Source organism: Natator depressus, chromosome 23 (assembly GCF_965152275.1).
Source record: "Natator depressus isolate rNatDep1 chromosome 23, rNatDep2.hap1, whole genome shotgun sequence".
NCBI lineage: Eukaryota > Metazoa > Chordata > Testudines > Cheloniidae > Natator > Natator depressus.
This window is the reverse complement of record NC_134256.1, coordinates 6,515,090-6,640,854: the sequence shown is the minus strand read 5'-3', so window position 1 is coordinate 6,640,854 and position 125,765 is coordinate 6,515,090. Positions and strand designations below refer to the sequence as shown.

Sequence of the window (125,765 nt, the reverse complement as noted above, 5' to 3'; positions counted from 1 at the left end):
ACTTTAGGAAAAACTTCCTAACTGTCAGGGTGGTTAAACACTGGAATAAATTGCCTGGGGAGGTTGTGGAATCTCATCATTGGGGATTTTTAAGAGCAGGTTAGACAAACGCCTGTCAGGGATGGTCTAGATAATTCTTAGTCCTGCCATGAGTGCAGGGCACTGGATAGGGTGACCTCTCGAAGTCCCTTCCAGTCCTATGATTCTATGATTTGACTTCAACTTCTTCTTTATCATCACTAGTGTCTCGACCCGATCTTTGTGCTACGTTTCCTGGGATGAAAGAAGTAGGAATTCATCTCTTGCTACTCCCAGTCACAAGAGCTACAGCTGAGCGTTCTTCTTCCTCATCGAATAGACTGTTGTGTTCTCAAATGCGTTGCCTTCTTCCTGATCATGAGCATGTCATGAAGCACTGGAAGTACCAGACACCATAGGCGCCGACTTCTAATTGCGCCGGTGGGTGCTCGGCCCACCTCTGCCCCTGGCCCTGTCTCACACAGGTTCTGAGCCCCCAAACCCCTCTGGGACCCAGCTGCAAGCCGTTTGTCTCATGACCCAAGGGCTCAGGCTAGTTCCTCCCTGTCTGCTCCAGCCTTAAGTTGTGTTCGCGTTGAATGGAGAACCAGCAAAGCATCAATGTCACCTGCAGGACTCCAGGTCCTGGGAGCTCCTGCTCTGGCCTCGAGTTCCTGCACCCTGGCCTGAACGCACCTAAGCTTGCCTGGGGTCCCAGCATGGCTTGACCAGGAGGGAGGAGTGCGGATGTGACAGTGGGACTGACTCACCAAGAGTAGCTTTCTTCTGATACTGAACAAGGAGCTCTGGTAGCAGAAGGACCCCGTCGTCCCCAGAGCTGCTGTCTCTGCTGTGCCCCAGAGCTCCTGCCTGCCCCGTCTCCTCCTGCCTGCCCGGGTCCGGGCACCGTGGACTTTGTCATGGGCTCAGGGCCAGGGCTTCTTCTCGGCCACACACCCTTTAAACTGCCCCCTTTAGGACAGAGCTTCGCCCCCACGGCTCTGGAGCAGCTCGGGGGTAGGGGGCAGGGCTGCAAGCAAGTCCCTGGTGTGTGACTGTGCAACTTGCCTGCCTCACATGGAAGGCAGGGGCTGGGTGGTGAAGAGAGGAAAGAGACGGAAGTGCCAAGCCGTGGAGGTGGAAAGACAGAGGACTTGGCCTGATGCCTGGGGAGGGAGCAGGGCATGCGGTGCAGGCCATGGCATGAGCTTTCGCTGAGGGAGGGGCCCACGTCCTGTTCGGGGGGAGTTGCCTCTGCCACAGCTTGCTGCGCTGACATCATGCCAGGCCCAGTGCCAGGCTCGCCCAGTCCCAGGGCAGCAACCCCACCCAGCTCCCCGGAGAGCTGCCCTATAAACCAGCCTGTCTTCTGCCCCGGCCTGACGTCAGCAGGGCCCTCCCAGAGGCTGTGCTCACGCCCTGTGGGCTGGGGTGGATCAGGGACACTGGCCGCAGCCCCTGCTCCCTGGGCCAGGCTGGCTAAGCCCCCCCCCTCAGTCTGCCAGCCTGAAACCCCCCCTCCTCCCCCCACCCTATGCAGAGTGGTGCTGGCACTGGGGCAAATCTGGCCAGCAGGCAGCTTCCAGAGTGCCTGAGAGAGCATGGTGGGGAGCCCCAGCTGGGGGGGCGGGGTGGGAGGGTGATGGGGCCTGGTGTGGTTGGGTTGGGGAGCCCAGCTGGGGCGGCGGGGGGTTGTGACATTCCCCTGGTGTTTTCTGGACCCGGTAGTCTGCTAGGTCACTCCAGTCCTTGACTCTGGGAGCCAGCCTGACCCTGCTCTGCTGTGAGAACCCCCACTCCTGGGCTGTTGACGCAGAGCCCCTGGCATGTCAGCTGCTCCCAGCTGCTTGCAACCGAATGACACTAGCCAATATCTCTGGTCCCAGACACAACCCTGGGAACCACCGTCTTGCAGGGTCCAGTTATGCCCGCTGGACGCTGGAAGCTTATATAAGTTCGTCAATTTAACAAAGAAATTGATACATACCAGGCCTGTTTTCCCAAGGGGAGTCTCTGACACACTGCAAACCAAACACACTGCTTCAGGTAGAATAAACACCTTTATTAACTACAAAGATAGATTTTAAGGGATTATAAGTCAAAGCATAACAAGTCAGAGTGGTTACCAAAATAAAATAAAATATAAGCACGCAGGCTAAACTCTCATCCCTATTAGACTGGGCAGCAACTAGATTAAGCAGTTTTTCTCACCCCACTGGATGTTGCAGTCCTTAGTGTACAGGTTTGTTCCTTAAACCCGGGCCAATCTCCTGGGTTGGAGTCTTGTCTTCTTCTCAGTGTCCTGGTTGCTTGTAGCATAGGTGGGGCAGGAGAAGGGCCAGTATGCATCCACTCTGTCTGTTTTATACTCTCAGTCCATGTGCTTGTCGAACACAAGTCCAGGCATGTCTCTGGATCTAGACTGTTCTCAGTGATAGCAGATGACAGAACAAGGAGTAATGGTCTCAAGTTGCAGTGGGGGAGATTTAGGTTGGATACTAGGAAAAACGTTTAGGAGGGTGGTGAAACACTGGAATGCGTTACCTGGGGAGGTGGTGGAATCTCCTTCCTTAGAAGTTTTTAAGGTCAGGCTTGACAAAGCCCTGGCTGGGATGATTTAATTGGGGATTGGTCCTGCTTTGAGCAGGGGGTTGGACTAGATGACCTCCTGAGGTCCCTTCCAACCCTGATATTCTATGATTCTATGACTCTATGATCTTTCACAGCTGCCCCAGTGCACAGTGCCCTCATTTTCCCCAGCTGACAAGCCGTCTGGAAGCAGAGGCCAAGGGCAGCTAACGTGGCAACGTCTGCCTGAGTCTGCAGCCATCCCGACGCAGTGACGTGGGGCTGGGCTGGCGGCTCAGAGCTTGGCCGTCTCTGGGGGCTCCGGCTGAGATCCGAAGCTGACAGTTTAACTAGCACCAGTGTCAACTGTTTCAGGGCTGATCCTTTTAACAGCAGCGCCTGGCTGCGGTGCTCCTCTCTGAGTCCCACCCCTCCCAGGCCCCCACCCCTCCGGCTGCCCTCCTGCCCACTGCTCCAGGGCAGCCAGCGCTGAGAGCTGGGGCCCTGTGAAAAGGGATCCCACGGAGAATAGTCTGAATTTAGAGAGGGCTGAGAATATTGTTCAGTCCAGATCCCTCTTTGCTGGAATGAGGCTGCTGTCCTGTCCAGTGTGCTGCCATCCGAGTGCCACGACGCCCCCCGGGTCATGCTGCAGGGTGGATGTTACACTCAGGGCCCTGGGGAACAGAGTCTGAGACCTTTTTGGGGAACATGAGATGTCTGTAGAACACTGCCTCGTCTAGACGGGGAGACTGGGAGTTTCTGCCTCCTAACTCGGGGACGGGGGGGGGGGGGGGCGTTCCATGGGGTTAAACGATAGGAACTTCAAAATCCAGTCAAAGGAAGTACGGTTTCACTCAACGTGTGATTAACCTGTGGAACTCCCTGCAACAGGATGTTGTTGAGACCAAGAAATTAGCAAAGTTTAAAATGGGATTGGACTGTTACACAGATCTCAAAACAGAGCTGTCGCTGTCGTAATGAATAATTCAGATGTTGTGGCACCTGCTTCATGGCTTATGACAAGCTAACGCAGCGGTACGGCCGAGACTCAGTGCGGGGGCAGATTCTCCGCCATCTGGCACTGCAGGATTCACAAACAACATCTGGCCACTGTCAGAGCTGGGATCCCAGGCAAGATGGGCCTCCTCTCGGGTCTGATCTCACCTGGCAGGTCCTGCATCGTTACTGCAGGCACAGTGCCCTTGCCCCACCTCCAAGTCCTCCCTGCTGGAATGGGGGGTCGCATGCCCCCAGAATGCCCAGCTGGTGGGATTAACCCCAAGCCCAAACCTTTCACAGCCTGCTGGGGTGGGTGCTTTGCTCTGTGCCCACCGGGCCAGCCACAACACTCGGCCTCAGCACGTCCCAATGTGCCTCTGCCCTTGGGGTTTGTGTTCCCCACATCCAGCCTTTCCCTTTGGGACACTAAGCCAGCACCTGCTCCTTGCAGTGTGTCTTGCTGAGCCTGAAATCCAAGTACCCTGGACATGGCCCACAGGTTCCTTATGGAGGTAGCTCACCCACCCACCCAGTGTAGCCTGGCATGCTTAGTACTGCCCAGCATGGCCCAGCGCGGCCAACCTTCCCACTCAGCCCTGAGAAAAAAGTGAAAGGAACGGGCACATCAGCAGGGTCACCAGCCTCCCGGTCACTGAGCCCACAGCCCACTGGTTATGCTGCTCTCCCCTCCCCAGGGCTGCCCCCGCTCCCAGACTTACCAGGCAGGTGATTCTGGTCCCGCGGCAGGAACCCTCACCCCCGAGCTGCCCCTCTGCCCAGCAACCACCTCAATCCTGTCTCCCCAGGCAGGCATTATGTCTGCCCCACCCCAGCCTCCCTTCCACTCCTCCATGCCTCCACCTCACCCCCTCCACCCCCCCGCTGGTGCTCCAGCTGCTGGGCTCCCTCTGCTCCCTCCCCCATCCCCCTGCCAGGATGGCTTCAGGTCACTGAGGGGAGGGGGAGTGAGCGCTGCCTGGTTGCTTGCCCCAGGAGATGGGAAAGTGGGGAGGGCAGCCAAGTAGAGGCCACCCCAGGCAGGGAAGCTGAAGCTTCTGGCATCAGGGCCTGTTGGGCTCCAGCCCTGGCCAATCCCATCACTGTGAGAACATGGAAGTGGCTGCATCAGATCCAAGAGCCGATCAGCAGCTTGATGAGCCAGCATGTCCACTGAGCCCTGCCATTCCCAAGCCACATCCCTGCACCTCAGGGACTGTCCCCTGTTCATTGATTGTCCCTCCTGGTGACCATGTGCCCTGTAGCGTAAGGGATGATCCCCTGTTCTTTGATTGTCCCTCAGGGTGACCATGCACCCTGTAGTGTAAGGGTGTGGCATGCTGTGCCTCAGAACAGTACCCTGGAACCCCCATATTCCCCCCGTCATACAATTATGCTATGTTGTGTATAAAGTCTGCCTTGTGAGGTAGCATTTTAAAAGTCTTGATCTGTTGACCATTAATATCCTGTTGGATTGTATGTGCTGTCATTGGATGGGAAGTTGTGAAGTTTTGCTCTGTGCGTGTTGCTGAAATACGTTGTGAGGTTGGGAACACCCACAACCAGCCTGCCAGGTACAACAGTGGAGGAGCCAGGTGTGCTGATGGCCCATTAAAGGAACCCACTCTCCCAAGGACTATCCCAGGAACCATATACAATGGAGTCTTCTCAGAGAGAGCACACAGACAATGGAGACTGTTTGATCCATGTCATAGCAAAGATCTTTCCAGCAAGCTGGAATCAGCTATAAAAGAGGAGAAGTGACATCATCACTTGGCTTCTCTCCCCCAACAACTCAACACCTGGACTAGACCCCTCTGGAGGACAAAGACTGAATGGGGCAGGTGATCCCAGCTGGAAAGGAGAATCCCAGCCTGTGTATTCAGAAGTAATGCCATCAGGTGAGATGCTGCTTGATTCAAATCCTGTCTCTTTTCTAGAACTCAGATTGCGATTTTACTTTTATTTTTTAGGTGACCAACTTTGATCTGGGCGCTGACTACTTACAATCTTTCTGCCTGTAGCTAATAAACCTGCTTTATGTTTTACCTAACACAGCACATTTGGCTTGAAGTGCTTGGAAAATCTGCTCATGTTGCAAGAGCGGGTGCACATCCACTTTCCTTTGCAGAAGGGGCGGACTGGGTAATAAACGTCCACTGGCCAGGCTTCTGACCAGGGCAGGAGGGTGCAGTTCTTGTGTCCTAGGCTGGGGAGCTGGGTGGGAATTGGCTGGACCCTCCCTAATGTCCGTTCGTGAGTGAACTGGGAAAAGCATTCATATAACTCAGCTGGGCGTGTCCCTGCCTGTGGATGGCAGGACCTGACAGAGGCTTGTGGCTTTAGATACAGCAGCACAGCGTGAGAGGGAACCCAGGTCGGTAAGACAGAGGGCTGAGCGGTTCCCCAGTTCCAGGTTGCACCCTGGGAACCCATCACAAAGGGACTGCCCCTTGGGGTGACCACCCTCCGGTTGAAGATGCAGAGATGTGTATTATGACGGTAACGTACCATTTTAAGCATTCGGCTGAAGCGTGGGCTCATTGGCTGGTGGAACTGAGCACAGCAGACTCATGCATGGGTGAGAAGAAGACATGAGGTACCAAGGGCCATGGTGCTGACCTTAAATATCCCGCACAATGATGCGTTCTGCCTCTCATTTCAGGGGGGCTTCCCTTGTTCCATCCCCATCTGGCCACAGTGCAGGGTGGGATGGCCTGCCTTTAGCCTGAGCGATGGGGGTTGGTAGCCTCTCCCCGAGGGTCCAGGCACACCTGGGCTGGGCCCCTCCTTCTGCAGCCCTCCTTGGCTAAGCTCCAGGAACCCACCCAGCTAGTGGCTGAAGGGCCCTATTGGCTGTTATCGAGAGGGCGACAAGGTGTCGCTCCTTCCCGCGCACCCAGGGTCTGATCTTCCTGGACAGGCTCATTCTCCAGCAACCTGTAACTCAGAAACCAGGGGATGGAATTGCTTCAGACTTGGCAGAAATATTCTCTGTCACCCTCAGGGGAAAGCTGCCCACTTCCAGACCTAACCCCCACCTCAGGCCAAAGCTGTCAGCTGCTAAAAGGGAGCTTCGTGAGGGAAAAGGGCTCTCACCTTAACATTAGAAATAAACAGCCCCTGAGCTGAGCACGGAGGAATGGGCCAGTGGGGCTGGCACTGGCACTGACCACCACTTCCAGGGAGTGGGGTTCACTTCCTAGCTCACCCAGAGACCTCTGGGTAACCCTCTTTAGCTCTCCTCTGCCTCAGTTTCCCCATCATTCCAAATGAAGGTAGCGCTTTACTTTCTGCTGTGAACATAACAGACACTGATGATTGTGAGGTGCCCAGAGGCCATGGTGATGGAGCCTCCAGAGTTAAGATTGAGATGAGCTTGGTATTTAAAAGGTATTTTTTCCCCAAATGCTCTAAAATCAATGTGTTGACTCAGATGGTCTTGAAAACTTCTGGCCCCCCTGGGGGTCTGGGGTGGGGGTAGTGGTGCAAACTTGGAATTGTTTGGCACAGAGGTTCCTGGCCCATGGGCCTGGCACTTACAAGGGGTTTTCCCAGGATCCTGTTTAAAGGTAATCCAGGCATTGGGGCCAGGCTGGATGATACTGACTGGAGGCTGCGATCTCTATTCATGGCTCTGGCTTTGGCACTTTTCCTCCCCAGGGTAGTTTGGAGGCCTCTCTGCGCTGAACCCCAGGGGCAAGCTGTGGGGAGACTGTTCTCCCCTGGGGACACCCAGTCTTCCCACCCTCACTGGTGTCGGGATGGCAGCTCCATGGAGCTTTGTCTGGGTTCAATGCAACCGTCTGACCCATTTCTGAAAGCCACCCCAGCGATCCTGGTGGCCATGAGCTCTGCAGGGCAAGCGTGGAGTGCAGTGTGGGGTGCAGCATGGAGAATCCGGATGCTGGTGGGTCATAAGCCCGTGGGGAATTCCCCCTCTGCTGGCCTGGCGGGTGCCGTGCCATGCCCCAGCCTGCCCCTGTGCCAGGCCCTGCTGTTCCCATGCTGATGGCTCGACTCGGCTGCTGTGGGCAGAGGCTCAGGGCCCATCAGGCTGCTGGTTCTGAAACGGGTCTGGGCTCCTGCACTGTGGGCTGGCTCCAGTCAGCTCTGGCAACATCAGCTCCCCCCCCACATCTGGGCGATACCGTGGGAGTGGGGCGGGTGTCTTAGCTCAGAGCCCCTCCCTGCCCCCCTCCTGTGCCACCTGCATCTCCCCAGCCCACGGATCTGCTCACCCTGTTATTGTGTCCGCCCATCCTTTTGGAAGATCCTCGCCCGCTGTTCCCGCATCCCCCTGTCCCCCGGATACGCGCTCTCGCTCACACTCACCCTCACACACACACACACACACGCAGGTCAGGACACATAGCTGGGTGCTTGAGATGTGTGTAGTTCCCCCACAAGCCAGGAGATGGCGCTGTTTATCAGTGGGACGGCACCTGCCAGGCAATAATGCAAAATTTCCTCTGTGTGTGTGTGTGTGTGTGTGTGTGTGAGACACTAATTAAGGCACTTCCTCACTGCTGCGTGAACATGCCATGCAAATTATTTAATGAGCTAATTTGCATATTTGCACATAACCGTCAGCTTTGTTTTGTCAAAGCTCTGGTGTGGGGTTTTGTGCTGACGAAAGGGAGGGGGGAGGGACGTGGCGGGCAATGCCCCATGCCAGCACATCACGCACTACCCTGCCAGCCTAGCTCAGCCGATCTGCCCATAGGAGAACCAGGGCTTAGCCCCCAGGGCCAGGGAACCCTGCATGGGGCACAGCGCTGCTCCAGGACTGGGAGATCTGGGTAGGGGACCCCGGTGCCACCAGGCAGCGCCCCAATGCACAGGGCAGGCAGAGCCCAGCTCACTCCCATCCAAGAGGCTGTGGTGCCTGGTGCAGACAATGAATGTCACGTCCAGCTCAGCGCGGCTGTGGGACCTTCCCTCCCCACCGCACATGGTCTGGGGAGGCGGCCGCAGGGCTAGAGCAAAGGAGATGGAGGAGACTGAGAGAGGGAGAGACTCCCCCCATTTCCCCACATGCAACTGAGGGGGATCAGGGAGGACAGGGGAGGATTGGGGGGTTGTGACGAAGCAGTTTTCAATGGTTTGCATGCAGAGGGGGTGGGACTCAGTTTCCCTGGGTGTTACTGGTATAACAAGGTGGTGGGAGAGGGAGTTTGTTGTTACAGAGGGCCAGCGAATGGCCTAGAGAATAGATACCCCAGCAACTGGTGACCTGGTGACAGGGAGGCCCAGCTCGGGAGTCACAGCCGGTTCTGGTCAGTGAGAGGACAATGGGTTGCGGAGAGAGGACCCTGGTTACCGGACCAGCTGGTTCCAGCCAGAGGGGAAACAAAGGACAGATGAGAGGAGAGGCTGGGAGGAGTGGAAGCCCAGGTGGCCTGTTTACCTGGGACAGAAAACAAAGGACAGAGGCAGGAATTGGGAGCCAGTGATAACAGATGCCCAGCTGGAAGGAGGGGGTCCTGGGCTGGCAGGGGAGAGCAACCAGAATCCACCTGGAGGCTGGAGAGACTTAGATGTCCTGTGCTGAGGGAGGCCAGGCCTGAGACCCTGAGAGTTTCCTATGCTGTGTTCAGACTCTCAATAACCTTTCTGTTTTACACAGGCTGAGTCTCACTCTGGTCTAGAGATCAGGGTGGCATGGAGTGGAGGCTCCGGGGGTCCAGAGTGAGTGGACTCCCTGAGGGGGCCCATGGCAGAGACAGGCGTGCTTAGGCTCAGAGAGGTGCAGTTCCAGGAGGTGGACGGGCCTACGGCTTAACCCCTGAGACAGAGTGGACCCCCGAGAAGGGCTGTCTCACTGAAGGGGATTCCTCCCAGGGACCATGTGAGGCCAAGAGAGAGCACGAGCCCTGTGAGTCCATGACAGGGGTGAAGAGGGGACCGGAGAGGTTGGTGTGAGGTGGATTGGCAAAGGGTGGGGGCAGGTTGGATTTAGAAGGCGTGTCAGCACACACCATGGAAGTAATAGAGCCAGGGTGGGCCCCAAAGATCATGTCTTTGGAAAATGACCCTCTTGCTTCTCTGCGACAAAGATGGGGTCACAGCAATTAAACAGGGTGTTGTTTGACACCTTCCAATGAATGATACCCTGGGACCTACCAGGGCACAGTCCACACTAATGTGCAGCTGTGTCACCCCTGACCTCTAACTTGGGGAGCCCTTTGCAATGCCTGGCTGCTGTAGCCTCCAGCCAGGACTGCTCCCAAACAGCCTCAAGCACTGAAGTCAATTGTCAAAGTTTGACTCAGACTCACAATTTATCAGACCACTCTGTTTTATTAGCAAAGCTGCTCTGCTAATACATTTAGAAGTGAGCCCCCCGAGTGGGGCTTGTGTCTCTTAATTTATACAGTTTTTTGGAGAACAAGTTACAGAGAAGTTACAGACAAAAGAAGAAAAAGATTTTAGTCACCACCCTTCGAGATCCCTGAGACCAGTCACGTATCTTCAATTACCTGCCACCCTTAACAATCTCCTTTAACAGCTTCCAGTTAACTTAACTAATTGCCCTTCACACCTTCCATTCTGATGCCTGCTTCTTAGACGTGCTGGCTCTATCTTAATTGCTTCTCCATTCAAAAGCTAACTGTCCCTACGTGTGCTCCCTCAGATACATTGTAACATGTTTTGGCATGCCCTCTCATATACAATGTATCCAGCATGTCCCCTTATACAACGTTATTCTTATACAATGTTATACTTCCACAATCCCCCCTTTTGGTCAAGGCTACGCCCATGACCAATGACTTACTGGCTTCCATACATCAATCGTTCTTTTTCATTACTTTCACTGGTGACATTTAACAACATTAGATTAGCACTCTGATTAGGGGTAACCTGATGGATGGTGTGTCTTGTGCAGTTTTGGATACAACAAGAAATCAATTGAAAACACACAAAGATTATTAGAATTCCAAATAGGATAGTCAGGATTCCTTGAAACAACCAGTTTCCCAGACTAGAGAAATTGAATAAGTTACTTATCCATTTCCACAAGGAACTTGGTTCTTCGTGGGGAAGGTATGCAATTTGCTCCAGATGGCTAGCACGATTTATTACTTCATTAGTATTATCAGGTATGTATACACAGCATTCTGTTCCAATTAGAGCACAGGTCCCTCCTTTGGCTGCCAGTATTATATCTAATGCCCGACGGTTTTGGAGGGCCACTTGTCGGACCGCTCCTGCTTCTTTGGCTAGAGCTTTTAAGCTCTCTCCTGTTTCATTGGCCATGATCTCAACCACCGCTTGTAACCTTAAAAACCTTTTTGCATGGTGGATTACCCCCCCTACTGGGACTAAAGAAATGCCAACAGCTTCTTCCCAAGTTAGGGGGCTTATGTTATCCACATACCATTTAGCATCTGGCAAGTCCCTCCTTTTTCGCCTGAAATTACGGAGGCGATTTCGTGGGAGGGATTGAAGCACCCGGAATTGTGGGAAAAGCTGAGCAGGATAACAGATACCTGACCAATTTGCTGGTAACACAGTGTAAGCATTTTCCCCACAAACCCAATGATGTCCCATTAAAGCTGGGAAGGGTTGACTGCAACCCTTTGACATGTAAGAATTTACGAAGGAGGAATAGTATCCCCCAAAGGGCACAGGATGATTTTCACTGGGAGAAGAGGTAGCATTCACATGACATTTGTAGATGGTGCTGTTTTTCTCAGGGAGGCTGTAGGGGGAGCAAGAGATTGAATCTTTGGTTTGATCCCAGGTTGAGAGGAAGTTTATCTTTCCATACCCGGTTCGCCATTCTCCAACCTTGTTTGAATAGTCCCATACACCATGGGACACGATGTATTGGAGACAGCTGCTCCTCCCTAGATTCAGCCCTGTCCCATTACACACCCAGCACCAGTGGCCCTTTCCTTTCACCACACTTATAAGTTTAGGAACATATGTTTTTCCCAGCCCCCAAGTGTCATTTTCCTTCCATGTCCTTTTAAGTGGATAGGGTTCTCCAGCAAGCTCTGAGGAATTCAAAGGGATTGCCATGGTGGGGATACTAGCTTGTGAGTGAGCTGGGATGTGGCTGCAGACCCAGCAATTAGAAATATTCAGGATCTGGGCTATCTGCACCTGTTGTTGGATGAAAGAATTGTCACTGTCACTCTGGATTCCCCAGACCCTCAGGACACAGTAGCTGAGGATTAAGCTTCTCAAAGGACACATGTTGGAAGCAGGACCCTTTCTGGTTCCGACAACCCCTTTCAAGGGAACCGCAGTCACGGTTTTACGTCCACCAGGCAGCAGGCGCTAGGCTCACTACTGCTTCCTGTTTGTTGGGTCCCGCTGTCTGCTTACCCTCTGCTTCTGGCAACCCTTACGAGAGCGCAGATTGTAAGGTATTGCAGGCTGTTCCTCTTTGTCTTCTGGGGTTGAAGCTGGTTCTGCGTGGTCTTGCAGAGGTGCTTGGTCCCCTTGAGGTGGCGCTGGCTTACACTGTGAGGTGTGGATCCATGCAGCGATGCCGGATAATTTCACTGCTGTCTGGGTGGTGAGCAGTACCTGGTATGGACCCTTCCACCGGGGTTCCAAGGCCTGCTTCCGAAGGTGGTGCCGCAGGTAGACCCAATCACCAGGCTCAAGAGTGTGACAGGCAGCAGAGGTGGGTTCCCTCGGCCAAGCTGCTCGCACCTGCGAATGGAAGGAGCTCACAGCTTGCATTAACCCTTTGCAGTACTGGAGGAGCGTGCTGTGAGTTAGGTTTAGGTCTGGGGCTGGGGTAATAGTAGCCATTGTTCGCATAGGGTGTCCCATGATGATTTCAAATGGACTCAATCTGTGTCTCTGGGATGGGGATGACCCAATTTCCATAAGGGCCAGTGGTAAAGCAGCTGGCCAGTTTAACCCTGTGGAACTGCAGATTTTTGCCAGCTTATTTTTAAGCCCACCATTTCGCCTTTCAACTGCCCCTGCACTCTGTGGATGGTCAGGGCAGTGCGACAGGTGGGTGACATGTAATACCTGGTTTGGATGTTGAACAATTTTTCCGGTAAAATGTGTTTCCCCGGTCACTAGACAAAGTGGCAGGCATTCCCTTGGTGGGGATAATGTGGTTTAACAGACATTTTGCAATGGACAATGAATCAGCTTTGCGACAGGGAAAGGCTTCAATCCAACCCGAAAACAGACATATTATAACTAAAATGAATTCATATTTCTGACACTTTGGCATTTGTACAAAATCAAGTTGCCAGTGTAGGAAAGGTGCTTGAGGCAAACCCTGGAACCCTTGTGTTACTTTTACAGATTTGCCTACATTGTGGCTTTGACAAGTAACACAAGCGGCACAGTGGCGGGCTGCAAAGGAGCTGAAATGGGGAGCCCACCACCCCGCCTTACTCATAGCAGAGACCATCCCCTCCTTGCCGACATGCGAAACACCATGTAGCAGGGCGGCTAGAGACGGGTAGGGTGAGAGGGGGGCTACAAAGGTACCAGTGGGCGATCGCCAAAGGGAATCAGAATGCAAAGAGCAACCCAGAGCACTCCAGGAGTCTTTCTCTGTTTCTGGGGCAGAATTCTGGAGCTGAGCGAGATGAGACAGGGATGGTGGCATTACAGAGACAGAGAGGGGACCAAGAAATGCTTCTGGTGAAGGTTTTATAGTGGCGGCATGTTTTGCAGCAGCATCAGCAAGTGCATTACCTTTTGCCACCTCGGTGTCTGCCGCTGAGTGGCCAGTACACTTAACAATTGCCAAGGCAGACGGTAGTAAAACTGCATACAGGAGGGCGGCAATGTAGGGGCCATTCTTGATAGGGGTACCAGTAGAGGTAAGAAAACCTTGAGCCTGCCAGAGGGTGCCAAAGTCATGCACAACCCCAAAGGCATACTGAGAATCAGTAAAAATAGTGGCAGAGAGCCCCTCGGCTAGAAAGCAGGCATGGGTTAGAGCAATCAGTTCAGCCACCTGGGCAGAGGTCACAGAGGGTAAGGGCGCAGCTTCTATGGTCTCAGAAAGAGAGACCACAGAGTACCCTGCAAGAAGGTGGCCTTGGTCATTTCTATAACAGGACCCATCAGTGAATAATACCAGGTCAGAGTTAGGGAGAGGTACATCTGAAAGGTTGGGGCGCGGGACAGTGATAGCGGAGACAGTTGCAAGGCAGTCATGGGGTTCACCATCACTAGGTAAAGGAAGGAGGGTAGCAGGGTTTAACCGGGAGCAGCGCTTAATAGTGATATGTGAGGCTGAAAGCAGCAAAAGTTCATACCTAGTGAGGCGAGCAGAGGAGAGGTGAGCCGTGTTGCCTTGCAGAAGGAGAGTTTCCACAGAATGGGGAACCATGAGAGTGAGAGGAGAGCGGAGGACAAGGGACTCAGACATCTCGACCAGGCGCGCTGCAGCAGCTCCAGCGCGTAGGCAAGGGGGTAAACCCTGGGCTACAGGGTCCAAGGTTGCAGAAAAATAAGCCACCGGGCGATTTCTGTCACCGTGCTCCTGAGTAAGAACCCCGAGGGCACAAGCAGATTGTTCGTGACAGAAAAGGGTAAAAGGCTTGTCATAGTTAGGTAACCCTAAGGCAGGGGCAGAGGCTAAATTCTGCTTAAGGGAGATGAAAGTAGCATTTGCTTCAAGTGGCCATGGCATGGGGTTAGGTACAGAGGATCGAGTGAGTTCTTGGAGTGGTTTAGCCAGAGAAGCATATTGGGGAATCCGTTGCCTACAGAACCCTGTCATGCCTAAGAATTTTCTGACCTGGCGTGGAGAGCAAGGCTGGGGAAAGCTAAGGATGGCTTGTACCCGGGCTGGAGAGAGTGTACGGGAGCCCTGGGAGAGAAGGAAGCCTAGGTATGTGACAGAGGTTTGGCAGAGCTGCAATTTTGTGCGAGAAGCCTTATGACCCTTGTTCGCTAAAGCTGTGAGAAGTGTTAGGGAATCAGTTTCTGAGGCAGACAGAGAGGGGGAGCACAGGAGTAAGTCGTCCACATATTGGATCAGTGTGGATCCTGATGGGAAAACCAGATCAGCGAGATCCCTGGCTAGGGCTTGAGAAAAATAGGATGGTCTCTCTGTATACCCCTGGGGAAGGGTAGTCCATGTATATTGCTGACCCTTGTAGGAGAAGGCAAAGAGATACTGGGATTCAGAGTGAACTGGGACAGAGAAGAAAGCAGAGCACAAATCTACAACAGTAAAGTGGGTTGCATTTGGAGGAATAGACGCTAGTATTGTAGCAGGGTTAGGAACCACTGGAAAAGAAGGTATGACAATACGGTTAATAGCTCGAAGGTCTTGAACAAATCGCCACGATTTGCCATCAGCCTTTTGAACTGGGAGGATAGGGGTGTTACAGGGGCTGGAACAAGGGACAATAATTCCTTGTTCTTTTAATGCAGATATAACTGGAGCAATCCCAGCCTCTGCCTCAGGATTCAAAGGATACTGAGACAGGCGAGGCAGAGGTTTGGAATTGTCTACAGTAATCCGAACTGGGTCAGTATTTAATCGGCCCACTTCAGATGGCTGAGATGGCCATAGGGAGGAAGGAACCTGAGAGATTAAGTGCTCTAGGGACGGAGTTAAGGGACAGCAAGGGACCGGAGTGGAGAGGGAAGTTTCAGACAGCAGGGAGGCTACAGAATCACATAAGGAAGACTGAGGGATTTGCAGATAGACACCATCTGGGGAGCAGTAAATAGAACAGCCAAGTTTGCATAGCAGGTCCCATCCCAGAAGGTTTGCAGGGGTGGAATCAGAGAGGAGGAATGCATGCTCCTCAGAGAGGGGACAGACCTGAACAGACAAAGGTTTTGAGAGGGGAAAAGAGGTAGGGATCCCTGTAATGCCAACAGCAGACACAGATTTTCCAGATCGGGGAACCTCAGGCAAGTCAGTGGTGTGGACTGTAGAAAGAGAAGCTCCAGTATCAACAAGGAAAGGGAAAGAGAGATCATTTACAGTCAGGACACATTCTCCAGCAGGGGACAGAGGTAATAAGGGAGCTAAAACTTTGTGAGGTTTCCCAGCATCCCGTCATTGTTGGGGTGAAAAATAGGGTTGGGGATCAGCTGGAGGAACCAGCGGGGGGTTCACTTGATTTCCCATACAATTATTAGGTCGTCTTGGACACTGTTTTTTCCAGTGTCCAGGCTGTTTACAGTAGTTACAAACCCCAGTTAATCCAGCCCCCCGCCCCCTTCCGCAACCCCGTCCCTGTCCCCGGTGTGGTCTGCTTAGTCCTGAATAATGCTGTATCTGCAGAGCCATTAGCTTTTGGGAGGACTGTTCCTCCTTTCCTTTTAAAGTGTGGTGGCAATGCTCTGCTACTGCCAGCAATTTGTCCATGGTTTCAGTCTCCCGTCCCACACTTATTTGTTTTAACATGCTGCCTGTGGCAGGGAGAAGACCATCAACAAATGCATGTGCCAAGGCCCCCTGCCCATTTACATCGGGCTCTTGTATTCCTGAATGTTGTAGGAAAATATCAGTTAGCCGGGACCTATAGTCGCCTGGGCTTTCTCCTTGCCCTTGCTTACAGCAACGTATTGCTGTCCAGTTTGTTTTAGGAGACCACACTTTGGGAATGGCTTGATGCAGGCGCTTCCAAAGAGCCATACACCGGTCTCTGTATGCCGAATCTGGGCCAGTACTTTTTATGGTTGAGTGGCGTGCCTCAGCTGGCCAGTCTGCGGCAGCCAACCATTTTTCATAATAACTGGCAGGAGCTAACAATTTACACAGTTGGAGGAGATCTGTCTCAGAGGGTTCATAGGTTTCACAGATTAACAGAAACTCCTCAGCAAATTTGACAGAGTTTTCCTGTGGTTTGGGAAAACTTTTAACTATAGATAAAAGTTCCGTACGAGTCCAGGGCTTATAATCCCATATGGACTCACTTTCTCCCATCTTAAGGACTCGTAAGGGTGCCACAACAGTTTGATTAGAGTCTCTCATTAACCTCCCATCAGGTTCTCTTTTCCAAGAAGAGATGTCAAGAGAATCTTTGCAGTCTGCTTTGGATTTCTTCTTCATAATATTTTGCAGAGCTGCGAGGCCAATGAGGGTATCTTCTTCACTTTCATTATCTGTAGTCACTGAAGATTTTTCCTTTTCTGATTTCTTATTTGCGCAGGAGTATGGTGGGGGCTCGGGTTTGATCTGGATCATTGCACAGGACTGGGCAAAGGGGAGCGCTCGGACTAGTGGTGGGAGAGACTGCATCCAATTGAACTGTTAGTTTTTTGATAGAATTTTTAAGAGAGGTGAGTTTTGACTCAGTCCATCTACGATTTGCCTCTTCCCACCACTGCATGAAGCAGTCTACTTCTCCTCTCTCCAATTTGGTTTTTGGGAGGACGAGTTTGCTTTTTAAAGCGTCCACTCGATCCTTGTCCCAAGAACCTAACAGTGGCCACTGTAATTTGGGGTTCTCTAGAGCTAATTTGGACCATTTTTCAAGAAACCTACAAGAGTCCGGACCCCTCCTAAAATACATAAAATAAGCTGGAGTTCCCTTAGGGAACTGTTCTACCTTAGACTTCTGATTACCCATCCAGGAGGACTTCACACAGCACTCACACAAGAAGGAAATTCGGGCTCAGCAGAGCGGTACCCGGTGCAACACACAGAAAGGAGCCCACAGGCTACTGCCTCAACTGCCCTTGCTTTCACACCAGGGGTTATACCCAAGGCGTGGTGCGGCTGCAGCTGTGCAGATTCCACTTATTCAGACCGTGGGGACGGGGACCCCTTGGTCAGCCAGTCTCCGGACAGAGATGGCTCCCAGATTCACACACACACCACGGGGAAGACGGATAGACACAAAGACAAGACAGTCCTCAAACCGGTTAAAGCACAAAAATAATAATTACCTGAGACATCTGATTCCAGAAGCTGGATCCAAAGACCCCTACCCGAACAGAGTGGGAACCAACAAGTTCAATGGCGTAGACTGCGCTGCTGCTGTGTACCTTTCTGTCTTGTGGAGGATCGCTTGGACTAAGCGTCCAGGCGCCGGCTGCCACGATCGTCCTGCAAGGCAGTCAGGGATCACACAGCCTCAGTGAAGCCGCTTGCCATCTCGGTGGGACCTCCAAATTGTCAAAGTTTGACTCAGACTCACAATTTATCAGACCACTCTGTTTTATTAGCAAAGCTGCTCTGCTAATACATTTAGAAGTGAGCCCCCCGAGTGGGGCTTGTGTCTCTTAATTTATTCAGTTTTTTGGAGAACAAGTTACAGAGAAGTTACGGACAAAAGAAGAAAAAGATTTTAGTCACCACCTTTCGAGATCCCTGAGACCAGTCACGTATCTTCAATTACCTGCCACCCTTAACAATCTCCTTTAACAGCTTCCAGTTAACTTAACTAATTGCCCTTCACACCTTCCATTCTGATGCCTGCTTCTTAGACGTGCTGGCTCTATCTTAATTGCTTCTCCATTCAAAAGCTAACTGTCCCTACGTGTGCTCCCTCAGATACATTGTAACATGTTTTGGCATGCCCTCTCATATACAATGTATCCAGCATGTCCCTTTATACAACGTTATACTTATACAATGTTATACTTCCACACACTCACTGCTATGTGTGTGTGCTACAGATGGCCAGCCACACCCTGGCTCCTACCAGCCTTTGTTATACTGCGGGGTTACCCCAACACACTCCCAGCCCTGGGTTTTCGCCCAGAAACGTATGTCCTGTTCTGCCCAGCCCTGTCCTGGCCAGTGCAAATACACTGAGTCTGTTACTCCATTAAGGGAATAATATGCACATGACTTGTGATCCCAATGGAGTTACGCAGACACTTCAACCTGACCACACTGGATTAGAGAAAACAAGAAAATGGGTTTATTCCTGACAAAGAGAGAGATTTGATGTGAGTACAAGAAATGAGGCATAAAAGCCAGAAATGGTTACAAGAAAAATAAATATAAAATGCTTCCTGGTGCCTAAGTGAACTAACTGCTTTCGAGTCGAAGCAGGGTTTTCTCACCACATGCTTCCAGCAGTCTGACGGACCAAGCCCTCAGGTCAGGACCCATCCCTCAGAGTGCAAGGGCTGCTTCCTTTGTCTGTTCAGTGCAGTGAATGTGCTGGGCAGGAAGGTGGCGGGGGGGGGGGTGTTTGCCCCCTCCTTTTTATAGTTCCAGTCCCCCTCTTGAAAACCATTTCCAGCTGAGACCAAGAGTCTGTGTGGAAGGATGTCCCCTGCTGGTTTTTGATGAGCAGAGCCTCGCCACTGGAAAAAGAAAGAGCACAAGAAAAAAAAAAAACAACGAGAACAAGAGATGAAAAAGTTACAAGACGTTCATAAAAACACAGGCTCACAAAAGCAACAACAATTAACTAATATTAGGGGGAAACTGAATAGGTTGAGGGCAGATGCTGCTGCAAAAGCCCTTAGTTGGACCAAGCAGACGATTTGTAAAAAAAGGACATAACAAGGACAGGTGACAGTATTAGCTACAGCTCAGCCTGCTGTCCCCAAGGGGAGAGGAACTGCTTAGGAGCAGAGGGAAATCTCTGGCAGAAGTCCTAGTGCTGCCCTCCATCAAGAGTTCACCGGCTCAGGCCACTGACCAGTGGTTTCCTTTTGGATCAAGGAACCTTGGGGTGATGAATAACCGTGGGGACGCACTGCACCCGGCGGGCCAGGCCCAGCTCCACGCATGGCTGCTCTGGTGGCTTCAGAACCATCAAATGTCATGATGGCCACTAGAGGGCTCCTAAACTATGGCCCGGCATCGTGCCCAGTTCCCAGCCACGCGGGCTCTTGGGTCCCAGCCAGACGGGCAGCAGGGGTGTCTGGCTCACCGCTCCCTAGCTGCAGAGATGTGTCTTGGGAAACCTCAGCTCACAGCCCCAGTGTCGAGCCCAGCTGTGCCTTGGGTCTCCAGTCCTGGTGCTGGCCGGGGGTGTTGGGACCCTGGTGCGAGCTAGAGGTTAAACCTGGCTGAGCGTGGCCCCAGAGAGCCACCTCAGCAACTGGGAATGGCGCGAGCGCATTGGTGTTCTGCCCATGCTGCCCCCGGGGCCACACCCCATACTCTGCGGGCTACCTCTGCAGAGTCCCAGGCTGGCCGGGGCGGGGCTGAGGAGCTGGCCCTGGGTGTGCTGGGGGGGCCGAAGAGGAGGGAGTGCCTCTACAGAGCTCGGAGGGGCCCATCCCGTGACCCAGACACAGAGGAAGCAGCTCCTTGGGGCAGCGGGTAGCAGTGCGGAGCTGGCAGGGAGGGCAGGGCGCAGGTCTCCTGGAGGAGTCACCCGCCTGAGCGCAGCCCGCCTGGGTTCTCAGCACCAGCTGATTTATGAGGTGCTGCAGCTCCCAGCCGGGCCCTATAAGGGCTGGAAAGGGCCAGGCCCAGATGTCTCTGCTGGCGTCACAGGACAGGGAACTTCCTAGTCCTGGCCCAGGCTGGGTGGGTGCCCAGCTGCAGGGCAAGGCCATGGGCAGGCCAGGGCTGCTTTCCACAGACAAACGGTCCTTACACTGAGTTATTCCCTGAAATCCCCCCTCGCCCAGGCCCAAGGCCCCAGGGACACCCCCCGTCGTGGGGACATCGGGCCAGCACAGGATCTGGGTGGGTGCAGGGAGCAGCTGTATGGAGGGGGACACGGATTGGGCCCTGAGGGGGGGAATACGGGGAGGGGGGCACTAGGTGCGCTGCTAAGGAGCCACAGAGGCAGGGGTGGGGTGGATCCCACCATGAAAGGCAGAGCGACCCCAGGAGTGAGACAACCACTCAGCCCCCCCCAGTGCTGGACCCAGGCCAGGGACTTGACCACAGCTTAGCTCCAAGCAGCCGGAGGTGGAGCAGATGGCAGGGGTGTGGGGTCAGGCAGGTGTGGGCGCTGCCCACAGTGTCCTCCCCCGACACCGTGCCCCAGGCTGGTGCCATCCCCGAGGGGCTGGCAGGGCCCAGCACCACACACACACCTGGCCGTATCTCGGCCCATCCCAGTGGCTTTTGCTCACTTTGCCCTTTCTGGACTTAGCTGGAGATGCGCCCGGGGCCTCTCTGAAGCAGGGGTGGGGGAGTCCTGCCCTGCTGCCCTGGGGGCCGGGCCTTGCCCCCTGCTCGGGACGGAGGCTCGGAGCCGCGGAGCTGAGCGCCTGCAGCCCCCTCCTGCTCTGGAGCAGCAGGCAGTGGGCGTGGCTCTTCGGGGGGGGGTCTAGGCTAATGAGCGCTGAGCTTCAGGGGCGTGTGCGGACAGTGCGTCGGGGTGGCGGGGGGGGAGGAAGGGCCACGAGGGACCCAGTGGTGATTACAGCGCGTGGCGTTAATAACGGGCACCGAGGTAATTAGTGCTCAGCTCCTGCTCCTCCCTGCAGGGGGCACAGCTGGGCCCCGCCCCCGGGCCGCATTTCACTCCCCTCACCCCATGCCTTGGCACCCACACACTCAGGGGGAGTGGGGGGCAGTGCCAGCCTCGGGGGGGGGCAGTGCTTGGGCTGGCAGAAGGGGGAGGGGCGCAGCCAGCAGGCTCAGGGTTGCCAGTTTTGGTTGGACGTGTTCCTGGAGGTTTCATCATATGAAGCAATCTCTCATGCCTGGAGATGCGCTAGCCTGTGAATCCTGGATGGTGGGCAGCCCGACTAGCAGCTGATGTGGGGTCTGTGCGGCAGAGAGGGAGTCACCCTGTGCCCTGCGGGGGAGGCTCCGGGGCCTGAATCTCCAGGAGGGCTCAGCACCCAGAGCTGGGGCGGGGGTTGGGGATCCCAGGGATGCCGCATGCTGGAGGATCCCCGAGAGCGGGTCCTTGGCATGACACCTCTAGGCCCGAGATCTGTTCACCGGCATTTGCCCCAGGTTGGTACAGGCAGAGGACCTGCGGCACAGAGAGTGGAAGACACCAGGTCAGCATTACACACAGAGCTGGGACAGAACCCAGGAGTCCTGGCTCCCAGCCCCACTCCTCTCCCCATGCTGGGACAGAACCCAGGAGTCCTGGCTCCCAGCCCCCACTGCTATCCCCGGGACACTCCAGTAGAAAGCTGTATATGGCTGTGAGTGCCTGACCTTGGGGTGGTGTCCGGAGGCTGCTCAGGCTGTTTGAGCCCAGGGAGGGTGTTCCGGTGGGGGTATAGGCTGCATATGCGTATGGGGAATGTCCTGGCTTAGGGGGTGGCCTGTGTGAATGCAGGGAGGGTCTGGGCTGAGGGTGGGCTGTGTGTGTAGGGGGGGGATCTGGACTGGGGAATGGGCTGTGTGCATGTGGGGAGGATCCCAGGTGGGGGAAGGGATGTGTGGGGAGGGTTCCAGGTGGGGGAAGGGCTCTCTCAGTATGGGGAGGATTCAGGGTGGGGTGGGATGTGTGTGTGAGGTCCTGATTGGGGATTGGGCTGTGTGCGTGTGGATAGGGTGCCAGATGGGGACTGGGCTGTGTGAGTGCGGAGAGGGTCCCTTGTGGGGGATGGGCTGTGTGAGTGCAGGGAGGATCCCGGGTGGGGGATGGGCTGTGTGTGTGTGGAGGATCCCAGATGGGGAATGGGCTGTGTGAGTGTGGGGAGGGTCCTGGGTGGGGGTTTGTCTCTGTAAGTGTTGGAAAGGTGGTAGATGGGGAATGGGCTCTGTGACCCAGGGGAGGGTCCCAGGTGGGGGATGGGCTCTGTAAGTGTGGGGAGGGTCTGAGGTAGGGGATGGGCTGCGTGAGTGCAGGGAGGGTCCAGGCTGGGGAAAGGCCTGTGTGTGTGGAGGGTGCTAGATGGGGAATGGGCTGTTTGAGTGTGGGTCCCATGTGGAGGATGGGCTGTGTGAGTTCAGGGAGGTTCCCGGGGGCAATGGGCCTTGTGAGCCAGGGAGTGTCCCAGGTGGGGGATAGGCTGTGTGAGCCAGGGAAGGGTGTGACGTCCTGTACCTCGTGGGAATGTCCTGCACCCCCATGTTCATCCTTATAATATGATTGTGTGGGATCCAATGCAAAGTTTGTCACGTTGGGTGTCTTCGGAAGGCTCAGGATGCACTGAGCTTGGTTGTTATAGTCATGTTATAGGTTATAATTTCATATGTGTATAGTTATGAGGCGGAAAATGTATCCTCATGGCTTAAAACTGGCCCAGGCAAAACTCTCCAAGAGCAGAGGAGAAGTTCACACCTCATCAGGGCACGGATGGGACAAACTCAGCCCAGCCTCACAGGAACAAAGGACACTGGCCTAGGGAACAGCAAAAGATCAGTTGGACTCTCCAGTGAGTCACCCCCCTTCCTTTGGTCAGTTTGGGACTAAGTTTGGGACTGCAATGAGGTAATGCTCACCTGACTCTGACGGGGGGGTGTGCAAAGCCAAGAGGGAAGAAAGAACATGATAAAAGGGAGAGACTTTTGCCATGCTCTTCCTCTCTCTTCCACCTCCATCTACAGATATCACACCAAGCGACTGAAGCGCAGATCAAAGGGGAGAGCCTGGCTGAAGAGCAACCAGCCAGCCTGCGGTGAGACGCATCTAAGTTTGTAAGGGCATTGAAAGTGTTAAGATCAGTTTAGAATGCGTTTTGCTTTTATTTCATTTGACCAAATCCGACTTTTTATGCGCTTTATAATCACTTAAAATCGATCTTTGTAGTTAATAAATCTGTTTGTTTATTCTACCTGAAGCAGTGTGTTTGGTTTGCAGTGTGTCAGAGACTCCCCTTGGGATAACAAGCCTGGTGCATGTCAATTTCTTTGTTAAATTAATGAAGTCAGATAGCTTGCAGCACCCAGCGGGTATAACTGGACACTGCAAGATGGAGGTTCCTAGGGTTGTGTCTGGGATCGGCGCTATTGTCTAGTGTTCAGTTACACAATCCAAGGAGCAGCTTACATGCCAGAGGCTCTGCGTGAACAGCCCAGGAGTGCGGGTTCTCACAGCAGAGCAGGGTAAGGCTGGCTCCCAGAGTCAAGGATTGGAGTGACCTAGCAGACCACTGATCCAGATAATACCAGAGGGGAATGTCACAGAGGGTCCCAGGTGGGGGATGGATTGTGTGAGTGTGGGGAGGGTCCCAGGTGGCGGATGGTCCGTGTGAGTGTGGGGAGGGTCTCATGTGGGGGATGGGCTCTGTGAGTACGGGGAGGGTCCCAGGTGGGGGATGGGCTGCATGTGTGCAGGGAGGGTCCAAAGGGGGGGAATGGGCTGCATGAGAGCAGGGACAGTCCCATGTGGGGGATGGGCTGCATGAGTGCGGGGTGGGTCTCAGGTGCGGGATGGGCTGTGTGAGTGTGGGGAGCGTCCCATGTGGGGGATGGGCTATGTGAGCATGGTAGGGGGCGGGGAGGGTTCATAGCTGGGGGTGGGCCCCTGTGCTCGTGGCATCTCCGTGGGGTCTCCCTGTTGCAGGCTGGCAAGTCATACTTCCCAGCTGGACGGGACATCTGAGCAGCTCTGCCTCACTAGGGCTCTATAAATAGCCCTTGTGCCCGGGCGTCTGACGTTCGGGGATCTAATTCCAGTGAGCCAGCGGATCCACACAGAGGTGACACCCTGCGAATCTCCCTGTCACCCAGCAGGAGGGCCTGGCACATGCCCCCTAATATCTGCAGTGCGATCCCTGCACCCCCACCACTGTCGCCCGACGAGTCTGTGACAAAGCGGGACTGTTCTTAGTGTTTCCTCTGAATACTGTAGGGGTGCCTCAGTTTCCCCTATGCATTTCTTAAGTCTCTAGGTGGTGGGATAAGGGGGTGTAATTGTTGCAGAGCAAAGGGCCAGTGTACATAAATGGCCGACACTCTGTCTCCTAGCAACTGATGGCCTGGGCCGTTCCTCCCTGCAAGGTGAGAGCTAAAAGGGTTGGAGAACAAAGGACTCAGGTGACCTCCTGGCCCCGGAAAGGGACAAAGCCCAGAGGAGGAGGGGCTGGAGGGAGTTTCAATTTGGGGCTGGCTGGGGACATGGAGTGAAGGGCAGATGTGGTTGTCTGACTCAGTGCCCCCCAAAATGGACCCAGCTGAGGGGTCCTGTTCTCTGCACCTGCAAGCTCTGTGTTAGACCATGTTCCTGTCGTCTAATAAACCTTCTGTTTTACTGGCTGGCTGAGAGTCACGTCTGACTGCAGAGTTGGGGGGCAGGACCCTCTGGCCCCCGCAGGACCCCGCCTGGGCGGAGTCGCTGTGGGAAGTGCATGGAGGGGCAGAGGAGGCTGAATGCTCCGAGGTCAGACCCAGGAAGGTGGAAGCTGTGTGAGCTTTTTGCCCCGCAGACAGTTGCTCCCAGAGAGGAGACTGCCCCAGAGTCCTGCCTGGCTTCGTAGGGAGCAGTTCCGGAGCATCGCCCGGGGACTCCGTGACAGGGTCCCTGCCAGTGGCCCTACAAACGGGACCCTGCTACTTGTCACAGATCCACAGGATCGGTGAGCGGGCGCCAGCTGTGGAAAAGCGTCTAGGGCAGTGGTTCTCAAACTTTTGTACTGGTGACCCCTTTCGCATAGCAAGCCTCTGAGTGAGACCCCCTTTGTAAATTAAAAACACTTTTTTATATATTTAACACTATTATAAATGCTGGAGGCAATGCAGGGTTTGGGGTGGAGGCTGACAGCTCGCGAACCCCCATGTAATATCCTCGTGACCCCCTGAGGGGTCCCAACCCCCAGTTTGAGAACCCCTGATCTAGGGGGTCTCCCATCAGTGCGCCAGGCCTCTGGGAGACTTGGCCACTCTGTCCTGAGCTGGGGAGATGCTGCTCCCACGCTGCGGAGAAGCAGGGGTCTATTGCTAGGTGTCAGTGTCTGGACAACTGGATTTGCCATTGTCTTTGGAAAGCTTGGGTTAATAGGGAGCCCAAGCCGCAGACAGCTGGGCAGTACCCATAGCTATGTCTCTTCGGCTGCCCTGAGAACAAACAGCCCTTTTCTGCCCATTGGGTAACCACTCAGCACACAGGGGAAACTGAGGCACAAACAGGCCTCGTACACATGCTGCAGAAAGTTCTCACTCCATCACACACCGAATGGGGTTAAGGTCTCCCCTCCGCATCCCCTCCTTCCACTCATTGCACAAGGCTTGCCCTGGCATGTCCGCCCAGTGAGTCCCCCAAAAGGGAGCCAGGCAGAGCCCCCGTCCACCCCATTCATTGTCCATCACTACCAGCTGCTTACAGTGTGTTATCCTGCATCTGGGGGTCTCACCCCCTGAGCCGGGCCCTGCTGGCTGGATTCCTTGGCCAAGGGGCCTCGCTGGTGTGTCCCATGTGCTGGACAACAGCCTCCTTCCCGCTGCTCCGGACAGCATCCTGGGGACGCCGGGGGCTGGCTAATCTGCTTCTCCTGCAGCCTGTTCCGCCCCCAGCAACACGGTGAGAGCTGGGCAACCGCACTCCCTGGGTGACCCCCCCCCGCTGCCCACGGGCACGTGCCTGGCGTGGGAAGCTGGGGGGTGCTAATGACACGGAGGCTCCTGGGACAGCACAAGCAATAGGGAGCCGTAAGTCAGGATGCTTTGGGGAGCCAACAGGAAACCCCCCTGTGCAGGAGATGGCCTCGCCCCCCAAGGGAAGGGGATGGAGCCCCGCACTTGGGACACAGCCGGGCTGAAGCACCAGCAGTGCCCCGGGAGAAGCCCAGCTCTACCCCCAGCCCCGGGAGACAGTGGGGTCTCCATGGGTCTTTGCCAGCTCTGCCTCCTGGAGCATCTGTCGCGGGCAGCAGGGGGCCAGGTTAAAAATGTCCCATCTGCCCGTCACAGGGGAGTAGAGATGATGCAGTAGGGAGGGCTCTGTGACACCAGCCCCGACCCAGGGTGGGAGGTCTCTGCAAAGCTGGCCCTGCCCCGGGGTGGGAGGTCTCTGCGACACCGGCCCTGCCCAGGGCGGGAGGTCTCTGAGACATTAGGCCTGCCCCAGAGCGGGAGGTCTCTGCCATGCCAGCCCTGCCCAGGGTGGGAGGTCTCTGCAAAGCCGGCCCTGCCTGGGGCAGGAGATCTCTGCGACACCAGCCCTGCCCAGGGTGGGAGGTCTCTGCGACACCGGCCCTGCCCAGGGTGGGAGGTCTCTGGGATTCCTGCCCTGCCCGGGGCGGGAGGTCTCTATGACACCAGCCCTGACCCAGGGTGGGAGATCTCTGGGATTCCTGCCCTGTCCAGGCGGGAGGTCTCTGACTGGGTGACCAGATGTCCTGTTTTTAAAGGGACAGTCCCGTTTTTTGGGACTTTTTTTTTTATATAGGTACCTATTACCCCCCACCCCCGTCCCGTTTTTTCACAGTTGCTATCTGATCACCTGAGTCTCTGAGATACCAGCCCTGCCCCTCCCACCAAGTCCCTTCCCACCCATCCCCCACAGGCCCCCTCCCCCTCCCACCCAGCCCCTTCCCAATCCCACCTCCCACCCAGCCCCCACATTATCCTACCCCCTCCCACCCAGCCCCTTCCCAATCTCCACAGTCCCCCCCCCGCCACCCTTCCCCATCCCAATCCCCATTCCCATCCATCCCCCACAGCCCCCCCTACCCCTTCCACCCAGCCGCTTCCCATGCTCCTTTCCACCCATTCCCCACTGCTCCCCTCCCCCTGCTACCCAGCCCCTTCCCAATCCCACCTCCCACCTATCCCCTGCAGTTCCCACCGCCCTACCGTGGGATGAGGAAGTCCGGGACTGGGCTGGGGCAGGCCGGGAGGCACCGGCTGATGTCAGGGGGCAACTGGGGGTTTGGGACAACAGCCCAACCTGTGATCCCTACCCCAGAGCTCACCCTGTGCCCATGGCAGCTCTCTGCCCCATGCCCACACAGTGGGCCCCAAGGGCCACCTCAGGATGCTGGGGGAGTCTGTGGTGGGCCAGGAGATGCATTTCTAGCTGTTCAGATTATAGAAGACACATGGGCTGCATCTGTGACATTTTAGGAGGGTTCAGTGCTTGCCAACGGGACCCCAGACAGATGGCTGCTTGTGCATTTGCTGGAGCTACAAACTTCTCCAGAAGACCTGGTGGATGCAAGCTTTGCGCAGAGAAAAGTGTAACCCTAATCTCTCCTATCCACACTGCAGAGGCCATGGGGCAGGGGGGGCATAATTTTTGGCCTGAGGGCTGCATCGGGTTTTGGAAATTGTATGGAGGGCCAGTTAGGGGAGGGGGGCATGGCCTGGCCCCCCCACCCCCTGTCCAACCCCCCTGCTTCTCGCCCCCTGATGGCCCCCGCTAGGACCCCTGCCACATCCAACGCCCCCTCCCTGTTCCCTGATGGCCCCCGCTAGGACCCCTGCCACATCCAACGCCCCCTCCCTGTTCCCTGACTTCTTCCGGAACCCCCACCCCTGACTTCCCCATCCAGCCCCCCTCTCCTTCCTGACAGACCCCCGGGACCCCTGCCCCATCCAACCCCCCTGCTCCCTTTCCCCGACTGCCCCCGGAACCCCCACCCGACTGCCCCCGGCTGTCCCATCCAACCCCCCCTCTCCTTCCTGACTGCCCCCCGGGACCCCTGACCCCATTCAACCCCCCTGTTCCCCACCCTCTGACCGCCCCACCCCCTGACCACCACCCCCAAACTCCCCTGCCCTCTATCCAACCCGCCCTGCTCCCTGCCCCCTTACCGCACTGCCTGGAGCACCGGGTCAGGCCGGGGTCTGCGCCCCAGGAGCTCGCAGCCCCCCTGCCCAGAGCATTGCGCCGGCCCCCAGTGAGCTGAGGCTGCGGGGGAGGGGGAACAGCAGGGGAGGGCTGGGGGTGGGCCTGCTGGGCCAGGAGCTCAGGGCCAGGCAGGAGGGTCCCGCGGGGCACCGGGGGCCCGTCCTTTGCCCACCTGAGGCCATCGCGCTAGTACGAGCTGCAGACTCTCCAACGACATTCAAACGCCATACATGTAATGGCTTTCGTGAGACTCTTTTTTCAGCAAGACTCCAAAAGCACTGAACAGGCTTGGGGGGGCGGGCGGGGGGGGGAAAGACCCTGCATTGGGACTGAAGTTCAAATGAATCCAGCCTGGGACATGCCGCGGGCTGTCTCAGATTTCAGAGTAGCAGCCGTGTTAGTCTGTATTCGCAAAAAGAACAGGAGGACTTGTGGCACCTTAGAGACGAACTCATTTATTAGAGCGTAGCTCACGAGCCGAGGAAGTGGGTTTTAGCCCACGAAAGCTATACTCTAATGAATGTGTTCGTCTCTAGGGTGCCACAAGTCCTCCTGTTCTTTTGGCTGTCTCAGAGTGATCCTTGGCTGGTGTCGTCAAATTACTGCAACCATGACTACATGCAGGGGCTGAGGGATGGTCCCATGGGCCCCTCGTGGGGTGGGGAGGAGGGGGGTGCTGCCTGCAGGTTTGTGTGTGTGGCTTGAGGGCCCGATCCTGCCAGTGTAGCATGTGAGGGCCCGATTCTGCCTATGAAGTATGCTGGGCTTGAGGGCCTGATCCTGCCCATGGCAGTGAGTGTTGGACATGAGGGTCCGATCCTGCCTGTGCACTGTCTGGGGTGTGTGTGTGTTCATGTGTGTCCCATCCTGTGCAGTGTCTGGGTGGGGTCCCGATCCTATGCAGTGTCTGGATGGGGTGGGGTGGGGGGAGCCCGATCTTTCCTGTCCAGTGTCTGGGGGGGGGCCCGATCTTTCCTGTCCAGTGTCTGGGTGGGGGGAAGGGGGAAGGTGTGTCCCGATCCTGTGCAGTGTCTGGGAGGGGGTCCTGATCCTGTGCAGTGTCTGGGCGGGGGGCGATCTTTCCTGTGCAGTGTCGGGGGGGCGACCTTTCCTGTGTAGCGTGTTGACGGGGGAAGGTGTGAGGCTGGAGGGGTCTGGGCCTATGGCGCAGGCTGGCACCACTGGGTGCCGGCCAAGGGACACAGCAGCACCTCATGAGGCAGCTATTGGCCCAGCACCCTCCTCATCCCGGCTGTTTCTTTCTTATACCCCTGGCAAGGCCTGTGCCCGTCATGTGAGCATAACAGGAGACTGTGGGGACGGATGGACGGGCACGTAGGCTATAGGGCAGCCCAGGCCCCACTGAGCTCTGGCTCTGAGCCCTCCTGCTTTGCTCTCGCTGGGTGGGGGGCTAGGGACATTGCTCATTCTGGGGCTCTCACCCAGTGTGGTGATGCAGCTGGGCCAGGCGACTGTCCCATGGCCCTGCAGCAGCCCAGCCCAGTGGGCCTGGGCAGTGATGAGCTGCCAGAAGCTGAAGAACCGGTTCTTCAGTCGCTCCGGGTCTTTGCCGAAGTGGTGCCGAAGACCCGGAGCGACTGAAGGACCCGCCGCCGAAGTGCCGCCGAAGGACCGCAGGGCCGCCGGGTGAGTAAGCGATTCTCAGGGGAGCCTTCCCAGCCGAGAGCTCAGGCAGGACGGACAGGACTGTCCCGCGGGCCACATGTGGCCGCGGGCCGGAGTTTACCGAACCCCTTTAACAACCGGTTCTAAACCAGCTGCAAAATTTAGCAACTGGTTCGCGCGAATCGGTGCGAACCAGCTCCAGCTAACCACTGGGCCTGGTTGATCACGTCTCAGACTGGGTCTGGCCAGGTGTCTCACGCCGGCCGCGGTTATGCCACGGCAGTGTGTCCTCGCTGGCCACGCGTGAGCCACCTCTTTGGGTCTGTCGCAGTCATGGTGCCCATCCACTCGGAACCAGGGCATTTCTGCGAAAAGCCCAATCTCCGCCCTCGGCTGGCTCTGGGATCCAGTGTGTGCAGACACTGAGTGGGCATCTGGGCTAGGCCACCTGGTTCCACCCTGCTGTAATAGCCTGCTGCCTACATGCTGGGCACAACCTCCCGGAGGCCGGCTGGGTTCAGGGCATGGGTTTCCTAACATGGGGATTGCAGTGCCTGAGAAGAGTGTGCAGCATGCAGTGTTCCAGGTGCAGTGTGCTGTGCAATATATGGCATGCAGTTGCAGAGGTGGCATGCAGTGTACCGGTGCAGTGTGCTGTGCAATGTGTGGCATGCAGTGTGCAGTGTGTGGCATGCCCTGTGCCGTGTGCAGTGTGTGCAGTGCAGCGCAGTATGCCTTGTGCAGCATCCTGTTTGTAGTGTGTGGCATTAAGTGTGCAGTGTGCCATGCAGTGTGACCCAGGCAGTGTGTGACATGCTGTTTACATGTGGGATGCAGCATACCATCTGCAGTGTGTTGCATGCAGTGTCCAGCATGCCATGTGTGAAGTGCAGCATACATGTGCTGAACTCCATTTCCCATGTCGAAGGTAACAACGTCGGCCCCATGATCCTGGCTGCTCCGAGTGGCACTGGTCCCCTGTCCTCATTCCCCCGCCAGCCCTGAGCAGTGGGATGCAGTGTCCTGGCTGTGCCTCCTGCCCTGCCCCACCCCAGAAGTGGCTGTATTCTGGTAAAGCAACACTGAGCATCCAGGGCTGGTCTGCGCGGTGCCTTCTCAGCCCCAGACTGCAGAGATCTTAGGGCACAGCTGGAAAGCGGCTTCTTCTCGAGCCAGGGAAGTAGAAAATTCCAGGCCCAATTCTGAATCACACGCAGCCCCTCTGTGCTGCCGTGGTGTGCACGGGGGCCAGGCATGGCATGGCTTCGGCAAGGGGGCTAAAGCTATTCGAACACCCCTCGCCCTGCCCCAGCGCCACAAACTAGAGGCAGATGCCCAGCTCTTCCAGTCAGCTCGCACAAGCTCTCATCGGAGCGAGCACAGTGCAAAGAGCAGTGTAGCAGGGGCAGTGGCCGGAGGCTGAGGTACCCACCTGAACCCTGTGGGTAGGTACCTGGGGCAGCTAGCCTGGGCGCTCTCCATAGTGCGAACTCACCCGCGTGCCAGCATGGGCATCACACCCCAGCTCCAAGGCAGACGTATTCCCCAAGCTGCTAGGGCTGGGATGAACCCCCGTGACTCAGGCAAAGAAAGAGGGAACAGTTAATCAAGCAGCTGCCCCATGGCAGGGAGACAAGCATTGCAACGCACCTCCAAGCCAGCCCACGCCCCGCTCCCTGCTGCCCCACAGCGCCCCCTGCTGAGCCCCCACCCTGCTTCCTGCCGCACAGCGCCCCCTACTGAGCCCCCCACCCCGCTCCCTGCAGCCCAACACCCCCTATTGAGCCCCCCTCGCTCCCTGCAGCACAGCGCCCCCTGCTGAGCCCTTGCCCATTCCAAATCTGCCCAGAGGAGGAGGGGGTGCTGACCCCTCGTAACTTGGGGGGAGGCCCAGGTTCAATCGGCAGAAAGGATCTGAGCTGGAGCCTCGCACCCCTCCGGAGTGAGCTCTAATACCTGGCGCTGGGATGTTCTGAGGGCTCCCCCCACCTCTCTGTGGGAGCTGCTCCGCCACGGCTCACTAAGGACAGCGCGACCGGAGCAGGAGGCCTGGATCTTCCATGCGGGCCCCAAGCGCCAGATCCATTCTCAGGCTCTGACCCCTTTACTCTTTCTCCCCAATGAGCCAAAGGCAATAGCAGAGCCCAACGGTCCCCCATGTCACCCCAGAATAGCCCAGAGCCCTGGGGTTAAGCCTCCTGCTCAGGCAGAGGAAGGATTGAACGCGGGTCTCCCCCTCCCAGCTGAGGGAGCCAGCCCCAGCGCTCGGGGTAGGAGGCCGGTGGCTGGGCTGTGTGGCACGAGGCAGGCCCCTCGCTCAGTCCTGCAAGAATTGACAGAGGCACCTAGTGCTGCCTGACGCCAGGCGGCGGGTTCCCGGGGGCTCCCAGCAGCCTCTCCCTAGCCACTGACAGGGCCCGGGTACCTGGCTCCAGCCTCGTGCACCCCACTCTTGTTCCTGTGGTTTTCCAGGCACCACGACCCCCAGCACAGCTGGGCCTCAGCCCTTCGTGAAGCCGGCCCGAAGTAGCTGTGCCTTTGGGTGTCAGTGCCAGGCTCTCTGCAGACTCAGGCAGCCGCCACAACCTTGGTTCCAGGCTGCTCCCCCCCACCCTCCCCGAGGGCCTCCTCCCAGCCAGTAGGGAGCCTTCATTGTGGGCGGGGGGGGGGGTTGCGGGAGCCAGATCCTGCAGTGCCACAGGATCCCCAGGGCTCTGCCAGAAGCCTGCAGCACCAGCTGTAAGGGAGGTGGTCCCTGACCCTAGCAGTGACGGCTCGGGGCTGGGGTGGGGAAGGGGTGGCATTTCCTGTCCCTATCCCTAGAGGGAGAGCCGGTTCCTCCAGCTCTGGCAAGGGATCAGCTCAGGCCCTGCAGCCCCTTTCTCCATGGTGGCATCTCTGCAGAGGCTGTTCCCGGGCACTCCTGCCCCTTCGTTGGCATTCCCAGAGCCATTGGCCTGTGTAACAGCTGTCACGGAGCCCCAGGATTGGGGCTATGCCCCAGCTTTGGAACAGCCTCTTGGAGGAACCCATCAGTGGACCAGGCCCCCCAGGGGTTTCACTCATCCTCCAGGGCTGGCCATGCGGCCTCCCTGCCTCCGAGACTGAACCCCCGGGCTCCAGCCCTCCTGCCATGCTCCACGAGCTCTGCCCAGCGGGGCCAGCCAGGCTCCTGGGAGAGCCTTGTCCCCCCTGCAGGGACTGACGCCCCAGCAGCACTTGCAGGGAAGCTCGGCACCGCGGTCAGACCAGTCGGGTTTATTGGTCCCTGGAGCCCAGCGTGGGACGGCCCCAGGTTAGCACCGAGACACGGAGGTTAAAGCATTGTCCAGCCTGGTCAGCCCTAAGCCCAGCTAAGCTGGAGTGACCCCAACGGCTGGGCTCTGTGTTTCTTCCCCATCTGATCTCCTTGGTCAGTTCCCAGATGAGAGCCCCCGCTCCTTCCAGAGCCGGCTCTTACCACCCCCCCGGCCCCTCTCCCATCCTTCGTTCTCAAGCTGGGGGCTCTCCTCAACTCCCTGCCAGGTGTGTCCATCCAGGGGTCACTGGAGCTAGTGTCTCTCTGGCCCCTTGTTGATCTGGGTCCTTAAGGAATCTTCATTCCCCCGACACAGGGAGGTGACACCCCCCCACCTGTCTTTTAGGGGGCCCAGAGATCAAACCTCATCCTTTTTCCCCCAGCAGGGTAGCCATGCAATGTAAAGGGGGAAACTGAGGCACACACCAGCCTCATAAAAATAATACAAAAAATTCCCACTTTGTCACAACATCCTGTGGCAGCACGTTCCACAGGTCGGTGATCGCTTGGCTCTATTGAATGCCTTGTAGTTTAACTGAGGCCTCTGCAAGAAGCAAGGGTGTGTAGTGCCCCCTCCCCACTCTGGCATCCCCCCCAGCACCCCCTCAACTGCAGCTCGGGGCTGGGGAACATGAATGTGGCATGAGGGCCCAGGGTGGCTCAGCCATGATGTGTGGACAGGAGATTGGGCCCAGTCCCTGGCCTTCTGGAAGTAGCAGTAGGAAGGGATGGCTGGAGCAAACTCCCGCCATGCTGCCCCCCAGAGCTGCAGCCACTCTGTCCCCCCCCCACACAGCCGGCTAGGTCTCTGTTTGTTGGCAGGGAGGGTGGGCAGGGTCCTGGGCACTAGCTGGGGTCTCCGTTCCCCATTTCTGTCCTGGAGGCCCCCCCCACCCCGGCCCTTTGTGCCATGGTGAGCCCAGCAATGGCCCCACGCCGCAGGTCAGGTGGAAGGGAACAGGTGAGCCCTGGCCCAGGCAGGGAGTCCCTGCTCCCCACTCCCCACGCCGCGGCCCAGCTGCGGATCGCATACCCATAAATCACTGCAGAGGCAGCTGCTGCGGGCGCTCACAGCCCCTCTCCACGTTAGGAAGGAGTCAGGGGCCGGGAAACCTGATCCGGGCCGTTTTGGGCTCAGGCCTGGAGCGTGGGGCTGGCGGGAGGCTGCCAAGCTGCTCTGGGTCCGGGCCAGTTGCAGAGCAAGCGGAGGGTTGGCATTGCTGCCTATATAAAGAGCTGGGCTGCCTGGCCTGCGGGGGGTGGGGGCCATGTGCTGACAGGCCCAGTTCAGCTGGCCTAGCCCTGGGCTCCAAGCTGGCTGGGAGCTGGCTGGGCTGGTGGCGGGGGGGGGATCAGGGGGACAGGCTGGCAGTGGGGGAGCAGGTGGGCTGGGGTGGGCAGGCGGGCTGGGGGGCCAGGCTAGCTGCAGGGGACCAGTAGGCTGAAGAGCTGGGGGGCCAGGCTGGCTAGGCGGGGGTGGGGGGGACTGGCAGGCTGAGGGGCTGGGGGGACAGGCTGGCTAGGCAGGATGGGGGGACAGGTGCTGAAGGGCTGGGGGGACAGGCTGGTTGGGGGGGCAGGTTGGCTGGGGTGCTGGGAGGCTGCCCAGTCTGGTGGCTGACGGGGCTGGGGGGGCAGGCAGGCTAGGGGGCCTGGGGGACTGGACACTCCAGTGGTAGCACTGGCTGGGGGGCTGGGCAGACAGGAACTGAGCCCAGGCCAGCGTGTCCCAGCAGGGGGGTGGTGGCTGGGGTTGTGGAGCGGATCCGGGGGGTTACCCCAGCAGAGCCATGTTAAGGAATTAAGGCCCCGACCACTGGTCCCCATTGCCATAGCCAGAGGGCCCCACGGGATCTGCTGGTGGGGGATGGGGCAAGGCAAGAGCATCTTCTATCCCCACCCTGACCTCCCAGACTGGGGGCCCCCAGGCAGCCCCAGGACAATGCAGACTGTGGTCAGTCGTCCGTGGGTGCCCTTCACTTCATTTCTAAGGGCCTCTGGCTGGTGGGGCTGGGCTGGGGACCCGCAGAGCCGGCTCGCTCAGAAACAGTGCCCCCCCCCGTCCCCCCGGCCTCCTCAGGCTCTCTGCCCTTGTGTGGAGGAGGCACATGGAACACACTGGGTGCCCAGACCCATGGGACACCCCCTCCAGCCTGCACGTGGCCTGGTGCGGTTGGACTTCCAACCCGGCCCCAGGTCTCCCCGCACAGGCGCCTCTGATCCCCCCTGCAGGCACCCCCCCCCATCCCCCGCTGCCGGCGACTCTGCCCAGCTATGTCCCCCAAGCCTTCCCCTGCCCCTTCCCCCCCGGGACTCAGCAGCACCTGGAGTCTCGCTGAGGGTGCGGGCACTGGTGCCTGGGTGGGGTTTCCTGCAGCCAGCGGGTGCCCCGAGCCCTGGCAGGGCGGGGTGGGAGCTCAGAGTCTAGGAGGACACGTCCCGCTCTCATAGGGACCCTGACACAGTGTGGCCTGGGGGGAAGAATTTGACAGCATCTGTCCAGGGCACGTGCCCACTGGGCCTGCCCGAGCGGGAGGCGGGGTGCGGGCAGGTGGCACTTGGGGCTCAGAATAGGGCGAGGGGCTGCTCCCACTCCCTAACCCAACCCTTTCCAAAACTGGCAGGGCCCCAGTGCCGGATCCACTGGCCTCTCTTCACAGTGGTACTGGCCCCTGGCCAGCCCCTCGGCAGCCCCTGGGGTTGGGGTACACTGGGGTGCAGCTGGGGCAGGGGCGAGATGAGGCTGGGTGCAGGGAGCTCTGGCTATTCTGGCTAGGGGCCATGTCCCACAGGGGCCCTGCAGAAAGCACAGACTAGAGCAGCCCTGGGGTCCAGACCCCAGATGCCAGCGGGTGCAGAGGGGACAAGTCCCTCCTCCCCCTGCCCTGCCTTGGGGGCACTGGGGCCAGGGGTGGCACGTCAATGGGATGGCCACTGTCTGCACAGCTCCAGCTGGCTGTGAGGGGAGTGGGGATGGGCAGGGGGCTCCAAGGGGGCGGGGCTTAGTTGGCGTCATTATTATTCATTGCTAGAGGGTCACATGTTTCCTAGCTGGTGCCGGCCAAGTGCATGGTACCCGCCAGGGACTCCCTGCATCCCTCCATCCTCTCTGGGGGTCCCCACCCCCCTCTTAGCCCCTGCCAGGGATTCTGACTGCCCCCCATACCAGAGGCTCTGGGAGCACCCCTCATGCCCCCCCGTTCTGCCATCCCAGGATCCTCTAACATCCCTGATGCCAGGGGCTCTGTGGGCATCTCCTCCCCTCCCTCTAGGGGCTCCCCCCTGCCCCCCATGCCTGAAGTGTTCATGCCCCCATGAGGAGGTCATTGGAGAGGCCAGTCACCCCACTCCCTGAGGCCTGCAGGAGGGACTGGCAGAGAGGACGCTGGCACCAGGGAGCAGTCTGTCTGGAGGTGACAGATGCAGGAAAAACTCAGCCCCTGTTCTTGTATGGGGGGGTTGAGTGGGTGGGGTTGATGGGGTTGCCCCTCCCCGCAATGATATGGAGTTGGCATTAATGACCCATTCATTGGACCCTATACAGCAAGGTGCCCCCCATGTCTCTGTGTCACCCCAAAAGCAGACCTAACTCTTTAACCCCCCGCCCCCCATAGCAATGTGATGTACAAGGGGAAACTGAGGCATGTGTGGGCTTCATAAATATTGTACAGAAAATTCTCACTTTGTCACAGGGGGCCCGAGGGCTTCAGGGTCTGATGCCTGGGGCCAGTGTGTCAGTGCAGGGCCTGCTCCAGGGAGCTTATTTTTCTAGCCTGCCACCCAGCCCCTCCCACATGCAGGGATCTCCAGCCAGGGCTGCCAGTGGAGAGCTCCCTTTTAGGGCATTTCCCCGGGGGGTGGATGGGATGGACCCAGCTGGTCGTGGCCCAGGGAGTGGTGAGACGGACCCACCCGGTCATGGCCCAGGGGTGCGGGTGGGACGGACCTGGCTGGTCGTGGCCCAGGGAGTGGTGGGATGGATCCACCCGGTCATGCTCCGGTGGTGCGGGTGGGACGGACCTGGCTGGTCGTGGCCCAGGGAGTGGTGGGACGGACCCAGATGGTAGTGGCTTAGGGGTAGATGGGACAGCCCAGGCCAGTTGGGGACCGGAGGGAGGATGGGACGGACCCGGCCGGTCATGGCCCAGGGGGCGGGTAGGACAGACCCAGCCTGTCATAATGCACCAGCTGGGATTTCTCCCTGTGCTATTTGTCAGTTTTGCTGGTCACGGGGATACAGCCGGGCCGAGATCCTGCAGCCCTCAGGCACCCGGCCAGGCCAGCTGGAGACATCCCCAAATTTTGTGCTGGGCTGGCAGCAGCAGTGGCCAATCTGGGTCAGCCGGCTGCTCAGAGCCAGCCAATGGGAGCCGGGCAAAAGGTATATATGAGCAGCTCCCCCGCTGTTGTCCTGGGTCACCAGTTGTGCTGGAGTAGAGGACGTAGTGCCGTCCCGTCCCCGTCATTCTGCTGATCAGGTAACCCCTGGAGCGGGCCCGCGAGGCTGATGGAGCCCGGGATGGGGCATGGGTGGGGGCAGGTGTCTGTGCCATCCTCGGGCAGGGCCAACAGAGAGCGCTCAGGAGCTGCTAGGCAGGGGCTGGGTGTGTCCAGGCTGGGGGCCACGGGGAAAGGGGGCCCTGGGGGTGCAGTGTGCATGGGGCGTCAAATGGCAATGCCCCACCGGCTTCCTGGAGGGAAGGGGAAGGCCCCTGAGGGGAGAGGGTGGGCCCAGCAGGGTGGTTGGTGGGCTGCAGGGCCAGTGGTTGGTGCTCGAGGCATGCCCAGGGATGGCCCTGGGTCACTGTTGACCTGTTTGACCTTGGCAGCGTCTCTGGGTCCTTGGGGGATGGTGGAGGGGCTGTGTGCAGGGTCCCTCTGCTCCTGGAGCCCTGTGGGCTGGGGCCCCATATCGGACCCCGCCAGGGCCCTTTGCTCTTGGAGCCCGGTGGGCCAGGGCCCCATATCGGACCCCGCCGGGGCCCTCTGCTTTCGGAGCCCGGATCCACGCAAAGAGCCCCTGGAATGTGGGCTCTGCTGGCAGCTGTGGCGGCTCCCGGCAGGTGCCCGGGGCCCTCTCGGGACAAGGGCAGGGCTAAAAATAACCAACCTGGAGCAGCAGCTGAGAAAGAACCAACTTTCCATTGGCAGCAACTAGATACGTCCCTTCCCCCGGGCTCCTCCCCACTGGTGCATCCCCTCTGACCCCTGCCTGCCTGTCCCTGGCACCCCAGGGACATCCCCCTGCACACCTGCCAGCCCCTGGTCAGTTCCCCTGGGCATGATGGCTGCCCCTGTGCTCCGCCACGATGATGCTCAATGATGCTCGCCCAGCCAGGGGTGTCCCTGACAGTGGGGTGCTGGGCTCTGCCTGAGGCTGACTCTGGCTCCCCTGCTCCAGGAGCCCGAGCCCTCGCCTCGGGGGAGCGCCCCGTGCTGGCCCTAGCTCCCATTGCCCAGGGAGGGCCCACAGCCCCCATGCCAGCGTTCAGGCTGGGGGTGTCACGGAGCTCCGGAGCCGCTCCGAATGAGGTTCAGGCGGGACCCTCCTGCAGCGTGACCCCCCTCCAGGCTCACTCGGCCTAGGGCAGCATCCCAGGTGTGACTTTGGAGTGCTCAGCACCCTGCTCCATGCCCTGAGCTCCCCGCAGGGAGTCCCCCTGGACGGGACACCTGGGGAAGCCTCACCCCCTGCCCCCCACAAGGGGCTGTGCACCCCACCCCCACAGTCAGCAGTGACCCCAGCCAGTGGGTCACACCGACGGGTTCTTAGTGGCGGGGAACACAGCGTGGAGCAGATCTCGTTAGCACAGGCAGTTCCAGCAAAGTCCATCGTGGGGGGAGGGCCCAGAGTGCTCCCCTCTCGAGTTCCCCAACCGCAGACGGGCCAGCTTCCAGCAGCTGAGCCTTAGTCACGCCCAGCTGCCCTCCTCCGTCCTTGGTCTCTTTCCTGGGCAAGCAGGTCCCCCAGCCTCCACCTCTCGCTTTGTTTTCCAACACCTCCAGCTGGCCCCTGCAGAGGATGGGCCCCGGCCAGTGTCGGCCATTGTCTGTGCCCAGGCAGCCAGCCGGCCGTCAGACCTTCCCGCTAGGGGTCTCTGCAAGGCTCACACACCCTTGTCCACCACCTAGATACTTGAGTAACACAGGGGAAACCGAGGCGCACACACTATTCAGACAAAACATTAAGAACATTCCCACTTCATCACATGGGGTCACCCTGACTTAGGTGCCGCTCCCCGCTCCCCCCGGAGACCTCAGGCTGGTGCAACTAACACAGGATGCCTGGGCCCTGGAGGGAGCAGTGGGACGTACCTCTCTGTCTAGGGTGCGGCTACGCCCCCGTAGGGCTGCTCTGCTGTCGGGCTCAGGCGGGTGGGGAGATGGGCATGGGAGGCTGGCGGGATCAGCCCCCTGGGCATGGCATGGCAGAGGGGGCTCCAGCCGGCGGCTGCCCCCGGGACTCAGCAGGCCCCTGTCCCAGCAGGACTCGCCCCCGCCCGCCATCATGCCTTTCGGAAACACCCACAACAAGTACAAGCTGAACTTCTCGGCGGAGGAGGAGTTCCCCGACCTCACCAAGCACAACAACCACATGGCCAAAGCCCTCACCCTGGACATCTACAAGAAGCTGCGGGACAAGGAGACCTCCAGCGGCTTCACCCTGGATGACATCATCCAGACCGGGGTGGACAACCCAGGTGGGCGCCAGCCAAGCCCCACTCCCAGGGCCGACATGTGTTTTCTGTGACAGGGCTCTGACCCCCGCCCCCAGGAAACCTCCTGCCCCTCACTCCCCGCCCCCCTCAGCTCTCTCGCTGCTTTGGACCCCGTCTAGCTGGGCTTGGCAGCCGCTGTCCCCAGCCTCCCTGCAGCCGGAGCCCTGACTCCCCAGCCCCCCCACCCGGAGGTGGGGTGGCACCCATGCCATCCCACTGTGACACTGAGCAAGGCCCTGCTGGGGATGAGCCAGGATGGGGCCCCTAGGCCTTGGGAGGTGCCTGCCACTGAGCGGGGTAGACACCTGGCCTTTAGCCCTTGGTCCCTGGCGGGGGGGGCACTGAGGGGAGCCACCTCCTGTGAGCTCAACCCCCTGCCCCTCCGTGCATCCAGGATCCTGGGAGCCTTGCCCCACCCCGCTGGTCACTGCAGCTGCCCAGCCTGGTCTGCTGGAGACTCCCCCCGTTGTCCCTTGGCCTCCCCCACAGCCACCGGCAAAGGGATAGGCTGCTTGGGCAGGGTGGCGGGGAGTGACCCCCTGAGCCTAGTGAAGAGGGGTTGAGCCCTTCCTGCTGCCCAGGGGCCTGGTTCCTGGCCTGGCCGCCCCCTCGCTGGGGCATGGGCCCAACTCACCAAGGAGCAGCAGTGTGGGATGCCATCCAGTTGCGCCCCATGGCAGGCCCCACAACCCTTGCGCCCCCCGGCCCCTCCACACCTGCCCAGTCTAACCCCCCCGGTGCTGCCTGCAGGGCACCCCTTCATCATGACAGTGGGCTGCGTGGCTGGGGACGAGGAGTCCTACGATGTCTTCAAGGACCTGTTTGACCCCGTCATCCAGGACCGGCACGGCGGCTACAAGCCCACGGACAAGCACAAGACCGACCTGAACCACGAGAACCTGAAGGTGTGAGCGGGGGGCATGGAGGGCTAGGATGGGGGATGGAATGGGGGTGGGGGAACGGTGATGGGGGATGGAGGGGAAGTTGCGGGGACTGGGGCATGGGTTGGGGTCACTGGGACTGGGTTGGGGGAGCAGGGGTCGTGTTGAGGGAGGGACCTGACTCAGCTGGGGGCCAGCGGCTCGGGCAGGGCCCAGCCTGTGGGGACCAGGTACTCCGGTGCTCTGGGTGGGGCCAGGCCTTGGGGCCATCCCGGGGCATTACAGGGTCTGGTTCCCTCTGGCTCACGCAGGGCGGACATGACCTGGACCCCAACTACGTGCTGAGCAGCCGGGTGCGCACTGGGCGCAGCATCAAGGGGTACACGCTGCCCCCCCACTGCAGCCGCGGGGAGCGCCGCGCCATCGAGAAGCTCTCTGTCACCGGTAGGGGTCTGGGGCCAGGCCCCGTCCTAGAAGTAGCAGGGATGGGGCGGGTGACAATGGGACAGGCTTGGGGCAGGGCACCTGCAGGCCAGGACTCGGGTGTGCTGGTAGGGAGAGGTTTGGGGGAGGGCTGGGTGGGGGTGGGGGTCCCCACAGGCCATGAACTGAACATGTCTTGCGGGGACGGGGAAGGTGACCCCTGGGCTGGGCTGTCAGTGGGCTGAGCCACTCTCACTGTCTGGGGTGGGGGGGGAGGTGTCTGTGGGGCCTGCTTACTGTTTATGGGGCATGTTGGGGGAGGGATCCTGCTGGCTGGGGGGGCAGGGGGATGAGTTGTCATTGGGCTGGTGAGATGGGGCTGTGGGGGGCCATGAGTGGGGTGCAGAGGAGCGGGGGGGTTTGGTGCGGGGTGCAGGGGAGCAAGGCATTGAGGGGGCTGGGTGCAGTGGAGTGGGGGGTTGGACACTGAGTGCAGGGGAGTAGGGGGGATGGGTGCAGGGGAGAGGGCCTTGAGGGGGCTGGGTTTTGGGGTTCTGGGAGCAGGGGCAGTGTGGCATTGAGGGTCCTGGGTGCAGGGGAGCAGGGTGTTGTGGGTGCTGGGGCACTGGGTGGAGGGGAGTGGGGGAGTTGGGGGCAGGGGAGTAGGAGGGGTTGGGCGCTGGGTGCAGAGCAGTGGGGGGGGCAGGGGAGTGGGGGAGTGCATGTGAAGTGGGGGGTTGGGAGCAGGGCAGTAGGGTGCTGAGGGGGTTGGGCTCTGGGGCAGAGGAGCCATGGGGGTGGGGAGCGGGGCCAGGACTGGGGCTGACCCCTGCTCTCTCCCCAGCCCTGAACAGCCTGACCGGGGAGTTCAAGGGCAAGTACTACCCCCTGAAGGACATGAGCGACAAGGAGCAGCAGCAGCTGATAGACGACCACTTCCTGTTCGACAAGCCCATCTCGCCCCTGCTGCTGGCCTCGGGCATGGCCCGCGACTGGCCCGATGCCAGGGGCATATGGTGAGCACCAGGGCCCCCAGTGCCACTGGAGGGGGAGTCTGGGTGGGGGAACTCAGTGCCAGGACTCCTGGGTTCTATCCCTGGCTCGGGGAGGGGAGTGGGGTCTAGTGGTTAGAGCAGGGGGGTGGGCAGGGAGTCTGGGAGCCAGGACTCCTGGGTTCTATGCCCAGCTCTGTAATGGGATGCTAAACTGTTATGTAGTTTCACCTCCAGGTGGCGCTGCATGCTCCTTCCCTTATCCCTGCTCCCCTGGGCCCTAGGGCAGAGCATTAGGGGGGGCTGACAGTCGGGGAAGGTCACCCTGTAGCCTGCCCGTCCCTGGTACAGGGCTGCCCAGCTCAGAGCGGCCCTGCAGCTCAGTGGGTACAAGACGGACAGGCAGACGCTGGCCCAGAGGCCTTTTCCCCAGCTCTGCAGCAGCTGTGACAAGGGGGGGCGATTGGGTGGGGGTGGGGGGCACGAATGGGGCAGGGCTGTGGGGCTGGAGAGGAGTCCCAGCCCTGGGCATGCTGGCTGTGCAGAGGGGTCGTGCCCGGGCTCGGGCTGTGCCAGTGCCATCACACCGCGCTCTGGGTTGCAGGCACAATGACAACAAGAGCTTCCTGGTGTGGGTGAACGAGGAGGACCACCTGCGCGTCATCTCCATGGAGAAGGGCGGCAACATGAAGGAGGTGTTCCGGCGCTTCTGTGTTGGGCTGCAGAAGGTGAGCGCCCCCCTCCCCGGCCCCCGCCCGACCTGGGAGACAGCCCAGCAGTCCTGGCTCCCAGCCCCCTGCTCCAAGCCACTAGACCCCCCCTCCGCTCCCAGAGCTGGGCTAGAACCCAGGAAGTCCTGGCAGCCAGCCCCCATTCTACGCCCTAGGCCCACTGCCCACCCTGGTGCTGGGAGTGGGGGTGAGGGCCAGACAGCTGGTGTACAGGCACCCTCCAGGCTCGTGGCTGCTGCACTGCCCCCTGCTGGCGGAGAGTTTCCTGGGAGAGATGCCCAGTGCCCTGGGACCTTGAGTTTGGAGCATCTGTTTCCCCTTCCCTGCCCAGCTGTGGCGTCAGCTGGTGGGGGCATTCCTGACACTGGCTTAGGGTTATTAGGGGGTAGGCCCTGGCTGGAAGGGGGTGGTTAGCAGAGGGTCTGTCTGGTCCTGGCTGGGGGTCATTGTGTGTGTGGGGTGGGGGGGGAGGGGGGGGCTAGCCCTCTCTGGGGTGTGTTGGCTGGAGGGTTGTTGGAGGGCCTGTGGCTGTCCTGGCCCTGGCTGGGGGGCAGGGGGCTGGCTGGACCCTGGCTGGGGCAGGGAGCTGTTGGGGGAGGGGCTGGCCTGACCCTGGCTGGGAGTTGTTGGGGGAGGGGGGGGGCGGCAGGCTGGCCTGACCCTGGCTGGGGGGCACTGGCTGACAGGCTCTCTCCCTACCGGCAGATTGAGGAGATCTTTAAGAAGGCTGGCCACCCCTTCATGTGGAACCAGCACCTGGGCTACGTGCTGACCTGCCCCTCCAACCTGGGCACCGGCCTGCGGGGCGGGGTCCACGTCAAGCTCCCCCACCTCAGCAAGCACCCCAAGTTTGAGGAGACCCTCAAGAGGCTGCGGCTGCAGAAGCGCGGCACAGGTGAGGGGCGGGGGCCACAAGTGGGTGTAGGGTGGGGCTGGGGACACAGGTGAGGGGCAGGGGGCACAAATAGGTGTGGGTTTACCAGGGGCTCGGGTTGTAGGGAGTTACAGGTGGGGCTACAGGAGTGTGGGGGGCACTTTGGTAGGGCTGGGGTTACAGATGAGGGTAGGGGCATAGGGTTGGGGGAGGGAACTCAGGTCAGGGGCAGGCCATACAGGTGGACATGGGGACACAGGTGTGGGAGGTTACAAGTGGGGAGAGGGCTGGGCTGAGCCCAGCAGGGGCTGTCTGAGACTTTGGTGTGGCCCTGCCCATCCCGCAGGCGGAGCCGTGTCCCACCCTGAGGTGCCCTCAGCTGGTGCAGTACGCGGCGCTGAGGGGCATCTGAGAGGCTCTGGGCAAGGCCTGGAGTGCCGAGCCTGGCTGACAGGAGTGGGGGGGAACCAGGCAGCCGGGACGTGGCGGGGCAGAATACACGCTGGGCCATGGCTGCTGCATGGGGTCTCTAGGGGCCGGGTGGCTGTGGGCAAAGAGGCCAGGCTAGGGTGGTGGGGCCAGGAGGCTGCCAGAGCTGCTCCGCTGCAGTGGGGTCTGGGCTCAGCTGCATGGCGCTGTGCCCCCCAGGTGGCGTGGACACTGAGGCCGTAGGTGCCGTGTTCGACATCTCCAACGCCGACCGGCTGGGCTTCTCCGAGGTGGAGCAGGTGCAGATGGTGGTGGACGGCGTCAAGCTCATGGTGGAGATGGAGAAGAAGCTGGAAAAGGGCCAGGCCATCGATGACATGATCCCAGCCCAGAAGTAGGCACCTGCCAGTGGGCACGTGTGACCTAATAAAGTAATGATGGCCCCCTGGCAGCCTGTTCTGTGTCCATGGGGATCCTGGTGGGAGCACAGGTGGGGAGAACAGCCCATAATTCCAGGTGGTCTGGCAGGCAGCATGTCCCAGTGCCAGCCGTGGGACTCTGTGGCAAGGGGCTGTCAGGTGCCCCAAGCTCTTCTGCTCTGGGGAAGGTTAGGCAGGAACCACCCTCCCCCACCCCAACTCCCAGGTGCGTGGGTGCTGGGCCAAGTCCCTGGCTGTGGAGGGCCCTGAGCTTGGAGGGGGTCCCTCGCTTGGCCGGAGCAGGCAACATCAGCCAGTCCCTCTGCTCGGCTGGTGGGGGGCACTGAGCACCCAGGGCTGGCCTAGCTATATCTGAGCCCCCCTGCTATGCGCTGGCCTCTGGCTGTTTGCTGCCCCCCCATCCCCAAGTGCATCTGGGGGGGCAGCTGCCAGCTGTTTCCCAAGCCCCAGAGTTGATGGCCTCTGTCTGGCCTCACCCGAGCTTCAGTGTGACAGGGGCTGTGGATTGGGCAGGTGAGGCCAGGCCAGCCCCAGAGCTTGGGCTGTCCCCCTGGCTGTTTGTGGTGGGGCCCAGGTGGACAGGGTGAGGTTTGCTCTGGGGGATGCTGTCCCCAGGGCATGCAGCAAAATGCCCACCTCCACTCTGGGCATAACAGCCCCTGGCCCCCAGCCTGCCTGCACGGCTGCTTGGGAGCCTGGTGCGGTGGCTTCCCCCGGTGGTGTGCAGGGTGCAGGACATATGCCCCATGATCTGCCTGCCCAAGGAGCCATGTACTAAAAAGCTGTAGCCCAGTCTGTACAGGTGCCAGGGGGTGTGGCTCAGCTGGGGGTGGTCCAGCCCTGGCACCACTGCTCCAAGGAGCTGGGGGCCCTTCCCACGCAGGGCCCCCTCCCCATGGCCCTGGCAGCAGGTGAAGGACTCATCCATGGGGCCCTGTAAAGCCACACTGGATGGCATCCTCCAGCCCTGCTCAGTGCCTGCAGCCCAGTTTGCCCTCTCCTAGGGGCTGGCACGTGGCATTATAGAGTCTCAGAACCCACCTGTTTGCCCAGAAGCCACCATGCCTGGCACTGGAGCTCAGCTTAAAACTCCTGAGAGGTACAGAGGCTCTGCTCTGTCAGCTGCCCATCATCCCCTGACTCCGGGAAGTGGGGCTTTGAGTGAAACGCACTGAGCTGCTCTCTGGGGTGCTGGTACCATTGGTGAATGTGGGTCTGAGCCTCCAGAGAGAAATAGGACAGAGCTGGAGGCGGGCAGCAGCAGCACCTGTGCCCTCCAACCATCCCACCCCACATGAGCCCCCAGCTGTGTCCACCTGCTCCCTGGCCCTACCAATCTTCTCATCACATCAGATCTCAGCTGTGCCTTCTGGCTCCCCATGCCCTCCAGCCGCCCTGTTGCATGAGACCCCAGCAGCACCCTCCAGCTCCCTGCCCTCCAAGCTGCCCACCCCAGGCATGCCCATGCAGAGGTGCAGTCTCTGCTCCCTCACTGCTGGAGGGTGCTCCCCTCTTGTCATGGTCCTGTACCCTGCTCTCCTGCCAGCCCAACGGGTGGCATCATCCCCGAGGGAAGCATGGAAGCATAGTGCATGGCAGGAGCCGGGGGGGAAGATGGACACACAATGTGAAACAAGCCCCAGCTGCCAATTACCCTTGAGCAAAGCAGGGTCATCGTGTGTGGCAGAGGCCAGGCACCCGCCTTCCTCATGCAGGGGCCAGTGGAACGCCCACCCACAGCCCGGAACCCCCCTCCTCAGAGGCACTACTGCTGGTGCCAACCTGTGCCTCACACCACGGCTCTCTGGGAGAGCTGCCCAGGTTTCCCAGCAGCCCTGGCACCGGCACACGCAGGCACACACTGCCCTGCCACGTGCTAGTGGAATGGAGACGGGGTAGTCCCTGGGACTTGCTGGGCCGAGGGCGGCATCACCATAACATCCCCGTACAGACGGTGCCTGTGGTGGGCAGGGCCTTGAACTCACCTGCACGCTCAGTACACACCCCTCTGTCCCTGCAGCGAAATCCCCTGCACTCTGCCCCAAGCACCCGGCTGTGGGCACGGACCGCTCTCTTGGAGGGGTGGAGCAGGTCTCAGGCCGCCTGGGTTCTACCCCAGGGCAGCCTCCCCCGACACAAGTTTGTTTGCAAAGCACCGTGTGCTCCCGGGTGGCAGCCCAAGGGTGGAGACGGAGGCAGGCCTGCGCTGTGCCCGTGCCCGGACAGATGGGCGAGACCTATGCCGACATGGCAGTGAAGCAGGAGCCAGACGGGGCGGAGGCTTCCTATGTTTATTGGGGGTCAATACAGACTGGCGCACAGGGCTGGAATAACTTAAAAATGTCCCAAGGCTACGAGCTGGCTCGGTACTCTACACAACCCGAAGGGACTCCGGGGCTATTTACAGGGGCTGTACAAGAGGGGAGGGCCCGGCTCGGGGTGGGGGGAGACCCACCAGGGCTTTCCCGGGAGCTGCCTGTTGCTTTGCTCTGCTCTTTAAAAAACGGGGAGGGGAGGTGTCAACAGGCCCCAGCTGGGACCCCCCACCCAGCCAGGATGCCTGCCACCTAGGGGTGCCCCCCCATTGCCAGGACACCTGCCACCTAGACACACCCTCCAGCCCCATGGCCAGGACCCCTGCTGCCTTGCTTACAACCTCCTTTATTCCTCCCAGCCTCCAGCCCCTTGGATCAACACCCCCCCCTCCACAGCAGCCCCCACAGGAGCAGGGCATGAGGCCAGGCTGACCCCCCCAGCCCTGGGCACGTGTGGGCAGGTCGTGCCCATCCATGGGAGGTGCAGCCGTGCCAGGCCCCAGGTCGTATCAGCTCCAGTGAGACCATGGCCCACCTGGGGCCCTGCCCGCCAAGGGGGCTGTGCCCCGAGTAGCGCCGAGTCCCCCTGGAGGTCCAGCCTCCCCAGGGGCTGCCTGCAGGGCCCCTCTCAGCCACTGGCCCTGAACTGAGGCAGCCAAGCAGGGGGGAGGGAGGGCTGGGGTCAGAGCTGCCCCCAGGGAGGGAGCACAGTCCCTCGTGCTGCCCTGGCGGGGCTGCTAGGCAACAGGGGTGAGCACTTGCCCCACAGCTCCCAGCTCCATCCCCCCTGCCCCCGAGCTCAATCAACACCGTCCTACCCCCACCCAAGGGGCATCCGGGGCCCGAGTCATTGCCATGGTCTAGGCTGGGACCACCCCCGGGGACCCAGCACTCGCCCTGGCACCTGCTCAGCACTGCTGTGCCTAGAGGGGGTGGCCCCTTGTCCCTGTGCTGGGGGCCACAGCCCTGCTACTGGGGAGACTTGTGACCTCTCGGCCACCCAGGCAGATGGGGTTCCCCTCTGGCCCAGAGCTGGAGGCAGCCGAAACGGTGGGCCCATTGGCTACACTGCTGTCCTGAGCGTCTCGCTTCTCACTCCGGCCCCACTGCATCGCCCCCAGCCCAGAGCCCCCGTCCCTACCCTCAGCCCACAGTGGCCTGTCAAACCTGGAGTGCCTCACTGTGCCCTGAGCCCCCCCACCCAGAGCATCCCACCCTGCCTCTCCCAGAGGGCCCTGCCCTGTCCCTGCCAATGCTATCACCTCAATACCTGCCAACGTTGGGAATGCCCCCACTACACTGGGGCCAGTGGCTCAGTGACACCCCACAATTGGCCTGGGGAGCCCCCTCCTGTGCTAGGCTGTGCATGCCCCACTGTGTGTGGGGCAGCCCTGGGCCTGGCCCCAGCCCAGCAGAGCCAGGCCCAGCCCCTCGCCCCAGAGGGGAACGGTGCCAGGTGCCCTTGCTCTCCCTGTGAGCCCCTATGAGCAGCAGGGCAGGCCCCAGGCCTAGGCCCAGCAGAGGACAGGCCGGGTTCACAGGCCAGAGGAGTCAGGGGCATTTCCCCTACAGGCCGAGCTGCTGGCCAGATCCATCCCAGGGCTGCACTGGCTCCAGGCCAGGGAGCCTGGGGGGACCCCCCACCCCCAGTGAGGACGGGCAGGCCGCTGGGCGTGGGGAGCCATCCAGGGCTCTAGAGCTGCAGCTGGCTGGCAATGCTCGTCACCACGGTGCGGAAGGCCAGCGAGGTGCCAGCCAGGCGCCGGAAGAGCACGCCGGTGAGGCCAAGACGCTGCAGCCGGCACACCTCCGCCTCGAAGTGGCAGAAGTGCTCGCTGGCGCTCTTGGCGTGCGTGCAGGACAGGAGGAAGGGCTCCAGCTGGCGGCAGCAGCAGCTGGCCGAGTCCGTGGCCTGGCGCAGGGCAGCCATCATGGCCTCGGGGGGGTGGGTGCTGGTCACCTTCACATTCCAGGTACATCGGAGCAGCCGGGGTTCTGCTTCCTTTTGATTCCAAGGTAAATTGCAACTGTGGGCGGAAGGAGCAGAGGGGGCGTCAGCCGGGAGGGAAGGGGGCTGCAGGGTGCTGTGCTGGGTCCCTGCCAGGGGGCCGATAGGGGTGGAGGCAGGTGCTGCCAGAGCACCAGAGCAAGGGGACAATTGTGTGTAGAAACCAGGTTCTGGGCAGCCCCGGCAGGGCAAGGCAGCTTCTGGGAAGCCCCAGCGAGATGGGACAGGGCAGGGCAGCCCCAGAGGGACGGGGGTGGGGTAGCTCCAATGGGATGGGAGGGAGTGGGGCAGGACAGCCCCAGTGGGACAGGAGGAGGTGGGGTAGGCGGGACAGGGAAGGCCCAGGGTGGGGAGGGATAGGGCAGGCCCAGCGGGCTGGGAGGGGGCAGGGCAGGGTGGGACGGGGCAGGCCCAGCAGGCAGGTCGGGGCGGGACAGGGCTATCTCAGCGGGCTGGGACGGGGCAGGTCGGGGCGGGACAGGGCTGCCCCAGCAGGCAGGTCGGGGAGGGACAGGGCTATCTCAGCAGGCTGGGACGGGGCAGGTCGGGGCGGGACAGGGCTGCCCCAGCAGGCAGGTCGGGGAGGGACAGGGCTGCCCCAGCAGGCAGGTCGGGGCGGGACGGGGCTATCACAGCGGGCTGGGACGGGGCAGGGCAGGGTGGAACGGAGCAGGCCCAGCGGGCTGGGACGGGGCAGGGCAGGGCAGGATGGGGCAGGCCCAGAGGGCTGGGATAGGGTGGGACAGGGCTGCCCCAGCAGGCAGGTCGGGGCGGGACAGGGCGGGGCACAGCGCCACATACCTTGTGAGCGCAGGTCCCCCGATTCTCTCAGGTTCGTCTGCGACCCTGTGGCGGGGACAGAGGAGCAGTTAGTGGCCGAGCCGAGGCTCTGTGCTGCACTCAGAGGGGGCAGCGGTGGGTGCCGGGCACGGGTAGATGGGGCTGCTCCCAGTCCCAGAGCCGCCGGTGGGCTCGGCCGCGAGGGGCCCGCGTGAAGGTTTCCTTTAAGACCGAAGAGGTCTCTGGCCTGGCGGGCTGTTGATTCCTCCATAGAGTGGGGCAGAGGGGGAATGACGGAGGGCGTCCGAGGCTGCTCCGGATGGGGCGCACTGCCCCCCGGGTCCCTCAGCTCTCCAGACAAATCCGCATCCTGGTAGCTAGGCCATGGACCCGGCTGGGATCCGCCCCGAGCAGAGCAGATGGGGCAAGATGGGAGCAACCGGGCAGGGAGGGGCAGCATCTCTGCCACTTTGGGGGGCTGGAGCCACCCCCCACAGCTGGGTGCTGCATCACGAACCCCTCTGAGAGCTGCGGAAGGAAACCCCCATTCCCCCCTCTTGCTCACAGCACTAGGGCCCAGAAGGACCCAGCGTAGGCACCTCACCCCACACAGCCGGGCATGGGCACAACCAGGGGGCTCAATTCTGGGGCTGCGATGCAGAAAGGCCCTGCCCTGGGGGAACCTCTCTGCCCGGGTGTATGGGTCACCCCACAGGCTGCAGGAGCAGGTGGGGACGAGGGGCTTTTGGAGAGGACCCTAAGTATGCTCAGACACCCCCACAATATGAGCCCTAAATGTCTGTATGGTGGCATGGGTAGGGACCTGTGACGAAGTGGGACTATTCTTAATGTTTCCTCTGAATATTGTGGGGGTGCCTCAGTTTCCCCTAGGCAGTTCTTAAGTGTCTAGGTGGTGGGGTAAGGGTGTATGATCGTTGCAGAGCCCTAGAGGGCAGGTGTGTGCAGGGGTCTGGACACAGAGAATGGCCGACATCCTGTTTCCTGGCAACTAATGGCCTGGGCCCTTCCCCCCTGCAAGGTGAGAGCTAAAGGGTTGGAGAACAAAGGAATCAGGTGCCCTCCTGGCCCGGGAAAGGGACAAAGCCCAGAGGAGGAGGGGCTGGAAGGAGTTTCAGTTTGGGGCTGGCTGGGGACAGGAAGTGAAATGCAGACGTCGTTGTCTGGCTCACTGGCCACAAAATGGACCCAGCTGAGGGGTCGGTTCTCTGCACCTGCAAGCTCTGTTTTAGACCATGTTCCTGTCATCTAATAAACCTTCTGTTTTACTGGCTGGCTGAGAGTCATGTCTGACTGTAAAGTTGTGGGGCAGGACCCTCTGGCTTCCCCAGGAGCCCCGCCTGAGCGGACTCGCTGTGGGAAGCGCACGGAGGGGCAGAGGAGGCTGAATGCTCCGAGGTCAGACCCAGGAAGGTGGAAGCCCTGTGAGCTGTGTGTCCTGCAGACAGGCTGCTCACAGAGAGACTTCCCCAGAGTCCTGACTGGCTTCATGGAGAGCAGTTCCAGAGCATCGCCCGGGGACTCCGTGACAGGACCACACTGCCCTTGGGCACAGGAGCTACGGCCACAGCCTGGCCACTCCGCCCCTGGGCACAGGACGTGTGCCCTGTGGATTGCGGTGCACCTACAGCTCCCTGCTGTCCAGCCAGATCCCACCCCCCTCCCCGAATAGAGCTCCTGGGCGAATAGAGCTCCCGGGCACTGGGAGATCCCCCGGCTTCCAGGCTGGGGAAGTGCGACACAGGACCTGGAGTGAGAAAGAAAAGGTAGGAAGGGAGAGCAGGCGAGGGGGAGACAGAGCGAGGGGGGAGCAGAAGCTGCGGCACTTACTGATTTTGGCTCCTTGAGGCACAGAGGCGCCAGAGACGCACCTGTTAGAGTTCTGCCGCTTAGACGGGTCAAGAGTGACCCTGAAACAGAGAAGGCCGGAGTGAAGGGGGAGCAGAGAGCTAGAGACCAGAGGCAGGAGGTGCCCAGGCACACGGCTCATGCAGGGAAACTTGGCACCCAGATCCTGGGGCCCAACCTGGGGGTCCGCACAGCACCCCCTGCTGAGAGAGGCTGGGACTAGAGTAGCTGGGAGCCCCCCACAGCCACCACCCCCACCCTGCCCCCACAGCACCCCCTGCTGGGAGAGGCTGGGACTGGATTTGCTAGGAGCCCCCCACAGCCACCACCCCCACCCCGCCCCCCACAGCACCCCCTGCTGGGAGAGGCTGGGACTAGAGTAGCTGGGAGCCCCCCACAGCCACGACCCCCATCCTGCCCCCACAGCACCCCCTGCTGGGAGAGGCTGAGACTGGATTTGCTGGGAGCCCCCCACAGCCACCACCCCCATCCTGCCCCCACAGCACCCCCTGCTGGGAGAAGCTGGGACTGGATTTGCTGGGAGCCCCCCACAGCCACCACCCCCACCCCGCCCCCCACAGCACCCCCTGCTGAGAGAGGCTGGGACTAGAGTAGCTGGGAGCCCCCCACAGCCACCACCCCCACCCCGCCCCCCAACAGTGCCCCGTGCTGAGAGAGGCAGGGAGCTCCCCCACAGCACCCCCTGCTGGGAGAGGCTGGGACTAGAGTAGCTGGGAGCCCCCCACAGCCACCACCCCCACCCCGCCCCCACAGCACCCCCTGCTGGGAGAGGCTGGGACTGGATTTGCTGGGAGCCCCCCTGTTGAGAGAGGCTGGGACTAGAGTAGCGGGGAGCCCCCCCACAGCCACCACCCCCACCCCGCCTCCCAACAGCGCCCCCTGCTGAGAGAGGCGGGGAGCTCCCCCACAGCACCCCCTGCTGAGAGAGGTTGGGACTAGAGTAGTTGGGAGCTCCCCACAGCCACTGCCCCCACCCCGCTCCCCACAGCGCCCCCTGCTGGAAGAGACGTGGGCTGGAGGAGTTGGGAGTGTCCCCCTCACAGCCAGCACCCCTGCCCCACGCCGAGTGCTGGGCTCGGGGCACTCACCTCCGCGTCAGCTTGGAGGTGAGTTTGCTGAAGAGGTTGGAGGTGGCGCGGCTGCGGCTCTGGGGCAGCGGCGTGGCCTCGTGGGACAGCGTGGGGGAGGTGGGTGGCCCGTTCTGCACGGCCCCACGCCGGTCCCGCACCTGGCCCCCGTGGAAGGTGCTGCGGATGGTCGTGCCACGCGAGAGGCGGGTGCGGTCCGAGGATGACGTGGCGATGCTGTGGCTGGAGGGCGATGCGGGGGGCACCCGGTTGGCGATGGAGCTGGGGGGAGGGGAGAGAGCCCCACTGTGAGCCTCTTATGTACACCCCTTATGTATTCTCTGCCCCATAACCCCCATGCACCCTTTGCTCCCCACCCCCTATGCACCCCATGCCCCATAATCCCCACACACCCTCTCCTCCCCACCCCTAATGTATTCCCTGCACCATAACCCCCACGCACCCTCTTCTCCCCACCCCCTATGCACCCCATGCCCCATAATCCCCACACACCCTCTCCTCCCCACCCCTAATGTATTCCCTGCACCATAACCCCCACGCACCCCTCTCCTCCCATGCACTTAGTACTCTATCAGTGCCCACGCACCCCTCTCCTTCACACTGCTTATGTACCCCCTGCCCCATAATTCCCACAGGGTAGGTGCGGGAAGGAGGCCCTGGGAGGTTATCCCAGGATCCATCACGGTGCTGCCCGTGGGGCACTGCTGGGGGGTTGGTGGAGGAAGGGGGCCCTTTGAGGTTATCCTGGGACACATCATGGTGCTGCCCACGGGGCACTGGGGGGGTCAGCAGGGGAAGGGGGCCCTGCGAGGTTAACCCTGGATCTGTCATGGCACTGCCTACGGGGCACTGGGGGGTCAGTGGGGGAAGGGGCCCTGAGAGGTTATCCCGGGATCTGTCATGGTGCTGCCTGCAGGGAACTGAGCGGGTTGGCAGGGGAAGGGGGCCCTAAAACATAATCCTGGGATTCATCATGGCGCTGCCCGCAGGGATGGGGGGGCGGGGGGGCGTCGGTGAGGTCAGGGAGCCCTGCGAGGTTATCCCCCAATCCATCATGGCACTGCCCGTGGGGCACTGGGGGGTTGGTGGGGGAAGGGGCCCTGCGAGGTTATCCTAGGATCCGTCATGGTACTAACCGCGACGCAGTGGACCAGGGCAAGTGGAAAGTGGGACGGGAGCCAGGGCGGCCAGGGTCCATGGGAAGGAAGGGGTGGGGGTCGGGGGCGGCTGCAGCTCAGTCATGGCTGATGCTTGTGGGGGAGGGGCAGGGCCAGCTTCCTCCCCCACCGAGGCTTTCCTCTCCCCCACCAGCACTGCCCATCCCTTCTGTCCCCTGCCCCACCCCCAGCCTTACCTAGACTCAGGGCAGCTGCCTCTGCCCCTCACACCCCTGGGCGGGGGGGAAGAGCCCCATCCCACTGCCTGAAAGCCTGCCCCAGAGCAGCAGCCCCTCCTCAAAGGAGGGGAGAGCGACCACCTGTGGCAGCCCCATCTCAGAACCTGGTATCCCCCCACTGCCCCCTGGGCCCATCCAGCCTGTCATCTGCCCCCTCCCGGATCAGACCCCTGGGCCCCTCCAGCCCAGCCCCCGTCCCAGCCCGGCTACCTGTTCTCCTTGCCGTTGTGCAGCAGCGAGTGGCGGTCGGCGCCGGGCCGCTCCGTGCACACGTACGTGTTCCTCCGCGTCATCACGCTCGACGGGATGTTGTTCTGCGAGGGACCGAGCGGGGCTGAGCCCAAGATCTGCGTGGCCCACCCGTTACCTGCCACCTGAAGGGGCAGGGACATGGGAGCACCAGGGAGACAGGCCTGTCCTCTGGGCCACATGCCACTCCCCTGGCACCCCCCCTACCGCCCATGCCCCGTGGCACACACCACCCCCCGAGGTACCCTGCCCTTCCCCTGGGGGCACATGCCGCTCCCCAAAACACTGTGTTGGTCCCCTGGGGGCACACGCTGCTCCCCAAAGCACCCTGGCCAACCCCAGGGGCACACGCCACTTTCCCCCACTCCACTGCTCATCCCTCCCGGGGGCACACACCGCTGGCCCCCGCCCCACTGCCTGTCCCCCCTGGGGGCACACAACACTCCTCCGTCCCTCCCAGGGGCACATGCTGCTCCCCCTGGCACCTTGCCCCGCTCCCCATCCCCTGGGGCACACACCACCCTGTCACCCAGCCCAGCTGGCCATACCCTTCCTGCCAGATCCCTCTGCCTGTCCCCTTCTCCACCCCACTTCCCCACCCCTGCTGTCCGTCCTGGAGCCCACCCCCTGCCCCAGCACACCCCCTCACCGTGTTGATGGTGCTGTCCTTGCGCCGGTCAGGGATCTCGGATTTGTTGGGGTTGTTGGCGCTGCTCACCATGGGGCTGGAGGGGGGGATCCCGCGCCCGCTGCTCACCACGCTGCAGCTGGCCTTACGCGAGGGCATCCGCTCCTCCTTCAGCTCTGCCTCCCCGGTGCTTGTGGGGCTCCTCTTGGGGTGCATGGGGACCGGCGAGGGGCCACCTGCAGGCAGGGGATAGCTCTGACATCCTGTCCGGGAGCACGGCAGCCTTGGCTGCCGCCCAGCCTGGGTAGAGGGGGCAGCAGGCAGGGGTGGCTGGTGTTGGGGGCTCCACCTTGCTCTCCCATAGGGTTTTACTCCGTCACAGTCTCCTTGAACTCCCCACAGCCCCCCACTGCCCGGACCCCTCCCCATGAACTCTCCACGGCTCCCCACTACCCTGACCCCTCCCCCCAAACTCCCATCTCCCCACGGACCCTCACTGCCCTGACCCCTCCCTCGAACTCCCCACTGCCCCCCACAGCCCTGACCCCTCCCCCAAACTCACTGCCCACTCCCCTCCCGAACTCCCCCCAGCCCCCACTGCCCTGACCCCTCCCCCTGAAATCTCCACGGCCCCCCACTATCCTGACCCCTCCCCTCAAACTCCCCACGGCCCCCCACGACCCTGACCCCTCCCCCCAAACTCCCATCTCCCCACGGACCCTCACTGCCCTGACCCCTCCCTCGAGCTCCCCACTGCCCCCCACAGCCCTGACCCCTCCCCCAAACTCACTGCCCACTCCTCTCCCGAACTCCCCACTGCCCCCCACAGCCCTGACCCCTCCCCCAAACTCACTGCCCACTCCCCTCCCGAACTCCCCACAGCCCCCACTGCCCTGACTCCTACCCCTGAACTCCCCACTTCCATCTCCCCACAGCCCCCCACTGCCCGGACCCCTCCCCCTGAACTCTCCACGGCTCCCCACTACCCTGACCCCTCCCCCCAAACTCCCATCTCCCCACGGACCCTCACTGCCCTGACCCCTCCCTCGAACTCCCCACTGCCCCCCACAGCCCTGACCCCTCCCCCAAACTCACTGCCCACTCCCCTCCCGAACTTCCCACAGCCCTGAGCTCTCTCCTGAACTCCGCACAACCCTCCGTACCCGTGCCCCAGAACCCCTGGGCAGGCCCTGGCGCCCAGCTGCCCTTTCACCCCGGTGCCCCATGGGGTTCTGCGCAGCCGGTGGCCCTCAGAGCCAGGGGCCCGCTGCTGTGGGCAGGGGCCGCGGGGCAGCCTGGCACTCACAGAAGTCACTGTGCCGCCGTTGCCGGTGGTAGGTGGAGGAGCTGCGCTGGCTCTTGCCATGGGAGGACGACTTGCTGGTGCCATTGGACACCTCGCTGGGCGCCCGCACCCGGGCCAGGGAGAGGCTGCTGCCTGTGTGCGACTCACTCCCCTCCACCTGCCGGGAGAGGACACCTGTTACCTCCGCCTGAGCAGCCCTGCCCTGCACCTAGCCGCTGGCTGGAGTCCAGGTGGGTGACGCTGGCCAGAGGTGGAAGGTGATCCCAGGGTGCCCCCTAGAGCCAGCTCCTCGGCGCCCATGGCCAACCCGCCGTACGGTGCTGCCAAGCCATCATGCCCCCAGCACGGCCAGCAATCCACGTCTGCCTGGGGAGCTCCTGCCTAACAGGAGCGGGAGCTGCTCCCCCCCCTCGTCCTTGCACCAGGGCTGGCCCAGTTTGGAGAAGGGAGGCTGAGCCACAGCCCTCTCCAGGAGAGAAACCTGGGGGCTGTGTCCTGTTTGCTGCCACGTCAGTCACCCCTGGCCTCCTGGGCCCACTCCTGGGTGCTGCTCCCCAAGCCCAGATCCCACCACGGACTCCCCCGAGTTGCTCTCGGTAACGAAGTGGAAGTTTTCTGTAATGGTTAGATGAAGCTGAGGCATGCCTCAGTTTCCTTCTGTATGTTGCACGGCTGCCCAGTGGCTGCAAAAGGGTTAACAGTGTGCATGTGTGAAGGGGATAGCTGTCTGTCTGGGGGAACAAATTAAGCCTCTGAAGAACAGGCTCAACAGTGGGTCCAGCAACACAAAGACCCTGCCAAAGAATGAACCATCCACAAGTAGCAGCAGGAAACCTGGCTGGCAGGCCTGGGGAACAAGGGCTCAGGGTCTGGGATACAGGCTGCCTTCTGGAGGAGCTCAGGAGCCCAGACCTGGGGAGCTGAGGGAGCCATCCCTGCTTGGCTGGCTCCTCACGCTTCGCCAGGCTGGTCTCTGGCTTAGCCTCGGCCTCTCTGCGCTGACCCAGGCCGCTCAGAAGCAGGAGCCAGGGGCTAACACATGGCTGCCTTGCTCTGCAGAGACTGCCAGTGTCACTGTGACACTCCTGGGAGCATCGTGCAGCCGTGGAAGGGAACGGTGCAGGCTCCGCAGGGCACCGACTGGGCTGGACTTGCTGCAGGGAGACAGCGTCGCTGGTGCCCAAGGCCCAGTCTTGCTGTCCTGCCTGGCCCTGTGCAACTGGGGAGGTTCTTGGGGCCCGGCCCACTAAAGGGGTCACTCCCAGGAGACTGATCACAGGCTGGGGAACAGAACAGCCCCTGTGACTCCGTGACTCTGGCCCCTGCAGCCAAGATCTGGCTGCAGGGCAGGGAGCTGGCAGCTGCCCTATGTGGTTGCTGCCCTTCCCAGTTCAGAATCGCTGGTACATTTCACCCTGACTCAAAATACCATCACAGAGGCTCAAACTATATGTATACCTCCCCCACCCCCAATCGGGAAGCGGAGCAAAACATGCCCATGGTTAACCAGCGGAATAACGAAGGTGGTTAGAGACAAAAAGACATCTTTAAAAACTGGAAGTCAAATCCTACTGAGGGAAACAGAAAGGAGCCTAAACTCTGGCAAGGCAAGTGAAAAGTGTAACTAGGAAGGCGAAAAAACGAATTTGAAGGGTGTCACGGAGTGTGGGGGAGTCCAGGCCCTGCACCCCTCTTCCTGGGATTCACTGAGACTCTCAGCCAGCCAGTAAAACAGAAGGTTTATTGGACAACAGGAACACAGTCCAAAACAGAGCTTGTGGGTACACCCAGGACCCCTCAGTGAAGTCCTTCTGGGGGAGCAGGGAGCTTAGACCCCAGCCCTGGGGTTCCCTGTGTTCCTCCACCCAGCCCCAAACTGAAACTAAACCCACCGAGCAGGTTCCCTGCTGCAGCCTCCATCCACATTCCTGGGCAGAGGTGTCACCTCCCCCTCCCCCTCCTGGCTCAGGTGACAGGCTCTCAGGTCTCCCGTCCCCAGGGCACATTCCCAGGTCAACACTCCCCCCTCCCTGCTGCGTCACATCGTCACATCTCTCCCCCCTTCGAGACTGAACTGAGCGGGGTCACTGTGACCAGTGACCTGGGGAAGTTCGGGGCCCCCTCTCCGGGACAGCGCATCCGCTATCAGGTTGGCACTTCCCTTCACATGGACCACGTCCATGTCGTAATCCTGCAGGAGCAGGCTCCACCTCAGGAGCTTGGCGTTGGCTCCTTTCATCTGGTGCAGCCAGGTCAGGGGAGAGTGGTCGGTGTAGACGGTGAAGTGTCGCCCGAAGAGATAGGGCTCTAGTTTCTTGAGGGCCCACACCATGGCCAGGCACTCCTTCTCGATGGCCGCGTAGTGTTGCTCCCGGGGTAGCAACTTCTTGCTCAGGTACACGATGGGGTGTCTCTCCCCCTTTTCATCCTCCTGCATTAACACCGCCCCCAGTCCCGTGTCGGAGGCGTCGGTGAACACCACAAAGGGCTTGTCAAAGTCTGGGTTTGCTAGAACTGGGCCACTGACCAGAGCCTCCTTCAGCGCCCGGAAAGCCTCCTGGCACTGCTCGGTCCAGACCACCTTGTCTGGCTTCCCCTTCTTGCATAGCTCAGTGATGGGGGTGGCTATGGCGCTAAAGTGGGGCACAAATCTTCGGTAGTATCCTGCCATCCCAATAAAGGCTTGGACCTGCTTTTTGGTGTGGGGAGCGGGCCAGTCTCTGATCACCTCCACCTTGGCCGGTTCCGGCTTTAGGCGGCCGCTCCCCACCCGATGGCCCAGGTAAGATACTTCAGCCATCCCCACCTTGCACTTCTCCGCTTTGACAGTCAGCCCAGCCCCCTGGAGTCGGTCCAGCACTTGTCTAACCTGGGACACGTGGTCCTCCCAGGTCTGGCTAAAGACACAGATGTCGTCAATATACGCCACGGCAAAACTCTCCATCCCCCTCAGGAGCTGGTCCACCAGGCGCTGGAAGGTGGCCGGCGCTCCCTTGAGGCCGAAAGGCAGGGTCAGAAACTCATAGAGCCCCAGAGGGGTGATAAAGGCCGATTTCAGCCGGGCATCTGCATCCAGCGGCACTTGCCAGTAGCCCTTTGTAAGGTTCATGGTGGTAAGGTACCGAGCTCCTCCCAGCTTGTCTAGGAGCTCGTCCGGCCTGGGCATGGGGTAGGCATCCGATACAGTGATGGCATTGAGCTTCCGATAGTCCACACAGAACCGGACTGACCCATCCTTTTTGGGGACCAGCACCACCGGCGAGGCCCAAGGGCTGGCCGATGGCTGGATCACCCCCAAAGCCAGCATGTCCCGGACCTCTCTTTCCAGGTCCTGAGCAGTTTTCCCTGTGACTCGGAAGGGGGAGCATCTTATCGGCGGGTGCGACCCTGTCTGCACCCGGTGGACAGTCAGATTAGTGCGTCCAGGCTGGTTGGAAAACAGCTGTCGGTACGGATGCAGCACCCCCCTGACCTCAGCTTGCTGGGCAGGGGTGAGCTGATCCGAGAGGGGGATTGTTTCCAGGGGGGAACCAGCTCTGGTCCCAGGGAATAGATCTACTAAAGGGTCATCTCCCTGCTCCTCCCACTGACCACACACAGCTAACACCACATTCCCCCTGGCATAATATGGCTTCATCATATTCACATGGTACACCCGGCGGTGGTGGGCCCGGTTCGACAGCTCCACCACATAGTTTACCTCATTGAGCTGCTTGACGACCTTGAACGGGCCCTCCCAGGTGGCCTGTAGTTTGTTCTTTCTCACGGGGATGAGAACCATCACCTGATCCCCGGTGGCGTAGGCACGGGCCCGCGCCGTGCGGTCATACCAGACCTTCTGCTTCCTCTGGGCTCTGGCCAGATTCTCCCTGGCCAGGCCCATGAGTTCAGCCAGTCTCTCTCGGAAGGTCAGGACATACTCCACCACTGACTCTCCATCGGGAGTGGCCTTCCCCTCCCACTCGTCTCTCATCAGGTCCAGGGGGCCCCTACCCTCCTTCCATATAACAGTTCGAAAGGCGAAAATCCGGTAGACTCCTGGGGCACCTCCCTGTACGCGAAGAGCAGGTGAGGTAAGTACTTGTCCCAATCCTGCGGGTGCTGGTTCATAAAGGTTTTCAGCATCATCTTTAGCGTCCCGTTAAACCTCTCCACCAGCCCATTGGACTGGGGGTGATACGCTGAGGCCCAGTCATGCCGGACCCCACATTTCTCCCACAAGCACCGGAGCAGGGCCGACATGAAGTTGGAGCCTTGGTCTGTCAAGACTTCCCTGGGGAACCCCACTCGGCTGAAAATGGTCAGGAGCGCATCTGCCACGGTGTCTGCTTCAATGGAAGCTAAGGGCACTGCCTCGGGGTAGCGGGTGGCGAAATCTACCACCACCAGAATGTATTTCTTCCCCGACCGGGTCGTCTTGCTGAGAGGCCCCACGATGTCCATGGCCACCTTCTGGAAAGGCTCCTCTATGATGGGCAAAGGTCTCAACGCCGCTTTCCCCTTGTCCCGGGCCTTCCCCACCCTCTGACAGGGGTCACAGGATCGGCAATACTGCCGGACGGTGGTAAAGACCCCGGGCCAGTAAATGTTCTGTAGCAACCTCTGCCGGGTGCGCCGGATTCCCTGGTGCCCTGCGAGGGGGATGTCATGGGCCAGGGACAGGAGCTTGCGGCGGTACTTCTGGGGGACCACCAGCTGCCTCCTGATCCCACAGGACTCCCCTTCCCCTGGGGGAGCCCATTCTCGGTACAGGAACCCCTTCTCCCACAGGAACCTCTCCTGGCAGCCTCTCCTCATGGTCCGTCCCTCACTGAGGTCGGCCAGGTCCCTGAGCTTCTGCAAGGAGGGATCTTTCCTCAACTCGGCCTGGAACTCAGCGGCTGGGGAAGGGATGGGGCCCGGTTCCCCCTCCGTGGCCAGGTCTGAGGCCGCAGCCTCTCTGAGCCGTGCCCCTCGGCGCTCCCTCCCCACCCGAGTAGGGTCTCGCGCCTCCAGTGTGGTACCCTCCCCAGGGTCAGGTCGCAGTGCCCCTCGCCGGCTCTGGCTACGGGTCACAACCAGGGCGGTCTGGGGGTCGCTTGGCCAGTCCTCTAGGTCTCCCCCCATCAAAACTTCAGTGGGCAAATGGTGGTGTACCCCCACATCCTTGGGGCCCTCCTTGGTCCCCCATTTCAGGTGTACCCTTGCCACGGGCACCTTAAATGGGGTCCCGCCCACCCCCGTCAGGGTCAGGTAGGTGTTGGGCACCACCCGATCTGGGGCCACCACCTCGGGCCGGGCCAGTGTCACCTCCGCGCCCGTATCCCAGTATCCATTGACCTTCCTCCCATCCACCTCCAGGGGAACAAGGCACTCTCTCCGGAGGGACAGCCCCGCACCCACCCTGTAAACCGAGCACCCTGGGTCCAGAGCCTCCAGCCCTCTGGCGGGGCTGGCTGGGGGTACTCTTCCCTCCTGAGCAGGTGGCAAACTGGTAGCCCCCCTTTCCTGGGTCGCCTGCCCCTCGTCCAGCTGAGTCCCTACCCAGTTAACCCTGGGTAGGTTGGGTCTGCTCAGTTTGTCCCTGAGCCCGGGGCACTGGGCCCGTACGTGGCCTCTCTGGCCACAGTGATAGCAGCTCAGGTCACGTTGGTCCCCTCGAACGGGTCGGAGGGGCCCGACACCAGGCGTTCCCCTTTGGAGGGGGTTCTCCCTATTTCCCCGCTGGGAGGCCCCATGGTGACTCTCTCTCTGCATCGGGGGGGGCCTGTTCTTTTGGGACTCCTCCCGGCTACCCCCTGACCGACTGTTCACAAACTCGTCGGCCAGCTGCCCTGCATGCTGGGGGTTCGCGAGCTTTTTGTCCACCAGCCACAGCCTCAGGTTGGAAGGGCACTGTTCATACAGGTGCTCCAGTACAAACAGGTCAAGCAGGTCCTCTTTAGTTTGGGCCCCCGCTGTCCACTTGCGGGCATATCCCTGCATCCTGTTGACCAGTTGTAGGTAGGTGACCTCAGGCGTTTTACGCTGACTCCGGAACCTTCTCCGGTACATCTCGGGGGTCAGCCCAAACTCACGGAGCAGGGCCTGTTTGAACAGTTCATAGTCCCCTGCCTCTGCCCCTGTCATCCGGCTGTAGACCTCCACGGCTTTGGGGTCCAGTAAGGGGGTGAGGAACTGGAGCCTGTCGGCAGGGTCAACCCTGTGCAGCTCGCAGGCATTCTCAAAGGCCGTCAGGAAGCTATCTATGTCCTCCCCCTCCTTCCGCTGGGCCAGGAAGCACTTATCAAAGCTCCTTGCAGTCTTGGGTCCCCCCTCACTCACCGCAGCCGGGGCCCCACTGCTCCTCAGCCTGGCCAGCTCCAGTTCATGCTGTCTTTGTTTCTCCTTCTCCTGCTGCTCATGTTGACGTTCCCTCTCCTTCTCCTGACGCTCCCTCTCCTTCTCCTGACGCTCCCTCTCCTTCTCCTCCTGCTCATGTTGACGTTGTTTCTCCTCATGTTGACGTTGTTTTTCATGATCCTCCAGCTCCCTCATTTTCCTCTCCCTCTCCCATTCCAGCCGCATCCGCTCCAGGGATGGGGAGCTCCGCTGGGAGGATCCCCTGCTGGCTGCTGGGGTCAGGGGGCCCTCGGTATTCGCTGGGCTTCCCACAACCCCTCCCCCAGGCATAGGTAGGAAGGGTCTCGGGGTGTCCTGGGCAGCAGTCTGACCCCTCCCAGCCTGGTCAGGCCCCAGGGCCCACGCTGCGTCCGCCGGGCGGCTTCCCTCAGGGACAGGGATCGGGTCATCCAAGCGATCCCTCTCCTCCAGCTGGGCAATCAGCTGTTCCTTGGTGGACCTCCCGACGCGCAGCCCCCTCTGCCTGCACAGCTCCACCAGGTCGCTCTTAAGGCGTTTAGCGTACATCTCCCGGCTGGCCACTCGCAGGCCGGGCAGCTGTCCACGGTTTCCAGGAAAAGCCCCTAGTGTGCCAGTCCTTCTTGAGGTCACCACCTCTTTGCCAGGGTCGAGCTGCAGACTCCTCCGCCCCTGGGACCGCTCGCTGCAATCCCCCGGGGGACCCTGTTACTGCAAAAGTCCTTCTCTCTGGTCACACACTCCCAGGGGTTAACCGCCCCCTGAAACCGTCTCTCTCTGAATCTTCAGCACGCCTGGTCCCCGTCAATCCCCCTTCGTTTTACTGTTCCCCAATCACTTACTGCAGGAAGCGCCGTTCACGGGGTGCAGTAGATCCCACCGCTGCCACCAGTTGTCACGGAGTGTGGGGGAGTCCAGGCCCTGCACCCCTCTTCCTGGGATTCACTGAGACTCTCAGCCAGCCAGTAAAACAGAAGGTTTATTGGACAACAGGAACACAGTCCAAAACAGAGCTTGTGGGGACACCCAGGACCCCTCAGTGAAGTCCTTCTGGGGGAGCAGGGAGCTTAGACCCCAGCCCTGGGGTTCCCTGTCTTCCTCCACCCAGCCCCAAACTGAAACTAAACCCACCGAGCAGGTTCCCTGCTGCAGCCTCCATCCACATTCCTAAGCAGAGGTGTCACCTCCCCCTCCCCCTCCTGGCTCAGGTGACAGGCTCTCAGGTCTCCCGTCCCCAGGGCACATTCCCAGGTCAACACTCCCCCCTCCCTGCTGCGTCACATCGTCACAAAGGGCATCTAGCAAAAAACACAAGCAGCAAAAAAAATGTAAACCACATCAGATGCTGGAAACCTAGCTAACAGTCCGTGGGGTCGCTGGACAATGCAGGTACTAAAGGAGTACTCCGGGAAGACAAGGCCATTGTGCAGAAGCTAAATGAATTCTTTGCATCAGTCTTCACTGCAGAGGATGTGAGGGAGTTTCCCACACCTGAGCACCACTCTTTTTAGGTGACAAATCTGAGGAACTGTCCCAGATTGAGGTGTCAATAGAGGAGGTTTGGGAACAAATTGATAAATTAAATAGTAATAAGCCACCAGGCCCAGACGGCATCACCCAAGAGTTCTGAAGGAACTCAAATATGAAATCGCAGAACTGCCAAGAGGTTACTTACCTGTAACTGGAGGTTCTTCGAGAGGTGTGGTCCCTATCTGAATTCCACTGAAGGTTATACGCATGCGCCATGTGTCTGGGCCAGAGATTTTGGAAGCAGCAGTAGTGTCTGTTGGTCCGCACATGCGCCCTTGCTCCGCCTCATGGTTTAGTTTGAGGCAATAAAGGGCAGGGTGGACTGACCATGCCCTCAATTCCTTCTCCACTGCAAATGGCACAGACCCGCAGCAGAGGGGAAGGAGGGTGGGACTGGAATTCAGATAGGGACCACACCTCTCAAAGAACCTCCAGTTACAGGTAAGTAACCTCCTCCTCCTCCTTCAAGTGACGGTCTCTATTGTGTTCCCTTGAGGGTGATTAACAAGCAGCACCCAGTCAGGAGGCGGGTGCGAGGAAGAGGACAGAACTGTGGAATGGAGAACAGCTGTGCTGAACGAGGCATCCGTTGCAGGGTCGCACACCAAGGTGTAATGAGAAGAGAAGGTTCGTACCGAGCTCCATGGGGCCACCCCACATGTCTGTAAGTGGCATGTCGTGAAACATGGCCGTAGCCAATGCTTGTGCTCTTGTGGAATGGGCTCATACCCCAAGGGGCAGAGACAGTCCTGACAGCCGATAGCAGAGCGTAATGTGCGCCGAAACCCACTTAGAGATCCTCTGTGTGGAGATCGCCTGCCCCTTAATCCTGTCAGCTATCGCCATAAACAATCTAGGGGACTTGCTGAATGGTCAAGAGAGTGAAGGTGCCGCTCCTCTGCCGAGGCATGAGGCTCTGGAAAGATGGCAGGTAAGCGTACGGGCTGGTTGACAGGAAAACAGGATACAACCTTTGGCAGAAACTTGGGTGCAGACACAGAGAAACCTTGTCCTTAAGGAACGTGGGATCCGCTGTCATGGCCCCCAGTTTGCCTACCGTGAGATGGGTAGTAATAACTACCAGGAAGGCGGCCTTCATGGAAAGGAGAGACCGAGAGCTGGAGGCCAGAGGTTCAAAGGGTGATTTTATCAATGGCGTGAGGACAAGGTTGAGGTCCCATTGGGGAGCGATGAGTTGAATGGGCAGATAAGTCCATAGGAGGCCCTTTCAAGGCCTGCTAGTCAAGGGGCGTGCAAAGACAGAGTGCCCCTCCACAGGGGATAGAAGGCACAGATAGCCGCTACATGCACCTTGATGGAGTTGAGTGCGAGTTCTGAGGCCTTCAGGGACAGAGGGCAGTCCAGAAGAAGGGGAATGTCCATGTCCTCAGGATGCTTCCTCTTGGCCCGTTAGGAGCCTCGTGGCCTCTTTCCTGCTACTAGAGAGGATGTCTTGCCCTGCCGACAAATAGTCCCATTCTAGTGAAGATGCCCACCCAAAAACCAAGCTTTTATGGGGAGCGTCTATGGATCAGGATGCCTGATCCTTCCTCTATGTTGTGTGAGCAGCTCTGGGAACACTGGCAGCAGAAGCGGGGGATGCACTTGTCATGGAGTCCCCGGGCGATGCTCTGGAACTGCTCCCTATGCAGCCAGGCAGGACTCTGGGGGAGCCTCCTCTCTGGGAGCAGACTGTCTGCAGGGTAAACAGCTCACACGGCTTCCTCCTTGCTGGGTCTGACCTCGGAGCATTCAGCATCCTCTGCCCCTCCCACAGCGAGTCTGCCCAGGCGGGGTCCTGGGGAAGCCAGAGGGTCCTGCATCCCAACTTCACAGTCAGACGTGACTCTCAGCCAGCCAGTAAAACAGAAGGTTTATTAGATGACAGGAACATGGTCTAACACAGAGCTTGTAGGTACAGAGAACAGGACCCCTCAGCTGGGTCCATTTTGGGGGGCAGTGAGCCAGACAACCATGTCTGCACTTCACTCCATGTCCCCAGCCAGCCCCAGCTGACTCACCCTCCAGCCCCTCCTCCTCTGGGCTTTGTCCCTTTCCCGGGCCAGGAGGTCACCCGATTCCTCTGTTCTCTAACCCTTTAGCTCTCACCTTGCAGGGGGGAAGGGCCCAGGCCATCAGTTGCCAGGAAACAGGGTGTTGGCCATTCTCTCTGTCCAGACCCCTGCACACACCTGCCCTCTAGGGCTCTGCAACGATCATACACCCTTACCCCACCACCTAGATACTTAAGAACTGCATAAGGGAAACTGAGGCACTGCCACAATATTCAGATAAAACATTAAGAACAGTCCCACTTCGTCACAGCACTGACATGCAGAGAAGGAGGGAAACCAGAACTGGCAAGGCCAGAACAGAGCGATCATTTGCCCCATAACCTCAGCCATGCAGAACACAATGCCATCCACAGCCTCAGAAACAACTCTGACATCACAATCAAAAAGGCTGACAAAGGAGGTGCTGTTGTCATCATGAATAGGTCGGAATATGAACAAGAGGCTGCTCGGCAGCTCCCCAACACCACTTTCTACAAGCCATTACCCTCTGATCCCACTGAGGGTTACCAAAAGAAACGATAGCATTTGCTCAAGAAACTCCCTGAAAAAGCACAAGAACAAATCCGCACAGACACAAATCCCTGGAACCCTGACCTGGGATATTCTATCTGCTACCCAAGATCCATAAACCTGGAAATCCTGGATGCCCCATCATCTCAGGCATTGGCACCCTGACAGCAGGACTGTCTGGCTATGTAGACTCCCTCCTCAGGCCCTATGCTACCAGCACTCCCAGCTACCTTCGAGACACCACTGACTTCCTGAGGAAACTACAATCCATCGGTGATCTTCCTGAAAACACCATCCGGGCCACTATGGATGTAGAAGCCCTCTACACCAACATTCCACACAAAGATGGACTACAAGCTGTCAGGAACAGTATCCCCGATAATGTCACGGCAAACCTGGTGGCTGAACTTTGTGACTTTGTCCTTACCCATAACTATTTCACATTTGGGGACAATGTATACCATCAAATCAGCGGCACTGCTATGGGTACCCGCATGGCCCCACAGTATGCCAACATTTTTATGGCTGACTTAGAACAACGCTTCCTCAGCTCTCGTCCCCTAATGCCCCTACTCTACTTGCGCTACATTGATGAGATCTTCATCATCTGGACCCATGGACCAGATGATGGACCATGATTTCAACAATTTCCATTCCACCATCAACCTCAGCCTGGACCAGTCCACACAAGAGATCCACTTCCTGGACACTACGGTGCTAATAAGCGATGGTCACATAAACACCACCCTATACCGGAAACCTACTGACCGCTATTTCTACCTACATGCCTCCAGCTTTCATCCGGACCACACCACACGATCCATTGTCTACAGCCAAGCTCTGCGATACAACCGCATTTGCTCCAACCCCTCAGACAGAGACAAACACCTACAAGATGTCTATCAAGCATTCTTACAACTACCATACCCACCTGCTGAAGTGAAGAAACAGATTGACAGAGCCAGAAGGGTACCCAGAAGTCACTTACTGCAGGACAGGCCCAACAAAGAAAATAACAGAATGCCACTAGCCATCACCTTCAGCCCCCAACTAAAACCCCTCCAATGCATCATCAAGGATCTACAACCTATCCTGGAGGACAACCCATCACTCTCACAGATCTTGGGAGACAGGCCAGTCCTTGCTTACAGACAGCCCCCCAACCTGAAGCAAATACTCATCAGCAACCACACACCACACAACAGAACCACTAACCCAGGAACCTATCCTTGCAACAAAGCCCATTGCCAACTGCGTCCACATATCTTTTCAGGGGACACCATCATAGGACCTAATCACATCAGCCACACTATCACCTGCACACGTTCACCTGCACATCTACCAATGTGATATATGCCATCATGTGCCAGCAATGCCCCTCTGCCATGTACGTTGGTCAAACTGGACAGTCTCTATGTAAAAGAATAAATGGACACAAATCAGACGTCAAGAATTATAACATTCAAAAACCAGTCGGAGAACACTTCAATCTCTCTGGTCACTCGATTACAGACCTAAAAGTGGCAATACTTCAACAAAAAAACTTCAAAAACAGACTACAACGAGAGACTGCTGAATTGGAATTAATTTGCAAACTGGATACAATTAACTTAGGCTTGAATAGAGACTGGGAGTGGATGGGTCATTACACAAAGTAAAACTATTTCCCCATGTTTATCTCCCCCTCCATACACACACACACTGTTCCTCAGACGTTCTTGTCAACTGCTGGAAATGACCCTCCTTGATTATCACTACAAAAGGCTCCCCCCCTCAACCCTGCTGCCCTGCTGGTAATATCTCACCTTAAGTGATCACTCTTCTTACAGTGTGTATGGTAACACCCATTGTTTCATGTTCTCTATGTATATAAATCTCCCCACTGTATTTTCCACTGAATGCATCCGATGAAGTGAGCTGTAGCTCACGAAAGCTTATGCTCAAATAAATTGGTTAGTCTCTAAGGTGCCACAAGTCCTCCTGTTCTTTTTGCGAATACAGACTAACACAGCTGCTACTCTGAGACCTCTCAGAATGACTGTTGCTCTCTCCTGTCCGATCTTGCATAGAACACGTGGCAGGAGCGGTAGGGAAGGAAAGGTGCAATTGATATGGTCTGACCAGCGGATGACTAGGGCATTGCCTTGGGAGCGGGTGCCGAGCCCCGCCCCACCCCCCTCCCCAGGGAGTACTGGGTGCCTTTGCTGTTGGCATGGGAGGCGAAAAGGACTCTGGTAGTTGGAGTCTCCCCGCAAGTGGAAATGTCGGCAACCACAGTGTCGTGGAGCACCCATGAATTGCTGGCTCAGAGAATCTGCAATCACGTTCTGATTCCCGGGGAGATAGGCTACTGACAACAGGATCTTGTAGGTGACCCACAGAGGAACTGCTTCCTCGCAGAGCGCTGGTGACCATGTGAATGGATGGGAGAAATGCGTGGCGCGGGACGCCCTCCGCACCACCCGAAACTCCAGGACGTTGATGTGCATCCTCGATTCCTGAGGGATCCAAGTCCCCTTTGTCACGTGATCGTCATGAGTGAGGCACCAATGGCTCCCTTGCTGGGGAAAGGGCGGGTACTGCCACTGAGCCGGTGGAACCTTTGGATAGTCATAGCGACGTTACGGGAGGGGCAGACCCTGTGCTCTGTCCGAGTCCTCCGATGCTGAGAAGCCAGAGCCTTTGGTACTGTCGGAACCACAGGAGCCACAGAGAGCAGGTGGGAACATGACCCAAAGGAGGTAAGTTCAAGGTAGGAAAGCATACCCTCTTCGGTGGCAACTGCACCTGAAGACGAAGGCACCTCACCGCCTCCAATGCAGAGAGTTCTTGCGGCTCGGGTGCTGACTTCGGCCTCCCTGATGTCACTGGCATGCGCCCCGCAACCGGAAGCAGAGCTGGAATGGAGCACTTCCGCAGAACCCAGGGTTTCCTTGACTTCAGTGGCACCGACTGACCTGGAAAGGATGCATGGCATGGTGGAGCTGGCATTCTGTGTGATGTCTTGTGAGCCTTGGAACATGCCGCTTCTCCGTGGCTGGAACTTGTAGGCGATGCAGTGTCCTTTTTGGGCCTGGAGGAAGACTCCCTGCCATGTTATGCACATGTGTCTCAGCCTGACAACTCGGCCCTTGCCTGGGTCCATAGCACTGGTACCAGTGGAATCGGACTGGGTCTCCGTGGTAGAAGGTGCACTCCTGGGCTTCTCAGGCTGATGTACTGTGGGGGCAGTCCCTGGCCGGGGTCTGACTGCGGTCTCATGGCAACCTCCATGAGGTGGTTCTTGAGGCAGAGAGCCCAGCCTGCCCGGGTACGGCTTGGGCAGGAGAGGCAGATATGGCACCTGAAAGCAACATGGGCTTCTCCCAAGCAGTAAAGGCAGCGCTTAGCTCGTCACTGACCAAGAATGAGTGATGGCAGGAGGTGCAGATCCTGAACCCCGATGTCTTCGGCATAACCCAGTACCCAGACCTGGTTGCTAGGGAGGGTGAGGTGGGAGAGCAGGAGACAGGTAGAATGGCATCCTGAAGTCCCTAACAATCCTAAAAACTAAATTACTGTAAAACCAACAAAAATACTAACCATGTACAGGTAGAAAACCATCTTTTCCCCCCTGCATTTTAGAAAGTGCATCACATTCGGACCATGTGGCAGTGAGAAGGAAATGAGGGCACGGTCAGCCCGCCCTGCCCTTTATTGTCTCAGACAAAACCATGAAGCGTAGCAAGTACGCCTGTGTGGACCAAGGGACACTACTACTTTCAAAATCTCCAGCTCTGGATTCATGGTACGTGTGTACAACCCTCTGTGGAAGAGAATAGGGACCATCATTCGAACAACAACTGTGGTATGTAACCTATTGCTTACATCCGTCTCTGTACCAGATGACTGGAGGATAACTAATGTGATGCCAATTTTTAAAAAAGGCTCCAGAGGTGATCCTGGCTATTACAGGCCAGTGAGCCTAACTTCAGACCCAGGCAAAACTGTTTGAAACTATAGTAAAGAATACACAAATAAACGTGATATGCTGGGGAAGAGTCAACATGGGTTTTGTAAAGGGAAATCATGCTTCCCCAATCTACTAGAATTCTTTGAGGCGGTCAACAAGCATGAGGACAAGGGTGATCCCGTGGATATAGTGTTCCTGGATTTTCAGAAAGCCTCCCTCACGAAAGGCTCTAAAGCAAAGTAAGCAGTCCTGGGATAAGAGGGAAGGTTCTCTCATGGATCAGTAACTGGTTAAAAGACAGGAAACAAAGGGTAGGAATAAATGGTCAGTTCTCACAGTGGAGAAAGGTAAATAACGGGGTCCCCCAGGGATCTGTACAGGGACCTGTGCTGTCCAACATAATCATTAATGATCTGGAAAAAGGGGTGAACAGTGAGGTGGCAAAATTTGCAGATGATACAAAATTACTCAAGATAGTTAAGTCCAAAGTTGGCTGCGAAGAGTTACACAGGGACCTCATTAAACACAGGAACCTCACTAAACTGGACAACAGAATAGCAGATGAAATTCAGTGTTGATAAATGCAAAGTAATGCTGTCACGTCACACATGTACATTGAAAAACATAATCCCAACTATTCATACAAAATGATGGCACTGAAATTAGCTGTTAGCACTCAAGAAAGAGATCTTGGATAGCTCTCTGACAACATCCACTCAGTGTGCAGCGGCAGTCAAAAAAGCGAACAGAATGTTAGGAACCATTAGGAAAGGGATAGATAATAAGACAGAAAATATCACTATATAAATGCCACTATATAAATCAATGGTATGCCCACACCTTGACTAATGTGTGCAGCTTTGGTCACCCCATCTCAAAAAAAGATATATTAGAGTTGGAAAAGATACAGAGAAAGGCAACAATAATGATGAGGGGGGAATGGAACAGCTTCTACATTAGGAGAGATTAGAAAGACAGGGACTGCTCATCTTTGAGCTATGGAGTTATATGACAGAGGTCTATAATTGTGACTGGTCCGGAGAAAGTGACTCATCGAAGCATAAAAGGGCATGTGACTAGATAAGGGGACACTGGACTCCATTTTAGTGCCTGTGTTTTTCCACACACTGGGTTGGGGGCTTGGCTTGAAACAAAGAAGTTCCTTCCACATGAAATAAACTATAAAAGGGGGAAGTCAGTTTAACCAGGAGAGCCTGACTCCCTCTCAGCACAACACCTGGAAACACCTTAGGAACAAAGACTGAACGGGGGGTGCCAGGCAGGAAAGAAGGAAGCCTGCCTGTGTAGGGAAGCTGGGTGGACAGTTAGTACTATCTAACTGTTTAATCCTATCCAGTTTAGAGAATTTAGATTGCGGTTTTATTTTTTATGGTAACGTACTTTGATCTGTATGCTATTACTTATAATCACTTAAAAGGGAGCCCAGGCTGGCGAGACAGAGGGTTCAGTGATACCCCAGTTCCAGGTTGCATCCCGGGGAAACGCGTCACAGGCTCCCCACGGGTCCTCCCCACCTCCAGATCAGCCCCCAGGCTCCCCTGAGCCTGCACTCACCTCGTTCTTCCTGCCCAGCAGGAGGTAGGTGGCCGTGACCTCGTTGTATTTTTGGCTGTTCAGGGCTTCCTTGATCTCCTCGCGGGTGTATCCCATTCCCACCATCACCTCTGGAAGAGAGGGGTTGGATTCACTTCTGGCACAGACACCACCCCCACCCCCGCCGGGGCAGGTGCCATGCGGTGTCCAGCCCCCGCCGGATGGCACAAGCCCTGTGTGTCCCCTGGGCTAGATGCTAAGCCCATGGGCAGCGCCCATTTGCCCAGGTACTTCTGAGCCCTGTCGGAGCTGAGATGAAAGGGTCATATCCCGGCCCTGCGACCCTGTGCAGCTGCCTTGGGGGGGGAGTCAGACAAGGGTCCAGGCAGTGGGGCCGTAGTCTCGCTCTGTCCCACAGCCAGTCAGCTCAGGCCACTTCAGTGAGCCCTCCCCTAGCTGGTGCCAAGCAGAGCCCCTCCCTGAACCTCAGAGAGACTGCGGACAAATGCTCCCCCAATAGGCGTTCCCCCTTTGGTCATCGGGGTCCAGACAGTGGTGCCCACTCAGCACAGCAGAGTCCTGGACCCTCACCGATGCGCTTGGTGTCCCCAAAATCCTCCTCAGGCTCCTTGTAGGGCTTCAGCTCGTCGCCCTCGTAGCCGATGTTGATCCATTTGTCCTTCATGATTTGCTGAGAGAGAAGGGATGGATTAGGAGGTCTCGGGCCTCCCTGGTGGGGGGGCTGCATCTCGAGACCAAGCACCCCTCACCCTCCCTCCCATGGGGACAGGGGACATGACTGCCCCTTGCCACGCACCCATCGCCCCCCCCCACACACAACCGGGACAATAGCCGCGTCTGCCTCCCACCACACACCCATCATACACACACGCCCCCGCACTGGGGGAAGGGCCATGTCACTACGCACTCCTCCCGCTCCACAACCGGGACAGGGGCTGCATCTGCCCCTGCCACTTACCCATCAACCCCCCCCCGCCAACCACACACCCCGGGACAAGGGCTGCGTCTTCCCTCCACCACACACCCATCAACCTCAGGGGAAGTCTCCCTGCCCGGCAGGGAGGGAGTGGGGGTCAACCCATCACTCAGCCCCCGCTCCAGGACAGGGCCTGTCTCTCTCTGCCAGGCACCCATCACACCCCTACCCCCAGCGGGACAGGGGCAGAGTCTCCCCCCCGGCACCCCTCAGGACGCAGCCTGCATCTCCCCGCTGGGGAACAGGCTGTGTCTTCCCACCACTGGGCAGGCCCTCCACCCCCGGCAGGGCCTGCAGACCAGGAGCAGAGACAAAGGACTCAATGCACTCCTTCCAGTGCACCTGAGCCCCATCCCTGCTGTGTGTCTAGAGACGCTGTGGGTTAGGGAGCCTGACAGCCCAAATTCTGGCCCCCAGGGAGCTCCCATGGGCCTGCGGGAGCTGCACCTCCCCAGGGACTCCCTGCTGGCTCTGCAGGCCCCACCCGCGCAGGGGGCCGAGCTCTGTGGGGGCTGCACGGAGCCTGCCTGGGTCTCAGACACCCTGTAATTATCCCCTGAGTCAATTACACTAATTACAGTCATTGGGGAGACAGCGCCAGGCAGGGCCCCATGGAGGCAGAAACAGCTTAATGAGAGCTCGCCCCCGTGGGGATTGCTGCCACTCGGGGGGCACAGTGCAGAGCAGAGGGCAAAGATGGCGTCCCAGCTCCATGGACAGAGTTGGGGGGGCTGGGTAAATGGGGCCACAGAGCACAGGAGCGGCAGGGTGAGGAAGTGGGAATGTTGATAATATTATTATGATGCCCCTGTGCGCCTCGGTTTCTCTCTGGGCTTTGCACTGCTCTGCACAGGGTGTAAAGGGTTAAACAGTAACTCCAGGGGCAGAGGCGGGGCTGGGAGGCACCGCACTGTCTGGGGGCTGCCAATAGGTTGTTCCGGACAGGCCGTAACCGACCCAGATCGATGGAGGGCACAGGGAATGGGGAATGCCAAGGGATTGAGCACAGGGAATGCCGGGAGGTTCTCCCGGGAGCACCCTGCCACCCTTCCCTCCCCGGGGCACTCACCTCCAGGGTGCAGCGCTTGGCAGGATTGAGCACCAGGAAGCGGCGCAGGATGGTCTCGCAGTCTGTGGACATGTAGAAGGGGACGCGGTACTTGCCTCGCAGCACTCGCTCCCGCAGCTCCTGGGGGGACGAGGGAGGGTCAAGTCAGGCAGGGTTCCCCCCGCCAGCCTCCCTGCCTGCCCGGGACCTGCTGAGCCATCCCCAGGGACTTGGCTAGGAGCTGGCCCCAAAGGGTTCCCCCCTCCCCCTCCCCATACAAAGGGGGGGTCAACTCCGATGCAAGGCAGGGACTGGGCTCTGCCTAGCAGGGCTGTAGGGTCCCCTGGGCCCCAGCTCTGTGCCCAGGCTCTGGCTATAGGGACCCAGAGCCTCCTCTGTGATGCAGGGGACAAGGCCCTGCAGAAAACACAGCCAGACCTAGAGATTGCCTTTCCGCCAGGCTAAGCACTGGTCCTGCCACCATGCCCCCCCAACACCTCCATCCCCATGTCCCCCCAGGACCCCCATGCCCCTGAGTCACCACCCCCCATCCCTGTGTGCCCCCCAGACACCCCCATCCCTGTGTGCCCCCATGCCCCCCTGCTCACCTTGAGGTTCTGCCCATCGAAGGGCAGCGAGCCGCTGACCAGGGTGTAGAGGATGACCCCCAGGCTCCAGATATCGACCTCGGGCCCATCGTATTTCTTGCCCTGGAAGAGCTCGGGTGCGGCGTAGGGGGGGCTCCCGCAGAACGTGTCCAGCTTGGAGCCCAGCGTGAACTCGTTGCTGAACCCGAAGTCAGCGATCTTGATGTTGGCATCGGCGTCCAGCAGCAGGTTCTCTGCCTGGGGGGGGATGGGGGGCACAGCAGGGTCCGGCCACGCCCCCACAGCCAGGGGGCTGGGGTATGTCAGGGTCAGGCCCCACCCCCACAGCCGGGGTGGGGAGGGGGTGGGAGGATAGGGGCAGTGCCTGGGAGGGAGGGAACAAGGGGGAGTGGGTGCTGGGAGAGGGCCTGGGCTGGGGCAGAAAGGGGCTCTTGCCTTCAGGTCTGGTGTGGTCTGGGGGGAGGGTAAGTACACGGGGGGGCTGGGGGGATGTTCGCGCAGTGCCCAGAGTGGGGGAGGGGAAGTACATGGGGGACTGGGGGGATGCTCGGGCACTGCCCAGGGTGGGGGGAGGGGCAGAACCCGGGTGGGGTGACTCACCTTCAGGTCTCGGTGCACGATGTTCTTCTGGTGACAATAATGCACGGCTGAGACGATCTGGGGGCAGAGCTGGCAGTGACTATGGGACTAACGGACGCCATCCTCTGCCACCCATCACTCCCCCCACCCCCCTGCCCCCCAGGAGGGGAACGGCTCCTGTAAGGCGAGTGCCCTGCTGCCAGGGATCGATGGCTGGGAAGGCAGCGCCCATCCAGATTTCCAGGCCGGCTCCCAGCAGGGAGCCCTTAAACCCCACACACACACACACACACCCCGCCACACACACACACACACACACAAGAAGAGTGGTTCTCACGCTTTGGTACTGGTGACCCCTTTCACACAGCAAGGCTCCGAGGGCGACCCCCCTTACGAATTAAAAACACTTTTTTATATTTAACGCTATTCTAAATGCTGGAGGTGAAGTGGGGTTTGGGGGCTGCGGCTGACAGCTCATTACCCTCGGTGTAATAACTCCTGACCCCCTGAAGGGTCATGAGCCCCAGTTTGAGAATCCCTGCACAAGAGGGTCAGCAGCAGAGCCCTTCCACTCTCCACTGCCCCCTCCCCCTACTCCACACACACCACTCAGCCTCCGCCCCACAGACTAGGGCCAGCAACTCAGCCTCCCCCCACAGAGCACACAGCCCTCCCAGAGCCAGCAGCACAGCCCCCCCATGCAGAACACGCAGCCCCCCCGAGCCGTCAGCACAGCCCCTCACAGAACACGCAGCCCCCACGTGCAGAGCCAGCAGCCCCCCCCACGTGCAGAACACGCAGCCCCCCCAAGCCATCAGCACAGCCCCCCACAGAACACGCAGCCCCCACGTGCAAAGCCAGCAGCCCCCCAGAGCCATCAGCACAGCCCCCCCACAGAACACACAGCCCCCATGTGCAGAGCCAGCAGCCCCCCCACGTGCAGAACACGCTGCCCCCCCGACCCGTCAGCACAGCCCCCCACAGAACACGCAGCCCCCACGTGCAGAGCCAGCAGCCCCCCCACGTGCAGAGCCAGCAGCCCCCCAGAGCCATCAGCACAGCCCCCCCACAGAACACGCAGCCCCCACGTGCAGAGCCAGCAGCCCCCCCGACGTGCAGAACATGCAGCCCCCCCGAGCCATCAGCACAGCCCCCCCACGGAACACGCAGCCCCCACGTGCAGAGCCAGCAGCCCCCCCCGACGTGCAGAACATGCAGCCCCCCCGAGCCATCAGCACAGCCCCCCCACGGAACACGCAGCCCCCACGTGCAGAGCCAGCAGCCGGCCCCCATCCCTCAGGCTGGAGCTGACCAGAGACTCCGCCCTGAGCTACAGTGATGTGCCCAACAGGGCGGGGGCTAGGGGTGCAGAGAACTCCCACCCCGCTCCCCGCAATCCCTGCTGCCAGCTCCCCCCACAGCCAGTGCCTGCCTGCTCCCCACAGCGCCCCCTGCTGGGGTGGGCCGGGCTCTTGTCCAGATTCTGTCCTGACCTGTCTGAATTTTGCCCGGGCTTCCTTCTCCTTCATCCGTCCATGTGACACGAGGTAGTCAAAGACTTCGCCTGCGGGGAGGGGGTGCGGTCAGGAGCAGTCTGTAGTGGCAGGGGGTAGTGCCAGGGAACCCGAAGCCAGGAGGGAGGCTGGGGTGAAGGGGCTTCTGGCAGATGTGCCCCCCACCTCCCCGCCCTGCTGGACAGCCACAGCCTCATGAATGCAGCTTTCCTGCTGGGGGGGGGGGGGTGGTCCATTACAGCAGGACATGGGGGGCATGGAGACCCCACACATTCCCCAAGAGCGGCCAACCAGGCTGGTTGTGCCGGGGTTCATGCCCCCCACCCGACACTGGCCCACCCAACCGCACCCTGCAGCGTCCATGATGGGATGAGCCTGAGCCCAGGTGGCACCAGCCCGCAGGCACAGATGGGAGCCGCCCATGGAGCCACTGGAATGGATGGGAATGTGTACGCCCCCCGCCTGGCTCCCAGTGCCAGCCTGCGCAGGGAGGCAGCTGCCAGGTGGGTGGCACCTGCAGGGGCCTGGTGGCTTGGCTTATTTTAAACAGAGCGAGGATAATTTTAGCAGCATGGGGGGGAGCCAAGCAGGGCCTGTAATCAGGAGGGGCTGTGGGAGGGAAGAGGGTGCATCACGCCAGGCAGAATCCCTGGTCAGGCAGGGATGTGGGGGGAGTCACACCAGGCAGAGCCCTTGGTCAGGAGGGAGTGGGGGCATGTCACGCCAGACAGGCCCCTGGTCAAAAGAAGCTGTGGGGGGTTCACACTGGGCAGGGCCCCTGGTCGGGGGGAGCGGTGGGAGGGGATATGCCAGGCAGGACCTGTGGTCGGGAGGGGTGGGGTCGGGACATGCCAGGCAGGGGTCCTGCCTCCCCGCCACACCTGTCTATCTCCCCAGGCTGTGATTGCTGGGGAGGCCTTTGGGGTGCTGGGCCAGGCTGGCTCCCATAGCTACCCACAGGCTCAGAGGGTCCCAGAGCCAGACTGCACCCCAGGGCAGGCTGGGTGGGGCTGTAGCCCGGAGAACACTGGAGGTGAGCCAGGCAGAGGGATCTGGGGGCCATGCAGGTAGGGGGTGCGGGAACGCAGAGGGGTCCAGAGCTCCAGGTGCGGCACAGACACCCCCAGGGGTTGCAGGCATGCAGAGGGCACAGGCCTGGGGGAGCAGATGGCGGGGCAGGGGCTGCCAGCGCCGCAAGGGGCATTCTCACCAGCACTGGCATACTCCATCACCAGGTAGAGCGTTTTCTCCGTCTCTATCACCTCAAACAACTTCACTGTAACAGAGAGACACGGGTCAGGGCCCAGCTCCCGACATCGCCCAGCGAGCCCCACTCCCACCCGCACAGCCCACACGGTGCCTGCCGCTGGGGCCCTGGTCGGGGTCTCTCCCATGGTGACGCTGGAAGCTTCTTCGCTCCCTGTGCAAGTCCCAGTGCCCCTAGCTCCTGGTGGTGTGGACAGGGCGGCACTGTTACTCCCCACGCGGGATGGGGAGTGGTGTCTCTGAAAACGCCCTTCGCAGCACAGCATAGACCCCTTCCAGAGGGCTGGGGGCCGCAGGGAGGGGCTGGGGGCCATGACACTGCAGAGACAGCTCTGGTCTGTGATGGCAAAAAGAAGGAAATTCCCAGGCAAACCCCTCAGCTCTGTTGCTAGGGGCTGCCCAGGCTCCCTGCACTCCGGAGCTCCCGCCCTTGGGCAGCTGGGGCAAAGGGGGTTGGGGTGACCCAGCCCCAACATCTGGAAATACTCGGGGAAGCTTTGCACAGTCACCAGCCTTCACTCTACCCCTCGCTGCTGCCCGTCTGCTCCCTCCACAGCTCTGCCCTGTCCAGAGCCCGCTCCGCTCCCAGAAGTCCTGGAGCCTGCAGACAGCCCCACGCGCCAGCCGGGAGATGGCAGACATGCCCACGGCTGCACTGCCACAGACCAGAACCTCTGCACTCACACAGAGCGTGCTAGACCCTCCTCTGAAATATATGGGTCACAGTCCCGCAAACACCCTCCTGGGATGGGCCTGGCCCTCCCTCCCAAACCCCCTCATGGGCCGGGCCTGGCCCTCCTACGCAATGTCCCCACAGGACGGCCCGACTCCCACCCAACGCCTGTCCCAAATGTTCTCACAGGATGGGCCTGTCTCTCCCTTCCCCCAGACCCATCACTGGACAGGCCTGCCCCTCCCCCACTCACACGCCATCACAGGAGGGGCCTGACCCCCTGTAGTTGAGGGACCTGCAGGGGCAGTGCCCACCGAGCAGAGGTGCCAGGGTCCGGATCCCCTCAACTGGCAGAGGCCGTTGTGGCTGGGGGACGGGGTATTTGGGGCTGCCATTTGCTCAGGCCCCATCGCCCTCGTGCCGCTGAGCCCCAGAGCCAGACCCCCGGACCCCAGCTCACCGATGTTGGGGTGGTTCAGGCCCTTCATGATCCGCACTTCCCGGAAGAGCTGCAGGGGGCAGAGAGACGGGGGTGTGTGTGGGGGGGTGTTAAACAGCCTCACAGCTCCTCCTCACCTGCCCCACCACCTCTAGCCCCCCAGGGCCTTTCCCTCTAGGGGGCACTGGCTCCAATCCAGCCCCATGGCAGGGGAGCAACTGGTTCAAGGGGACAGAAAATGAGACATGGGGCCTTTCCCCTCTGGGGGGCACTGGCTCTGATCTGACCCCATGGCTGGCGAGTAGCTGAGGGGGACAGGGAAGGGGACATGGGCTCTTTCCCCTGGGTGGGGGACGCTGGCTCTGATCTGGCCCATGGCTGGCGAGTGGCTGAGGGGGACAGGGAAGGGGACACGGGGCCTTTCCCCTCTGGGGGTGCCGGCTCCGATCTGACCCCATGGCGGGCGAGTGGCTGAGAGGGACAGGGAATGGGACACGGGCTCTTTCCCCTTGGGGAGCGCTGGCTCTGATCTGGCCCTATGGCAGGGGATGGGCTGGCTCAGGGGTTTGTTCTCATCTGCTCCCCACCCACAGCTCCTTTGCTAATTAGCAGCCCCTGGAGATGCCTCTGGAGCAGCTGTTACCACAGCGACCAGCCTGGCCTCTGGGCACTAATTAGAGCAGTGATCTGAGGGTGGGGAGCCCATGTCAATGCCAGGGGCTGGGGCAGCCAGTGCGGGCTGGGGCTGGTAGTGTCCTGAGGTGGGGGGACAGGAGTGGGGCAGGTGACCTGGGGCGGATAGGAAAGGGGGGCAGGTGCCAGGCAGGGTGGATGTCCCAGGTTAGCTGCGCGGAGAGGCGCAAGGCAGGGCCGGTGCCCTGGGGGGCCGCCGGGCAGAGGGATGGGTCTCTAGGATAGCGGGGTGGGGCGCTGGGTATGGGACCCGAGCTCGCGGAGGAAGCACAGTGAGGAAGTCGCAGGCATGGGGAACCCAAATGCCAGGGCCAGAGCCCCCCCTCCCCCAGCCCGGAGCACAATGGGCTCTTTGTGAAGCCTGGGAACCTAGCCGCTGGCGTCAGAGCTGAGCCGTGGGCAGCCAGCGGGAGGTGGGGGGCGACCCCCATCCAGGGTGGCCTGGAGCTGCTGCCCGTCCTGCCAGTCTCAGGCCTGGCTACCTCTGTCCCTCCAGGCCCAGCCCCCGGGCAGCGTGGCCCCTGCCGGGACATTGCCCCCTCCCCAGGGCATGGGTCTGCCAGCACCTGCAGGGTGTGGGGCCCCTCCCCCTCGGCTCATGCTCACCTTCTGGAGGCTCGTGGGGTTCAGCTGCGTCTTGTCGATGATTTTTATTGCCACCTACAAACAAACCAGATTCTGGCTGGGGGGCGGGGGCGGGGTTTAGGGCACTCAGTGCCTGCGCCCCCCACTTCCCTCTTTGTGCCCCATACGCTCCTCCACTCCCCTGCCCCATCTGCACTTGTGCTATACTCCAGCAGGCCCTGACACCTCAGCCTCCCCCACTCTTCCCAGTGCCCCCCCAACATCTGAGCTCCCCTGTGCACCCCCTCAGTTTACACTACTCCAGAGAGCCCCCCCATGTCCCCCACTCTCCGTGGAGTGCTGCCACGTGGCTCCCCACGTCCCCTGCTCTCCCCGGAGCGCTGTCCCATGGGCCCCCCCCGCCCCATATCCCCTACTTGCCCTCCCTAGTGCGCTGCCCCATGGCCCTCTGCAGCGCTGAACCATGGCCCCTGCCCTCACTGGAGCGCTGCCCCATGACCACCCTATAGCCTCCAACCCCACAGAGTGCTGTCCCATGGCCCCCGCACCCTCACCTCTCTGCCTGTCAGGATGTGCCGGGCCAGCTTGACCTTGGCGAAGTTGCCCTTGCCGATGGTTTTGAGGAGTCGGTAGTTGCCGATGTGGGGCTGCTCGTCGGTGCAGGAGGCGATGGAGTTCCGGCAGCGTGCACCCAGCGACCGGCTGGACCACGACGAGCCCTTCTCCGAGCGGCTGCTGGCCAGGGTGGAGTGCTGCAGGGGAGAGAGACAGTGTCACCTGGGGGCAGGAGGGCACTAGGCGCTGCGGGGAGTCCTGGCTCCCAGCTTCCTGCTCTAATCGCCAGACCCCACTCCCCTCCCAGAGCTGGGGAGAGAACCCAGGAGTCTTGGCTCCCAGTCCCCTGCTCTAGCCACCAGACCCCACTCCCCTCCCGGGACTAGTGCACAGTTTGGGTTCAAAGGCATGCTGCGGCCACTCAAAAGCTGGGTCAGCACAGGGGCCCCAGCCCCATGGTTTCCCCAGTCCCGAGTACCATGTGCCCAGCTGAGCAGGAAAGCCCAGTGGGGTGGAGGAGTCACTGTGCTACCAGAACCAACCGGATCCTGCCTCAGGACGATGGCACCACACACGACAACAGGGAGGGCAGGAAGATGCCCTCCAGGCCCCCCCCTCCAGCCCCCTTCCTGGGCACTGGCCAACTGGGAATGGGATCAGGAGTACCTTCCTAGCAAAAAGAAAAGGAGGACTTGTGGCACCTTAGAGACTAACCAATTTATTTGAACATAAGCTTTCGTGAGCTACAGCTCACTTCATCGGATGCATCCGATGAAGTGAGCTGTAGCTCACGAAAGCTTATGCTCAAATCCGATGAAGTGAGCTGTAGCTCACGAAAGCTTATGCTCAAATCCGATGAAGTGAGCTGTAGCTCACGAAAGCTTATGTTCAAATAAATTGGTTAGTCTCTAAGGTGCCACAAGTACTCCTTCTCTTTTTGCGAATACAGACTAACACGGCTGTTACTCTGATCCCTAGCAAAGGACGTTCCAATGGGCACCGCTCGGGGCACTATGCCTGTGACGAAGTGGGACTGTTCTTAATGTTTCCTCTGAATAATGTGGGGGTGCCTCAGTTTCCCCTAGGCAGTTCTTAAATATCTAGGTGGTGGGGTAAGGGTGTATGATCATTGCAGAGCCCTAGAGGGCAGGTGTGTGCAGGGGTCTGGACACAGAGAATGGCCAACACCCTGTTTCCTGGCAACTGATGGCCTGGCCCTTCCCCCCTGCAAGGTGAGAGCTAAAGGGTTGGAGAACAAAGGAATCAGGTGACCTCCTGGCCCAGGAAAGGAACAAAGCCCAGAGGAGGGGGGGCTGGAGGGAGTTTCAGTTTGGGGCTGGCTGGGACATGGAGTGAAGTGCAGACATGGTTGTCTGAGTCACTGCCCCCCAAAATGGACCCAGCCGAGGGGTCCCGTTCTCTGCACCTGCAAGCTCTGTTTTAGACCATGTTCCTATCGTCTAATAAACCTCTGTTTTATTGGCTGGCTGAGAGTCACGTCTGTCTGCGAAGCTGGGGTACAGGACCCTCTGGCTTCCCCAGGAGCCCCGCCTGGGCGGACTCGCTGTGGGAAGTGCACGGAGGGGCAGAGGATGCTGAATGCTCCGAGGTCAGATCCAGGAAGGTGGAAGCTGTGTGAGCTGTGTGTCCTGCAGACAGGCTGCTCACAGGAAGGCGACTGCCCCAGAGTCCTGACTGGCTTCATGGGGAGCAGTTCCAGAGCATCGCCCAGGGACTCCGTGACAACTGGTGGCAGAGGTGGGATGTACTGCACCCTGTGGATGGCGCTTCCTGCAGTAAGTGACTGGGGAGCAGTAAAACGAAGGGGGATTGACGAGGACCAGGCATGCTGAAGGCTCAGAGAGGAGCGGTTTCGGGGGGCGGTTAACCCCTGGGAGTGTGTGACCAGCGAGAAGGACTGTGCAGTAATGGGGTCACCCTGGGGACTGCGGTGAGCAGTCTCAGGGGCGGAGGAGCCTGCGGCTTGGCCCTGGGAGACAGAAGGACTTTTGCAGTAACAGGGTTCCCAGGGGGATTGAAGCGAGCGGTCCCAGGAGCGGAGGAGTCTGCAGCTCGACCCTGGCAAAGAGGTGGTGACCTCGAGAAAGCTGGCATACTTGGGGTTCTCCCTGGAAACCGTGGGGAGCTGAGAGCACACAGGCCTGTGAGTCCACAACAACTTGGGAAGAGCGGAGTGATGGCCTGTCACTGTCTCCTTAAGAAGGACATTGTAACCCTGTGCAGAAAGAGAGGGTTGAGCATTGGAAAGTTCACCAAAGCACAGTTAATCGTGCAGCTGGAGGAGGATGATCACTCTAAGGAGCAGATTCCTGACCCCAAATGGGGCTATAGCAGGATCTGGGAGCAGCTGGAGTGGTAGCCAGGCATCCCGAAAACTCCTGTCCCCGACCAGATGGGGGTCTTCACGATCGGGTTCCCCATCGGGGGATCGGAGACGGACGGGATTGGAGCTGAGTCCGAGAGAGCAAGAGGACTGTGAGAGACAGCGAGAGTCCAAGAAAGAGCTGCAGAAGCAGCAGCAGCATGAACTGGCGGTGGCAGAGCGGAGAGGCCCAGGGGACCTCCCAGGGGTGAGTGGGGATAGACCCCGGGGGGGCCAGTTCCGCAGGGAACCTCGAGACTAAATTGCTGCCCCTGGTTAAGGAGGGGGGGGATGTAGATGCCCACCTCACTGCCTTTGAGCAGGCTGGAGATTTGAACCAGGGGGACCCTGCGGAAAAGCCCCGGTGTCTAGCTCCCTTGCTGGGTCCCAAGGCCATAGACTCCGTCAGCCAGATGGGTGGGGAGGTGGACAGGCTCCCACTCCTGACCCCAACCTATACGTCTGTGTGGAGTTTCCTGGGGTCAGGGCCCTCGGACCTCCAGCGGGAGCGGAAGGTGACGGTCAATGGGGAGACATTTCTGGGGTGGCGAGATCCTGGGACAGAGAGAACCGTTGTCAGGGGCTGGGTGGTGCAGCCTCAGATGCTGAGGGGCTGTGTGAGCTGGGTGAGGGTCCCAGGGACGAAACCCCTCGCCCTGCCTATGGCCCAGATCCCTGTGCAGACACAGGAGGGGTCGGGCTGGCTGGTTGTTGGGGTGCTCCAGGATACCAGCTGCAAGACCCTGTTGAGGGATGACTGTGTCTCTTTGGGATAGGATCCAGGCCCTGCTCCTGTAACGGCCGAGGGTTTGAATTTGAATCCAGGGAACCAGTCGGTGGAGAGGGAAATGGTCAGTGAAAATGCAGATGACCTGGCTGGCAGGGGGAGGAGCTGCTCGGCTCAGGCTACCCGCCTGCTTGTAACCAGACCCCTGGGGCTCCCCACCCCCCTTGCACACTGGAGAGGGGGCTCACGCTGGCTCTGATGCTGTGAGGAAAGCAGGGAGCTCGCTGCCTACCCCCACTGGGACAGCAAGGGCAGCGCTGAGCACAGTGGGAGCTGACACTCCAGCAGAGGGGTGGGGGGAGACACAGGCAGGGCAGGGGATCTGTTGGGAGTGGCAAGGTGCTTGGTAAGGAAAGTCTGGATGAGCCTAGGCAGCCTTATGAGCTGATGGCTTTGTCTAGTCAGCAGTGGGGGAAGGCGAGGAGAGTGGAAGCTGAGTGTCCCTGGACCTTACCTGTTAGCTGGGTGGAGAATTGGGACAGTGAAGGAAACGTGCCTGTGTCTGTCAGGGGTATTGACTTGCCTATGGAGGGAGCTACCCTGATCTCCAAGCAGTTGTCTGTGACCAGCCTTGTGTGCTGGGACAAGGGGAATGAGATCCCAAGCTGTGTGTCTGTGAAAGGAGAAAGTGTGTCCGGCTCTTCTTTGTCTGTGAAGCAGACAGAAGGGGCCTTTCAGCCTGTGCTGGTTGAGGGTAGTGCAGTTGTCTCAGAGTTGGTTCTGGATTCAGCTAAAGCCCAGGAAGAGAATGGTCCTAAGTTTGTGTCTGCTCGGGAGAATGGCCCTGTAACTATGTCACATCCAGTTAGTGTCTATGTAAAATCCCAGAGACCAGACAATTCTGGTGCTTGTATTTTGCCTGTTGCTAGTGTGTGGCAAAGGGAAGGAGAATGCTTCTGACCTTTTATCTAGGAAGTCTGTAAGTTTGCCTGAAAGGGGATTGTGTAGGAATCCGCCTGATGGGCCAGAGGTAATTCTGGATGTAAGTGAGACCCAGAAAGAGTCTGTTGTTGCTCAGGAAAGTGTTCCTCTAGAGCAAGCCCTAGGTGAAGAGGGTAAGAGCAGAATTTCTATGGGGGGTGAATTGTTGCATAGAAAAGCCCTAGGGAAAGGAATCCTCATGGAGTCTTTACAAGCAGTTTACTGCAACTGAAGGGTGTGAAAGTGATTTAAGAAAGAAAGTCTCTGTTCCTAACAGCCAGAAATTTTCTGTTGTGAATGGATCCACTGACTTTCCTGTTGAAAGATCCAGTGTGGAGAGCTTTGAGAAGGTCTCAGATGGAGTGAAAGCTGTTAAGAACGTTAAACCGTCCTATAACCAAGTGGCTGTGTTTGGCCAGCTTGTTGGGGAGGCAAGGTTGTTGAGAAAGGAATGTCTCCATGCTAGTTCTGTAAGTGAACAGTATGTGGCCCAGGTCCAGATGGGGGCCCTTAACCAAGAGAGCCCGAATTGCAGCCCTCCAGACTGGAGCGCTGGGAGAAGACCCAAACCCAGTTTGACCCCCTGGGGTTTTGGGGTGGCCAAAGGGCACAGGCCGTATAAACCTTCCCACATGCGGCCTGCGAGTGCTATCGACCACCCCGACCTAAGGGAGGGCGTGAAACTGGAAGGGCCTGGTGTAACTCCTACCAAGGAATGGGAGAGATGCTGGGGCATCCATGGGAACGTTGGTGGATTCGAACTTCCCCAGGTCACCGGCTAAAGTGACCCCGCTCAGCTCGATCTCAAAGGAAGGAGAGACGTGACGAAGTGGGACTGTTCTTAATGTTTCCTCTGAATAGTGTGGGGGTGCCTCAGTTTCCCCTAGGCAGTTCTTAAGTATCTAGGTGGTGGGGTAAGGGTGTATGATCATTGCAGAGCCCTAGAGGGCAGGTGTGTGCAGGGGTCTGGACACAGAGAATGGCCAACACCCTGTTTCCTGGCAACTGATGGCCTGGCCCTTCCCCCCTGCAAGGTGAGAGCTAAAGGGTTGGAGAACAAAGGAATCAGGTGACCTCCTGGCCCAGGAAAGGAACAAAGCCCAGAGGAGGAGGGGCTGGAGGGAGTTTCAGTTTGGGGCTGGCTGGGACATGGAGTGAAGTGCAGACATGGTTGTCTGAGTCACTGCCCCCCAAAATGGACCCAGCCGAGGGGTCCCGTTCTCTGCACCTGCAAGCTCTGTTTTAGACCATGTTCCTGTCGTCTAATAAACCTCTGTTTTATTGGCTGGCTGAGAGTCACATCTGTCTGCGAAGTTGGGGTACAAGACCTTCTGGCTTCCCCAGGAGCCCCGTCTGGGCGGACTCGTTGTGGGAAGCGCAGGGAGGGGCAGAGGATGCTGAATGCTCCGAGGTCAGATCCAGGAAGGTGGAAGCTGTGTGAGCTGTGTGTCCTGCAGACAGGCTGCTCACAGGAAGGCGACTGCCCCAGAGTCCTGACTGGCTTCATGGGGAGCAGTTCCAGAGCATCGCCCAGGGACTCCGTGACAATGCCCGGCCCAGCAGCCAGAACTGCTCTCCGCCGCCGAGCCCTGGGGTCGGGCACCACTCGGGGCACCAGGCCTGGCCCGGCAGCCGGAACCTCCTGCTGAACTCTGGGGCCAGGCCCAGCTGGAGGAGCAGGGGTGGGTCGTGCTGGGCAGCCGGGGGTGGGGAGATGCAGCAGGCCCTGCAGGGGAGGCTGCCTGCAGGGGTGGCGCAGAGCCCAGCCTTTTCAGAGTTGCTGCCCTTGCCGTGTCCTGCAGCCCGCACCAGCCCCCGGGAGCCACATCTGCAGCTTCAAGGAGACACCATCGATTCTCCCGTCCCCTGCCCCAGCTGCACCCAGCCAGGGAAGGGAGGGGGCAGCAAGCAGTACCAGGAGAGTCCAGACAGCAAGACTGCCTCCTGACTTCCCCCACACCCCCTCATACCTGCCACTGCCCCCCCCTCCTCCCAAGACCTGGCACTGCCCCCACACAACACAAAACCCCTCTCCACACAGTGCTGCTGTCCCCTCCAACCCTCACAGCCCTCGCCCCTCAGTGCTACAAGCTCCCTATATTAGTGCAGTAAAGGCACCCCCAAATCCCAGCCTAAATCTGTCATGGCCCCCCCCCAATGTGCCCTGAATGTCCCTGTGCTTTCAGAGCTGCTGTCCTCAGCGAAGGGGGGCAGGCCGGGCCCAAGGAGCCGATCGCATTTACCCGCTCAGACAGCTCAGAGCAACTTGGCATGAAGAGCTCCAGATGGACACCGGCAGCACAGCTGGCAGACTGGGGGTGCCCAGCGCTCAGCAGCCCGCAGGCCGGGCACCCCTCCCAGCACCACAGGGGGCCCAGCGCTCAGCACCCCACGGCCCCGCAGGCCAGACACCTCCTTCCCAGTACCCCACAGCCCTGCAAGTCAACATCTCCTGCCCAGCACCATGGGGTGGGGGTGGGCAGCACACAGCATCCCACACGCCCGCAGGCTGGGCACCACCCCCCAGCACCCCACAGATCGGGCCGCTCCTGTTAACACCCATGTAGCCATAGGACAAAAAGGAGGTTAGTGGGTTACACGTTATTGTAGTAAGTCATAAACCCAGTGTCCTTATTGAGATCATGACTTTTGGTGTCAATTCATAACTTTACTAAAGGTCCCAAGCTCGTCTTTCAAAAGTGTTGAGGAAGTTTCCTTTGAGGACGAGGAAGGAGAGTTCAGATAAAGAGTCACCATGCTGTGAAAAGTGCTCACCCACAGCCACGGGTGTTTTTGTCTTTTATCATTTTCCTGTGTGAGTTCATTTGAGAGCTCAGTGACCATCTGGTTTCACCCGCATAGTAATTGTTGGGGCGTTTAGTGCACATGTTGTGATAGACGTGTAGGATCCATGGATCTGGAAAGGTGTGTTGTGGGGATCATTGTAGCGGTGGAAATATGGCTGCAGGTTTTGCATCTGTTGTTCTGGCAGGGTCTGGCACTGTTTTGAGTTGGTGGGTCCTGCTCTGTGGGGAGCTTGCCTCTGATGATGAGCTTGGAGAGGCTGGGGGGTTGTTCGAAGGCCAGAAGAGGAGGTTCGGGAAAGATTTCTTTCAGGGTGGGATCCCCACAGAGTACAGATTGTAGTTATTTAATGATACCCCATATGGGTGCCAGTGTGGGATGCTAGGTGACAACTAGGGGTATGCGGTCGGAGCGGGATTTATTTCTCTGCTGAAAAGGTTCTCTTGGGGTATTTGGGTGGCCCATTCCATGGTGGGATCTACTTCCTTGGTGGAGTGTCCTTGTTTGATGAAGGTGGTTTTGGGTGTGTTAAGGTGTGTATCCTGGACTCGCTTCGCAGCATATTCTGTGGTATCTGAGAGCCTGGCTGTAGCTAACAGATTTCTTGGTGTTCGGGGTTGTTACAGGATCTGTGAAGGTACGTGTGGGGATCCGTGGGTTTCCTGTGTAAAGCTGGCTGTAGGGTTCCATTGCTGAAGCGGATTGTGGTGTTCAGGAAAAGTTGATTCTAGTGTGGGAACATTCTAGAGAGAGTTTAATGGGCGGGAATGGGGTGGTGGCCGCTGAAGTTGTGGTGGAAACCTATAAGGCAGTTTAGGTTGTCTGTCCAGAGGATGAAAATATCATGCATGTATCTCAGGTATATCAATGGCTTTTGTGGAGCATTTCTCCAGAAATTCTTCTCCATGGTGCCCCATGAAGAGGTTGGCATATTGGAGAACTATCCGAGCGCCCATGGCTGTTCCCATGGTTTTTGACAAAGTGTTGTTGAATGATAACTGTTCTGGGTGAGGATGAAAGGGATGAGGTTGGTGATGTGCTTGGGATGGACAGCTGAGGGCTGTCCATTGTCTTGTAGATATTGAGGCAAGCACCTATGCCATCACTGTGAGGGATATTGGTGTATTGGGAGGTGACATACATAGTGACAAGGGTGGTGTTCAGAGGGAGGCTGTTACTGTTGCAGAATTTCTGGAGGAAGTCTATTGTTCCTTGGAGGAAGCCGGGCCTTTGTGTACTGAGTGGTTTGAGGGCGGTTTCTATGGGTTCTGATATTCCTTCAGAAAGAGTGTCAGGGCTGATGGGTCTGCGTGAGTTGCCTCATTTGTGCATCTTGGGAAGCACACAGAAGGTCCCTGGGGTGGGTTTGGGGAGGATGAAGTTGTAGAGTTTCTCTTGGAGTTGTTTGGGGAAGAATTTGATGATCTCCTTAAATTCCTGGGTGAATTGTGATGTGGCGTCTTCTTTGATTACTTTATAGTAGCTGGTGTCAGAGAGCTGTCGGTTGGCCTTACTCTATCTGCTGGTCTGATCACTATCTGATCTTGTCCTCTCAGCAGTGGAGAGATTGGGGTGGATGTGATTGTTGATTGCAGAGCCATTTTTTCCCCCTGATGCAAGCCATGTAATGATCAAGTGTGTGGTTTTGTCCACTGTGGGGTGTCCAGTCAAGTTCCCCATATAGCAGGACAGACCAACACCAAGTGGCACCAGACCCTGACAAAACAACAGATGCCAAACCCACACCCATAGCTCCACTGCTGTGATGGTCACTACTCCACACAACACACCTTTCAGGGTCCATGGGTCCTGGACATGCCTAGCACAATACATGGTGTAACCTCATCCAGTGCACTAAAAGCCCCAAAAATAATAATGCGGATGAAACCAGACAATCTCTGCGCTCTCAAATGAACTCACACAGAAAACTGATAAAAGACAAACTGCACATCACCCGTGGGTGCACACTTCACAGAATGATCACTCCGTATCTGACCTCCCAGTCCTTGCTCCCAGGAACCCTGCACAACCCTTTCAAAAGATGAGCCTGAGAGCTTAAATTCATAACTTTACTTAATAAAGACCCTGGATTTATGGCTTATTTCAACAATCTGTAACCCACTAACCCTCCTTTTTTATCCTCTGCCTACAGGGCTACACGGGCCACTTCACCTTGAACGGTCTCTTAGAACATGGAGAGAGAATATCCTGGGAACCACACAGCTACAATAAAATGTGTGTTAACTACTTATGCCAAACAATCTGGTCCACCTTTTATTTAGTTGTGACCCTCAGAACCTTTCCCAGCCCTGAAGAAGAGCTCTGTGTCGCTCAAAAGCTTGTCTCTCTCACCAACAGAAGTTGGTCTAATAAAACATATGACCTCATCTCATGACAGAACAAGGCGTAATGGTCTCAAGTTGCAATGGGGGAGGTTTAGGTTGGATATTAGGAAACACTTTTTCACTAGGAGGGTGGTTAAGCACTGGAATGGGTTACCTAGGGAGGCGGTGGAATCTCCTTCCTGAGAGGTTTTTAAGGCCCGGCTTGACAAAGCCCTGGCGGGGATGATTTAGTTGGGGATTGGTCCTGCTTTGAGCAGGGGGCTGGACTAGATGACCTGCTGAGGTCTCTTCCAACCCTGATAGGCTATGATTCTATGATCCACCTTGGCTCTCTAAAGTGCCAGGTAAGATTTAAGGTTAGAAGTGCTACATCGGCACATCTGGTGAAGAGTGTCTCTGCTGATGGGAGAGAGCTTAGGTTGGTGTAACTTGTATCACTCAGGTGGGTGGCTTATTCACATCCCTGAGCGCCATAAGTTATACCGAAGTAAGTGGTAATGTACACCTGGCCTAAGAGCTCTGGCCCTGTGAGCTCAGCTCTTCAGACTAACACCTGAGACCTCAGCCCATTGTTGCCCTCCAGCAGAGCCCTGCTGAGTTCACATGCTCTGTCTCTCCGGATCCTCTATGGGTCTCAGCCAGTCCTTAATCACCAGCCCTTCATATCTCCTGCTCTGCCCCACGAGCATTTTAACCCTTCGGCACCAACCGGGCAGCAATACCAAGTCAAATAAATCACTGCCATGCACATCATTCATACAAATATTACAGAAAATTCCCATTTTGGTCACACATGGCCAACTGGAAATCCAGAGTTTCCAAGCGTTTGACTTTGCAACAGCAATCTTCTTGTAGTGAGTGTGTGTGTGTGTGTCATCTCCTAAGTGTTTATAAAGGCAAACTGAAAACTTGAGTCCCATCCTATGGGACTGAACTGAACTGAGCCCTTCCTGGATCACAGGTCAGGCTGAGACCTTTACATCCACCACAAGGCGTGCTGCCTTTTGAGCTAATAGGGTCACTGGTAGTAGTGAGCTGTAGCTCATGAAAGCTTATGCTCAAACAAATTGGTTAGTCTCTAAGGTGCCACAAGTCCTCCTTTTCTTTTTGCGAATACAGACTAACACGGCCGCTACTCTGAAATCTAGTAGGAGACTGTTATCCTCCATGTGGACCAGCCACCAGAGGGGGGTGAGATTCACACTTGCCATTGGGTGTCACTACTATTTGCTGACAGCAGAGGACTGGTGAGACTCAGGACTCCTGGGTTCCACGGCAGGCTGGGGAGGGGAGGGAAGGGGAGGAGGCTGTAGTAGTTATAAATCCTTCTGCCCCTGTGCTCCCAGTCCGTCCCTACCCGCCCTGCTTCCACCCTTCCTCTTGGGCTCCTGTCTTTGTTCCCCCCTGTCAGTCTCTCCTGCTATTATCCCCGCAGGCTGTCCCCACTCTTCTCCCCCACACCTGGGCCCAGCAGGGGGGCACTGACAACACAGAAGAGATGGTCTCCGGGCTCATAGGTCTGGGGCAGCCCTTGGCATGGGGGGCCAGATGAGTGGGGAGCAGAGAAAGTGCATTGGTTAGCAGGGGCAGAGGGAGGGTGTCGGCTGATAGGCCAGTTGGCTGGGGGTCTTGGGGGGCAGTGGGAGGGCGCTGGTTGGTGGGGGCAGAGGTAAGGTGCCAGCAGGCAAGGAGGAGGGTGGGACTTGGCATGGCACAACGAGAATGCTGTATCCACACCAGCCATTTCCCTGGGTGAGGGCTGCACTCCCAAGGGTGGGAACAACTGACAGATGCAGCTCCGTGCCAAGTGCTGCAATCTCCTTGGAAGAGGGAGAGAGTGGGGGAGAGGGAGAGAGGAGGGGAGAGGGGAAGAGGGAGTGAGAGTGTGTGTGTGTCCCCACCCCAGCCTCACATCAGCCACGGGTTCAGTACACCAGGGGCTGCCAGCCCAACGCTCCCCGGCAGGCGACCCCAGGGCCCCGCTCCCCTGCTCGGTTCACGGGAGCCAGGCAGCCCCGGTGTTTGGTTCTACCCCAGCTGAGCAAGCGGCCCCCCTGCGGGCTGGGTTCGGGGTCACACAGTGAGCCCAGGTGTTCGCCTGCAGGGCCTGGCCCCTACGGAGCCCTCTGCACTGCAGGAGGCTCCCGGGGCAGCCTGGCCCCAGCCCACAGAGCATGCAGGCCTGGCAAGGTGAGATGCCCAGCGCCTCGTAGCTCCATCCACAGGCCCTGAGCCTCACAATGGCTGGGCCCCCTGCAGGGCAGGCCAGGCTGCCCTCCCCTGACACCCAGGCCTGGAGAGTGATAGGGTCCTGCTCCCCAGGGGCTCCCCGTCTGAACTCCACAAGCCCAAACCTGCTGGCACAGGGGGCATCATGGCCCCAGCACGGCCTCAGGCTTCTCCCTTCCAGCCTCAGCCTGGCATCTGGAACCTCAATGGCCCTGCTGCGCTGGCCAGCAGCATGGCCTCACAGCACTAGGGCTTAGAGACTAACCAATTTATTTGAGCATAAGCTTTCGTGAGCTAGAGCTCACTTCATCGGATGCATACTGTGGAAAATACAGAAGACGTTTTTATACACACAAACCATGAAAAAATGGGTGTTTATCACTACAAAAGGTTTTCTCTCCCCCCACCCTGCTCTCCTGCTGGTAATCAGATGTCAAGAATTATAACATTCAAAAACCAGTCGGAGAACACTTCAATCTCTCTGGTCACTCCATTTCTGATCTCAAAGTGACTATCCTTCAACAAAAAAACTTCGAAAACAGACTCCAACGAGAGACTGCTGAATTGGAATTAATTTGCAAATTGGATACAATTAACTTAGGCTTGAATAGAGACTGGGAATGGTTGAGTTATTATAAAAAGTAACCTATTTCCCCTTGTTTATTTCCCCCCCCCCCCCCGACGTTCTTGTTAAACCCTGGATTTGTGCTGGAAATGGCCCACCTTGATTATCATACACATTGTAAGGAGAGTGATCACTTTAGATAAGCTATTACCAGCAGGAGAGTAGGGTGGGTGGAGAGAAAACCTTTTGTAGTGATAAACACCCATTTTTTCATGGTTTGTGTGTATAAAAACATCTTCTGTATTTTCCACAGTATGCATCCGATGAAGTTAGCTGTAGCTCACGAAAGCTTATGCTCAAATAAATTGGTTAGTCTCTAAGGTGCCACAAGTACTCCTTTTCTTTTTGCAAATACAGACTAACACGGCTGTTACTCTGAAACCAATGCTACGGCTGGCGCTCATCCTGCAGCAACACACTTGAGGCCACTAAATGACACGACATTGGCCCTCGCCTCCTTCCCACCTGCCCTGGGACAGGGCAGAGAAATGAAAATGATGAAAGGTCTAGAGAACATGACCTATGAGGGAAGAATGAACAAATCCAATTCTTTCAGTCTGGAGAAGAGAAGGCTGAGAGGGGACATGATAACAGGTTTCAAGTACATAAAAGGCTTGTTACAAGGAGGAGGGGGAAAAAATTGTTCTCTAACTTCTGAGGACAGGACAAGAAGCAATGGGCTTAAATTGCAGCCAGGGCGGTTTAGGTTGGACATTAGGAAAGCTTCCTGTCAGGGTGGTTAAGCACTGGAATAAATTACCTAGGGAGGTTGTGGAATTTCAGTCACTGGAGGTTTTTAGGAGCAGGTTAGACAAACACCTGACAGGGACGGTCTAGATAATACTCAGTCCTGCCACGAGTGCAGGGGACCGGACTAGATGACCTCTCGAGGTCTCTGCCAGTCCTATGATTCTATGACTCAGGGGCATGAGCCAAGGCAGTGCCCAGGGCCATGGGCTCTGGGCAGAAGGGAGGTATTGCCAGCACAGAGGAGGAGCGGAATATCACACAAGAAGATCTTGATGACATTGAAAACTCGAATAATAGAAATGGGATAATATTTAATAGTGCAAAGTGCAAGGTCATGTACTTAGGGACTAACAACAAGAATTTTTGCTATAAACTGGGAACTTACCAGTTGGAAGTGACAGGAGGAGAAAGACCTGGGTGTATTGGTTAATCACAGGAGGACTATGTATGATGCGGCTGTGAAAAAGGCTAACACAATCCTAGGATGCATCAGGTGAGGTATTTCCAGTAGAGACAGGAAAGTGTTAGTACCATTATACAAGGCACTGGTGAGACCTTCTCAGGAATACTCTGTGTAGTTCTGGTGTCCCATGTTCAAGAAAGATGAATTCAAATGTGAACAGGTGCAGAGAAGGGCTACTAGGATGATCCGAGGAACGGAAAACCTACCTTGTGAGAGAAGGCTGAAGGAGCTTGCCTTGTTTAGCCTAACCAAACAAAGGCTGAGGGGTGATGTGATTCCTCTCTATAAACACATCAGAGCGATAACTTAAATAACTCCTCTCCCTCCCTGTATTTAAGGGCCAATATGGACACTAGAACAAATGGATATAAACTGGCCATCAACAAGTTTAGGCTTGAAATTAGACAAAGGTTTCTAACCGTCAGAGAAGTGAAGTTCTCGAGCAGCCTTCCAAGGGGAGCAGTGCAGGGCAAAAGTCCTACTTGGCTTCAAGACTGAGCTTGGTAAGATTATGGAGGGGATGGTTGGTTAGACTGCCTACAGTGCCATGTGGCCCATCTGTGACTGCTGGTAGCAAATATCCCCAATAGCCAGAGATGGGGAGGGCTCCGAGTTACTACAGAGAAGTCTTTCCCAGGTGTCTGGCTCATGGGTCTTGCGAACATGCTCAGGGTCCATTGATTGATGTATTTGGGGTCAGGAAGGAATTTTCCCCCAAGTCAGATTGGTAGAGACTCTGTGGGTTTTTCATCTTCCTCTGCAGCATGGGGCACGGGTCATTTGCAGGTTTAAACGAATGTAAATGGTGGATTCTCTGTAACTTGAAGTCTTTAAATCAAGATTTGAGGACTTCAGTAACTCAGCCAGAGGTTCTTGGTCTATTACAGGGTGGGTGGGGGAGGTTCTGTGGCCTGTGATGTGCAGGAGGTCAGACTAGATGAAGAGGAGGTTACATACCAGTAACTGGAGGATCTTTGAGATGTGTGGTCCCTATCTGAATTCCACTGAAGGTTATACACATGCGCCATGTGTCAGGGCTGGAGATTTTGGAAGCAGCAGTAGTGTCTGTTGGTCCGCACATGCGCCTTTGCTTCGCCTCATGGTTTAGTTTGAGGCGATAAAGGGCAGGGTGGACTGACTGCGCCCTCAGTTCCTATTCCACTGCAAATGGCACAGACCCGTAGCAGAGGGGAAGGAGGGTGGGACTGGAATTCAGATAGGGACCACACCTCTCGAAGAACCTCCAGTTACAGGTAAGTAACCTCCTCCTCCTTCAAGTGACGGTCCCTATTGTGTTCCCTTGAGGGTGATTAACAAGCAGCACCCAGTCAGGAGGAGGGTGCGAGGAAGAGGACAGAACTGTGGAATGGAGAACAGCTGTGCTGAACGAGGCATCCGTTGCAGGGTCGCACACCAAGGTGTAATGAGAAGAGAAGGTTCGTACCGAGCTCCACGGGGCCACCCCACATGTCTGTAAGTGGCATGTCGTGAAACATGGCCGTAGCCAATGCTTGTGCTCTTGTGGAATGGGCTCATACCCCAAGGGGCAGAGACAGTCCTGACAGCCGATAGCAGAGCGTAATGTGCGCCGAAACCCACTTAGAGATCCTCTGTGTGGAGATCGCCTGCCCCTTAATCCTGTCAGCTATCGCCATAAACAGTCTAGGGGACTTGCTGAATGGTCAAGGGAGTGAAGGTGCCGCTCTGCTGCTGAGGCACAAGGCTTCAGAAAGATGGCAGGTAAGCGTACGGGCTGGTTGACAGGAAAACAGGATACAACCTTTGGCAGAAACTTGGGTGCAGACACAGAGAAACCTTGTCCTTAAGGAACGTGGGATCCGCTGTCATGGCCCCCAGTTTGCCTTCCGTGAGATGGGTAGTAATAACTACCAGGAAGGCGGCCTTCATGGAAAGGAGAGACAGGGAGCAGGAGGCCAGAGGTTTGAAGGGTGATTTCACTGAGGGTGAGAGGACGAGGGTGAGATCCCATTGGGGGGCGATAGGTTGAACAGGTGGACAGGTCCGAAGGAAGCATTTCCAAGACCTGCCAGTCAAGGGGTGCATAAAGACATACTGCCCCTCCACAGGGGATGGAAGGCACAGATGGAGTTGCCCGATGCCTTCAGGCACAGAGGGCAGTCCAGAAGAAGGGGAACATCCACATCCTCAGGGGAAAGACCCCTCTGCTGGGCCCTTGAGGGGAAACGCTTCCACTTGGCCTGATAGGAGCCTCATGGCCTCTTTCCTGCTTCTAGAGAGGATGTCGTGCCCTGCCGACGAACAGTCCCATTCTTGTGAAGATGCCCACCCAAAAACCAAGCTTTTAGGGGGAGTTCTGTGGATTGGGATGCCTGATCCTACCTCTGTGTTGTGCGAGCAGTTCCAGGAACATTGGCAGTGGAAGCGGGGGTGGGGGACACGCTGACATGTGGAGCAGGAGAAACCAGAACTGGCGAAGCCAAAATGGGGCAATTAGAATAACTGTGGCCCTCTCCCACCTGATCTTGTGGAGGATGTGAGTCAGGAGCAGTTGTGGGGCAAAGTTGTACGGGGTCTGGTCCAACTGGCGGAGGACGAGGGCATCACCTTGGGAATAGTCGCGGAGGCCCACTCTGGAGCAGTATGGGGTGCATCTGCTCTTGGTGTGGGAGGCAAAGAGGTCCCTGGCTGGAGTCTCCCATCAGGCGAAAATGTCACTGGCTACAGTGTTGTGCAGTGCCCATTTGTGTTCGGCCATGAATTTCCTGCTCAGAGAGTCTGCAATCACGTTCGGAGTCCTGGGAAGATAGGCTGCTGACAATAGGATCTAGTAGGCGATGCACCAGTCCCATAGACAAACCACTTCCGCACAGAGCGCTGGTGCCACGTGCCCCTTGTTTGAGGATGTAATAAATGGTGGTGACATGTCACTATTGACATGACAAGAACATGACGGGAGCAAATGGAGGTGAGAAATACGCGGCACGCCCTTCAAATCGCCAGAAGCTCCAGGATATCGACGAGCATCCTGGATTCCCAAGCAGCCCAACTCCCATGTCACATGTTCGCCCATGTGGGTGCCCCATCTGGCGAGTCCATGATGATGGCAAATTGTGCTCTGAAAGGATGGAAGGAAGGGTTTCCTGGTGCAGAGAGTGACCCAGGTCCATCCACCAGTGGAGGGAGAAGAGTAACTCTGGGGGGAGGAGGGGAAGTGTCAACAAGAGGCCCATGGTATGTAGCGAGGGAGAATAGACCCTTTGGAGCCAGAGCTAGAGTCAGCGAAGGCAAAGATGAGCGAAGGCGGTGACGGACATGCAAGCCACCACATGGCCAAGGAGGGAAAGGCAAGTCTGGACAGTAACAGAAGGACTGGTGACCATCTTGGCAATCAGCTCTTGGTAGGTAGGCTTGTGCTGAGATTGCATCATGCGGGCTCCTATGAATTCTAGTGACTGTGTGGGATCCAAAGTCGATTTTTCAATGTTAACGCTCACCCTAAGGGAGGAGAGGAGTCTGAGCAGCATGGAGGCTGAGGCTCGAGCTTCCCTTTTGCATGCCGCTGCTAGCAGCCAATCGTCGAGGCAGGGCCCCCTGACGTTGGAGGTGGGTCTCCACTACAAAAAAACCCAAAAACCCACAGAACAGCGATAAGTCCAAATGGTAAGACCCTGAATTGGAAGCGTCGATGGCCTACCGCAAACCTCGGGAACCTTCTGTGGGTTGAGTGGAGGTCTATATGAAAATGGGCATGCTGCATATTGAGAGCCGTAAACCACTGGCCTTTTTCCAGCGACGGTATGATGGCTGCTAAGGTGAGCATACAAAACCTGGGCTCGTGCAGGAACTGATTGAGAAGACGCAGGTCCACAATTGGTCTCCATCCGCCATTCTTCTTGGGTACGAGGAAATACGTGGAATAGAACCCTGCGCCCCGGGAAGTCATCGGAACAGGTTCTACCGCTCCCCTCTGCGGTACGGAGTCCACCTCTAGGGTGAGGATACTGCCGTGAGAGTGGTCCCTGAGGTGGGGGCGTGGGTGAGGTAGCATCATGAACTCGATTGTACAGCCATGTCAAATGACATCCAGGACCTACTTGTCCATTGCTATCGCACGCCAAGCTGATAAAAGGAGTGCTAGGCGCTCCCCAGACGGGGTGGGTCAGGTGCACAGTGGGAGGCAGCTCTCTTGGTGCCCTCCGAAATATCGCTTTTGCGAAGACTGAGCATGAGATGTGGAAGGCTGTGATGGGGAGCCTGGAGAATGGGGCTGTTGGGTCTTCTGTCATGTGCGAGGAGGCTCATCGGCGGTTGATGGAAGAACTGAGGTGTTCTGAATCATTGGCAGCAGGTGGCAGAACTAGTGCTTGGGTGCTAGTATGTAAATACCCAACGATCGTAGTGTGACTCTGGAATCCTTGAGGGAGTGGAGGGAATTGTCGGTTTTCCAGCTGAAAAGATGAGATTCATCAAAAGGGAGATCCTCTGAGGTATTCCTCCTCCTGACGTCCCCATAGCCACTGTGCACAAAGAGGTGTCTGCCACATCCACCGAGGGCCTGGAATGTCATCCTCCCAATGAATCTGTCCTCCTCTAAGACAGTGGTTCTCAACCTTTCCAGGCTACTGTCCCCCTTTGAGGAGACTGATCTGTCTTGTGTACCCCAAGTTTCACCTCACTTGAAAACTACTTTGCTTACAAAAATCAGACATAAAAATACAAAAGTGTCTCAGCACACTGTTTCTGAAAAATTGTCAGCTTTCTCATTTTTACTATATAATTATAAAATTAATCGATTGGAATATAAATATTGGACTTACATTTCAGTATATCGTATATAGAGCAGTATAAACAAGTCATTGTATGAAATTTTAGTTTGTACTGACTTTGCTATGTAGCCTGTTGTAAAGCTAGGCAAACATCTAGATGAGCTGATGTACCCCATGGAAGATTTCTGCATACCCCCAGGGGTACACATACCCCTGGTTGAGAACCACTGCTCTAAGATAGCCTGAAAGCAGGCAGAAGCCTCCTGGGGAAGCTTGTCTGCAAAGTCCACCAACTTGCCATAAGTTATAAAGTCACATTTAGCAAATATTGCCAGGTAATTGGAAATCCGGAATTGAAGGCTGGACGAGAAGACTTTGCGACCCAAGAGGTCCAGTCACTTACCCTCCTTGTCTGCTGGGGGGAGCGGGGTGTTATTGCCTGGCCTGCTCCATCACTGCTTCTATCATGAGGGAATTGGGCGGTGGGGTGCGAAAACAGAAACTCAGACCTCTTCACCAGTACATAGTACCTCTCCTCTGCCCCCTTGGGGGTGGGTACACAAGCGGCTGGAGTGCGCCAGACAGTTCGGGTTGGTTGGAGAATGGCATCATGGATCAGTAGAGGCACTCTGGTTGATACCAAGGCATGGAAGGTGTCAAGAAGGTGGTGCTGTTTGTCCTGTACCTCCTTTGGTGGAATGGGGAGGGCCTCAGACACTCGGCGTAACCGGTCCTCGAACTGGTTGTCAGCCGGGAGTGAGGAGGGAACTGAAGACACAGCGGTGTCTGGAGAGGACGAAGGGAACTGCTCCTGTTCCTGCAATACTGTTGGAGCCAGGCTGAGCGGCTCATCCTCCAACACCGGGTCCGAACGCCTACTCAATAACAGCTGGAGCCATAGCTGCTGGAACTACGGGTGCAGGGGGTGCTGCAGCACGCCCAGGCTTGAAGTGGTTCCCATCATATCCAGGGTTTACAGTTTGGTTCAATGGCTCTCAGCACCCCCACTGTAAAAATTGTTCCAGCACCCCTGGCTGGAGAGGAGAGATGGGGGACTCTTCCCTTGCTGAATGGGAAGGTTCCAGAGGTGGATACGGAGGCCAGGACCCCCAGTATGGCCAAGGAGATGGATCCGTCGGATGGTGCGGTGGGCCCCAAGGAACTGGGCACCAGTGGCTCCTTTGTTGGGGAAACAGAGGGTATTGCCACTGAGTTGGTGGAGCCTTCGGCTATTCATATCGACGGTAGGGGGGGAGCAGTCCCTGCCCTCTATCTGAATCCTCCATCGCTGAGAAGTCGGATGGTGGTACCGGCGGAACTGTATAAGCCATAGGGGAAACACAACCCGAAGGAGGTAAGTCCAGGGTAGGAGAGGGTAAATCCCCAGGCACCGGCTGAAATGGAAGATGTGGACATCTCGCCTCCTCCAAAGCAAAGAGTTCATGAGGCCCGAGTGCTGACTCTAGCCTCCCCAGCATCAGCGGTACGTGATCCAGTCGGAACCAGAGCCAGAACGGAGCACTGTCTTGGAACCGAAGGTTCCCTTGACTCGCGCGTGCCGACCTGGAAGGCGTATGTGGCTCGGTGGATAGAACTGGCAGATCCGACACTCTCTGTGACTTCTTGTGCTTATGAGCCTTGGAACAAGCCGCTTCCCTGTGGCTGGAACTCGTGGAAGGCGCGTTCTTTCTTGGGCCTGGACGAAGATTCCCTGCCATGCTTACGAGCATGCTTCCCAGCCTCACGACTAAGCCCCAGCATGGGTCCATAACACTGGTCCCGGCCGAACTGCACTGGGTCTCCGTGGCAGGAGGCGCACTCCTGGGTTTCTCAGGCTGATGTACTGGGGGGCGGGGGGGAATCCCAGGCCTGGACCTGACTGCAGCCTCATGGCACCCTCCATAAGGTGGTTCTTGAGATGGAGAGCCCGACCTGCCCGGGTACAGCTTGGGAAGGAGAGGTGGATATGGCACCTGGAAGCAATGTGGGCTTTGGACAAGCAGCAAGGGCAGCGCTGCCTCGTCACTGACCGAGAATGAGCCAGGCAGGAGGTGCAGATCTTGAACCCCTGCACCTTCTGCATAACCCAGTACCCAGGCCTGGGTGCTTGGGGGAGGGGGGCGGGACCGGTATAAATGGCATCCCAAAGTCCTTAAAATCCTAAAACAACTATGACTAAAACTACAGTAAAAACAACAAATTAACTATGCACACACACACAAAGAAAGACTTTTTAGTTAAGTGAGAGATGAGACGAGAGGCTCCGACCCAGACCACGCGGCGGTGAGATGGAACTGAGGGCGTGGTCGGTCCGCCCCACCCTTTATCACCTCGGATGAAACCATGAGGTGGAGCAAAGGTGCATGCGTGGACCAATGGATGCTACTACTTCCAAATTCTCTGGCTCCGGGCACATGGCGCTTGCGTATAACCCTTCACGGAATTCAGATAAGGACCAGCACCCCAAGAAGAACATGATAACCCTTCTGGCATTGAAGCCTATGGCTCTATGGAGCGGTCAGGGGCTGGGCACAGGGATCATGCTTTGTCCGTCCGTCCATCTCCAGGAGAGACCATTCCCGCCTAGGAGGAGCTACTGAGTCAAGGGCCACTGCATGCAGACCCAACCCCAGCCCTGAAGAGCAGCTCATGCGGGTGTGGGTCTGAGATCTGGCCCATGCAGCCAGGAGAGCCCGTGCTAGCAGGGGGCACTGGTGCCAACCAGCCAACTCCAAGTGAGCAGTGGCCAGCCACCTCCAGCCCCAGCCTGTGATTCAGCCAGGCGAGTGGTGTCAGAGTGTCTGTCCTACTTGGGCCCATGTGCAAAGAGCATGGCTGTGCCAGCCCTGTGCCCCGCCAGACAGAGCTGTGCTGAGCCAGCCCCAGGGCCAGAACGAGTTACTGTTGTCTGCTACCCCGGTGCCATGGAATGGGCTGGCATCTGTGCTGACGCCCCAGCCAGCCCTGGGAGCTGGATCTCAGCCTGGATTGGCCTAACAGCAGCCTCTGAGCAGGGCCTTCACCGCGGTCTGCCCTGGTGCTCAGCTCTGGCGCTGGTGCCTCCTGCCATGGGCTATGGGACTCCCACGGGGAAGAGGGAGGGGCTGAATCAGGACCACACCAGGCCGGGGCAGCTGGGAGTCCCCAGACCCACACAGGAGCGGAGGGGAGGGGGTAGCGCTCATGGGGCCCAAGTTTGCCAGGAGCAGCCAGCTTGCCCCTCAGAGAGAGCCAACGACACTGGCAGCAGCCTGGGTGTTTTGCGCTCAGCAGCTGGCTGGGCCTGGACATGCTGAGACAAGAGTGAGCGACGGCCCAGCAAAGCCCGGGGCTGCCACGCAGCATGCAGATGGCTACACGCCACCGGAGGGGGGGCAGAGCAGCAGGGTGGGGCTCTAGCCTGCCCCCCATCTCCAGGTGGGCTTCATCTCCAGGTGGGCTTCACCGCCAGCACTGTCTCCTCCCCCGCAGCCCCACGCCCCAAGGCTAGCATGGAGCTGGACCCCAGGGCCAACAGGCAGCTGGGGAGGGGAGTTTGCCTGCAGTGCCACCCTCCGATGGGTAAACTGAGGCCTCCAGCCCCAGCTGCTCCAGCCTGGTGCAGCAAGGGAAAGACACGGCTGCTTGGCATGGCTCTCACATGCGGGGGTGGCGATACTGAGAAAGCTGGTATGCCCCATTCTGGAGCCACAGGACCCCCCATCCTGGAGCCAGCGCCGCAGGAACCCCTCCCATCTTGGCACCCCCCCCGCCCCCCCGATCCCAGAGCCAGCGCCACGGGAATCCCTCCAATCTTTGTGCCCCCCCCATCCCAGAGCCAGCAACCCTGCATCCTGGAGCCAGCGCCACGTGAACCCCTCCAATCTCGGTGCCTCCCCACCCCAGAGCCAGCGCCGTGGGAATCCCCCCCATCCCAGAGCCAGCAAACCCCCATCCTGGAGCTGCAGTACCCTCCCATCCCAGAGCCAGCAACCCCCCATCCCGGCGCCGCGGATGCCAAATCCTCAAAGCATAGGCAGTATTTCAGGGTCCCCATTGCAGCACTGGTGCCATGGAAACCCCCATGACAAAGCCGGGGGGGCCAACCCTCCCCATATAACTGCAGCAGCTCAGAGATCAGTTGCTCGGCTCCCCTGAGGATGTAGCGCCCCGGCTCCTCCCCAAGAAGGCAGCACCACTGCCCTGCCCAGGGAGGGTAACCCAACCCCCTCTGCCCACACCCAGCTGCCTCCTGGCTAGCTCGGCAAGCACCCCGCCATCTTGCCAGCCAGAGCTGGGGCCCGCTAGCCTGGATTCGGCCTCCAACGCCCGCTGTGCCTCTGAGGAAGGCCTCCCCTCCCCATCAGCCCCAAGGCAAGCCCTGCTCCGCGGCCGTTCAGGCCTAGAGCCGGACCAGTCCTGGGGTCGCCTGCACCACAGGATGCTGCAGCTGTCCCTAGCCAAGGCAGCGAGGGCATTCGGGGTTCAGATCAGCCTTAAACCCCCCCGTGTTAGGGGCTGGGGTGAGCCCTCTTATCTGCTGCTCTGCCGGGATGCCCGGCAGGAGCCTGCCAACAAGGCCAGAGCCTAGCATCTCATGTAAACACCACTGATTGCTGGTGCCACCTGCACTCCCCTTTTCTCACTCCCCTCAGACCAGCAGGCGAGAGCAGCCCTCCCCACACTAGCCACACAGCTGGGGACAAGCGAGGACCGTGAGAGAGGGCAGCTTTCCCGGGGGAAACACACATCCCACCCCCCGAGCCAGGCCCTGCAGAAGGAGAACCCTCCCCTCAGCGTGAAGAGCATCGGGGAAACGACCATAAAAGTCCCCACTGCCCCCCAGCCCAGGCTCCCATGAGCTCTCCCAACCAGGGGCGCCTGAGCGGTCTCTCCACGTCTGCACGCTCTTCCGGATCCCAGGGGCGAAGCTTCCTAAAAGGCCCCTTTCAAAATTAATTTAAGCTCACAAGCTAATTAACAGATTTAGTGGCACTTCTCCGAGTTCACCCAGTGTGCAAGGGAGGCCGTGCCGTGCGGAACCGGTGGGTCGAGTGCCGGCTTTAAGCGCAGAGCTCGACGTGCCCCGAGGACGGCCCCACGTGCCCTGGTCAGGACAGCCGTAACGTGCCCTGCCCTGCTGCAGAAGCCATGGAAGAGGTGCCGACTTTTGGCCCAGGCAATGGGGTCACTGAGTGCCGGTGAGCCAGGCCCCAGCCAGGCTGCAAGAGAATGGAGCCCTGGCCAGCAGGCTGAGCTTTCGGAGGCTCATTCCCAACACACTGGCTGGCTCAGGATGGGATAAGGAGATGGGAGGCTGCAGGATCGTTGGCCTTGGATCCGGCCGCTCAGACGCCCACACGGCCCTCGTGCAGAGCGTCTGGCTGGGGCCCAGCGAGCCGAGCCGTGAGCTGAGCTGATGCCAATCTAACCCATCCCCTCCACCCATGCTCTAGGACAGGGAGCACCCATCCCAGGCGGCACCGAAGGGCCAGGAGCTGCAAGCGCCAGAATCGGTAGACACGTGCTGGCAGGGAGATCGCCCCACCCCTAGCCTGCCACCCGCCCACTGTGCTAGGCATGCAGAGGCAGGCGTGTCGGGCTGGACCAGCCGGGGGCATTGCAGAATAGCTTCTCTCTTCCCTGGGCGGTTTGTTGGCAGTGTGGGCACCCAGACTCAGGTGTAGCTAAGGCGGTCCCTGCAGTCCCATGCAGCCCATTCCCTTCGGGCACCCCTTCTGAAACGCCACTGCCCTGGGGCTGGGGAGGCCACCTGGCAGCACGTGTTTCCCAGCCATACCTGGGGCCTTCCCAGCTGCCAAGGCTGGGGCAGCGGTGCCCTTTCAGGTGGCATCAGCAGCGCGCCCTGACTAGCACGGCCCAGATGGTATTTAACCAGGCAGAAGCGAGCAGCCAACACGTGTAAACACAGCACCCTCCCCTGCCCCGGGGCTCCAGGCCCTGCTAGTTAGGGCCTGCTGGCTGACATGGTCCAAAAGCAACTGGGGGCGGGGGGCAGTGCACAGCTGGGAGGGAGGGGGTGCCAGGCCCAGACATTACAATGGGGGTGTCAGCTCTTTAAACAGGAAAGACAGGCACCATGCCAATGGCAGGAGGAGCCCAGAGTCTGGGCAGCAGACAAGCGGGGGCAGGGCCCACAGCAGGGCATGGTCAGCTCCCACTGCCCCAGGGAGCCGGGGGATTGACCCAGGCAGGTGGGGCTCAGAGGGCACACACTGTGCTGTGCCCCGCAAGCCGCGCGCTGTGGGCTGTTCTCACAGGCAGCACCTCCCCTCGGTCGCAGCAGCGTGTCCCCCCCACTCCGACCACCTCCGCTGCAGCAGCAGGGCTGGTCCCACCCCAGGCCTCCAGCAGGGGGCGCTCATGGGCCAGGGCCCAGCCACAGAGCCTCAGGCCAGGGTTTGTAGAAGTGTTAATGGACTTTGGTGGCTCCGTTTCTGGGAGCCCCACAGCCCTGCTGAAGGCAGGGCCCCAGGCCCCTTATGCCCACCCCACAAACAGCCCCTCACTGGCTACGTCCTGAAGAGTTTGGCCTCGGGGCCTGCTCTGACCTGGCAGCATCCCAGCCCCACAACCCACAGAAGCCACTCAGGAGCCACCTGGCTGGCCTGAACAATCTCCCAGCCCTGGACCACTGAGCCCCACAGCTCCCCTTATGCCCCTCAACCCTGACCAGGAATCCTTTCCCCCCCCCCAGCTTTGCCAGTGCCCCTCAATCCCAACCTGCAGCCCCCTGCTATCCCAGCCTTGGAATCCACCCCGCCCCCAGCTCTGCCAGTACCCCTTAACCCAGTGGTCCCCAACGCGGTGCCCGTGGGCGCCATGGCGCCCGCCGAGGCATTTATGTGCACCTACCTAGTGACAAGGGAGCGCAGCCACCGGACACCCTGCCGCCGAAATGCCGCCCAGAAGCAAGAAGCGTCGCCGCCGAAATGCCGCCCCTTCTCGGCGGCATTTCGGAAGCTGGTCGTCCGGTGGCCACCACGCTCTTCTGGGAACATGAATATGCTATTGCAACAGAAAGGTTGGGGATCGCTGCCTTAACCCCTTCCCATAGCTCCCTGCTATGCCTATCCTGGTTCCCCCAGCCACACAGCTCTCCGGAGGCCTGCAGTCTGCCAGGCCAGTTAAGGCAGAGATGCCCAACGGTACCAAACCCATTGGTGACATGGTCAGAAAACCACACTGGGAACTAGTCAGATGCCCTGCTCCATTTCACTGGTGGCATGAGCTACAGAAACAGCCCAGGGCAGCAGTATCACCCAGCCAGTCCCTAGGGTGCACCGGCCGCACCCACTTGTGGGACCTGGAGCCCAGCAGGAGGGCGATGGGAGCAAGGGCTCCGGGCCCAGTCCCTGACCCTTGGCGGGTGGGCAGTGACGCATCATTGCAGGAACCGGTACTCTTCCCCTCTTCTCCCTTCCCATGGGAGGCAGGCAGCAGTGCATTCTGGGATGCCAAGCACACCCTCTCATGCAGGGGGAGGGGGACCCCAGCACCCCAAGTGGCCTGAGTCCATACATAATGCACTGGAATTGCTGTGCAGTGACCTGTGTCCCACCACAAGGGCAGCTGAGGCCCTGGGGCTGTGCCAGGCATCATGTCAATGGTGCAGGGGCCGAGTGTGGAGTGGCAGCACGAAGCCACATCCCAGAGAGGGCACGGCCCCCTAGCAGGGAAGAACAGGGTTTGTGCCTTGCCCACCCCACTGCCTCCATGGTGGCAAGATGTCAGCAAGGGGAGTGAGGTACTCAATGCCCTCGGCACCAAGCCCACAGCGTCCCACAGGAGCTTCCTCTCCCTTTGACCTGGACAGAGACTGCTTGGGAAGGCCTTTGGGGCCCAGATCGCCCCCTGCAAGGGCGCTAGGGATGCCATGGCCTTGCTGGGCCACTCTCCAGCTAGGCACCTCCTGCATCACTGCAGGGCATTCCATCACCACTCTCGTTCCTGCAGCAGCCATGTGAGCCTGGCACATCAGGCCAAGAGTCACTCCTGTGCTCAAGCTAAGCAAGGCCAATCTAATTTCCTTCTCTGACAGGCTTGTTGGTCTAGTAGATGGGGGACAGTAGAAGTGACATTTGACCCAGTCTCATAAGCCAGTGGTTTTCAACCTCTTTGCATTTGCACACCACTAAAAGATTTCAAAGGGAAGTGCAGATCTTAGGCACGGCTTGCAGGACTCCATGGACCCCAGGCTGAGAACCCTGTCATGGGCACAGTGGTCTAGATGAAATTACTGTCCAGTGGGTGCACAACTGGGTGAAAGACCAAGCACAGAGAGCAGGCTCACTGGACAGTGGTCTCTAGTGGGGTCCCACAGGGTCAGTCCATATTTTCAGGGATGACTTGGATAATGGTGTGGAGCGAATGGTTATAAACTCTGCAGAGGCCACCCAGCTGGGAGGGCAGGAAGCAGTTGGGAGGCCAGGATCAGAATTCAAAGCAACCTTGACCAATTGGAGATCTGGTCTGAATTCTGAAGTTTATTAAAGACAACTGCAAAATACTTCCCTTAGGAAGGAAAAATCAAACGCTCAAGTACAAAGTGGGGCCTGGCTGGCTAGGTGGCAGAGCTGCTGGACAGGATCCGGGTTCTAGTGGATCACAAACTGAATATGAGTCAACAATGGGACGCAGTTGCGAAAAGGCCAATCTCATTCTGGGTGCATTACCAGGAGTGACGTAGGTAAGACACAAGAAGTAATTGTTCCGCTCTGCTCAGCCCTGGGGAGGGTTCAGCTGGACAGCTGGGTCCAGTTCTGGGCTCTGCACTTTAGGAAAGACAGGGACAAACTGGAGAGAGTCCACAGAGCAACAAAAATTATCAAAAGTGTAGAAAACCTGAGCAGTGAGGACAGGTAAAAAACTGGGTGTGTCTAGTCCTGAGAAGGCGCTGAGAACAGACGTCAAATACATTCAGGGCTCTTATAAAGGGGATGGGGATAGACTGTTCTCCATGTGCACTGAAGGCAGGACAAGTAACGGGGCTTACGCTGCAGCAAGGGGGCCCTAGGTTTGAGATTAGGTCAAACCTTCCTACTGTGGAAGGGGAGTTGATCTCTGGCCCTGGGCTAGGTTGTGTAGGGAGGTGATGGAAATCCCCACCATGGGAGGGACAAAGTCCTGGCAGGGTGGTCTAGGGTGACTTGGTCCAGCCTCAGTGCAGGGGCTGGAGTTGATGACTTCTTGAGGTCACTTCCAGCCCAGTATTTCTACGACTGGGGGAATGGGACCAAAAGGAGAAGGAGGAGGGAAGACTCAGGCGCCAGTGGGGGCAGGGTCTGCCCCCGGCCGGGAAATCCCTCTTCTGAGAGCTCTTCAGGACAGGGCACTCCCCAGGGCACTCCCAAGGCCAGGGAGGGGCTGGATGCTGCATGGTGCTGACCCCTAAGCTTCAGTGGGGTGGAGGGAGCCCAGTGCTCTGGGTTGATGCCTGGCTAGCAGCAGCAGCCAGGCTCCCTGGGGAGGCTGCTGCAGCACCAGCACCAACCCCCCCCCCCCCCCCCGCCACCAAGGCAGCGGGTCTGGAGTCCTCAGGCCATGGAGCCGGCTTCTCAGCAGGGCTGTGTGCTCAGAGGGGGCAGGGCGAGGGCATTTCCTGGAGGGAACCCCCTCGCTGCCCTGACACCTGTGCCCTGGCTGGGCAGGGGACAGGTAGGGGGAGGAAGGGAAATGACCGAGGTTGTCGCAATCTCAGAAAGCCACTTCCCCAAAGGAGGACGAGCTGCTCCATCTCCCAGGGACAGGGAGGCGGGTGGGGTCACTGGTGGGGGGAAGGGACTTAGGGACTCCTGCTCACTCAATGCCAGAGTTTGCTGGTGATGCAAAATGGCCCAGCCCAGGAGTGAAGGATGTAGTCAAAGCTTTTTTGGGGGGAGGGGGGCTGGGAGCCAGGACTCCTGGGTTCTAGCCCCAGCTCTGCAGAGGGAGTGGGGTCTAGTGGGGTGGAGCTGGGGGTCACAGAGCTGGGAACAGAACCCAGGAGTCCTGAGGGGAGTGGTGTCTGGCGGCTAGAGCAGGGGGAGCTGGGACTCGGAGGACACCTGGGTTTGATCCCTGGCTCTATGAGGAGAGTGGGGGCTAGAGGGCTACAGCAGGGGGAGACAGAGTGTCAGGATTCCTATCCCCAGCTCTGTCTGCCTCACTGGGTGACCCTGAATCACTGCCCCTCCATGCCTCAGTTTCCCCCATGCAAGAGAGCCACTTCACTGCCATTTGCTGGGTGCAGTGGGACCAAGCTAGTTACCCAGCTCTTTGACTAGCAGGGCCCAAGAGCCATCTCCCCAGAGCAGGTTCCCCCCTGAGGGCTGACGGCAGCACGGGGCCCACGTTGGCTTTGCTGTCCACCCCCACCTCCGGCGGCCATAGGGGCAGGGAGCGGGTGCCCCAGCATGTCTGGGTCTCAATGCGCACTGGGCTGCTGCCAGGACTGAACTGTCCCACCACACAAGGGCCAGGAGAGGGGGCCGGCAGGAGAGCGGGCCCCCAGCAGCCCAGGCCGGGCTCGGAGAGCGCTGCCCAGTGTCATACGCAGCAGCAGGAGCAATGGGGCCACGCAGGCGAGGAGAGGAGAGAGGCTCATTGACTCGCGCTCCAGGGTATCTGCATCCCACATCAGGCCAGGTGCATGCTGGGAGCATCCAGCAGAGGCCATAGTGGGAGCAGAGCACCAGCCTCCACAGACAGATGGCTTGGCCCAGGCTGGCAGGGGGAGGGACATGGCTCATCTCAGCCAGGAGGAGGGGGCTCCCATGCCACGAAGCAGCCCTGCCCAGAGATCCTGGTGCCACCCAGGCCAAGCACACAGGCAATGCCATGGGAAACCTTGCATTTGCCACCCTGTGGTGGAGACTGGTGTGCCAGCCCGCAGAGGGAGCCAGGAAGAGAGGGGGCCCACACCCCCGCGGCGCCAGGAAATGCCACCTTAGTTGCTAAGGAACTACTTTTCCCTGTAAAGTGCATCCAGTGCAGGGCACAGCAGCTCTGGGGATTCCATGGCAAGGACACACAAGTGATCCGGGAGCAATGTCACTGGGCCAGCAGGAACGTGGCGCGCGTGGACTCTCCTCACCCCAGGCAGGGTGCAAGGCGGGGGACATGGGAGTCCACGGGCAGGGCCCGCCTGGCTCCTAGGAAGATGCCAGTGCAGTGTTGTGTTTGCGGGTGTGAGGAGCGTGTGAGGCTGGGGGGGCTGCAGCTCCCAGTGTGCAAGAGGTGTGCAGTATGTGTCTCGGGGGCGGGGGTGTGTGTGTGTCAGGGAGGGGTGGTGAGTGGGCATGCATGGGCATGCGTGTGGTTGACGGTCGGCAGGTCTCACCGTGCCCTAGGAGGTTGTTCCCCTTCTCCTCTAGCTCCACACCCCAGGGGGACAGTCAGGCCCAAACCACAGCCTCCTTCACTGCTTCCACTCACATCCCCCCCACCCGACGAAGGCCTCCTGGCATGTCCCTGCCGCAGCAGGCTAAGGCCGAGCCCGAGCTGATGCAGAGTCCTCCCCCCACTTGTGGCAGCCCCCTCCCTTCCCACGGAGACACCACGTGCCCCCTGCCCCATCACCGAGGCAAATGTCATTGTTGACCTTAGCAGCCCACCCAGGATGCAGACGCTGCCAGCTCCCCGGTGCCCCCAGCCCAGCATAACTCCCCTCAGCTGGGGCAGGCTCAGGGACCCCACACCCTGTTGGCTCCCAGCTGTGGGCTGGGTGGGAGCCAGCGAGGCTGGGGGAATGGCCCCAGTGCTGGTCTCGCCCTCCCTGCAAGGGCCCACTGGCTCAGCCTTTGCAGAAACACCATGCTGCAGGTGGGCGCAGCTGGGGCCCCGCTCCACCCCGCTTCTCTGCATCGGGGGCTGGGCCCCGCTCCACCCCTACATCAGGGGCTGGGCCCCGCTCCACCCCGGCTCTCTACATCAGGGGCTGGGGAGACGTCCCCAGCCCGCCCCGCTCCCTCGCGCACACGATCTGCCCCCTCCCCGGCCAGCCCAGCGCAGGGGCGGCCCCAGCCCCACCCGGCTCCCCAGCGAGCCGAGCTCGGGCCAGGGGGTGGGAGGCGAATCGATCCCCGGCGCTGCCCGCCGGCTCCCTCCATTGTGCGCTGCCCGCCCCACCCGCGGGGCCTGGCTCCGGGCAGGGGAAGGGGCAGCGAGCCGCGGGGGCAGCGTAGGGCGCTGGGGACAAAGGCCCCGGGACTCACCGCGTCCGAGTTCCGCTCGTTGCCAGACGCCAGGGCGGTGCGCGAAGACATCTTCCCCGGGGGCTGGCCGGGGGGGGGACCCGCGCGGCTCCGCGGCTAGAAGGGGGCGCTCATGGCCCAGGACGGGGGACGGGCTGCAGCAGCAGCGGGCGCCGGTGGGTCCCACCCCGGGGAGCCCGGCTCCGTGCGCCCCTCGCCCGCGCACAAAGGGCAGGGGCGGCCGCACCCCCCGCGGCTCCGGGGCGCCGCCCGCGGGGAGGATGCTGGAGACTGGGGGGGGGTGGGGGGGCTGGTGCAATAGGACCCGAGCCCCTAGCGCCAGCCGCGGGCTCCGGCCATCCCGCTCCTGCTCCGGGCCCGCCGGGCGCTCACCAGCCGCGGGCTCACGCCAGGCTGCGGCTGCCGGGAACGGCCCTGGCCGGGCAGCGCGGCACCATCGGGGCGGGCGAGCGAGCGGGGTCCCCGCCTGGCCGGGGCGGCTGCAAAACAGCGAGAGAAAGGGAAGGAACCGACGTCAGGGAGCGAGCGGGGCTGGGCTGGGGCTACCCCTCCCCCCGCCTCTTAAAGGCGCAGGCGGCGCGCCCCGCGGGGTTGATGGGGGGCTGGAGCCCCCCCCCCGCCCACCCGCCTTCCTCCCCTGCGCCCACGGGGCTCCGTGTCCCCGGCCTTTGCCACTGGGGCCCCCGGGCGCAGGGCAGCGCGGCACCCGGAGTGCGGTGCAGTACAAAGCACTGGAGTGCTTACGGGGGGCAGAGTGGGGTGTGGGTCCACAGTGTGGCTATAGAGATGGGGGGGGTGGATGGGGGGGGTGGATGGATGGGGGGTATAGGGATGAGGGTGGAGGGATGTGGAGGGATGCGTGAGGGTGTATAGGGGTGGGGCATGCATGGGGTGGATGGATGGATGGGGGTGTATAGGGATGGGGTGTGGATGGGTGGTGTGTGGATGGATGGGGGTGTATAGGGTGGGGTGTGGATGGGGTGGTGGGTGGATGGATGGGGGTGTATAGGGTGGGGTGTGGATGGGATGGGTGGATGGATGGACGGGGGTGTATAAGGGTGGATGGGCTGGAGGGATGGGAGGTATAGGGATGAGGATGTGGATGGGGGTGGTGGATGGATGGATGTGGGGTGTATAGGAATGGGGTGGGGGTGTGTTGGGGTGGGGTGTACGGGGTGGGGCACGGATGGGATGGAGAGTGGAGGGGGGTGCATGGGGTGGATGGTGATGGATGGAGGGGGGATGGGGTGGGTAGATGGGGCTGTATAGTAGTGGGGGTGTGGATGGATGGGGGTGGAGGAATGGATGAGGGAGTGTATAGGGGTGTGTGGATGGATGGGGTAGAGGGGTGTATAGGGTGGGGTGTGGATGGGGTGGGGGGATGGATGGGGTGGGTGAATGGATCAGGTGGAGGGGTGGATGGAGGGGGTGGATGGGGTGGATAGCGGTGGGGTGCATGGGGGGATGGATGGAGAGAGGGAGGGAGCGATGGGGTGGATAGGGGTTGTATAGAGGTGGGAATGGATGGGGGGTGTATAGAGATGAGGGTGGATAGAGGATAGAGGGATGTGTATGGGGATGGATGGGAGTGTATAGGGGTGGATGGGGAATTGGGAATGGATGGGGGGTGTATAGAGGTGGGGGTGGATGGAGGATGGATTGATGGATGATTAGAAGGGTGTGTACAGGGATGGATGGATGGATGATGGGAGAGTATAGGGGTGGGGATGGATGGATGGAAGGGTGTGTACAGGGATGGATGGATGGGGAATTTGGAATGGATGAGGGGTGTATAGAGGTGGGAGTGGACGGAGGATGGATGGATGGATGGATAGAAAGGTGTGTACAGGGATGGATAGAAGGGTGTGTACAGGGATGGATGGAGGGATGGATGGGAGTGTATAGGGGTGGGGATGAATGGATGCATGGAATTGTGTGTACAGGGATGGATGGATGGATGGGAGTGTATAGGGGTGGATGGGGGGTGTACAGATGAGCATGGAGTATATCCCGGGCTCTAACCAGAATGGTTAGAGACAGGACACATGGCAGTACATAGATAGCAGTAGCTGGATGGGGTGGTGTGTCTGGTGACAGACAGATGCTGATAGACAGACAGACAGATGTGCATCATAACAACACACACCCCAAGTGCAGGCAGCTGCAAACACCAGGCAGTCCTCCCCGTGATGGCCTCCCCAGGGCGCAGCTCCGACTGCAGGGACTTGGCAGCAGAGGGCAGTGCCACGACATGCCAATCTGCTGAGGGGGGGGGAGTTCAGCATCTTTCCAGAGCAGCCTCCTCAGACCCAGCCACTCCCTCCTTCTCCGCCTTCTCTGATACTGCCAGGGACAGCGTCAGCACTGTGCCCCCTCAGGCACGGAAACCAGGGTGTGCCGGGGTACATTGCCCCCCCCCAGGGTGGCTGGGTCAGAGAGTCACGGCATCCATGCCAGGCTGGAGGCTCTTCTATCCCTGGGGCAGGCACAGGAGACGGACCAATTGGGTCCCCAAGAGGGGGCAGCTTGCAGCAGGCGAGCGGGTGAGACTGTTTACCTCTCCTGGAGGAAGAAGGGGCGCGGTCTGGGTGGAGGCTCCTCTGGAGGGAGAAGCCCTGCCGAGCTAACGGGGGTGTGGGTGGAAACAGCCTTTGGCTCCTGGTGCAGGATGGGACCGTGTCATTAACATGGTACAAATTAAACGGATTAAAACCGGGCTAACGGAGAGGTCTCAATGTGCCTCTGGAACCAGGGACTCATCACCGAGTGGATCTGTTTCCAGCAGGGTCCCGCAGCAGGAATTGGTTCTTGGCCCTGTGCTGTTTAATGTTTTTCTCAATGACCTGGAAGAAAACATCAAATCACCACTGCTAACGTTTGCAGATGGCCCAGAACGTGTGGGAGAGGTGAATAATGATGGGGACAGACAAGTCACTGGCACAGAGCAGTCTGGGTCACATGGAAAACTGGGCGCAAGCAAACAACATGTGTTTTAATAACGTCATTATAGTCTAGCGAGTCCATCGTTACAACCCTGTGAGAATTTGCTATTTTACAGGGTCTGCACCCCAGTGTGTCTCACCTTTTTGTAACCCTTTAAAATATATATCTAGGAACAAACAATGCAGGCTATACTTCCAGGATGGGGCACTCTATCCTGGGGACACTTCGATGCTGAAAAAAGCTTGGGGCCCATGGTGGATAATCAACTGAACATGAGCTCCCCCTGTAATGCTGTGGCCAAAGGGGCTAAAGCAATCCTGGGCTGCACAAACAGGGTGTGTCAAGTCAGAGCAGAGAGGTGATTTTACCTCTGTATTTGGCACTGGTGCAACCACTGCTGGGATCCTGGATCCAGCTCTGGTGCCCCCTATTTAAGAAGGATGTTGATACATTGGAGAGGGGTCAGGGAAGAGCCAGAAGAATGACTGAACAATCAGAAAACCTGCCTTATAGTGACAGACTGAAGGAACTCAATCTATCTTCTTAACAAAGAGCAGGTTTTGGGGAGATTTGATCACAGCCTATAAGGGGAACAAATGTTTGATAATGGGCTCTTCAGTCTAGCAGACAACAGCCTAACTTGATCCGGTGGCTGGAAATTGAAGCCAGACGAATCCAGGTTGGAAATAAGGTCTATGTTTTCATCAGGGAGGGGAATTAACCAAGGGTCACGGTGGATTCTCTTTCCCTGACAAGTTTTAAATTGAGAGGGGATATTCTCTAGTTCAAACAGGGATTCCTTCAGGGCAGGCCAATGGCCTGTGTCACGCAGGAGGGCGAATGATCAGATCACGGTGATCGCTTCTGACCTTAGACTCTGGATCTGTCCTTGTTTGCCTGCTAGGGGCTGCAGCTTCCCCTCAAAGGGAGAAGATGCTGGAGCTGGGGCTGTGCCAGGGGCCTGGCAGCTGGGCTGCATTCTGGGGCATGCCCTGGGGATTGTGGGGAAAAGAAAGTGATCTCAAGAGCGGGCTGCCAGCTGCTGCCATGTATGAGGGCTTGGAGCAAGCCCTGTGTGTAACTGGGGCTGGCCTGGCTTGCCCTCCCTCCTGGTGGCATGTTTGGGGGGCCAGGGCCTGAGTTCCAGTCCAGCTGGGAAACGAACTGGAGAAGGTGGGGGAGCACTCCCCTTAACTCCCTTCCTGGCAGGATGGAGCCCCACTGACCACACAGCGTGGGAGTGCAGTTTGCTGGACGGGACCAGGCCTGTTGGCCCGTCCTTAGTTCCCTGTGCTGGTTCAGGGGCGGTGATGTCCACACAGCTGGCAGCATGATGCTGCGCTCCAGCCAGACGATTCTTCCTGATGCCTGAGCTCCAGCCTCCCTGCTCAACCAGCCGTGGCCAGCTTGGCTATCAGAGCCTGTTGCCAGCTCCCTCGGTGCCATGGGCACAGGGTGAATGGGGAGGGCTCTGCTCCACGAGGTCTGGTTGCTGGCTAGCCTCCACCGTGGTGCTGCCCTACATGTCCGTGTCCCATGCTGCGTGTCCCCCCTCCCTGCCCCATGACCTTGAGGATTCCAAGGAAGTAAGCATGTGGTATAAATGCAGGGGGTGGGGGGCGCAGTGACAGGCGGCGGGGTATGCAGGGAAACCAACTGAGAGAGGGAAGACGGGGGCCTTTTGGGGTCTGCTTTGCTCAGGCTGGGACCCTGGGGGTTGTCTCAGGGAGAGCAGTTTGTATTGTTCTTTGCTCTTGGCTGAGCAAAACGGAGTGGGGGCCTGTGCCTCTGTTGCGGGGGACAAAGGCATGCCTGCGTTGGGGGGGGGGTGCCTATGCAGGGCTGCAGGTGGGGGGGTGGTTGACTGCAGGTCTCCAGCCTGGGGGGAAGGGGCCATGCCTGTGTGGGGAAGGCAGCGGGGGCGGGGGGGGGGCGCGGGGGAGTGGCAGAGAACTGCTTGGCTGTGACGGGAGATCAGGCTGGAGAGTCACCTCTCTCTCAGGAAATGGGGGACCCAGGCTGGAGTGAGCTGGGTGGCTGGGTCCTGCTCTTTGGAACACTCCAAGGGCTGGGGTCCCCTCTCCTCCCAGCAGGGAGCAGGGTGGTATCAGACCCCAGGGGCAGGCGATGGGGCCTGCACTCCCCAGGCTGCATCCACCTGTGGTGGGGCTGCTCAGAGGGGGTCAGTGAGACCCTGCCCCATGCGGGGGGGCAGGGCATGGAAGAAGCCTGGGGCTGGAGCTCCCTCCAGGGGTAGGGAGCAGGGGGCCTGGCCTGGCCTGAGGGACACAGATGAGGAGCTGGGGTGGGGGGCAGTGGGCTGGGGGCACAGAAGGATGCTGGGTGTGGGGGCTGCCGCCAGGGGTGAGGGACAGGGGTGGAGCTGGGAGCTAGGGGCGGGGCTCCTGTCCTGGTGGGCGGGGCTTGGGACGGGGCTCCCTCCGGGGCGGGGGCTGGGGGCGTGGCTCCCTGCAAGGGTGTGGGGCGGAGCTGGCGGCGGCAGTCCAGCGCGGCGGCGATTGGCTGTGGCGAAGCATAGAGACAAGGCCGGTCCATCAGCTCCGGGGCGGGGCTGTTCGCTCGCCATTGGCTGGAGCAGCGGCCAATCGCCAGCGCCGAGCCCGTGGACCCGCGGGGCGTTAACCCTTCGCTGCCCGGGGGCCAGGGAGCAGCTCCTCTCCCGGCTGGCGAGGGGCCGCTCGGGGATGGGGCAGCGAGGGCTGAGAGCCCGGGGCGGCCTCGGGCTGCACCCGGCTGGCAGCGGGAGAACGGGGTCCTCTGCAGGCGTGTGGAGAGTCCTGCAGGCCGCGCCCTGCACACGCGTGCCCACACCCGCGTGTGACTGGCCGTGCGGCACGGGCACATGCGTGTAACTGGCCACACGGCTCAAGCACACGTGTGGGCAGAAGACACCGGGCCCCACAGCGCTCTTTGACCCAGTCGAGGCAGGACAAGGGCCCAGGGCCAGGTGCTGCAGCCAGACACGTTCCCACGGGGAATAAGGCCCATATGTTCACCAGGGAGGGGGGTTAGCCCAGTGGAGGCTCCATCTCCAGATGCTGCCAGGTCACTTTGGCTCCTTTGGGGAAGACGCTTCAGCCAAGCCCCAGTGATCGGGCCCAACACAGAGGGGCCAGGTGAGATGTAATGCCGTGCGTTACGCAGGAGGCCAGGCTAGATGGTCTCATGGGCCCATCTAGCTTTAAATTCTGTGCAAACGTAACCCAGCAAACCCATGCTCCTCTGATACAAATGCACAATCACATGCAGACGTGCCCTCCCCCCAGGTGGAGGGACTCATGCTCACACACATGCTGACCCAAGCACAGCCATGCGCACGCACAGAGCGGTCCGTGCAAAGGAAATGCAACGTTTGCAAACCCCAGCAATTGGCACCGCTCCGATGAGAGGCCTGCTGCCCCTCCACTTGCTGAGTGGGGCTGGGGCTGGGGGATTCCTGGCATGTCTCTGGGGGGGAGGGGGGCACTCTGGGCTGCACACACACACCCTGAGCTGAGCAGAGCGGGGTGGGGTGGGGGGGGACTGAGTGAGGCAAAACCTGCCTTCTCTTGGGAGTGTGTGTGCATGTGTGTGTACATGTGTTTGTGGGTGTTGCGTCCCTCTAGTGGCTGCTTGCAGTGACTGGTTCTGAGCGGGTTGGTGAGCGGAAGTGGCTGCAGGGGTGGTGTTTGTTTGCCGGGTTCGGGTCTGCTCCCTGGGAGGTGCGTGGTACGTGTCGTGGCAGACAGTGCATGTAGCACACGTTGCAGTGGGGCCTCAGCAGGGACCAGCCAGGGCCAGCTCTCTGCCTGCTATACAGCCTCCTCCGCCCCAGGCTGCTCCGCGGCACACAGGGGTCTCTCAGGAGAGACCACTGGGACTCCCCAGGCCAGAGCAACCCCCGGCGATCCTGCCTCCAGCGCCAGGGCTTGTGGTTGAGCTGCAGTCAGTCTCAGCCGGCCTGACTGCCTCAGACAGAGCATGTGGCCTTGTGGTGGGGCATCTGCCCCACACTGGCCCATAAGGGGTTAATAGGCAGCCAATTAGAGAGGGGCTGCAAGGAGCCACCAATCATGGCCTGCAGGCTCATATAAGAAGGGCTGGGCAGAGCAGAAGTCAGTAGCTGATTGGAGTGCAAGAGGGAGGAGACTTGGCTCCTAGCAGCAGAAGGAGTCTCAGGACCCTGGACAGAGCATGCTGCCAGCAGGGACCAGGGAAGCTAGAGTGAGCTCCTGGCTGGCTGTTAAGACTGGCAGGCTGAAGCCCAGAGGTAAGGGCAAAGAAGGAGCTGGGGCCCGCGAGGAAGTGGCCCAGGGAAAGGTGTGGAGAGGTTGGAGGGGAGACAGCACATGGCTGCCATCTACAGCGTTCCTGGGCTGGGACCTGGAGTAGTGGGTGGGCCACACAGAGCCAGATCCCACAGAGCCAGATCCCATGGCTGGAGCTGACATGAGAAAAGCTCAGGAGAGAAGCAAGGTGCAAATATTTTGCAGGGAGGGCAAGTGACCCTGAGAACAAGGTACCCAGCGCCGTGGGATTTGACATCACTTGGAATCTGTACACTGAGGTGTTTGTAATGATCACAACAATAGCATACAGCTGAGTGGGGTCCATGTTTGTTACTCTATGGCGTCTGTGCAGGTAACCCAGGTTTAGGAAAAAAGGTGTGAAAAAGGCTTGGGTTGTTTGCCATTGATTTCAGGGAGGGAGGTAAGTGCTTCATGGGAGGCTAATGCCATGTTCCCATAACCACCCAGGGAAATGTTTTGGTACCATGAGGCATTGCAAGCCCAACCCAACATTCCACTCGGCTCCATGAACTGGGAGATAGCTACCCACAGTGCAGCGCTCCACGGGTCGATGCAAGCCCTGCTAGTGAGGATGCACTCCGCCGACACAATGTGCGCAGTGGGGACATGCAGAACTGACTTGCTTAAAGTGGAGGCTCAACATCGACTTAAGTAAAACTGACCTAATTTTGCAGTGTAGACATCGTCACCAAGTTTTGCTGTGATGAGGTTCCCTAACTGCGGTGGGGCGATAGACAGAACACACATCCCTATCTTGGCACCAGACCACCTTGCCAAAGAGTACATAAATCGAAAACGGGTACTTCTCAATGGTATTGCAAGCACTAGTGGATCAGAGGGTCTGGTTCACTATCAACATGGGATGGTTGGGAAAGGTGCATGATGCACGCATCTTTAGGAACTCCGGTCTGTTCAGAAAGCTGCAAGCAGAGACTTTCTTTCCAGACTGCAGAATAACTGTTGGTGATGTTGAAATGCCAATCATGATCCTGGGAGACCCAGCCTACCCCTTGTTTCCATGGCTCATGAAGCTGTACACAGGCAGCCTGGACAGCAGTAAGGAGTGGCTCAACCATAGGCTGAGCAAGTGCAGAATGGTGGTGAAATCTGCCTTTAGACATTTAAAAGCCTGCTGGCGTAGTTTGCTTACGAGGTTAGACCTCAGTGAAAGCAATATCTCCATTGTTGTTGCTGTGAGCTCCATAATATCTGTGAAACAAAGGGAGAAAAGTTTCCAGCGGGGGCGGGGTAAAGGCAGATCGCCTGGCAGCCAATTTCAGGCAGCCAGACACCAGGGCAATAAGAAGAGCATATTGAAGTGCGCAGCATCTCTGTGCGGCTTTGAAAACTAGTTTAATCAATAACTCACAGTAATGTGACACTTGTGTATTGTTCCTTACCTGGCTGCCTCCTTCATTGCATATACTCCCCTGTAAACTATACCCCCACTAACCGCTGTGTGCTGAATGAATAAAGAGCCTTTTCTCCACAATCCATTACTTTTCTTTGCTGTCTGTCAGTGTTTGTGAGCATAATAAAAATTAAGATAACACTGCGGGGGGAGAAACAAGGACAGCATGCTTACAATTGCACTGCACTAACAATCAAAGGTGGGGGAACGGGCGCCTTCTGGTCCTTCTGCCTGCCCCTGGAGTTGAGTGCAAGGGATACCGGACTCTTTCCCCATCCTGCCCCCCGCATCCTAGGACATCTGGGAGAGGAGGATGTGGAACTTGGTGACAAGGGCCGCAGGTTCAGCATAGGCTGCAGCGGGACTTTAGCATCCAGCTGCCTTTCTTGAACTTCAGCCAGATGCCTCAACATGTCTGTTTGCTCCCTCATAATCAGCAGCATCTCGTCCTGCGGGTCATGCTCCTGTTCCCTGCCTTCTCTTCTGTGCTCACGGTCATTGTGCAGGCTCTCTAACAGTGCAGTCCTCCGTGCGCTGAGCTCCGTCTTGTCACTCTCGGAGGCACACGCTAACTCATTGAATGTGTCCTCCCACATCTTCTTTTCCTGCCTTCTAAACTGGGAAAGTCTCTGTCCTGGTGTGGAGGATGCGCCTATGGACAAGGTTTCAGCTGCAGAGAATACTAAGCACAAGGGTACCTGTGAGCTGTAGCTCACGAAAGCTTATGGTCAAATAAATTTGTTAGTTTCTAAGGTGCCACAAATACTCCTTTTCTTAGTGCATACATTGTGTCTGGTGCAAGGTTAAATCTTGTTATAAAAGAAACACACCCCTCAATGCACTTCCCTGCAAGCTACAACTTAAGCAGAACTGCTGGCTACTGCAAGAATCGGTTTCCTGCTCCAGCCACGGTGAGTAAGGCCACGAGGCGGGGGCGGGGGGGGAGGTCTTGTGCTGCAGTTTTGTCCTGCAGACATCCTTGGGATCGATGGTTGCAACATCAGTACAACCCCCTTTCCCATAGCAACCGGGATGGTGCTTGAGGACAGGCACCAGTGTAAAGTCCCACAAATATGTGGATTGTTACAAAACTGGCACCATGTTGGGCTGGAAGGGAGACGAACAGGAAGTGTCGCCGCCCCTCCCCCCGCCCTTTTAAATGCTGGCAGCAATACATAGTGATCCCTTTCAACCACAATCAGGGCATGCTCGGGAAAGCATGGTTGTGTGACCCAGAATTCACCAAACGGGGTGGATTATTTATTAAATTGCTTGCGGTTTAAGGGCTAGCATTTAAAGCTTCCCCTGGGTGACCCTATGCCAGGGGTGGGCAAACTACGGCCCGCGGGCCGGATGCAGCCCCTCAGGGCTTTGGCCCCACACTCCTCTCAGAAGTGGCCGGCACCACGTCCCTGGGGTCCCGGGGGCAGAGGGCTCCGTGCATTGCCCTTGCCTCCAGGCACCGCCCCCCGCAGCTCCCACTGGCTGTGAACGGAGAACCACAGCCAATGGGAGCTTCGGGGGAGGTACCTGGAGGCGTGGTAAGGGCAGCGCACAGAGCCCTGTGCCCCACCCCTCCCCAAGGGGCTGCGCAGGGACGTGGTGCCAGCTGCTTCCCGGAGTGGCGCTGTGTGGGGGACAGGGCAGGCATGCAGGGAGCCTGCCCTGGCGCCAGTGCTTGCCGCTGCCACCGGAGCCACTTTAGGTAAGCGGTGCCAGGCCAGAGCCTGAACCCCTCCTGCACCCCGCCCCCCAACTCCCTGCCCTAAGCCCCCTGCCACACCCCTCCTGAACCTCAATTCCCTGCCCTAAGCCCCCTGTCACACCCTGCACCCCAATCCCTTTCCCTGAGCCCCATCATACACCCCGCACCCCTCCCCTTCCCCAATCCCTTGCCCTGAGCCCGTTCCTGCACACCGCACCCCAACCCCCTGCCCCGGCCCTGCATACAATTTCCCCATCTAGCTGTGGCCCTCAGCCCAAAAAGTTTGTCCACTCCTGCCCTATGCGATATCACTCTCCTGAGGGGAACAGAGGCGGAAAGGGAGCAGATGCTGGAGGTGTCTGGGCACAGACCTGGTCCTCATGCTGCAAAGCTGTGTGCCGCAGTGATGCCAGAAGAGTTAATACTGGAGTGGCGTGGGAAAGTGTCCTACCGTGGTGGATGAAATAAGGCAGCCCTTCCCAGAAACCTGCCGCAAAGATTGCACAGTACCTCCATGAAAGCTTCTTAGAGATTCCAAGGGAGGATTCCCGGGTCCATAGGCGCCGACTTCCCCTCTTTTCTGTGGGTGCTCGACTCCATCCTTTCTGTGAGGCCCCACATAGCTGCCAGCGTTTCTTCTGCTGGTTCGGAGCTCTGCCCGCACAGGATCTTCTCCCCACCCAGCGATAAGATCCAGCACCTCCTCTGCGCTCCATGCTGGGGCGCATTTGCGGCCTTGAGCATCCATGGGCCGCTGTGCAGACGAGCTGCTCCTCTGGCCCCATCAAACAGGAAATTAAAGTCAGGGCTTTAACAGGGGGGCGGCTGTTTCCTGTGTACCTGGCTGAAGTGCAGTGGAATTGAAAGCGCTCTCCAGAGCGGACACAGCAGAGCACTGTGGGACACCAATTCATTCGAATTATACGACGCAGTGTCTACAGGCTCTACGCTATCCCCATGTTGGCCCGTGGATGTCGAGGGAAGCGCTACGCTGCTCGCGGAGGTGGAGTTCAGAAGTCGACTTTACAAGCTCTTTAGGTTGGCAGAAGGGACGCGGTAGCGTAGACACAGATGTTATTAACTCAGCCTAACGTGGCATATGTCGACCTAACTTTGTAGTGTAGCCCAGGCCTGAGGCACGACGGGGCAGTGGGTGAAGAGAGCGGAGTGGATTTGCAACGAGGGGCCAGGCTGTATGGTGCAGGGCGCAGTGACTACAGGACCTGGAGATGCGGGTCCCAGCTGCCTGGGTGCCGTCCCTGCGGGATTCTTCCCCCCAGCAGTGCCCGCCCCTGCAGGATCTCGCCACAGTGCCCGTCTCTGCAGGATCCCCCTGGCAGCGCCCATCCTTGCAGGATGTCCCTGGCACTGCCAAGGGGTGGCTTCGTTCCCCAGGGCCATGTCTCCCCCATATCAGGCCGACACAAGTCCATCTGTCTGGGAGCCAGGGCAGAGGACCAGGGAGCTGTTCTGGCCTCGGGTTGGCTATGCCCCACTGACTGGTGCCCTTGTTTGGGGCTGGCGAGCCAACAGCTGGGGCTATTGTCTGCCAAGTGCCTGAGCAGTAAATAAAGTCCCTTTGGCTAGTTTCCTCCTGCTGAGCAGCATCGCGGAGATAATGGGCATCCATGACACACAGGCCCATTGTGTGCCCCGGTGCTTCCCTGGGCTGACACCCGCCACTGGCCGAATAACCTCAGGGCAGGCCACAACAGAGCCAGCCTGGGTCCCACACACCCATCCAGGAAAGCATTCGCACTCTGCAAAGCCAGGGTCGTCCCCACGGATGGGCTCGAACCCTGACTCAGGGAAAGAGCAAAGCATATCTGGGAGAGGACCGGCTCTAGGCACCAGCCAAGCAAGCACGTGCTTGGGGCGGTTCCAGGGGCCACCCCTTTTTTATTTATTTATTTTTTATTTTTTTGGCTGGGGCGGTTGTGCTCTCAGAACTTCAGGCGGCAAATTTTTTGCTTGGGGCAGCAAAAGACCTATAGCTGGCCCTGATCTGGGAATGGGGAGCCGTAACCCCTGGGGCAAGTCTGGTGGGGTCCTGCGGGGCTCTGCTCCTGGCCTGACGCAGGTCAGGAGCTTTATCGATGATCGGGAAGAAAATATCTGACGGCTGCTGGCGAGGTTACAAAGGACACGCAGAGCGGTGCAGGGTGGTGTGGACAGCTCAGTCTCATGGTGTGATCAGGATCACCTGGGCTGTTGGTGCCCTGGGACCAAACAGGTTTAAAAGCCAATGGCAAGGTCATAATCAAAGGGAAAAGGGTGTTGGCCACTCGTCCGGGGTGGAGGCGGTGTCCTGGGAAGCAGGGACTCTGCAAAAGACTTGGGGGTCGTGGGTGGATGAGCCAGGGGTGGATGAGCAGGAGCAGGGAGGGTACAGCACTGGTCAGACCATCACTGGATCCTGCGTCCGGCTCTGGTGGTCACACGTCAGACAAAGCACCGATAAATCGAAGAAGAGCTACTGGAAGGATGCAAGGGCTGGATGAGGCTGAAGGGGCTGGATCTGGGTAGTTTGTCCCAGAGAAGGGTCAGAGGCACAAGGCTCCTGGCCGGCCAGCACCATCCTGGGGAGCAGGGTTCGGAGAGCAGAGAGCTCTGCAACCCAGCAGACAGCAGCAGATGCAGAGCTGATGGTGAAAAACAAATCTAGGTTTGAAATAAGGTGTTGCTGTAAGAGGGATGGGAATGAGCTCCTGGAGCAGACCCCCCCAACCTGGGGCATTTGCCAGCACCTGGGGCTTTGTACGGAGGCTGGGGGCTTCTTTGTGAAAGGCCCGCTGGGGAAGTGCTGGGTAGGATGCCGGACTCACTGTGGCCAGTGCTGTGCCAGGGGCCAGACTAGCGCAGTGGTTCTCAACCAGGGGTATGCATAGCCCTGGGGGGTCTGCCGAGGTCTTCCAGGGGCTCCGTCAACTCATCCAGATATTTGCCTAGTTTTACAACAGGCTACAGAAAAAGTACCAGCAAAGTCAGTACGGACTAAGATTTCATACAGACAATGACTTGTTTGTACTGCTCTATAAACGATACACTGAAATGTAAGGACAGTATTTATATTCCAATCCATTTATTTTATAATGATATGGTACAAATGAGAGAGTCAGCGATTGCTCAGTAACAGTGTGGCTGTGACACTTTGGTATTTTGATGTCTGATTTTGTAAGCAAGTTGTCTTGTATCCCCAAGTTTCACCGCACTTGAAATCAGCCTCCTGAAAGGGGGACAGTAGGCTGCATAGCTGGAGCACCCACCCACAGCTCAGCACCCACCAGCCACCCGTGGATCAGCTGTTCGGTGGATCCTGCCAGTTACCGCCAATCAGATGCTCAGCGGCAGGCGGAGTAGGGGTGGGAATAGGAAGGGCAGGGGTGGGACCTTGGGGGAGGGGGTGGGAGTGGGGGTGGGGCCTCAGAGCAGGGGTAGAGCACCCACCTGGACAGAAGAAAGCCGTCACCTGAGGTAGGCTGGAAAGGTTGAGAGCCACTGGCACTAGATCATCCTAATGAACCCTTCTGACCTTCACATTTTGGAGTTGGTGAAGCCTGGCAATGGGGCTGCTGGCCACACTGCCACCATGCCTCCCACAGCCCCCAGAAGAGAAAGTAAAGTCACCCCCCAGGCATGGAGGCTGGGGATCCATCTGTCTTGGGATTAGACTCTTACGGTCTCTTCTAACTCTGTGGGTCTATGATTCTATAAGGACAGCCACAGCGGGTCAGACCAATGGTCCATCCGGCCAGTGTCCTGTCTTCTGACAGTGGCCAATGCCAAGTGCTTCGGAGGGAATGAACAGACCAGGGCAATTATCGAGTGATCTGTCCCCTGTCGTCCAGTCCCAGCTTCTGGCAGGCAGAGGCTAGGGATGCCCAGAGCATCGGGTTGCGTCCCTGACCATCTTGGCTAACAGCCATTGATGGACCTATCCTCCATGACTGTCATGGATCCGCAGGTTCGGTGCTCTTGTCTACGTCTGGAACAATCCCTGGGAGGACCCGTTCAGTGTGTCAGCCCCCTTAGGGGTAAGCCCTG

General features: G+C 58.9%; 2 protein-coding genes across 5 annotated transcripts; one reads left to right on the top strand and one right to left on the bottom strand.

Moving 5' to 3' along the window:
• Nucleotides 1–37,375: 37,375 nt before the first annotated feature.
• Nucleotides 37,376–44,510, top strand: CKM (creatine kinase, M-type). Its single transcript, XM_074937362.1, has 8 exons — nt 37,376–37,517; nt 39,527–39,740; nt 40,509–40,663; nt 40,951–41,083; nt 41,907–42,078; nt 42,659–42,782; nt 43,491–43,680; nt 44,308–44,510. Exons 2-8 carry the CDS (start codon nt 39,548–39,550, stop codon nt 44,484–44,486), a joined length of 1,146 nt encoding a protein of 381 aa, XP_074793463.1. The 5' UTR covers nt 37,376–37,517; nt 39,527–39,547; the 3' UTR covers nt 44,487–44,510.
• A 3,551-nt stretch (nt 44,511–48,061) lies between these two features.
• MARK4 (microtubule affinity regulating kinase 4) lies at nt 48,062–111,507 on the bottom strand. Of its 4 annotated transcripts, none has more exons than XM_074937346.1 (18): nt 111,353–111,507; nt 81,102–81,299; nt 80,569–80,622; nt 79,291–79,339; nt 78,102–78,167; nt 76,871–76,941; nt 75,399–75,455; nt 74,799–75,035; nt 74,212–74,331; nt 72,737–72,836; nt 72,167–72,276; nt 56,186–56,342; nt 54,901–55,115; nt 54,213–54,376; nt 52,607–52,867; nt 51,480–51,559; nt 49,653–49,697; nt 48,664–48,870 (listed from the first exon to the last, which is right to left on the bottom strand). In XM_074937346.1, the coding sequence occupies exons 1-18, from the start codon at nt 111,401–111,403 to the stop codon at nt 48,806–48,808; spliced, it is 2,100 nt and encodes a 699-aa protein (XP_074793447.1). In that variant the 5' UTR covers nt 111,404–111,507; the 3' UTR covers nt 48,664–48,805. The 4 variants fall into 4 exon arrangements, with proteins under 4 accessions (XP_074793445.1, XP_074793446.1, XP_074793447.1 ...); XM_074937347.1 differs by having other exon boundaries at nt 54,213–54,316; nt 111,353–111,506; XM_074937344.1 differs by lacking the exon at nt 51,480–51,559 and having other exon boundaries at nt 48,062–48,870.
• Between the last annotated feature and the right edge of the window lie 14,258 nt (nt 111,508–125,765).

Coding starts and splice junctions, on each gene's coding strand:
- CKM (XM_074937362.1), top strand. CDS start 39,548: ATGCCTTTCGGAAACACCCACAACAAGTACAAGCTGAACTTCTCGGCG. Junction 39,741..40,508: donor GACCGGGGTGGACAACCCAG/GTGGGCGCCAGC, acceptor TGCTGCCTGCAG/GGCACCCCTTCATCATGACA. Junction 40,664..40,950: donor TGAACCACGAGAACCTGAAG/GTGTGAGCGGGG, acceptor TGGCTCACGCAG/GGCGGACATGACCTGGACCC.
- MARK4 (XM_074937344.1), bottom strand. CDS start 111,403: ATGTCTTCGCGCACCGCCCTGGCGTCTGGCAACGAGCGGAACTCGGAC. Junction 74,332..74,798: donor TCGATGGGCAGAACCTCAAG/GTGAGCAGGGGG, acceptor TCGTCCCCCCAG/GAGCTGCGGGAGCGAGTGCT. Junction 72,277..72,736: donor TGGGGACACCAAGCGCATCG/GTGAGGGTCCAG, acceptor CCTCTCTTCCAG/AGGTGATGGTGGGAATGGGA.